The sequence below is a fragment of the Desmodus rotundus genome, chromosome 8 (genome assembly GCF_022682495.2).
Source record: "Desmodus rotundus isolate HL8 chromosome 8, HLdesRot8A.1, whole genome shotgun sequence".
Taxonomy (NCBI): Eukaryota; Metazoa; Chordata; class Mammalia; order Chiroptera; family Phyllostomidae; genus Desmodus; species Desmodus rotundus.
The window spans coordinates 26,825,583-26,968,434 of record NC_071394.1 but is presented as its reverse complement, the minus strand read 5'-3'; the positions used below and the strand labels follow the sequence as shown (position 1 = coordinate 26,968,434).

The 142,852-nt window shown below is 44.2% G+C and overlaps 3 protein-coding genes and 3 long non-coding RNA genes across 7 annotated transcripts in view; 5 read left to right on the top strand and 1 right to left on the bottom strand.

Moving 5' to 3' along the window:
* PABPC1 (poly(A) binding protein cytoplasmic 1) overlaps positions 1 to 11,507 on the top strand; it is a 17,659-nt gene extending 6,152 nt beyond the window's left edge. Inside the window, exons 4-15 of the mRNA XM_053929643.1 lie at positions 1,051 to 1,190; positions 2,961 to 3,055; positions 3,378 to 3,515; positions 3,711 to 3,806; positions 6,559 to 6,831; positions 7,007 to 7,097; positions 7,819 to 7,929; positions 8,031 to 8,185; positions 8,775 to 8,859; positions 9,334 to 9,464; positions 10,118 to 10,211; positions 11,065 to 11,507. Coding sequence (XP_053785618.1) covers positions 1,051 to 1,190; positions 2,961 to 3,055; positions 3,378 to 3,515; positions 3,711 to 3,806; positions 6,559 to 6,831; positions 7,007 to 7,097; positions 7,819 to 7,929; positions 8,031 to 8,185; positions 8,775 to 8,859; positions 9,334 to 9,464; positions 10,118 to 10,210 — 1,408 coding nt within the window. The 3' untranslated portion in view covers position 10,211; positions 11,065 to 11,507. The remainder of the gene's footprint in view (positions 1 to 1,050; positions 1,191 to 2,960; positions 3,056 to 3,377; positions 3,516 to 3,710; positions 3,807 to 6,558; positions 6,832 to 7,006; positions 7,098 to 7,818; positions 7,930 to 8,030; positions 8,186 to 8,774; positions 8,860 to 9,333; positions 9,465 to 10,117; positions 10,212 to 11,064) is intronic.
* Positions 11,508 to 15,827: 4,320 nt separating this feature from the next.
* On the top strand, positions 15,828 to 17,680 carry LOC139441117 (uncharacterized). The gene is made up of 2 exons (XR_011651529.1): positions 15,828 to 16,106; positions 16,757 to 17,680. It is a non-coding gene; the product is annotated as an uncharacterized lncRNA (long non-coding RNA).
* A 23,511-nt stretch (positions 17,681 to 41,191) lies between these two features.
* SNX31 (sorting nexin 31) lies at positions 41,192 to 89,254 on the top strand. The gene is made up of 14 exons (XM_053930453.1): positions 41,192 to 41,310; positions 41,434 to 41,508; positions 50,410 to 50,524; positions 52,234 to 52,298; positions 54,771 to 54,881; positions 59,268 to 59,358; positions 60,519 to 60,606; positions 63,619 to 63,688; positions 69,878 to 69,970; positions 71,730 to 71,933; positions 78,295 to 78,408; positions 80,375 to 80,452; positions 85,321 to 85,377; positions 88,249 to 89,254. The coding sequence occupies exons 1-14, from the start codon at positions 41,245 to 41,247 to the stop codon at positions 88,339 to 88,341; spliced, it is 1,320 nt and encodes a 439-aa protein (XP_053786428.1). The 5' UTR covers positions 41,192 to 41,244; the 3' UTR covers positions 88,342 to 89,254.
* Positions 89,255 to 95,939: 6,685 nt separating this feature from the next.
* Positions 95,940 to 123,466, top strand: ANKRD46 (ankyrin repeat domain 46). Its single transcript, XM_024572154.3, has 5 exons — positions 95,940 to 96,077; positions 112,454 to 112,553; positions 114,959 to 115,289; positions 116,441 to 116,599; positions 121,465 to 123,466. The coding sequence occupies exons 3-5, from the start codon at positions 114,979 to 114,981 to the stop codon at positions 121,679 to 121,681; spliced, it is 687 nt and encodes a 228-aa protein (XP_024427922.1). The 5' UTR covers positions 95,940 to 96,077; positions 112,454 to 112,553; positions 114,959 to 114,978; the 3' UTR covers positions 121,682 to 123,466.
* A 3,834-nt stretch (positions 123,467 to 127,300) lies between these two features.
* On the bottom strand, positions 127,301 to 130,795 carry LOC123477843 (uncharacterized). The gene is made up of 3 exons (XR_006652846.3): positions 130,491 to 130,795; positions 129,854 to 129,975; positions 127,301 to 128,316 (listed from the first exon to the last, which is right to left on the bottom strand). It is a non-coding gene; the product is annotated as an uncharacterized lncRNA (long non-coding RNA).
* Positions 130,796 to 139,352: 8,557 nt separating this feature from the next.
* LOC123480908 (uncharacterized) overlaps positions 139,353 to 142,852 on the top strand; it is a 5,768-nt gene continuing 2,268 nt past the window's right edge. Inside the window, exons 1-2 of one of the 2 annotated variants that reach the window (XR_008427576.1) lie at positions 139,353 to 139,585; positions 140,293 to 140,546. This is a non-coding gene — a long non-coding RNA (uncharacterized lncRNA). The remainder of the gene's footprint in view (positions 139,586 to 140,292; positions 140,547 to 142,852) is intronic. The other variant, XR_006657056.2, reaches the window with a different exon arrangement.

The following is a 142,852-nucleotide window of genomic DNA, read 5'->3' as shown; positions in this document are numbered from 1 at the left end:
TTGATTTATTGCTGTTTTAAATATAAAATGATACTACCATTTTGGAAAACAGTCTGGCTATAAATTTAAGATTATTTATACACCATTTGAACCACTGATTTCTGCAACTCTGTCCTAAGAACAAACAATAGTTTCATAAAGTTCCAGCATTATTTGCAAAGGCAGAAAGGTTTTGTAAATAATCATGGCCACAATAGAATAATAACATGCTCCCATTGAGAACATGGAGAAGAAGCACCGCCATATGGGTGGGTGGGGGGTGATACAAGGAAATAAAACATAGGTATCTCCTTTAATGTTCTTAAACACAGAAAACAAAGATATTAAAAATGAAGCATGATTTGAGTGGGAATATAGATTTTTTTTACTTTCATGTATAAATATTCTTCAGTGACACGTGTGTACTACATTTATATTGGGGGAACACTAAATTTTTAAGCATTTCTTGGTAATTTTGCAAAGAAAATCATGCCAGGTTATTGTGTGTTAAGAGTACAGAATTAAGTTAGATTTTAAGTTAGATTGCAAACCAAGTGCAAGAGCCACTTTGAAAAGCAGAGTGAAAGCTTTTATGTCTTTTCATCGGTGTCCCACTGATCTGTAGTAATAGGTATGATTTCTTTAACCCTGGCCTGGCTGGACAGAAGGGAGAGAACTGTGTATTAAGAAAAATGGGGTTTTGCCCTGGCTGTGTAGTTCAGTGGTTAGAGTGTTGTTGCCAAATACCAAGGTTATGGGTTCAATCCCCAGTCAGGGCACATGAAATAATCAACCAATGAATACATAAGTAAGTGGAATAACAAATCAGTGTTTCTCTCTTTCTCTCTCTCTCAAAAATCAAATAAAGAAAAATATTCTTTTGTGATTGTAGTTACGAAGTTTGTTTATATTTTATTTTCATTTCTTCACTTGAGGCTCTACTTCCATCTTATAGTGTGCTCTTTATTACAGATTCTGAGTTATCTGTGACATTTACAAATTCATCAGGCTTAACTAATCTGAACTTCATAAAATAAAACCTAATTTTATAGTCCTTACATATTTTATTAGATTTGTTGGACGATTTAAGTCTCGTAAAGAACGAGAAGCAGAACTTGGAGCTAGGGCAAAAGAGTTCACCAATGTTTACATCAAGAATTTTGGAGAAGACATGGATGATGAGCGCCTTAAGGATCTCTTTGGCAAGTTTGGTAATGTGTCTGAATTAAATTTTTACACTCAAAGTTCTGAGTAATTGCTCGATGTTAGTTTTGGCTACTTACACTAAAACTAAATGAAATGAGACTTGCATGGTACTTAAAATATTTGCAGTTATGTAGAATAAACTACTGATAGTCTATTACAGTACAAAGTGATATGTAAATAGAAATCTATCCCATTTAAAGATGAATAGCATTATATTAGCACAGTAAGGTGTTACTGTAATTGGACCAGATTTAAAAGGCTTAGCTCTCTTAAATTGTGGTGGACTTACGCACAGATCCTGTCTCGTCAGAGGTGTGCATGTGACACAGCCAGCTTAGGTTGGCTGCAGTCTTTAATTATGGTACAGGAGAGCTGGCAGGCTTCAGGCTCCTGTCCGTCTCATCAGAAGCATCGTGTCTGAGCAATGTAAACTGACTTTTAAAGACAAGGCCCAGATTTTCCAAGGATACCTCCCTGGGGTGGCCTTCTGAATCCATGATGTCTTAATGACTCTTCCCTTGCATTTCAAAATAACTTCATTAAACCTCAAATTAATGAAGTGTAACCAACCTTCCAAGGGTGTCCAGCGTGCGGGCCAGATGTGGCCCAGGATGGCTATGAGAGCAGCACAACACAGAATCATAAATTTACTTAAATCTTAGATCTTTTGTTGTTGTTGCTCGTTTTCGTTAGTGTTTGTATATTTAACATGTGGCCCAAGACACATTAAATATTCCAGTGTAGCCCAGAGACACCAAAAGGTTGGGTACCCCTGGAACTTAAAGTGTACTAAATGATTTGCTTGCTCTGTACCCTTTTTTCCCTTGTGTTGAACTTTGATGGCTTTTTTTTAAGCAGTTCAAATAGTAAAGAATTAGGAAATCTGATACTTTTTTATTGCCAAGCTAACATGCCACATTGAACCCCTCTACTCCTTTAAGCAAAAAAGTTGTTATTTTGCACAAAGATGAATTGTGTAAGATTAGGAAAATTGTGACATTGTGTCTTGCATCTTATTCAAGTTTTCTTTAGTGACTGGCTTTTGTATATACATTTCATCTGTCTTTTTAATTAGAAGCTATTTCTGGAGTTGGGTTGGGTATTGTTCACCGCTTAGTATCCCAGGTGAATAATGTTGTCAGTTGACTGCCGATAGGTAAATTTGTCGGTTACATTCTCTGTGGTTTTGCATAGCAGAGCCTTAGGACTGAGGCACATTGAAAGTAACAACCTACCTGTGCCAGTGTATCTTGTGCATTCTTTATCATCAAATGTGGGGTTTTTTGCCTTTTTGCCTCACCTACCTGAGATACACTACCCACCTCAGTTAGGTGTCTTTTTCACTGGAGGGGGTGGAGGGAGGCATGTGCAGAAACAGGCCACCTCCTCCAGGTGATTCTCTGTCTTTGCAAACGTCAGACCCTGCATTCCCTTCACTACCTATTGAAATTGAGTAGGGCAGGGCATGAGGAATTCTTGTTAATTCTGACATCAAAAAACCCAAATTGTTGGGTTAAAAAAAACCCCATCTGTTTTCTACTAATACTAAGAGTAAAACTTCATTTTTTTACCGTTGTTTAAAACATACCTCCATAAATGGAAGTAGGAATGCTTGAGGGAACGGAGTATTTACTTAGTTTCTAAGTAGAAATGAAGCATCTCTGAAGAGAATATTTAGTGCCCCTGCAGGGCTTTGTTTTTGAGTGTTGAAATTGGCGATGTATAAACTAAATGTTGTGTGACATATCTTTGAGTCATTAAATAAATTTTTTTAGGGCCTGCCTTGAGTGTGAAAGTAATGACCGACGAAAATGGAAAATCCAAAGGTTTTGGATTTGTAAGCTTCGAAAGGCACGAAGATGCACAGAAAGTAAGACTTAATATACTAATTAAAGGCACTGTGGGTTTTCTGAATTTTCTAGCAAAGGGGGAGTATAAAACTAGTTTGTTCTTATGTTGAAATTTGCATGCATACCAATGGCTATTTTAGATGTTTATCTTTACATGTATTGTGTATTTTACATATTTTGAGGGTATAAATTGGGAACTTCATTGTTCCAAAACTTCAAGTTTTAGTTTTTGTGATGGTTCTTATCTTTAGCTTTCATAACCTAACATATTTTCTTCATTGTTAAAGAAGTGAACTTCCATATTTTCAAGTTAGTGATTAAAATGTTTGTGGTTTCTGTAAGGCTGTGGATGAGATGAATGGAAAGGAGCTTAATGGAAAACAAATTTACGTTGGCCGAGCTCAGAAAAAAGTGGAACGGCAGACGGAACTTAAGCGCAAATTTGAACAGATGAAGCAAGATAGGATCACCAGATACCAGGTTCATTTTTAATTGAACACGCAAAATAAAGACAGGGATGAGGAAACCTATTTTACGTTCATTTCATTTACTTCCAGGTAACTGGGGGGCTGGAGGGGAAAGGAGAAGAACATGGGATGAAACGTAGGAAGTGTGCTGGAGTGCCGCCATGTTTCTCCTGTTTTGTACAGTGTTTTGTCGTTGTTGTGTTCTTAGGGTGTTAACCTTTACGTGAAAAATCTTGACGATGGCATTGATGACGAACGTCTCCGGAAAGAGTTTTCTCCGTTTGGTACAATCACTAGTGCAAAGGTAAGCATATGATGGTTGGTTGGTTGGTTGGTTTTAAGACTCTGGAAAAATCCATGGATACAGATATTTAAATTTCACATTAACAATAAGTTTTTTTCTTACTTTGTAAACAAATAGGCATATAGGGTTTTTTTCTCCCCCACCCCCCCAAAAAACCTTTTATTTTTCTGGAAATCAAATTTTTGCTTCATTACTTCAAAAACATTGAAATTTGAAGTGGATATGTAGCCCCATGGTTTATTTTCGCAGATGGAGAATTCTGAGCTCTTTCCTGAGGAAGGCTGCAGTAGATGACTGTAACTAATTTGATCCTTAGTGATGCGCACCACTGTACACTCTATTAAACCAGTGTTTTTACTGGTTAGAGTAGACAGTTTGTTAGTGAACTATACTCGTAAACTACCGGGCTAATCTATATTTACTTACTCATTCTGGGGAGTCAAGCTCAAGCCCTGTAGCAGCAAAGAGGGGTCATTTTTCTTTTTACTTGAAATCAGAAAGTGAGAAATACAGCAGTACGATTCTATTCTAATTTCTGGAATTTTGGTTGAAGTACCTCTTTCCTAGGTGGTTTTTATGGTGTTCAAGGTCCAAGAATCCCTCTGTATGTAGTTTTGTGTGCGTGTATTTGGGGTAGGGGGGTGAAGAGGGTGGGAGAAGTGTCCAAAACTTTAGTTGTATTCTCAAAAGAGTGTGGGAAGAATTGAAACTCGGTGCTCTGGAATGACCTGTGGCTCATCCTTATGCTCAGATTCTCCTGGCAACCACCTGGACCGAGGGGGCAAGTAATGTGTGTGTTTGCCTTGTGTTTCGGCCTGTGTTTTTTCTAAGAGCACCTGGAGTGTGATAGAATTTTTTTCTTGAGTGTCTTTATCCTCAGTGTATTCCCCGAAAGTCGTTTAAACTGAATATTGTGCATCAGTTTATTTTGAATGTATGATGATGCATACATGTTTCACAAAGGAGAGTCTGTATTGAACCCTTTTTAAAAGTCCTTTGTGGATTATAATACAAAGGAGGTGGAAAACTTGGCAAGAATATTTTAGAGGAGGAGGTCATTATGTTGATGATTTAATAATGCTTGTTAAGAAAACACATTTATCAAGGCAGAAGGGAAAAAGTGAAAGGGCGACCCCTGTGGTCCTCGTTTTCAGTCTCCAAAAGGGAGTTCGGGTGGCATTCCCAGATAATTTTTCATGCTTGTCCAAACAGTTCATGTGTTTTAGAAAACAGGATCGTACCATACGTATTCTGCAGTTATCTCTACACATGCCAGTATTTCTGAAGTTCTAGGGTTGAAATTGGTTTGTAGGTAAAGAGATTCCTATTGGTCTTACCAATTTAGTAGGAAATGCTGGCATGTTTCTCATGTGTTTATTACTATTTTGCATATGTCATGTCGCATTGGTCATCTTTAATTACGTTAGACACAGTTCTATGTCAGCTCATTAGGGTTGCATATATTTTCTTCCAGTCTTTCACTGAGGACTTTAGGATCTTGTGTCATCTTGGAGTTTTCCTATAGTTTTGCATTTTACATTCAGATTGAGAATCTGTCGGGCAACTTCATTTTGTACTGTGATGTGAATAAGAGATCTAACTTAACTCTTTCCAGTTGTCCCAATGTCCATGTACTAAATAGTTCAAAGTCCATCTTTCCCCCACTATTTTTAAAATGTTAATTTTAACTTTATAAATTTCCATAGTCGCATGGGTATGTTTCCAAACTCTTTAAAATTTAGATATAATTGAGCCCAGGCTGGTGTGGCTCAGTGGATTGAGTGCCAGCCTGTGAACCAAGAGGTCACTGGTTCGATTCCCAGTCAGGGTACATGCCTGGGTTGCAGGCCAGGTCCGCAGTTGGGGGTGTGTGACAGGTAACTGATCTGTGTATCTCTTGCACATAGATGTTTCTCTCCCTCTCTTTCTCCCTTCCTTTCTCTCTAAAATAAATGAAATCTTTTGTAAAAATGTAGGTGTAATTGACTTAGAAAACATTAGTTTCAGATTCACAACACAGTGACTCAGTATTTGTGTATATTGTGATCACCATAATTGTGTTGAAAAGACTTTTAAGATCTAGCAACCTTCACATATACATTATTGTTAACTATAGTCCCTGTGTTGTATGTTTCCATTGTTCATTTTGTAGCTAGGAATTTGTACCCTTAATCCCCTTATGCAATTTTCCCATCCCTCTGGCACCCACCATGTTTTCTGTATCCATGAACTTGGGGTTGGGGGGTGTTTGTTTTCTTTTGGTTTTTTTCTCACATATAAGTGAGATTATTGGTCTGTTTTATTGCTGTCTATGAGTTTTATAAGATTCAGTTGCTCTCCCTCCCCCGACCCCCTCCTCTCTAAAGAGTAGTGAAGCGTCTTGTTAACTTGAATTGCTAGAAGAGTCCAATTTTAATTGTGGATATTTCCAGTGGTGCTAAGGGTTAAATTTAGTAGGCCTTGAATGTGTTAGATATTTAGACCTTATTGAAAATCTTAATGATATCTAACTGAATATCTTAAAAAGTTGCTATTATACCTCTATGCCTTCACTTCCTCCTTTGGCTGGGATAATAGATGTGTAGTAGCTTGCCGTTAATAATTTGGATGTTAAGGGTAAATTGTGGAAAGGATGGTGAAAGTATTAACAGGTTTAGTTATTTGAGTCAGTGGCTATAGTTGTAATACTCTCTGTTTGTGCCTCTTTCTGCCATTGCATTAACCTTGTTTAATATTTTTTTCTTTTCAATAGGTTATGATGGAGGGTGGTCGCAGCAAAGGGTTTGGTTTTGTATGTTTCTCCTCCCCTGAAGAAGCCACTAAAGCAGTTACAGAAATGAATGGTAGAATTGTGGCTACCAAGCCATTGTATGTAGCTTTAGCTCAGCGCAAAGAAGAACGCCAGGCTCACCTCACTAACCAGTATATGCAGAGAATGGCGAGTGTGAGAGCTGTGCCGAACCCCGTAATCAACCCCTACCAGCCAGCACCTCCTTCAGGTTACTTCATGGCAGCTATCCCACAGGTAGATTTTTACATTTGGTCCTATTTTGCTTTGTGCCAAAAATGGTAATATATATGAATGATTGAAATTTTTTAAATTCTTAGAGTGTGAGAACCTGCTAAATGTTTTGAAAGTATATAGCTAGTTGCATCATTTGCTTTTCTCTCTCACTGATGTGTTTGCTTGCTCTCCGTAGACTCAGAACCGTGCTGCGTACTACCCTCCTAGCCAAATTGCTCAACTAAGACCAAGTCCTCGCTGGACTGCTCAGGGTGCCAGACCTCATCGTAAGCCTTTCTTTTTTTCTTAAGGGGATGGATTATTTGGAACAAAAATATACATGAGACCAATTAGCTGTTATAGTTCAATTGTATATTAACTTGTTTTTCATAATTTAAGGTTAGTAGTATTCATTTTCGGAATCCTAGCCTTAAAAAAAAAAAGATTTGAAAAATACTTCATATTCTTGTCTTTATTGAGACACTCATTTCCATGTTGGTTTGATTTTTCTTTGTAAGTTTAAGAATGGATTCAATTTTTATTATTTTTTTAATGTTATTTCTTTCTCGAGAAGAAAGAGGGGGGCAGGGTTTGGTCTGATTTTTCCTTTTTATTTTATTTTTGTTTGGATCCAGTTCTTATTTCATGTTTGGTTGGGCAGTAGTTGTAAAAGATACTGTCCTGTGTATGAAGCTCAGGGTCCTGGCAGTTGCGGCCAGGCCTGCGTGGAACAGCGCCGTGTTGCAGGAGCACTTAGGATGAGGTTCACATGTCATGTTCAGTTATTAGTAAGTACTTACACGAATGAACGTTTGTTTATTGCTGCTCTGATCTGGTAAGTCTGGAGAAGCTAACTGCAGATGTGAGACTTAAGCTTTTTGAAATCATCTTTTACCATGTTTATATTAGGTCACTTGTAGCCTTTTGAGCAAGCCTCAGCTCTAAAATAGCATGAACATTTCACTTGAGTTTTGCCAAGTTAATGTGAGTCTGTATTTTTAAATGCAGCATTCCAAAATATGCCCGGTGCTATCCGCCCAGCCGCTCCTAGACCACCATTTAGTACTATGAGACCAACTTCTTCACAGGTTCCACGAGTCATGTCCACACAGCGTGTTGGTGAGTCTTAGCCCTGCCTGTAAACATCGGTCTCCAATTTGAAGTTGCAGAGTAAATGTACAAAAATATGTGGGGCGTTTGTTTTTCTTGTGGTTTTTTAGCTAACACATCAACTCAGACAATGGGTCCACGTCCTGCAGCTGCTGCTGCTGCAGCCGCTCCTGCTGTCCGCACCGTCCCACAGTATAAATACGCTGCGGGGGTTCGCAATCCTCAACAGCATCTTAATGCACAGCCACAAGTCACCATGCAGCAGGTATGGACTGACCGGTTTCTTCATAAACGTGATAGAACCTTGGTCGTAATCACAGAATTGACAACCGTATGATGGAGGAGAGCTTAAGCTATCAAGAACATCTTGTTAATTGTCCCATTAATTGATAGCATGTAAAAATGTGATATAGCATGTAACAACATCTCATCTGCCTTATACTGTAGGAATTAGGCGAGCATTCAGCATTTCCTATTCTGAATTTACTTGTGTGGTTTGAGAGCTTTGCTTGGCATAGCTCTAAGGAGAAAGAATAAAATCAAGTTTGTGAGATGAGGCTTACCCTTTTTTTGACCCCCTGGGACCAAAACTGTCATTGATCATAACAGAAAACTGGTTCTAAAGAGTACTCCAGGTTTTGGGGGGTTTTTTCTTAAGGGACTTATCCTGTGTGGTTATTGAGTAAATAAGTGTTAATAGCTTTCTTAGGCTGTATTTCTGATTCACTGAGCTGCTCTTTGTTTAGACTGCAGTCTTTATCACTTCACTGATTTTGCAGTGATGACTGTCATTTGTACTTGCCATTACTTCTTTCTGTACTGTAAACTTAGGAATTTTCCTGTTTTATATCTAGCCTGCTGTTCATGTACAAGGTCAGGAGCCTTTGACTGCTTCCATGTTGGCATCTGCCCCTCCTCAAGAGCAAAAGCAAATGTTGGGTAGGTACCTTTGTCTCACTTTGTCAGTTTGAGACTAGAAAACAGAAAGATACATAGACCTCCTTTGCACCTAATAACGATGCTAGGGTGGCAAGATTGCTCTGGATTGGCACGCATGATTATGATGGCACAGGTTCTGCCTAACTAAAGGCCAGGTCGCTACGGATATGTTGTTTTTGATGGATAGGGTAATAGGGTGTTGCACCCTACTTGCTGTGCACTCCCACCACGTTTTTGGAAGGAGGAGTTTGAACAATTTAATATAAACTGATACTGCCAAGAATTAATTGTTTTGGGGTAGATCTTAGTTTGTTTAATTAACAGCATTTCCATAAAAGATATATTGATAGAGTCATTATGCGTTAGCATATATTTGCTATATATAAAAGGTCCTTAATTCCCAGTTTTAACATGGTAGGTGCCCTTCAGGGGTTTTTTTTTTATTGAAGGAGTTTTTAATGTTTTTGTCCTTAGGTGAACGGCTGTTTCCTCTCATTCAAGCCATGCACCCTACTCTTGCTGGTAAAATCACTGGCATGTTGTTGGAGATTGATAATTCAGAACTTCTTCATATGCTTGAGTCTCCAGAATCTCTCCGTTCTAAAGTAATCTAACTTTATCATTTATCTAACAGTCTCTTAACTATGTATTTCAGGGCTTTTGAAGTGTTATACACAGGGTGGGGCAAAAGTAGGTTTACAGTTGTGAGTACACAAAACAGTTTATTCTTGTATTATTATTTATTAATTGTATTATTTTCCAAATGAGCGACTGCAGACCTACTCTTGACCCACCCTATATAAGCCATGCACAGTTCTGAGAGCTTTAGAAGTACTAACTGTAAGTTCTAATAATAACCTATTATTCCTATTTTTTAAGTGGGGAAATAAAGCATAGAGGGGTTGAATAATTAGCCCAAGCTCACAAAGCTAGGAAGTGGCAGAATTTGGTTTCACATCCAGTTTAATTCTAGTATCCAGGCTCTCTTAACTGCTACTTCTTTATTGGGAAAAAAGATGGTGATATTTGCTAGTATTTCTCAACTCCGGAGAGTTTTGGGTGGGAGAGAATAAGAACTATAAGAGGGTTCATAATTTGTAGAACAGTGGCGGAATGGACCCCGACAGATAAGGGTACATACAGTTAGAATGGGTTTCGGATTAAGAATTCTTTCTACTTTCACCTTTGATGGACATTTGTGTATGGTCAAGTTGAGATTCCGGTTACTCATTTTCAGAGCCCTTTATTTTTTTTTTAGGTTGATGAAGCTGTAGCTGTACTACAAGCCCACCAAGCTAAGGAGGCTGCCCAGAAAGCAGTGAACAGTGCCACCGGTGTTCCAACTGTTTAAAGTGAGTTCGCCCTTGTGTTCATTGTTTTACATTTGTTTCCCTAATCTTTTATAAGAGTTTGAGCATATTTTGAAACATAGCAAAAATTTATTTTACTATTAAATTCAAATGTGTTGCTAATTTTTCAGGTAGAAATAGAAAAGAATTAAATTTTACCTGTTACCCTGGTATTACTTGAACTTTTTAAAATTAAAGCATGATAACATTTTGTATAGTAAGTTTTATTAAATGGCCTCCAACAGGAGTTGGCCCTTTGTGTACTTAACTCTCAGGGGGCTTTCCTGGCTTACAGCTTTTCTTAGGTGGCAGCAATAACAATTGATCTTGAACCTCTGCTATTATTGCCCTTCATGACTCCCGAGAAACAGGGTAATGTAGCTGTATAACCAGGACCAGAGATTGGCAAAGCATTTCTGTCAAGAACCAGATAGGAAGTATTTTGAGCTTTGTAGGCCTTTTGTTGGCAGTAACTCACTGGTAGAATGTGAAAACAGCTATAGACAATATGTAAGCAAGTGAGTGTGGTTTAGTTCTAGTAAAACTTCACAGAAATAGGCTGCAGGCTGAATTTGGCCCACTGCTTTAATTTGCGGCTGACAAGTACTAGTATTGGTCGTCTTATCTAACTTATTTTGTTGGCTTTGCTTTTATGGAAGTATGTAACAGGCAAATTTAAGCTGTACCATGTTAATTTTGATACATTTCTGTATTGTGTTATGATTGCCATTGTAGGAATTCTTAGCACCTCTATCACTTACATAAGATTCTCTCTTTTTTAGTGATTGGAATAATTAAGATCGGGTCTCGTTGCAAGCTTGATGATTGTAATCTTTTTTCCCCCCCACATTTACAGATTGATCAGGGACCATGAAAAGAAACTTGTGCTTCACCGAAGAAAAATATCTAAACATCGAAAAACTTAAATATTATGGAAAAAAACATTGCAAAATAGAAAATAAATAAAAAAAAGGAAAGGAAACTTTGGACCTTATATACCGAGCAAATGCCAGGTCTAGCAAACATGCTAGTCCTAGATTACTTAAACAACAACAAAAAACAAAAACAAAAAAAAATAGTAAAATATAAAAACAAATTAATGTTTTATATAGACCCTGGGAAAAGAATTTTCAACAAAGTACAAAAATTTAAAACATTCCTTTCTTTAATTTTGTAATTCTTTACTGTGGAATAGCTCAGAATGTCAGTTCTGTTTTAAATAACAGAATTGATAACTGAGCAAGAAATCGTAATTTGGATTATAAAATTCTTGCTTTAATAAAAACTCCTTAAACAGTGCACAGTGATGTTATGCTACTTTATTTCTCTTGGCTTGTGTAAATAGTCGATAAGGTGGAATTAGCATAAAAACCTCTTATGACAGAGGTACTAATAATTAAGTATCAAGAGTGTCTTGGTTTTATGGAAAAGATGAGGCATAAGACAGTCCCTTTAAAGTATTTTATGTATGTAGAGTTCCTTGTGAATCCCTAAAGAAGGTGTATCTGTATTTGGTAAACGATCTTAACATTTTTTTGAGATGATGCCAGTTTATGGCTACCTTCTTAAAGTTAGTCGGTTGGGAGATAGTTAGCTTCAGCCCTTGTTTATATGGTACAAGACAGTAACAGCAGTTACTCTGTACTGAAGAGGGTGTCTTTGGTGTGATTTTTATATTGATTCAATATCAAAAAGTTAGGATTCATATTAAGGGTTTTTTTTTAAATTACTCTCACCTGAGGACATTTTTTGTTGCTTTTAAGAGAGAGGAAGGGAGAAAGAGCAACATTGATTGGTTGCCTCCCGTACACAACCTGACCAATTGGGAATCACTCCCACAACCTTTGGGTATACTGGAGGATGCTCCAGCCAGCCGAGCCACAGCAGCCACAGCCCTGTTAAGCCTTGTGTTTGAAAGGTCTTAAAGTAGTTGATTATTATGACTCATCTCAGTATACCTTATCCAGGGTATTATACTTGTGAAAAATTTATTTATCTTCACCCGAGGATATGCTTCTTAATGAGAAGGAGAGAAAGAGAAACATGGACGTGAGAAACAATCGATTGGTTGCCTCTCGTTTGCACCCCAACTGGGGACCAAACCTGCAACATAGGCATCTGCCCTGGCTGGGAATTGAACCTGTGACCTTCAGTTTACTGGATGACACTCCAAGCAAGCCACACCAGCCAGGGCTATCCCTGGCAATTTAAATGCACTTTTGAAAATGGTCTGAACACCAACTCTGTCACCTTTGGGAGCAAGTAAATCCGAATAAAACAATTTCTCCCCTGGCTGGTGTGGCTCAGTGGATTGAGTGCCGGGCTGTGAACCAAAGGGTCGCTGGTTCCATTCCCAGTCAGGGCACGTGCCTGGGTTGCAGGCTGGGTCCACTGTGGGGTGTGCATGAGAGGCAACCGCACATTGATGTTTCCCTCTCCTCCCTGCCTTCCCCTCTGAAAATAAAATCTTTTAAAACAAAGAATAACCATTCCTGTGACATTGTCCGTCTGCATGATTAAGTCTCACAAGTTCTCTGTATCTGGAATGCTTTTCACTTCTGGCTTCCTGCTTTGGCACTCAAAACCCCCCACCCCTACCCCATGGTTTAAGTCTGTGTGCCCCATAGGCCTTTGAGTGGCTGTTTGGTGTTTCATCTGCTCATAGACTTACCCTCTAAGTGCCCTGACGGTTCATTAAGATGAAGATAGTTTCTCAGTCACCGGGAATGTTTTTCCTCAATGTTTTAGGAAGGTAGAGAAGTATATATCCTGTTTTTCAAAATTTGAGTATAAAATGGTTGAAGTTTTGAGGTTTTAAAGGAGTAAACTATAGTTGGAACTACCTTAGAGGTCGTATCTGTAATCCCATAGTTTATTCTAAATCTAGGGTGGCAGGTAAGAGTATATATAGAGAGAGAGAGACAGCAGTTTTCTTCATGGGATTTCATGTGACAGGGAGATAAATCGTCTCCATCTGTTCTGCAAATACCTTTATTTCCTTAGATGAAGCAAACTTCTGACTGTTGAGCCACAAAACCAAAGTTTGTGATCTGCTGACAGGTTTCCCTTTAGGAGAAAACATACACTCAGTCCTCACTGTTTGGTTCCGTATTTGTAAACTCAACTCACAAATTTATGCTGCTGTTACTGGAAGTTTTAATGGGTGACATTCTCTTGGTACCAAATGTGTATCAGCTAACTGAAACTGCTTTTTTAGCCTAGAACTTCCCTCCATTTCCGCATTTATACTGAGATTTGCATGGTTAATACCAGCTAAAGGAATGTATCTTGTTTATGTATGCTATGTTTGATTACGTAAGTCATGTGCCACTTAACCACGGGGATACATTCTGAGAGGAGCATTGTTAGGCAATTTCTTGCGTGAACACCAGAGCGCACCTAACGCAGACCTGATGGTGCTTTTTCAAGACCGGCAGCACAGTAGGTTCACACCAGCATCACAAACACGCGAGGAGTGTGTTGTGCTGTGGTGGCATGGCGGGGACGCCACTGGGCAGTAGGGATTTTTCAGCTCCGTCGTCGTTATGTGGCACCTCCATCATATATGCGGTCTGTTACTGACTGAAATGTCAGGCAGTGCGTGACTGTTTTCCCTGCCATCAGGCTCCAGTCCTGTGCACAGCTTAACAGTGGGGGTATGTGATGGGGACACGTACTAAGTGCATCATTAAGCAGTTTGTGGGGACATCATAGTGTGCACTTACACAAACCTAGATGGGATGACCACCTGTGCCCATGGGCTGTTTGGTATAGCTGTTGCTCCGGTGCTACAGCCTGTGCAGGGTTTTACTGTGCTGAACACTGTAGGCTATTGTGATACAGTATTTGTGTATCTAAACGGGAAAAGCACAGTGAAAACACGGCATAAAAGGTAGAGTGAACACGTGTGCCATAAACGGAGCTCGCAGGACTGGAGGTTGCTGTCACTGAGTGAGTCTCAGTGAGTGAGTGTTAGGACATTACTCTAGACTCATCACTGAGCTTACTTAGCTACACTAAACTTAGGAAGTAGATTTTCCTTCAGTAATGAATTAACCTTAGCTTACTGCAACTTTTTTGTCTTAATTTTTTTTCACTTTTTCAATCTTGCAGTAATACTATGCTTGAAACTAACGTACAGCTATACAAAAATATTTTCTTTATATCCTTATTCTGTATGCTTTTTTCCTATTGATTTAATTTTTTAAAAAATTAACGTTAAAAATTAAGACACAAACATACCATTAGCCCAGGCCTGTGAGGATCATCAGTATCACTGCCTTCGACCTCTGCATCCTGCCCCCCCCCCCCCCCCCCCCAGGGAGGCCTGTCTCCCTGGGAGGTCTTCAGGGGCAGTAACACAAGTTGGAGGCGGCATCTCCTGTGATTATTGCCTTCTGGAATACCTCCTGGAGGACCTGCCTTAAGGTTGTTCCTGAGGCTGTTACTCTTAAGAAATTTGCTCGTGGTGGTTTGCTTGGTGTGTTTCTTTTTCTATTGTAAGTGTTCTTGTAAGCAATAACGCATCAGGAACATTCCTCTTTATTAACGAAAACCTTTTAGGTGTTGGGGTCCATGTTCTCAAGCTTTTTAAGGACCTTGTTGAGATCTGCAAAAGCTGCTTAGCTACCCTCTTTACTGTGAATTTTCTGGGGGGTTCTTTTTCTGCAATTCCCTTTCTCTTCAGCTATGCATTCCTATTCCAGCCCCAACCACACATAAGTCCTCAGGAACCCCCTCAAGGAGCTCCTCAATGTCATCTTCATCCACACCCAGTTAGAGTTGTTTGCCATCTCAGCCACAGGCATGATTTTTGCAGCCTCATCCTTGGCAAATTCTTTGAAGTCATGGACCAACCTTTTAGGTGTCCACACTCCTTGGTGACATCACCCCAAGCCCAAGCAAAGTTCACTATGCCGTCAGAGATGTAATTTTTTCAGGATTGCATCAGTGTCTTCAGTTGCAGCAATAAGTCTTGGCAAAGCTGGTATAACTCCTGATCCATTGGTTGGGTCAAAGAGGTAGTATTTGGAGAGAGGAATAGAATATTAACAATGTGATCACGATCACCAACAAAACAGGAATGTCCAGGAGCAAAATCTTGAAAGATGTGTTATTCTCCAAACAGCACTTCATTTCACTAGCATGGCAATTCTGGACGGCATCGCGGAAGAGGAGCCGGGTCATCCATGACTTTTTACTGCTCCTGTAGGACACGCAGCGTGTGTTTACTGATATGCTTGAGGGCCTTGGGGTTTTCATTGGTAGCCAGTAACATTGTCCCCAAACAAGACTTCTCCTGTCCTTAACAGCCTTGAAATTAAGAGTGACTAGGAAGGTGGAAAATCAGTGATGGTTGTTATTCTCCTCCTTGTGGTTGAAAGTCCTTCCAGCCATCCATTTTCGGAATAGGGAATTTTCATCTATATTGAGTGTTTGCTCGGACAAGTAATTTTCCTCTACAGCTTATCTAGAGTGTCGAACATTTTTTTGCTGCCTTCATATCAGCACTGGCAGACTCACACTCACTTTTACGTTAATGAATAACAATTCTCAAATCGTTTAAATTACCTGGAACTAGCAGTAAATTCAACATCGTTGTCAGGTCTTGCCTTTTCTTGCAACATTGCAGCAAAAATTTTTCTTTTGGCCATGGTTGTCATAATGTTCGGGGATATTTTTCTGTGCCTTGTCTTCAGTCAGGTCTCTAGAAATTTCTCCATGTCTCAGGACCTTTACGAATTTTTTTGGTTTCATTGCCTTCAATGGAGCAAATCCTTTAACATTTTCCGTCGCTTTGTTCTTGTCCTTCAAGATCAAGCTTATAGGGGAACGGGACATGCCTGACAGGCGAGAGTGACCGTCACTGAATTTCCACCTGCCAACTCCACAATCACTGTGAGTTTTGTTCCCAGGATGTTTCACCACACGTGGCCTCTCTCTGACAACACTAATAGTGGATTTTGTACACTTCGGGGCCGTGATGAACAAATGTGAGACTGAGTCGTTCTGTGCATGACTTAACCAAGAGACAGTAAACCAGATGTATGAGGCTGCTGCTGACGTGACAGCATGCTGTTTTACAGGAGACGTTCTCAACAGACTGACGAGACCGTGGTAAATACAGAAACCAGCAGCGGGCGCTGGTCGTCTCTGCAAGTACGCCGTACTGTGTAATTGTGTGTGCTGTACTGCTGTGTGACTGGGGCACAGGCCTGTTGACACCAGCACCCCCACAAACACATCGGTAGTACACTCGCCTGTGATGTTTCAATGTCTGCGATATTACCCAGAACTTTTCAGCTTCGTTATTATCTCATGGGACCACTGTTGTAGATGAAGTCTGTCATTGACCAAAGTGTCGTTATGCAGCATGTGACAGTAAGGGATTACAGGTGACATTTTAGAGAGTGCTTTGAAAGACTTGTTTTCACGGAAAACGATGGGCCGAGGCTATGCAGTTGCAGTGAGTGAATGACTTTGAAGAGGACCTGGATACTTGTGTGTAATGAGTGTCCCCATACACGAGTCCCCTCTTATCTGCACAGGATGTATCATAAAAACCCCAGCAGATTCCTGGAGCCGTGGATAATGCCGAATCTGGTGGCAGGAATGGCTGTGAATGGCGAGCCGGAAGGTACAGAGCGTGAAGACGCTGGACAGAGGGATGATTCGTGTCCCGGGCAGCATGGCATGAGATCTCATCGCGGTACTCAGAAAAGCACATGATTTAAAAGTTACTAATTGATGCCCTCCCTGACCGGGTGGCTCTGTTAGTTGGAGCATTGTCCTGTACACCAAGAGGGTGCAGGTTTGTTTCCTGCTCAGGGCACATAGCAAAGGTGCGGGTTCGAACGCCGGTCAGATTGCATACGGGAAGCAATGAGTCAATGTTCCTTGCATTGATGTTTGTCTTTCTCTCCCTTTCTCTCTCTAAAATCAGTAAACATACTCTCCGGTGAGGACTTAGAAAACAGTAAAGGTTATGAATTGTTTCTTCCTCTGGAATTTTCTATTTAAGTTATATTTTCAGACTGGTTGACTGCAGGTAACTGGAACCATGGAAAGCGAAACTGCAGATAAGAGGGGACTACTCTAAAACCAGTTCTCGTGGAAACAGTAAAATCAGACGTTGGGGTCAAGCTGGAAGCAAAATGGGTGGAATTGGCAGATGCACTGGGGGATACTCACCGCTCCGCTCGGAAACCAAACCATCGTGAAGGCATCGTGCAGTCTCCCGGCGGGAGCAGGTACGTCTTCGGGCAAGGCCAAAGCTACGTTAGTGCATTTCTCTCTCCCTTGATCTGGACTTCATATTCACTCACCTTCTTCTGCAAACGAAGTTTGACAGTTTAGTTGGTTACATTTAAGGGTTCTTAGTTACAACTTGATACATCTCAGATCTTCTCAATCACCTAGTTTCAAGTGCTACATATATATATAAATGGTAGAAGTAAAGGGTAACTGAATTTCGAATTTTAAGTGTTGTCTTATTCAGCTTTTTACCTGTCCATCATAATCATGGCAATTTTTGAGGAGGCAGGGGGAGGGAGGAAAGATTGTCTTATCTACAAAGATAGAAAAATATGTAATTTACTGACTTTGTTACTAATCCCAGAAAATTTGAAACATGGGTTATTCATTAGCCTAACATTTTTTTTTTCCTGAAAGGACTCCTCACACTGAAGTAAAAAATATTTGCATTTTTAGAAAGATCCCATAAAATATATAACCATTGATAAGGTATATGTGAGCAGGTGGATTTATGGTTGGTGGTGCGGTTTTGTTTTTATTTATCAACACCCAGCCCCAGACATCCTAAAGTACTTTATCAGTCCCTAGATGTGTTTTTCCTTTTGATGGAATTTATTGGGGTGACTTGTTGACAAAAGTGCACGTGTTTCTGGTGCACAGTTCCACAACGCGTCATCTGTACACTGTACTGTGTGTCAGTGAAGTCTCCTTCCATCTCCAATTATCCGCCCTCCACCTCCCCCCACCCGCTCTCCTCCCGGCTCAGTTCCCAAGTGTTAATATTTCCTAAACTGTTGAAATCAATCTAAGACATTTTGACCATTTTCTAAAGTAACAACATAGAAAGTTACAATGTAAAATGAATCAGATGCTGAACTGTATGCTAAACCTATCTTTTCTACTTTTAATTGTTGAATAGATCTAATTTGTAAATAGCCACAAATGTCGGTGACTATTATTTACAATGCCAACTGTGATGCACTGGTAATTTGGTGGCACTGTAATTATGGTCAACAATGAAACTGTGAAACAAGCATCTGAGGAATGAAGCTCGTGGGCACCTGTATAAAGCAGTGATTCTTAAGGCGGGGGCACATGTTGTTTGAAAAGATCTAGAATCTTTTTTAACAGCAAAAGAAATGCCTGCTTTTGAATCAATAATTGTAAATGCAATAGGGACTATGTGCCACACGCACTTATCAAGTGAACTCTTTCCATGCACGATCTCATTGAACTCTGGTAACCGCCCTGTGAGATTGGGTCAGGAATATTCCCCTTTTATAGGTAAGCAAACTAAAGCTTCAGCAAGTGCAGTGACTTGCCCAAAGTCACATAGTAAGTGGTGGTGAAGCTGAGATTTGAAACCAGACGTACAAGCTCTACAATTTACACTCCTCAGGTCTATTTAATAAACTGCCTGTAAACTACAAAAAAAAAAAAAAGTGAAGTTCCATAAAATCTCAGGTACAAGGGCTACCTTCAACCTGGGGGGTGGGAGGTAGAACGACCCAGGTATGTATCAAAGCACACAATAGTAAGTAAAAACATCAAAATACTTTACTGTTATAATATCTTATGGCAGTCAAAAAACTAAGAAAAAGTCATTCTTTAGAAGAAAAAGGAGGTCTTTAACCAGGCTGAGCTTAACATTCTAAATCAGAATATTTTCCTTCCTTCTAAGCATCTTGGACTGCCTAGAAATATCAAATACTTCCTTTAGCAATGCTGCGATCATTTTTCTGAACTTTTTCATATTGCCATTCTAGGTTCTCCTGGGATTGTAAATGGATTTAACCAAAACCTTCTAATTATCAAAGAGGTTTTAATAAAACCTGTGGAATTAACCTTCTGAGCCTGTATTGCACTGGTGCCAGCTAGAAAGGTATCAGCATTTTCTCAACAGTTATTAATCAATATGTCAGGTAAAATGCCAACTGCTGTTGCTAAAAAAAGAAATTTCCAACAAATGAGATATGTTTTATTTAAATAACACACACAGCAAGTAAGTGGCAAATCCAAATCTAAACCTCCAGGCTCTCTGCCTCGTTGTCTGTGCCATTAACTTTTACTTCGCTTTGGTTTAGCTTGTATTTCTCTAGCTAATCCTTCACACTGAAAAAATTCAACAGATTGTAACTCTTTGTATTTTCTTTACCAATTTTATTACCGGGTAATAACTTGTAAAAGGCAGCTTTTTTAAAAATTTAAACTGAGTTTTCATCTGGTCTCGTTGAGAGGGGACTGCAGTGATGCCGGACGGATGGCAGCGGTAAGGCGCTCCTCATCTCTCTCCCCTTTCATACCCTCTCACTAGCCGTCCACAGCCAAACTAACACACCTCGGTACGTTGCACCAGGGAGCACGCTGGTCTACCAGTGCACCCGAAAATAAGCAAATAGGTCCTCAGTAAGGAGGGCGGATCCCCCAAACTTGCTGAACCTGTCCCACACTCACTGAGCTGGGGCAACAAGGAGCCTGGTCAGATACATACCTGGGCAGGTACCCACGAGCCAGAGAGGATTTATGGAAGTGTGGCCTGCCTGAGGAACGATCTCAGCAAGCCATCAGAGTGGGACAGAGACAAGTGAGGAGGCAGAGGAAAAGGAAGAACTCCCCAGGGTGACCCCTCTCCCCAGGGTGACACTGCACGGGGCAGGGCTTATGGCCCTGGCAGTGGCGACCTCCAGGGCAGAGGAGGTGGGAGACAGTGACCTCTCTCCTGTGAAGGAAGTGAGAAGCCAAAGGGCTGAGTGAATGAATGCCTGGCTACCGCAGTCCTGTGGATTTCACGACAAACTGTGTCTCTCTAGCAGCACCCAAATTCCCGAGGAGGCACCTCCATTCCTGGGAGGAGGAAGGAGAAGGAAAAGGAAGCAGGTAAGAACATCGGAGGGCATTCACTGGATACACATCCCGGTGTCTGCTTAGGACTTCAGCAACTCTGCTGCTGGGCATATACCCAAAGGAAATGGCAACAGGGTATGGAAAAGATGTATGTACTCCATGCTAATAGCCAGGATACAGAAAAAACCTAAGTGCCCACCAACAGGTGAATGAATAAAGAAAATGTGATTGTATACCACAGTGGAATACTATTTAGCCATGAGAAAGAAGGACATCCTGCCTTTTGAGGCAACATGGATGGACCTTGAGGTATGGTGCTAAGTGACATGAGTCAGAAAAAAAACAAACACTGTGACATCATTTGTATGTGTAACCTACAAGAGCCAAACTTGTGGGGCTCTGGTTTAAGATGATAATACTGGAAGATCTGAATCAACTCTTCCGGTGCACCCAGCTAGTCTCAAGCTACGTATTGAAGAATTTCCCCTGGAGGGAAAAACCACCCAAAACTAGCTGAGTGACTCCTACACATTGGGCAAATGGGGAAAAAAAACCCACATCAAAGCAAGTAGAAGAGGCAACTCCCCACCCCTGGTGCAGAAACCCTGAATCTGGAGGAAACTCAAAATTCAGAGCTGCTCCCTGAAGGGTAAAGTGTTGAAACCTCACACTGAGCATCTTAACTCTTAAGACCTGAGGGATGAGCCCCCAAAACATCTCGCTTTGAAAACCGGTGTGGCTTGCACCCATGATAACCATGAGGATATAGTGAACTGAAAAATGGCTCGTACAGGAGTCACGTGCTTGGACTCACCCAATCCAGGGACTAGCAAAGAGGCAGGTGACAGAAGGGCACCCAGACTTCCTGTGAAAAAGGCTTATTTGCTTATCTTAAATCATTAGCCCATGGGACGGGCATCTGATTAATAGATATCAAGGGACCGGCTAGGGTACTTCCCAGGGATGGAGGCTGGTGGCCACCACCCTGGCACTATCCCTCTGCCTCACTCCAGCTTGCCTGTATCTCTGGAAAAAGACCTTGCACCCTCCTCTAATACTTGTAAATTTTTGTGACTGACACCAGAGGACACCTCTAGATTGCCACCTCATTTTGGTGGCAAATAGGGCTTCTGCTCACAGCTCCCACAGGACTTAACCAGTGGAGAAAATGTTCTTAACCAGCTGCCATCCCCAGGGCACAGCAAGAGGCAAGACTAAGGCATCCAGCCTAACCCGGAAAGAGGCCTATTAACTTATCTTCACAGCTGCAGCCTGAGGGGCAGGCTCCTAATTAAACACATGTAAGCATCCACTATAATCCTTTCTGGAGACCCCAAAGGAAGGCCCCGTCTCTGCATTCTCCCCCTGCTGTGCTTAGAGTACCAGTATCTCCCAGATACTGCGTATGTGCCCAATGCCCTGGTTTTTATGGCTGCCACCCAGGGGACAGGGCTTGATCACCTAGCTCTGGTGGCCAGTGAGGCTTGTGTTCCTGGTCCCATGGGACTGGAACAAATAAAGAGACAGTTCTTACCAGCTACCACCCCCAGGGCACTGTGCAAACAGCAGAATGAAGCACACCCCAGACTTTCTGTGAAAAAGGTCTATTTGCTTATTCTGGAGCTGTGCCCTGTGGGGCAGGCTTCTGGCTTGGCTAGGAGGCTACTGAGGTGCTCTCTCTGCAGGGATGGAGACCCGTGATGCTGATCTTTCCACTTTCCCTCTACCTTGCTCCGAGTTGCTGGTATCTCCCAGAGAGGAGCTTGCACACTGATCCAACATCTGTTTTTGTGACTCATGCCCAGGGAACACCTCTAGATCACCTGACTCTGGTGGCCAGTGGGACATACACTTGCAGTCCCACAGAATTGTATATATTTGCATACTTTAAAGCCTGCCTGAGCATCTGGCTTCCAATCAGCCTGCATCCAGCTGGGGGCTGGGATCCTCCCCTTTGGAACACTAACAGGTCTTGGCACACCTTCAACTAGAGGGAGCCACTAAAAATAAAATAGGCTGCTTGGACAATTGCAGAGGTTTGACAGACAATCAAGAGCTACAGCAGGGTTGAGCAATAAGTTTCATCTTCTACACAAAGCCACTCAAGACAGGGAGAGCTAGCTTTTTATCTAATGTAACACAGAGATCAAAGAAAATGAACAAACAAAGAAATATGTTCCAACAGAAAGAACAAGATAAAACCTAAGAAAAAGCCCTTAATGAAATGAGAGTAAGTGATTTACCTAGTAAAGACTTCAAAATAATAGTCATAAAGATGCTCACCGAATTCCAAAGAAGCATGCATAAACACACTGGGAACGCTTAAGAAGTGCCAGATAGAAGCCACAGGGCTGAAAAATATAGTAACGATACTGGAAAACACATGAGGGGCTCAAGAACAGAAGAAAGGATCAGTGAACTCAAAGACAAGGCAGTGGAACTTCCACAATCAGAGAAAGGGAAAAAAGAATTTAAAAAGTTAGGATAGCTTAAGGGACTTATAGGATAACATCAAGCAAATAAACATTCACGCTCAGGGGGTATCAGAAGAAGAAAAAGAGAAATAGGCAGAAAACTTATTTAAAGAAATAATGGCTGAAAACTTCCCACACCCAGGGAAAGAAACAGACATCTACATCCGGCAAACCTAGAGAGTTACAAAATGTTGAACCCAAAGAGACGAACACCAAAGCACATTATAATTAAAGTGTCAAAATTAAAGACAAGGAGAGAACCTTAAAATCAGCAAGAGAAAGAACAATTGCTTACATACATGAGAAATCCCACAAAACCATCAGCAGATCTTTCAGCAAGAAGAGTGGCATAATGTATTATATTCAAGTGCTGGAAAAAGAAACCCTGCCGACCAAGAATACTCTACCTGGCAAAGTTGTTACTCAGAATTGAAGGAAAGAATTCTCCAGAAAAGTGGAAGCTAAAGGAGTCCATCCTTACTAGACAAGCTCGTAAGAAATATTAAAGAAACTTCTTTAAGATAAAATGAAAGGGCACCAATTAATACAGCAAAATATATAAAAGTATAAATCTCACTAGTAACTGTATAAATGTAGTAAAGTTCAGAATAACCTAATGTAAAGGTGGTAGTTTCATCACTTATAAAGCTACTACAAAGGCTGAGAGCTCTCCATTTACTGTAAGGATCTCTGTATGTTCCTGGCGTCACACTATTTTGACGGGATCTTTCTTAGACATGACTTGATCATGCCTAAGAATTAAAAATTTTTTTTTAATTTATTTATTTTAGCAAGAGGAGAAGTGTTGGAGTGAGGGAGGCAAACATCGACGTGAGAGAGAAACACTGAGAGGCCTTGTACGCACCCTGACCGGGGACTGAACCCACAACCCAGGCATGTGCCCTGACCAGGAATAGAACTCGCTACCTTTCACTTTGTGGGACGACGCCCATCCAACCGAGCCACACTGGTCAGGGCTCTCTATTGGTTCTTAATACCCTGTATAACTGAGGTTTTCCAGTAGGTGCCTTTGGGCACATTGTCTTTTTCGTCCAATTTCTTGAACATGATCCAAGATGAAGAGGGCAATGATAGGGAAGGGCCCGAAATGGGGGTGGGGTGGGGGTGGGAATTGAATTAGCAAGGGTCCAGCAGACCCACTTACACAAGGAAGGCCAGCATGACAGTCGGAACAGTTGTCATTCTTCTTAAATAGCTTTTAGAAGCCTAGATTTGGGTGTCGGTATACTCGTATTCATTAAGAGGGTTACTTCACCTAAACTCTCTCAGTGAAGAATGCTAAGGGATACACCCAAGAACTACTGAATCAGAGCTTGCATTTTTGACAAAATCCCCAGGTGATTCATATGTACATTCAAGCTTGAGAAGCATTCCATCTAAAGTAAATGGCTTTAGTGTCCAAGCCAGCTGCCGGAGCGCCAGCCATTACAGCTGCATCTCAGGCATTAGGAAGGAGGAAGGAGACCACAGGACTCGCCTCCCTGTTGAGTCAGCTTCCTCTAATCCCAGAAGACTCTAGCAACAATTCTGCAAAATCTCATTGCTTAGAACTTAGTCACATGGCCGAATGCAAGGGCGGCAGGGAAATCTAGTCTTTCGGTCGGGCCCATTGGCAGCTGGAATAAAATTTGCATTCTATTTCTAAGGACAAAAGGGTATGGTGGACGTTGGGTAACTCACATGAGTCTCTGCTCCTCTGGGCTTACTTGGTGATCCCCGTGTCCTCTCCGCGTGCTGGAAAGTTGTTGGCAACAGCTACCCATCACCCACATGTGGACAGCAGGGAGGTCACCAGGGTCAACCCAGAATTGGAGCACAAAGGTCAAATCTGCCTTTCTGTCAACTCTGTTACCATCATGCCCAGTCACCCTGCCTCCTGCCTGGCCCCAGACTGGAGCTAGGGCCAGAATTCAGGGAGCAACAGGTAGAATAGAAGCATATAAGGCGCAGTTTAGAACAATAGCTCAGGTGGCAGACTCCAGACGCAGACCTCCCAGGTTTCCATCCCAGCGCCGTCGCTTACTGGCTTCGGACTTTCAGTTGCTATGGCCACTTTACCTAACTTGCAGTTATGTTAGCCCACTGATGAAAGGCCTCGCGAGGCCTCTGTGTCTTCACTCTAAAGTGGAGATGAGTACAAGGCCGCCTCACAGGTTGTTGTGAAGATGTCATGGAAATAACACCTGAAAAGCTCATCCAGAGAGGGTGAACAGGAGTTCTCTCTGCTGAGCAGAAGTACCACGAGCAAAGACACGACCTCCCCGGAGATGGCTGCCAACCCGGACGGTGGACTTGAGCCCAGAGACCTGTTTCACAAGAAGGCCGGAAACCACCAACTTGGAAGTATCATCCATTTACTTCATACTTTCAGCCCAGTATTCCCACCGGTTTAGAGAAGATGGCCACAGCTCTGCGTACTGTTTGACAAGCACCCTTGTGACAAATACCCGGGATTAGTCTGTTTGTTGTTTTATGGCGCAGCATCTTTTCTTCCCTTGAGTTTGGTTTTCCTTCTTGACTACTTGAACTACTTCCAATACATTTTTAAAAACAATACTTAAAAAAAGAAAAACAAACCAAGAAAACCAACGTGCTAGATACAGAGTTGACTTTGCACACGTCCCTCTCCACGACAAAGTCTGTGGCCACCACTGTCCCTTTACAAGGACTTCGCAAACCCTGGCACGTCCACCGTCACTGGATACACAAAAAGCCACACTGTCATTTTCTTAGACAAACATCCTGGGCAATTTGGCTCCTCTTGCTGTGTCATTAATACAACCGGTTTTGCTGAGTACCTTAGGGGACCTCGAAAGACCAGTTCATGTTGTTTTAACCTCCTCACTGGCCTATCCTTTTGGTTTATAATTCTAACATATTTGCTAATGGCTTCCAGGTACCACCGAAAGAAACACCTAAGATATACAAAGGGCATTTTTTTTTAAGATCCATGTCTCCCCGGCAGGACAGGAAAGAAGTAAAGAACGCTGAGGAGCATGGGAGCGAGTGCATCCTTGTGCATGTTTCTGCAAAGCTAGGACTAAATGTTCCCGTGCAGTCACACTCCTTTAGCTTCTTCTGCCACTTCCCAGTTTGGCTGAAACCATTGGAACTAATCCCTCTGCCCTTTAAACTTCTGATTTAAGCTAAAGTGACACCCTGGTTGGCTACTTCAGGGACCAGGGAAGTGAGTGAGAAGAGTAATGGTGCCCCCTACAGGTCTGTGCCTATGACAGTGAACTTGACAATCTCGGGGGGCCTCCTGAGCAGCAGGATCGTGTCCTCTGGTATCTGGCCTGGTGGCATCTGGAAAGTGGTGATTAATGACCAGTGGTTTTCAGTATATTCATTTCCACAATGGTCACTAGGTGACCATCCCATGATTGATTTAGAACATTTTTCATCAGCCCCAAAAGAAAGCCTGTGCCCATTAACGGTCCATCTCTAATCCCTCCATCACCCCAGCCTTAGGCAACCACTAACCTACTTTCTGTCTCTATGGATTTACCTAGTCTGGACATCTTATATAAATGGAATCATTTAGTTTGTGGTCTTCTGTGATTGAATTGTTTTCCATAGTACAGTGTTTTCAGAGTTCATTATATGGATCAGTCTTCTATTCCTTTTTTTAGCGAAAGAATATTCCATTGTCTAGATAATACCACATTTTAGTTATCGATTCACCACCTGACGGCTGTTTGGGTTGTTTTCAGCGTTAGGCGATTATGAATCTGCCGCTATGAACATTCCTGTGCAAATGTTTGTGTGGACACGACCTGTATGTAAAGCCTTCGCTCAGGTCGGTGCTTCTCGAGCAGGGGTAATTTTGTCCCCTAGGGGACATTTGGCAGCAGAGGAAAACACAGTTGCTTGTCACACCTGCGAAAACGGTGCTCCTGGCATGGAGCAAGCAGAGGCTAAGAGGCTGCTAAACACCCTGTGATGCACAGGGCAGCCCACAGCAGAAAACACCCCCCACCCCCGAGGTGACTCAGGTGCCCAGTCAGGAGGTCTGGGACGCGCCAAGGATCCTCATTCTCCCTTCTTGCAAGTGAACCTCAGCTGGACAATTTCAAACCTGTAAAATCAGGACTTTTTTTTTTTTTTTTTCAAAAACCCCTTCAAAGAAAGAGGACCCACATTCCTTCAGAAAGGTCTGAGATTTAGCATTTAGTCCAGGGGTTCTTCACTCGGGATCCAGGTCTCCGGGGAACTTCAGAGCTGCCCGAAACTCTCTCTGAAAGTGCATGTGCAGGCTACATTTTCGGGGGAGAGGGTCTCGGTTCTAAGGGGGCCCACGAGCCAGAGCCTTCACGCCTCCCATTCACTTCTCTGTGGCACTCTTCCTAGGCAGAACACTCTGTGGCCTCGTGTCAGTTAGTGGAGAAGTAGACACAGGAGGGAGCCCCCTGCAGGCAAAGTGGAAGGAGAGTAGTTTGTTGGGGTCACTGTGTCAGTCAGTGGCAGAGACCAGCCTAGGCCTCTCCTCCGCACCTCACAGGGAAGGAGGCCTCGATGAAACATTCCAGCCAAGTTACTACGAGCACGGGCCTTGGAACCAGGTGGCCTGGCCTGGAATTCCTGCTCTGCCAACCTCTGGTTGTAGAATCTCAGGGAAGACACTTCACCTTTTTGTGCTTTAACTTCCTTACCTGAAAAATGGGGGCAGTTCACACGGGGAGGACTGAGTGGTTAGGAAGCTTAGAATGACGTATAGCAAGTGGTAAGCACTTCGTGTTTGTCATTTATACAGCACAGCTCTCTGCATTTTTTAAATCATAGGAATAATCAATGTTAAAAATGTAAAATAATCAGCACTGAACCCATTAAAATGTAATATAATCTCCCTTTGGCATGTCTGTGAGTTTTGCATCTGCTTATGAAGATACTTTTTGTGCCTAGAATTTTTTTAAAAACTCAATGTAATATTTGGTATATAACCTGTCCAGTGGTGGTCGGTGCCAGAGAAAAATGCGGCAGGGGAAGCGTGGAGGAGGGCGCTGAGGGCTTGCACAGGAAGACACGTCTGAGAGGGTGACATTCTAGCAGAAGAAAGCAAGGGGTGGGCCCTGTGACCATCTGGGAAAAGAGCACTTCCAGCAGGAGGAACAGCAAGTACGAAGGCCTGAGAACGGGGGAGGATATGCGGCTCAGCCACGAATCCAGACTGAGCAAGGGGGAGAGCAGTAAGGCAGGAGTCAGAAAAGTAGGGGCAGTGGGTGGGCTCAGGACCTGAGCCAGAAAGAAGCTGCTGGAAAGTTGGAACAGAAGTGATAGGACCTGGCTCATAGGAGAGGATGGGGTAGAAGCAGGGGGACCAGTTTGGAGGCTAGTTTTTAAATCCAAGGGGGAGACGATGGTGGTTAAACCAGGGTGGAAGTAGGAGAAGGTGAGAAAGGATAGGAGTCTGCATGCATCTTAATGGGAGAGCCACCGGGCTTTGCCCATGGTGAGAAATGGGGTGTGAAAGAGATGAGTCAAGGCTCTCTCTAAAGTAAACACCAGCCCCTTCTACAGCTGAGTTCAAGTCCCATAAACGTCTTCAGCTGTGTTTGCACATTTTATGTATTCAATTTTAAGCATCTCAAATGCTAGACTAATAAGCATAACCTTCCTGAATACTTAATCAACTATAGAAAATCTAATGAATTAAATGAGTAGTGGCAGTGATTTGCCAGTTATCTTCAACATTACAGTATTATTAATAAACTGGGATAAATTTTATTATAGTTTTCAATTTAAAAATCTGAAGTCCACAATTGATTGATTGCTCAACTACATATTTTACATTGAAATCACGAGGCTCGCAAGGTGGAAAGTTGGATATCTCACATGCCAGGTCCTCTGAAACATAACAAACATCGTAGGTACCAACTGGTAAGTATGACACAGGTCATTTCTGAATCTAACACAAAAATATTAATGCAACGCATTTAACTGTATCATCTATAAAATTAAGTCTTAAGACTTTCCAGAGGCACAGTCACACACCCAGTAAGGAAAAAGGTGTCAGTCAGCCCAGGTGAACTGAAGTTACCTTCTCATTGACGGGGCTGAGACTGCTGATCAATCAGGTAGAGTTGTCCAGGACCCCAGTTCTGAAAATGCAGAGATCCGGGGAGAGTTTTGTGTGTGCTGCTCTTTTTAAATGATAAGCAGGAGCAAGCTGAGCCCCCACGGAAGGAAGGTTGAAGTGGGGTGGAGTCTAATACTCCACATCCCCTACAGTTGGATTACTCATTGCCTAATTTTTCTGAAATTTCCTCCTGCTTTGTCCCCAGGTTTGATGAGACAATATTTTATAGCTCTGCACCGCTTGCTTCCCTGCTTGATCAGGTCAACTGTGGGTGTGGTTCTCGACCTCGGATGCACAGTGAAACCCACTGTGGAGCTTCACCAGGGCCAAGGCTGCAGCAGCCCAGTTGTATTGGTCTGGGTGAGGTCCAGGGCTGTTATTGTAGCTGCGGTGGTCAGGTCATCCAAGGAGGTGACGTTTATGCAGAGACCCCAAGGTACAGAGAGATGGATCTATCAAATATCTGGGGGGTGAGAGATCAGCAAAAAACAAGGTTCTGAAGCAAAGGGCGGCTTGGCCCAGGAGAAAGAGGGCTGGACTGAATGGAGTGGAGGGAGGGGGTGGGGGGCAGCAGCTGATTGTGCCGCTCAGCTCGTCTGTGTGCGGACTGTGACCTCCCACCAGACTATGAGGCTCAAGTCTTTGTATCACTAGATACTACGTCAGCCCATGGAATATGCTCAGAACTATTTATTAAATAAAGGAAAAGTCAACTATGTATAGCTCCTCCATCAGCAAATTAGGAGTATCAGTATGCTGGGCTTAATTTTTCACTCCCTAGCTCCCTGTGAAGCCCAGTGGGGAGCTGTGACATTTACAGAGCTCCCTGAAGGCTTTGTTTTATAAACACGTAGTCTGCAGCCCATGAGAAGGAACGTCGGGTGGGCCACCGATTAATAACAGTGCAAGTCTTTTTCTCGGTTCTTACCGGTGAGTGGACACGATTCCCTAGAGTGCCATTATTATGTACAACTGCTTACACGCAGTCAAGAGTTACCAAAATTGGTGCTTTGTGAGAGTTTCCTGGGGACTGATTTAACATTCCGCCCAGGAGCCAGGCTTGCAGGCCCGGCTGAGAGTGCTGCCATCTCCCGCTGTGCACGCACACAGCAGAGTCAGAGTCCCTGCCAATTTTAGGTGGAAGCTGTGCTATTATTGCGCCATCACTGTTCTGTAGAGTGGCTCGTGGCTTTCCTCTGCAGTTTTTCTTGCACTTTAATGATAGCTTTCTGTTTCTTTTTATCCTTAACAATCAGGTTTGTTGTGGGTTTGTTCTGTAAGCTCTGCAGGCTGTGTTAGGGAATGCTTCATAAATCTTTTTCCATTACTTAGGTTTGAAGTTGGTGTGTGTTGGTTTTAGTGGGTAATGGTCACATTAGCCTGCTAAGCTTCCCTTCTGTAGTTAGCGCATCCCACTTTTACTTTGGGACCCCCCCCATCTCCACGGGCCCTAGTGGGGCTGTGTAACTTTGAGTCTTGTCCCCCTGCCTCCCTCCCTCCTTTCCTTTGCCCCCAGTGCGCTTGGCTAACCAAGAAGAGCACTTCTTTTCCCCATCACAGTGAGCCCTGGGTTCAGGGACGGTCCGCACCCCTTCTCCAGCACCAGGGTCCTCGCCACGAGCGGGCAGGTCAAAGCTTGTTAGGAGGGAGCAGACTGCCTCGTTCCTCTACGACAGTGGTTCTGAAAACTAATATTTCCACTTCATAAACAATTATTTTGTTATTATCCCTTTAACACACCAGAAAGGAATGCAGAAATAATACACACGTCATTAAAAAATACACCTCCTGAACCCTAATACAAAAGAGAAATAAACATCACTTATAAAAATAACACAAACACGTTTATTACAAATTAATAATGCATCCGTATGCGAATGCACGGGCACCCTACACGCGAAGAGTGACGAGAACTGGCAGCTTGCTCCAGACATGGAGAGTCACCGTAAGCGTGCCAGTGACGGACCGAGCTGTGTGCAGGTGAGCCATGCGGTGCCTCCAATACCATTAGCGACATTGCCATTACCGACGTGACATCTGGAACAGTGACATAGTGAACCGCCCTTGGCAAAGTTTGAAGCAAAGAAAAGAACAATTTTCCCTCACTTTACACATGGTCGTATTCACGAACAATTCAGTGTGCATTAAAATTGAGCAGCATATCTACCAGCAGCATATCTGAGGGGCCCCTCTGGGGACAAAGGCAGTGGACACCATCTTTGCACTCTCCGCCTGCATTCCCCAGGTCTCTGGTTTCTCCCAGAAGGGAGCTTGTACACTTGCCTGGCCCCCCAATGTTTGTATCTGCCACCCAGAGGACACCTCTAGATGACCTGACTCCAGTGGCCAGTGGGGCTAATACTTGCATGTCCCACAGAGAAAGGGCTCTTCACCAGTGACCAGCCCAGCCAGAGCAGCAGAGAGGCAATGCACGGAGGAGCCCAAGCGCTCTGTGAAAGAGGCCTGGTAGCTTATCTTCGTGGCTGCAAGCCCATGGGAAGGCTACTGAAACACACATCGAAGGCCATCTGTAATCTTCTCCAGAGGCCTCAGATAGTGGGCGCGATCTTTGCATTTCCCCTCTGCCCATGCCCTCTGGTGTTGTGTCAGAGGCACCAGAGCGTCATTTACGGCCCTGCTGTCCCCACGGATCTCACGGGCAGAAGCTGGATCCAGGCACTCGAGCCACAAGCCAAGGCTGTCCCCGCGTACCTTGGGTTTTTCAAGAACCTGCGTCTTTAAGTTCTGCCTTTTGTTTATATCTCCCGTAGGCTTCTCCACTTGTCTCTAAAGAATTCTAAGCTAACACCTGATTCCGATAGGTAGTCTATGTTCTCTCCTCACATCCAATCAGGTCACCGGGAAGCCACACAACATGCTGAGGGTGAGGAGGTGGGTCATCCCCTGCAGAGCCCCCTGCAGGGGCTGGGGGCGGGGGTGGGGAGGTAACGTGTGTTGCAGTTGGTTTAATCAGAGGTCACACAAGAGAGGACGTGAAGACAGCAATGCATTCAGCACAGCGTCTGGGCCTACATCTGGGCTCAGTAAATGTTTCCCTTCCCTCTTTGCCACTTTGCTCTCACTGAGCTGTTAACCACTTCTGCCGTGCAAAAGTCCATAGATCTCTGGGACTGGAATTTTAATCAGAAATGCTGGCAAAGCATCAAACGATAGGGGGTCTTAGAGGTTATCTAGTCCATCTGTCCAGCCCCCTCATACATTTTATCTTTAATTTGTAAATATCAGTATTTTTTATCAAGGTTTGAGTGGCAGACAGTTAGTTAAAGAGTGAACTAATTAACTCTGCTAGGATCAGGAATACAAGCACTGGCTGAGAGGCGGTCTTTTTCTGTATCTGGCTGGTCACCTCCACGTCACCATATCCTTGCCTGTGAGGCCACCCCTTACTCTTCCGGGATTAGGCACTCTCTCCTGACCTCTCACTACAGAAAACGAGCATCTGCCCCGTGATTTTGCAGGTTGGGAAGCTAAAGCGAGTCAAGCTCAGTGATTTTTCCAAGCCTTGCCTGAGCCAAAACATCTGAAGATGAAGCCAGAGACCTTGCAATCTTTGAAACACCTTACATTTTTTTTCACACTAAACGCGAGTGTAGGAGGCAGTGCTCCGGCAGCTGCAGGGCTTTCGAGGCAGAAGCTCAGCATTTAAATCCTGGCCGCGATTTTTTGGCTCTGTCGCCTTGAGCACATCTTTTCTTGTGCCTCAGTTTCCTTAACTCTAAAATGGGTACATTTATTCCTATAGCGTGGGATGACTTGGTCAAGTGCTGTACAAAGATGACAATGATTGTGAGTCCCCGCTATAAAAGCTTGGGCCCAGTGGCTGACTTCTCGGGGCCTCATTTTCCTCATTAGCGAAAGGGGTCTCCCTGCTCCTGACTTGCTCACCCCCCCCCGTTCTCCACTCCAGTTTGATGGCCTTATTTCTGTTTTCCAAGAGAACTCGAGGCTTTTTCCTACTTGCTGTCTATCTGCCTTAAACACTCCTCTTTCTAACCCTCAACACAGGTGCTTGATCTGGCTAAGCCCTACTCACCCTTCAGGCCTCAGTTAAATGTCCCTGGTCCAGATAAGCCGTCCCTGTGCCCCTAACTCAGGGCAGCTCCCCTGACCCACACCCTGAACCCAGCACATGCTCTGCGCTCTGCACTCTATGCTTTTCCTCCATAGCATGGCTCACACTTGGAGTCTACTCCAGTTGTGTTCGTTCTTGCTGAAAGTCTGCCTTCCCCATGAGACCGTATGAGCATCGGAACATTTGGCACGTCCACCGCAGTACCCACAGCCCAGGTACAGGGCCAGAAACATGCGAGATATTCATACCCACTCTCTTGCCTCTAGGCTGAATACCAGTCCACCTTGCTTGACAAGCTCACTGCTGGACCCACCAGCTCACCCTTGTTCTTACAACTCCCTGACGAGAGATGCAGAAGAGCTGGTTGTCCTCAAGTTCATGTTGACTTACTAAAATCAAGGTCTGATAGCTGCACAGTAAGACAGGCTCAGCAGGTGGGACGAACCCAGGCATGTTATTATTTACAGTGAGTGCTGGCACGGCTAGTAATGCCCCTTCTCCCCAGCTGTGGAGCTGCGGCTCTTGTTTCTGTGAAAGAAGCAAAGTCTTTATACAAACCCTTCCACACCAGGGTTACAAGTGGCAGGAGAGCCCTGCTCCGCTCCAGAGCTGTGGGGCACAGCTGCCATTCACACAGTGTCCTCAGAACTGAGAAAGAAGAGGAGGAGTCAAAAAGAATCAAAATCAAACAAAATAACCTTTCTGAAAAGGCAGTCCTCAAAAGCCCTGTGCACTCAGAAAAGGGGTGGTTGAGTCATTTCCAGTTGTGCTGTTGAGAAAAGATGGATTTTCTCTTTCAAAACTCTCAAATACAAAGATACTACTCAATGACAATCATATGTTCCTAATTGACACTGATTTATTTTCGATAGTTGAGGCAGAAATTTCTAATGCTGAACAAATTCATACCTAGAAATGTTCTCTATCCTGTGAACAGCTGAAATGGATGTTATAAGGGGACTTAAACATGGGGTAGGACAGTTCAGAGGACAAACGGTGGCAGTTAGTAAGGGCTTGGGTACTGCAAACCCATGGCACAACTGCCATGTCCCCAGGCTCGCCCATGACAGGCATTGCTAAGTGATCACGGCAGTTTGGCAGGACAGTTGAGAATGTCGGCTCCAAAACTGCACTGTCTGGGTTTGAATCCTGGCTCTGCCGTTGAACAGCTGCACGGCCTTGGGCAGTTTACTGAGCCACGCTGCGCTTCAGTCAGCTCATCAATGAAGGGCAGAGGGGTGCCTCCCTCACGTCGTAACATTGAGGGTGACTGAGATTTTGTATATAAAAAGCACTTGGAAGCATGTTTGGCCCAAGTAAGTACTCAAGAAATAACACGCTCTCACCCTGACTGGTGTGGCTCAGTGGATTGAGCGCTGGCCTGCGAACCAAAGGGTCGGTGGTTTGATTCCCAGTCAGGGCACATGCCTGAGTTGCGGGCCGGGTCCCTGGTTCGGGGTGTGTGAGAGGCAACCAGTCAATGTGTCTCTCACACATCAAAGTTTCTCTCCCTCGCTTTCTTCCTCCCTTCCCATTTCTCTGGAAATGAATAAATAAAATCTTTATAAAAAAAAGAAGTAATAAGCTGTCAAGACAAAAACTAGACACCACCCAAATGCCCATCAATAAGAGAATTGGTAAACTGTGATGTATACATACAATGGGTACTACTCAGCAATGAAAAGGAAAAAGGCTACTAACATACACAACGACCTGGATGAATCTCAGAATAAAGTTGCTGAGTGAACAAAAGCTAGACCAAAAAAGTATATTTAGCACATGATTCCATTAACACAGAACTCTTGAAAGCTCAATCTGATCCATAGTGACAGAAGGCACATCGGTAGCTGCCTGTGAAGGGGAGGCAGGGAGAGACAGGAGGGGAGAGATTGCCAAGGGGCGCGAGGACACTTTTACAGGCTTTGGATATGTTTACTATCTCAATTGTGGTGATGGTTTCACGAGAATGCACGTATGTCAAACTTTATGCAGGCTTTAAATAGGGGTGAATATTGTATGTATGTCAATTATACCTCAATTAAACTGTTTAAGAAAAAAAAATATCAGCCATGAGTATTACCTCATCCTTGTTAACACTACTGAATTAGAGTCAACACTCAATTCTAGTCGTATGTGGTTTGCCCTGGTTAAGAAGAACCTTTTGATTCTCTCCCACTCACGAGAACTTACGATTCTATAACTGACTAGTCCTCTGAAACTCTCTGAGCCTCAGTGTGTTTCATCAGCAATATGGACATTGTAATAGCTGCCTGTCTTCCTAGACTGTCGTGAAGGTTGAAGGTGAGAGATCATCCAAGTGCTTCACACTGACGGTGAGGGGCGAGCAAGGGGGGTGGTGCCCGATGTATGAGTTCAAATACTCGTGTTTTCCAGCAGAACTTGGTACTAAGTGCCTCTTAAGGCAGCCCCTCTACAAAATTATTCAGATTCATGATTTGGGGGGGAATACCCTTGTTAGCTTATTTTTCTGGTTAACCATCCAGGTTTGTGGAGAGAAGGGATCGAGGGCACCAGAGTCTGAGGGACGCAGGCCAGGCCACTTGGAGAGACGGGCCAGCGTTAGCACGGAGCGCTGTTACACGGGAACTTCCCAGGCAGCAAGTCCGCCACCCATAGAAGCTTCTTCCTTCTGCCCAGAGGCCCTTGCCCTTCAGAGAGTCAAAGCCTGATGCTGCGTGGCTAGCTGGGCCTGGCTTAATCTTTTGGGTAAAAATGATACAGTATCATTCTAGAGAGCCTGCAAGGGTGGTCGCAGGAAAACAACATAAAAGACCTCATTTGGGGGGTTGGAGGAAATTTACAAACCCAGAGTAAAAAGGACTAGAAAGATACAAACTAAAATTGTACCAAATGTGAGCCAAGAGGTACAAACCAAATCACTATCCGTAGTTATTTTTAGACCTGGAGTTGGGACAGCTTTTCACTTTCTTCTCTTGGCTTATCTGTATTTTCTAAACTTTCTACATTGAGTGGCTATTGTTTTTGCAATAAGAAAACAAAAACAATACAAGAATGAAAACCCAAAACCGAAGTATTTCTGGTTTGGAATTGTTACCTTTGCTCAAAAAAGCAGGAAACATTCTCATTACTTCTGACCAATAAAGATAATCATCAGCTGCAAATAAAGAGAAAGATAAAATGCCTCCAGCCTGTGAATGATCTGCCAGCTCAGACATCTGTCTCTGAGAGCTGTGTCACGGGGTGGCCTCAGGAAGGTCCTGCTGTGCCCCGTGACATACTAACAGAAAGGACGGTGACGCCCCCAAGCCTCTTTATGTCCTTTATCGCTAGATCTTGCTCTGTAATCCATACATGAATATAAACTGTCAAACCAACATGTTTTCTGCCTGCCCACTCAGCTCGAACCCAGTTGTGCTCTACCCTGACCCCCCAGCCTATCAGCCAATGGGCCCAGAGCAGCCACACCAAGAGTGGCGAAACAGCTGTCACTGGTTCATGGCCCTCTCTGCTCAACTGACAGACCCGGATTCACTGCAAAGAACCTCTTAGCAGTGTGGCGATCCCCAGAAGCTTCTCCTGTGGGCTCACACGGAGCCCACTCCAGCTGTGCCCCACTATGCAGTCTCATGCCTTCTGCAGCGTCCACAGCAGAACCCAAGCAGTCGAATTTTGCATCCTGGCGGTGGGATTCACCGCCTATGTCACCGTGAGTGAGATACTGAACTCTGCATCTCACTTTCCTTATCGGTAAAATGGGCAAAATACTATCTATTTCATAGGGCTGTTGTGAGGATCGAGTGAATTAATATAGCATAGCGCCCTGAACACTGCCCGGCACACAGTGAGTGCTCCCTGCCCGTTATCTGTTGTCTTCGTTACTGGCCCATGCCTCTGCTCAGCTTTCGAGCAGCCACTTGCTGTCTGTCCGTAGGTTCCTAGCAGCACATGAAACAAATCTTCATTGTACATATGGATTAAAAAGACTGAATAAAATCCCAGGCGATGTTTCACAGACTTTAGTTTTATCCCAGCAAGCTGCTTGGGTGAAGTTCTTAATGCAGCTTCCCTGGGAGGCATTTTTCCAAGACTAGACCTCAACTCTTGTAGAGCCAGCTGGAGTCAAATCTCAGCCCTCAAAATTCCAGGAGCTGTGAGTGGCTCTTACCCTCCAGTAGCTTTCATACCCGGGAGTTTTAAAGCAAGATGCTCAGGCTCCACCCCAAACCAATTGAATGTGTTCCTTTTAAAGCTCCCAGGTGATTCCGGGGTGCAGCCGAGGCTGAGAAGCACCGCCTATACCTAAACCAAATGCCACAATCGTAATAGATCACAGGTGGTAGCTAGTATGTGGTCCTGTGTAAGGACATAAGCAGATGTTACTAAACTGGTAACACTGGGGACAAAAATGTCTCAGGAAAGGGAGCCTTAAAGATGTCAAAGCTCCATGGTATCCCTTCCCTTTTCGGAAAGACACTTGGTTTGGGGGATCCCCAGGTAGTACTGCTTGTGTTCTTGTAATTTACAGGTCCTTCCTGCTCGAAAAAATCCCGTCCTGCTCTCAGTGAGAACTCCACAGTGGGTCCATATGCAGAGACAGACAAAGGCACATCAGAGCCTCAGAGCTGTGGCCCCAGCCGGAGTCACTCAGTGTCTCACCGAGGAGAGGGAGCAGCCCGACCTCCAGCATGCACTGACGGTGAGGCGGGAAGCCTGCTGTGAAGCACAGCGCAGGAGACTATGGAGAATCTCTGAAGAGGAAGGGGCGCCCCCAGAAGAGGCCATTAGGGAGGAATGGAGGTGTGTGTCCTTTGGAAAGGTCCTTAACCCCACTGTGCTTCTGTTTCTTCAAATGTCCTTAATCTTCAGGGTCACTGTGAAGATTAAATGAATTAGTATAATACTTTAAAGTAGACAGTGGTTGGCATTGACAAAACCCTTACAGGGTGAGCTGTGCTTAGTATTATTGTCATCAGTATAATTATTAAGCAGGTTTCTGATCTATTAATAAAAATGTATTTTTTAAAAGGAAAAATATTGGTGTAGCTCAGTGAATTGAGCACGGGCCTGCGAACCAAAGAGTTGCTGGTTCGATTCCCATTCAGGGCACATGCCTGGGTTACAGGCTAGGTCCTCAGTAGGGGGCGTGTGAGAAACAACCACACACTGATGTTTCCTTCTCTTTCTCCTTCCCTTTCCCTCTCTCTAAAAATAAATAAACAAAATCATTTTTAAAAAGGAAAAATATTTAGTAGTTAAAAAATAGTAGAACAGGGTTACAAATACAGTTAACTCTTGAATAGCAAGTGTGGGGCTAGGGGTACCAACCCATCCCATCTCACTGTTGAAAATCCGGGTATAATCTAAGTCAGCCCTCTGAATACTGGGGTTCCCAACCTCACATCCAAAATACAGTTGACCCTTGAACAAGGGTCAGATCAGGATGCTCTGCTTTGTTGCCCTGAAGACTCAGATCCCAGAGCCTACCTGATTAGCTTCTGCTCCATGGGACACTCAGGGGTGCTCCGGGCCTTGGTACAGAGTGGCCCCCCCAGGTCAGGGATGGCCCACAGACAGGGGGAAAACCCTAAAGCCCATCGCCCCTGGACTGAAAATCCCTTTAAAGTGAGTATAGCTATTAACACAATTTCATAGAGGAAAAGAGGTCAGTTTAAGAGTCCACTAACTTGCTCGAGGCTTCTTAACTAGATGTCACTGAGCTGGGATACAAATTTCTGTTGCCATTTTCTTAGTCACTACATTATACCACCTTCCGAACTCAAGGCTCTAAGAATCAGTCCATTTTCTGTAAAACCAGACTGTCAATGGTTCCTCGCTCAGTTACAGGGGAAATTCAATGGCATAATGTACACCAGAGCCTGGCACACAGTGAGCTTGCAGGAAAGAATGGGTGTTCAGCAAGCGCTGGTTCTTCTACCCTACTCTCAGATTCCCATTTCAGGCATTCAGCTCTCACCCAGCGATGACTTGCATTTTAAAGGACTTTCGGTGATTCTGATTAGATCCACTCTCTGGTCCTGTTAGTCACTGTTGGATGTTGCTGTTTTTTTTTTTTTTAAATCCTCATCCAAGGACATGCTCATTGATTTTAGGGAGAGGGGAAAGGAGGGAGAGAAATATCGATGTGAAAGAAACATCAATCAGTTGCCTCTTGCACGCGATGCACCCAGACCAGGACAGAACCCACAACCTAGGCATGTGCCCTGACGGGGTGGTGACCTTTTGGTTTATAGGACAACCCTTCAACCAACTGAGTCACAGGGGCCAGGGTCGGATGTTGCTCTTAATGTTGACCTGGAAGAGTCATGGGAGGATGAGAGGACGGGAGGAAGCAGGGAGACAGCCCAGTGCCGGCCTTGTGTGGACACACGGTACTGCTGTTCCCCCCACCTCCACTCTGCCCCAGTGGCCATGGCAAGGTGAGGGCGATTTTGTCCTGATTTAACTAAAATAAGAGAATTAGTAGGATTACTTTCCACAGTGACCAAAAGTGAGAGACTGTTGAAAGAACTTGGGATGCTTAGTCCAGAGAACAAAGGGTTTATGTGAACCCAGGTAACTGGGTGCTGTCACCTATTTAAAACCACGGGTTCTTGGAGATCGAGAGAGGGAGGCCCAAGCCACTTCCATTGAACAAGATTTCTGGTGTATTAATGGAAAAAAATGTATTTTTTAAAAGGAAAAATATTTAATAGTTAAAAAATACTGCCATGGCTGGCATGACTCAGTAGATTGAGTGCCAGCCTGGGAATCAAAAAGTCGCTGGTTCAATTCCTGGTCAGGGCACATGTCTGGGTGCGGGCCAGGTCCCCAGTTGGGAGAGTGCAAGATGCAACCAATGGATGTTTCTTGGAGAAACATTGGTTTCTCCAACCAATGTTTCCTTCTCTGTCTTTCTCCCTCCTTCCTTCCCTTCTCTCTAAAAATAAATAAATAAATCTTTAAAAAATACCAGAGCAGGGTTATAAGTACAGTTGACTCTGGAACAGGAAGCGTGGGGTTAGGGGTGCCAACTCACCCCACCTCACAGTTGAAAATCCGGGTACACTTTAAGTCAGCCCTCTGAATAGTGGGGTTCCCAACCTCACATCCAAAATACAGTTGACCCTTGAACCAGGCAGGTTTGAACTGCATTGGTCCACTTACGGTGGGTTTTAAAAATCCTTAAGTGTTACATTTAACCAATGTTAACACAAAATACTGTGGTAATCATAGAATGCTCACTAGATATATGTATTTTTTTTTAAAAAAATCTTAATTCATATTGCACTGCAGGCAGTGTTGGCAGGTAATAGGAGACAAACTTTTTTCAACTTTGTCAAGGTAAAGACAACGCCAACAGTTGTCGTTTGAGGGTGGGTCTCCATGTGATCTCTGTCTCTGCCTTTGTGGGTAGAGCCATCCTAAGGGAGAGAGGACATTCTACAAGCCACAGAGGTCAGAACGGGGCCCCGGCGTGCATCCTTGCAGAAGGCCGGTTTCTCTTCAGCCGTGCACCTCGGACCGATACCCGCCTGCAAACAGTCCGACCCTGAATTTGGGGGCAGAACGGAAAGTAGTGAATTAGTACTCTTTTACATGTATTTAGGATATCTATGCAGCTGGAGCAATGATTTTTAACGCGTGTGGGTTCAAGGAACCCTCTGAAAATCAGATAAAAAAAACCCTGGACCTTCTTTCCAGAAGAATTCTGTCTCCTCACCCACTCACCCACAGTCACCGCCCCCCCCCCCCCCCCCCCCCCCCCGCAGTCGCCAGACTCCAGGGTTGAAACCTCTGGCTGGAGGAATTCTCTGGCACTCTCTAAGACGTCTCTGTACCCTGAATTCCGTCCCAGGCCCTGCCTGGCACGTGGGAGCCCTGCCCCGGGTGCAGGCTGCCCCCCGAGGTGGGGGATTGAGGGGTACGGTGCTCGGCTCTCGACCACAGACTTGCTCCACCCTCCACTGGTCCACGGACCTGAGAGGCACCGCCAGAGCGGGGCGGGTACCAGGAGGAGGCACTGCCCAGCCCCCCCTCTCCCCAACCCCCGGCCCCACCTGTGGACGCCTGGGGCTAGGGGTAAGCGGGAACCGAGCCCCGCCCAGGACGGCGTGGCCATCCTGGGTGTGTCCACCGCTCCGGGGCTCAGAGCCTAGGACGCGTCGCCGCAGGTCGGGCTCCTGGCTGTTGGCGGAGCCCAGACTCCGGGACCGTACCAGCACCGCAGGTCAGGCTTCTCCGCGCCAACCCCAACCGAGACTCGCGGACCGCGCCTCCGCCGCCACGCGAGCCATGAAAACGCACTTCTGTATCCCGGTGTCCCAGCAGCGGCCGGACGCGCTGGGGGGCCGCTACACGGTGCGCCGGGGCGGGGGCCGGGGGCCCGGGGCCGGGTTCCGCCGGGCAGGGAGGGGGCGTGCCTCGGCGGGGGCTCACCTGCTCGCTGGGCTAATCCGAGACTGGACCTCTCCGTGTTTGCAGCTCTACTCCGTGTACTTGGACGGGTTCCTCTTCTGCAGGGTGCGCTACAGCCAGCTGCATCGTTGGAACGAACAGGTGAGCGGGTCCGAGGCGGGTACGTCTCTTAAAAAGTCCATTTTTCAAGGTATGATTAAGTATCTTTAAATCAACAAAAACCAGCCATAACATTCATTTGCGGGGTCACCTTTGAATTATCGGCCCCTGGTATGCAGTCTGCCACCCGGTGGGTCCTCTGCAGTGATTGTCGGGTCCCTGGATGAGGAAGGGCATAGGGTTAGACTTCTGAAAGGTGGGAAGCTACTTGTGACTGAAACATGTTTGGAGGGTTGGGGAGACTGCAGACGGAGATCTCGAAGGAAAAGAAAGGATAGGTAGGTGTTTTAAGTGTTTGAAGGAGGAAGTTGAGGTATCATCTCCTGCCCACCCCCCTTGTCTGTCTTCCTGCAAGTGAGGTGGGACTGGGGAGGAAGCCCTTACAAGGTGGTAAGCAGGAGGCAGCAGGAAGGAGCAGGGAGATTGTGGAATTGAGTGACCACTTCCTGGCTCACCTCTTTTCTTACCTTCAGTTTTCTCATTAGAAATAATAAGTAGCCCTAGCCCGGTGGCTTCTTTGCTTGGAGTGTTGTCCCGTTCACCAAAAGGTTGTGAGTTCAATCCCTGGTCAGGTGCATATGGAAGGCAACCAATCAATTTCTCTCTCTCTCTCACTCCCCCCCTCTCTAAAATCAGTAAACATATCCTTGGATGAGGATTTTAATCCCGTGAGCTGGGATTACAGTTAGCCCCATTTACCAGATGAGAAAACTGAGACACAACTTGGCCAAAGTCATACTGCTGGTAAGTGTTAGAAGCAGGATTTGGTTTCTAGAACCTGCTCAGACCCATTCCAGTCTGTGTGGGTTTTTTTTTTTTTTTTAAACCAAAGTTAACAAAATAAATTGTATCAATAAAACAATTGAGTCAAATCCTCAAGCTCTACACTACCGTGCTTTTCTCTATTTTGGAATAACTTAACGACATTCCCCGATTTGGAATGTTCAGTGTGATGAATCTTGGTAAATATGTACAATTACCACCACCGTAATCAGGACAGAGAGCAGTTCCTATATTCTAAAAGTTCTTTTGTCTCCTTCACCCTTGATCCCCTCCCTCCACCTCTGGCCCCAGGCAACCAAGATCTGCTTTCTGTCATCAGAGTTCCAGGCACAGGATCTAATTCCAGCTCATTACTCCCATTTTTTAGATAGTCTGAGTACAGTCGGCAGATTTGGCAAATGAAAATACAGTATCCCCAGTGAATTTCAGATAAACGACATACACCTTTTTAGTATAAGTATGTCCCAAGCAATATTTGGGACATCATTGGACATTCGGTATTTTGCCTGGCAGCCCTAAGTCTGAGACCAAAAGTTTGAGTGACCTCTTCTAGCCGCTTCTCATCTAGATTTTATTTTTCCTATTCCACAGAAGACATGAACCAGCTCAGAATTTTTTTTCAAAGATTTTATTTACCTAATTTTTAGAGAGAGGAGAAGGGAGGGAGAGAAATATCAATGTGTGGTTGTCTCTGACATGGCCCCCATTAGGGACCTGGCCCTCAACACAGGCATGTGCCCTGACTGGGAATCCAGCCGGCAACCTTTTGGTCCGCAGCCCGCACTCAATCTACTGAGCTACACCAGCCAGAGCTGGCTCAGGATTCTTAATCTGCTTTAATACAAAGCACTATAAAGAGGGAAATAATATAAAGGCCCCATTTGTGTGTGTGCGTGTGTATGTGTGTATTTGCTGAGTGTAAGTGTATTTCCAGTTGGTTTCCTGGCAAGTTTTGCATGCCCTTAGAATAGAAACTTCATCTTACAGAATTAACTGACTTATTCATGTACTTAAGAAATATTTACTTACTTACTGTTAGATGCCATGCACCGTTGAATTAAGTGAAGACTCTTACTTGAGCACAGGAGATTTTTGACTGTAAGAACTGGGTTTCTATTTTGTAAGCTGGATAACTCTGAGACTGTGGGTAAGTACCTGGCTCAGGTGAGGTGGCCCCTGTGCCTCCCCAGCCAAGCCATGTAGAGGCTAATGCCATAGGATTGAAACTGCGGAGAGACGGTTGGGTTTCCTACAGGTCAGTTGTGACCTGTGCCCTTCTAAGACACCGCAGCCCTGTGCCCAAGTGCGGCTCCCTCAAGGTCTGGTAGTTTGCCTCTTTGCTGAGGAATGCTGCCCGTCTCTCTGCCCTGTGAACTGCCTGACCTGACCTCTTCTTCTGTGTCTTCAGATGAATAAAGCCAGTGTGACTTATACCCCTGCCCTTGCCTGCAGCACCCCCTGCAAATGAAATCAGTGAAGGGACTGGCTCATTTTGGCCAAGTGTGAGGCTGTCTGCGGAAGTGCTACTGAACTCTCTGGGAGGATGCTTGCCTCTGCAAACACTCTGGCATCAGACGTGGCAGTGGGGAGAAGCTATGGATGCTGGCAAAGAATCCTGAAGTGGGAGAGAAGGGCTGTGAGACCTCGTGCACTGGTTCACTCTTCCTCCCTGCCTGGTGCTGACCCAACCTGGCTCCTTCCCCTCTTTTACCCGATCTCCACTCTTCCCCACTCAAACCCTCTATTCACACCAGGTTGGCCCACTCGTTGTCTCTGCCCAGCTCACTTCCCCCTCCCGAGAAGACCCCTGCTTCTGGCCCACTGGCCAAGGACCAGCTCTTTCCCAAGGCCCACCTCAGGCCTCCCCTCCTCTGGGAAGTCGCCCTTGGTGGCATGATATGCCTTCCTCTGACTCCTGGGCCACTTCATGTTTAGACCTTATCATGTTCTTTTTTTTTAAATCCTCACCAGAGGACTTGCTTATTGATTTTAGAGAAAAGAGGAAGAGAGAGGGAGGGAAACATCGATTGGTTGCCTCTCGTACACACCCTGAGTGGGGACCAAACTCACAACCTAGGCATGTGCCCGACTGGGAATTGAACCCGATGCTTTTCGGTTGCCTGGACAATGCTCCAAATGACTGAGTCTCAGCTGCCAGGGCTCGTGTTCCTCTTTTTGTGTGTATATTTTGTCTCCCCTGATTATTTAGTTGCAAACCCCAAATATTTAGATAAAGCAACAAACGAAGGCTGCTGACATGTATACTCAGCACAGAATCCTGCTTTAGTAGGTTACTCGATAGAGACTCGGCAAAGCAGAAGGAAAATGAGGGGGAGGAGAGTGAAAAAGTGGTGAAAACACAGTGTCCAGGTTCTGCCACTCACTAGCTTGTAGAGCCTTGGTTTAAGTCCCTTCATCTCCCTGAGTTTAGGTTATCCCTCTTGTCGAGTAATCTCGTCAAGGTGGAGGGATGTTGCCCGGTACCCTGTCATGATGGAAGAAGGGCTATGTTAACGGTGACCATGGCCATCTGCCTCGCGGGGCAGTTCTGAAGAATAAATAAGATGATATGCACGCTTTGGGCTGGTGTTCTTTGGTATCAGATGCCACAGCCCAGCTTGCTTTTTGAGCTTTGGCTCTTCAGCGCGAGAATCTGGAATTCTGATTACAAGGGGCCTTGGAAAAGTGGGGTGAATGAGCTAACGTTAGACACAGAGACTGTAGAAAGGCCAGTGTTTGTGTCTGTAATTTCACTTGTCGCAGGTCACCGCCCTGGGACAGGTTTGGGGTCTGTGAGTGCATCGCGTGAGGAAGAAGGTGCTATTTCACAACTGGCCAGTTAAGTCTTCTTTCTGTTAAAAGGTGGAGCTGCACAATGGAGAAAGTGGTACAGGAGATTTTGCTGGGATTAAAATATATGTTTTATTATATATACATATATATATAAACATTGTCTTGTTTATGTACATTGTCTGAACCTTGTCTTTAAAAAAAAGGACCGAACTCAAAAACACTTCATGATAAAAGAACAGAAGAAATATGTTTTCCTTTTAATCTCTTGAAACAGTTTTTTGAAAGAGTGGGCTAAACTATAATACCAGGTAATTCTCAGTATGTTACTGGTTTTCATACCTGAACTATGCGCTGTCTGAGATCCATAGAAAAGGCTATATTTTGGAAGAGTTGAAGGACTTCTGTAGGTGATGAGTGACTTTTGGCGGACTTACCTGCGGCTCATTACATATTTATCTTATACCCCTTCCAGCAGTATTAGAAAGGGAGGGGAGATTCTTTGAGAAGTCAGCTCAGGTTGTAAAACCTGCTGGGAGAGTTTGGGCTCTGTGGTGGGTATTAGAACCTGAATTCTTGCTGACTTCCTCCCCAGATCTTGGCCTTAGGGTAGAGGCTTCTGCAAGATGCTCTCCTGCAGATGCTCAACCCAGGCACCGCCTCAATGCTGCTGTGATTTCAACCAACTTGGGAGCAGCTGCGACATTTATGAACACATGCCAAGGAAGACAATTGCCTTTTGAAGATCATTTAATCAGTTAATCAAAAAATAATTGCGTGCAAAGAAGACAGGATTCTGCTTCTATCTGAAGGAATTAGTAGAGATGGGGTGCATAAACCCCAGGGCGCCAGAGCTGCCTGCCGGGCACAGGTGCCTTGGACAATCTCTGGCGTGGCGGGAAGATTTCCTTGAATTTAAAAGAAGCAGAATTGTTGCTATAACATTTTATACTACTAGGTCTAGAAGAATGTTTGCAAACTTACATGGCTGCAGGAGTCAGGCAGGTGATTTAAGTGAGAGGCGTGGATCAGGCGAGAGGCCGTGGGGAGGGGTGGGAACTGCTTAGGTCTCTGAGCGGGGTGGTTGCCTGAGACAGTGGGAATCCAGTGACTCCAGACCTTCAGATTTTTCAAGAGAAGCCAGAACTCAGTTTTTAAAAAATAGACTTCAATTTCATAGACCGGTTTTTAGATTTACAGAAAAATTGCAAAGATAGTCCAGAGTTCCTATGCACCCTGCACCCAGTTGTCCCTATTGTATTCCATTAGTGGGGGTGCTTGTTTCAGTCGGGGAACCAGTGTACAATATTATTGACTCTAGTCCACCACTTATTCAGACTTCAGTGTTTACAAAATGTCCTGCTTCTATTCCAGGACCCCACCCAGGACACCACGTTACATGCAGTTGTGACGTCTCCTTAGGCTCCTCTGAACTGTGGCAGCTTCTCAGACTTTCATCGATTATAATGACTTGGACTGTTCTGAGGAGTTTTGTGGAAGGCCCCTCTACTGGAATCTGATGTTTCACGTGACTGCACTGGGTAGGGCGACCCCGGAGGTCAAGTGCCATTCTAATCACATCTTATCAAGGGTACTTACTCTCAGCACGACTTATCACTGTTGACGTTGACCTTGGTCACCTGGCTGAGGTAGTCATTGTCAGGTTTTGCCACTGTGAAGTTATTCTTTTGTCTCTTCCATAGTGTATTCTTTGGAAGTCACTGTGTGGAGCCCACGCTTACGGAGTTGGGAGTTATGCTCTGTCTCCGTGTGAATGCGTGTCTACGTCAGTTATTTGGGATTCTTCTGCACAGGAGATTTGTCTATTCGCCCCTGTATTTTATTTATTCAATAATTACTTATATTCATATGAACACCTGGATATCTACTTTATACTTTGGGTTATGCTTCAATATGACCTTATTTTGCTGCTCAAATTCTTCCAGCTTTGGCCTGTGGGAACTCTTTCAGTTTGCTCCTGGGTCTCTTCTATATACCCCACTGTGGATTTCTTTTTGAGCATTTTCTTATTTTCTGGTGCTACAAGATGCCTCAGACTCACCTTGCACATTTCCTACCTCAGCCGTTTCCCCATGGAGCCCGGGTAGCTTTTCCTGGAGAACAGGATTAGAAACGGGGATCTGGGCACGAGGGGCGTTCTTCGCTCTGGCAGTGTTGCTGTTTCTAGGCCCTCTCGGCTGACAAAGGACGGACTGTATGTGTGTATAGCATAGCTATACGCAGTGTAGTATTTCACTGTCTGGGTCTCTATGAAACTAAACGTGAGTCCACACACACTTCTCCAGCTGTAGTCCATTACCAGGTGGATCACTGGAGCCTACTCCCCTCACTTTTCTGAAAACTCCCACTCCAGCTGGAGAAGCCTGGTTCCCACCACCTGCCATCTTTTTACTTAGTTGCTCCATCCGGTCCACACACAGAGCAGGGTTAGACTTGCTAACCTGTGCCCCCAGGGGAGACAGCTTTGTCAACTGGCACCCAGTGCTTCTGGACAGTTTCCTTTGCCTTAGGTCGTGCAGACTCTGCTCACTTCCAAAGCAGCTCAGGTCGGTGCCTTTCCCCCTTCGCTGCAATGTTGCATACATTTGTAATATAGTTAAATTCTTTTGTCACACTCTGCATTCCGTCCTGGGCTTTTCCCCACCTCCTAAATTATTTTTCAGATATTCCTGCACATGAAGTTGTGTTGTGAAGTTTAATAGGTTTGACAGATGTGTAGTATCGTGTATGTGCGCACAATGACAGTGTTAGACGAAATAGTTTCACTGCCCTCAAAACTCCCACGGCTCCACCCATTCAGCACCCTCCTACCCCAAGCTCCTGGTGACCATGATTTTCTTTTTTATGGCGCTATAATTTTGCTCTTTTCAAAAATGTCATATACTTGAAATGAAACAGATGACAGCTTTTCCAGACTGTCTCCTTTCACTTATCAATCTTATTTTAAGTTTTCACCATGTCTTTTCAGGGCTTGGTAGCTCATTTCCTTTTATTGCTGGATGATACTCCATTGTGTGGATACCCCGCGGTTTGTTTATCCATTCACATATTGAAGGACGTCTAGATTGCTTCCTATTTTGGGTAGATGTGAATAAAGGAGCTATAAACATTCACGTGCAGGTTTTTGTGAACACAGTTTTCAGATCTGTTGGATATATACCTAGGACTGTGAGTACTGGATATTGCATAGTAAACGTTAGCTCGTAAGAAATTGCCAGCCTCTTCCAAAGTGGCCATACCATTCTGCATTTCCTCCAGGACATGAGTGATAAACATTTTAAATCACAAAATTAATATTGGAATCAAATTCAAATTCTTTAAAAATCAAACAAACCAAAATCTAGCAGCCCAAATAAAACACACCAGAAAACTGAAAACTTTGTAGATTTTAGACCAACACTGTCCAATAGAATTTTCTGTGCCGATGGAAATGATCTAGATCAGCTTTGTCCAGTTCAGTAAAAACTTGCCACATTTTGGGTGGTTATTGAGTATTTGAAATGTGGCTATTATGACTGAGAAACTGAATTTTAAATTTTATTTCATTTTAAGTTTAAATTTACGTAGTCATAGGTAGACATCATATTAGATAGCACAGTTCTAGGTCATTTTAAGGATTTTTTGCTTTCTCTTGGGTGAGGTGGGAGACTAGGAAGGGTGTCGAGCAAGGCAGTGCAGAGATCTGACTGACATTTTGGAATACCACCTTAGGTTCTGTGTTGGGAATAGACTGAGGGAGTTAATGGTGTAAACAGAGATCTCTTGGGAGGGTCCAGTAATCTGAAAAAAGATGGCAGGGGACGGACAGGGCAACAGCAGTGTGGGGGGTGGGGAGAAGCGGTCAGATTCTCCATGCATGTTTGAAGGCAAGGCCTATGAGAGGTAAATGCTGGCCAGATACACCCTGCATTTGTAACAAAAGCCATGGAATTGAAATCCTTACCTGGTTGCAGTCTCATTTCTCTTAGATCTGCTTTCATTTCTTTAAGCCACGGACTGTGTAGTCGTAGGAGTTGCAGCCCTCTGCTCTGGAGGTACCTTGATCAAACCTGACTGGGTCTCGGACCGGTTTCCTCCCTCCTGTTTTAAAGAGAGCGATGCCATGCCTTATCTGCAAGCTGCCACTCTACGTGTAGGGCTGGAATGAAGGCACACACCCTTTCAGTTATTTAAAGATGATTTTAATGCATCCACCATTTAGCTTGCATGAATATAATCGCCATTGTCTTCAGTCACATGTCGTGGGTGGGAGGGAGGGGCCTAACTAGATTTTTAGTGAGATCATATGTCAGTCTTCTAGGCATCTATAAACCAGCTCTTTCCAATGGAAATATACTGTGAGCCACCTAGGGAATTTAAAATTTTCTGGTAGCCTGATTAAAAATCATAGAAAGAAACAGGTGGAATTAATTTTAATAATATATTTTATTTAATCCAGTGTATTCAAAATAATATCATTTCAACATGTAATCAATATAAAAATTATTAGTGTGATATTTTACTCTTTTTTAATTTTTTTAAATCCTCACCAGAGGATATATTTATTGATTTAGAGAGAGGGAGAATCATCAATGTGAGAGAGAAACATTGATTGCCTCCTGTACCGGGGATCAAACCTGCAACCTAGGTGTGTGCCCTGACTGGGGATCCAATGTGCAACACCTGGTGCATGGAACGACGCTCCAACCAACCGAGCTACCTGGCCAGGGCTTACATTCCCCTTTCTAAGAGACTAAGTCTTCGCAGCCTAGGTTGTGTTTTTATACTTGCAGCGCATCTCAACAGGGACTTGCCGCATTTGCGGTGCTGGTTAGCCACAGGCGACTCGTGGCTACCAGCTACCATATTAGCACAGCTGTGAACATTTGCTGTTATGTTCAGATTTGGTGGCAGTGGAGGTAGAGGTGGGGTGGGGGAATGACATTCCTAACCATTGTCATTAATATCACAGATACTACTGGGGTATGAATTAAAGAAATATTGTATGATGTGAGGGGTAGGCAGTCTTGTAAAAACAAATGAAAAATTAAAATGTACCCCGAATCTACCAAACTCATCCTGGAGTTGTCATTTTGCGATGTGTGTAATGGTGTCTCTAGAGACCTAAACTGTAATAAATTCCTCCTTAAGCCAATCAACGTATCCCTCTTTCTTCCCTTTGGCCACCAGGAAGGGTTAATTTTAAATAAAGTGCCAGAGTGAGGTGTGCCCTAAGAGGAGTCGTTGGTGTCTCACCAACCTTGAATTGGAAGTTCTTTGCCTTCAACGTGTGTTTTCTGGATCTTTCAGCTGAGACGGGTCTTTGGAAATTGCCTGCCTCCCTTTCCACCAAAGTACTATCTCGCGATGACCACGTCTATGGCCAACGAGAGAAGGGACCAGCTGGAGCAGTATTTGCAAAATGGTAGGTATTTTTTAAAACAAATGTATTGAGATGTAGGTTGCACACTATAAAATCCACTTACCTAAAGTGTACAATTCAGTGACTGTTAGTCTGTTTACAGGATTGCACAACTAGCACCATGATCTACCTTGAGAGCATTTTCATCACTCCAAGAAGAAGCCTCACACCTGTCACAAGTCAGTCCCTAGTCCTCTCCGCTACAGCCCTGTCACCCACGCCACTAATTGCTGTCTTTCCAGCTCTGCTTGTTCTGGACATTTCAGATAAATGGAAGCATGCAATATGTGGCCTTTCTATTTGGTTTTTAAAATGCTTTCCTTTAGTTTACTTTATTGTAAGGATGCGGTGTATAATACATATAACATACAAAATGCATGTGAAATGACTATCTTATCAGGAAGGCTTCCGGTCAACGGGAGGCTATTAGTAGTTAAGTTCTGGGGGGTCAGAAGTCGTACTGTGGTATTTGACAGCATGGGGGTCAGCACGCCTAACCCCTGCATCGTTCAAGGGTCAGCCTTACACAATGAAAGGTACGTTCCCTTCCACCCCAGACCCCCAGGCTTCTAGAAGTGTACACTCTTGCAGGCAGGCGGCTTGTGAGTCCCTCCAAAACCATCTGTGCATCTACTGGCGTACATCCCTAATTATCCAACACTAACTGGAACTTCCTCTACACATTTTAAAACTGAGTTTTAAAAACTTTTTATTCTGAAATATTCTCTGACTTAAAAAAGGTTGCAAAAAGTAATGCAAAATTCTGTATACTCTTAACCCAGGCTTCCCAAATGTTAACCTTTTACATTCGCTTTATCATTCTCTCTCACTCTTCCGCGTGTGTGTGTACATGTACATATATATTACACACGATTTTTGAGATACATTATTTCACACACAAGGCACTTCACCCTTAAATACTTCTGTGCGTGTTTCCTAAGATCAAGGATATTTCCTTCTATAACCACAGTATAGTTATCAAAATCAGGCAATTCACAGAGATACAATAAAGGTTCCTAGAGACCTTATTCCAACTTCACCAACTATCCCACTGACATCCTTCAGAGCAAAAGAAAAAGAGATTTTTCTTCTTTATGCTGTTTTTTTCCTCTTAAAATATATATCTTACAGATCATCCTAGGTCAGCAGTTGCCGATTTACTTTGTTACTTCTCATAGCTGCACATTTTTCTTAAGCACAGTAAATGAAAATTCCAAAAGTCATCTCTTTCCCATTCACCTTTTATAATGGAGAATATACCTCTTTCAGACCTGTTCAATAGCCCTTTTAAGCTCAAAATGTAATGCTTTTTGAATTTTCATTCTCTCTTGATTTCTTTTCTCCCATCTTAGAGAAATACTCCTTTAACCACTGGCCTTTTCACAAATGATCACAGTGCTTGAGGCGTCAGCTTCCAGGCCTTTATCCATATCATCAGCGGGACTTGTGCGTCCTCTCTGGCAAGGTGGATATTGAGTGACTCAAGCATGCATGGGTAAAGCGAGACCTGGGGTTGGTGTGAGGGGTCCACGTTGTCATCCAGGCTGCCTGGACGAAGCGAGCTTTGCAGCATTTCGTGTGTTTGAGAGGCCACACGCTCCACTGCTTTCAAGGAGGCAGTAGGGCTTGGGGGCTCCCTGGAGGCTGGAGCAGTGTCACAGGGCAGCCAGCCCAGCTCCACGCTAACCTGGCCTGCTCTCCATGTTTTTCAGTAACCGTGGACCCAAACATGTTGAGAAGTGACATCTTCATTGACTTTTTAAAACTGGTACAGCTGGTAAGCTTGCTCTTCTTTACTAAGGTCATTATTTCGCGGCAGAATATGTCTCTTCCTTAACCACACGTGTGTTTCCGGCATCAGCCCAGCAGAGCCTGGACTCAGGTAAAACACGTTTATTTGGAGCCCATGGGAGGATGGGTCCTATTTCGTTCTTTTGGAGGTTTAGATTCTGGATGGAAAATTAAGTGCTTCACTTGACCTTTAGCTCATTTTAATAAAGTGGATAACTTTTTTTTTTTCTGTAGCCTAAGCACTGTACACTTCGGAACTGACCATACAGAAGAGAACCTTTTATCACTAAGGGCCCTGCGACAGTGCAGGGCTGCTGTTCCTGTAGCGGATATTCCCACCCGTGCCATGGGGAGGCCAGCAGGTGGCGCCAACAGTCGTGCCCCCATTGCCTGTAGATTCTCTGCGCCCTGCTGTACAGGGCGGGGCAAAAGTAGGTTTACAGTTGTTCCTGTGGAAAGTAATACAATAATTAATAAATAATAGTGCAAGAGTAAACTGTGTTTTGTGCATTCACAGCTGTAAACCTGCGTTTGCCAACCCTGTATTGTATGTAAGTGGGTCACAGAGAAAATCCAGTGGGAACACAGTGAAACACAGCCACTCACTCTTGTCCGTCGGAACACTTCCGCACCCACTTGTCCGCTAGGGGCTGGAACTTTGCCAAGTTTGTTTAGCTCGTCACTCCTTCTAGTTGTGTACATGGGAACATTTTCATGCCTGAAGGTATGTACTTGGCTGACTGGGAGAACTTCGAAAGGCCTCGTTGTACAATAATACGATATTATTGAACTGGTTCCCTAGGTTGGGGAAGAATAACAAGTTGATCAGATTTGTAAGAAGTGGAAGCAGATTTAATTTATTTAGTCATTCAACTGTGTTGCCAAACACACTGGTCCACTCAACCTGAGAAATGACCCTAGAGGCTTCTGTGGTGTAGTCATTTGTGTTTTCCCCTATATTTGATGGTTTACAAAGTACACGCGCGCGCGCGCACACACACACACACCCACACCTCCTTTCCTTTTCTTTGGAAAGTGTGTTGTGGTGGCGGCAACACTCAAACAGCTCACACGGGTCTATGGTAACAGGAACGCCATGGGCGTCAGGGACACTGCGGCTTACAGCTCAATGGGTGTTCTTCATGTTTCTGTACGTACACAAACATTCATGTGTGCGCACCCCGTTTCTGCTTTACAAATAGGCACATACTCCTACCCGCTGTCTGAATCTTGTGTTTTAAAGCTCACATCTTGCAAATCATTGCATGTCAGCGCAGAGGGGTGACTGGCCTGGGCTCTCTCACCTCTGTGTGTGCACATTGTGGGTTTGCTTTTGTGCTTTTTAAAAATCACTCATGGGTATCGATGACTTGGAGCTCTGTTTTGAGTGTCTTTTTTGCTGATAATTTAGTTCTCTTAGTATTTTGCCTTTATAACTTTATGCAAAAGCCTTGTGCTCCAGCTGCATTTGGCAGTGTCTCTTCTTGCTTCTTCTGATAAGATTTTCATGATGGTTTTATTTCTCCCTTTCATTTCTCAGTTCTCCCAAGGATGACCCATAATGAGTGCCATTCTAAATGCCTAGGGGAGAGTGAACTCACTACATCCAGTGGATATTAGGGCATTAGGGGTTAATCTTGTACAGAATGCAGGATGAGAAAGTCTGTGACCTGAATCACAGAGACAAGACAGCTCTGTGAACCAACAGGATCCCATTTGTGAGGTGCTGGAAAGGGCATGCCTCCCGATGCAGCACCCCCAGTGAGGCCCACCTGGGCAGGCACAGGCCATGCCTCCTCCTGGGGTCCCTCTCTCTATGGAAACTGAGCACCAGTCCATCTCAGCTTCCAACCTTCCTAAACTCTGATGGCCTTCCAGTGTCTCCAGTGTGCCCTTGACATTTTAGAGCATTCTGTCCAAGAACCTCACAGGTCCCGGGATCTGCGTGCGTCCCTAGCCTACTTGCATGCCCACTCGGATGCAGGGGCACAGCGGAGCTGCGCTGAGCTGGGGGTTGGGCCCTCGGCTGGGTGCCTGCACACAGGCAGCCACTTGCTTCCACATACGGGCCTCAGAGCTTGCACACTTCTGATTTTTGCTGTAGTAGAATCATTAATTAATGCATTTTATGGACATTTAGGGAAGCTTGGAAATATTAAAAATGAGAGTTAAAAATCTGAAACCACCAAGGGTCACATGGGTGATTTTTTTTCTTAAATGTTGTTTATTTGGCAATTATTCATGTCATTATATTGCCTTGGACCCTCTCCACACCCCTCCCAATCCCCATCCTGTCCCCCAAAAACTCCACCCCCCAAATCTCTACCCTAGGCTCTCGTGTGCTTCTCGGTACTGTAGACCTTCAGGGCCTGGGGAGAGGACACTGCTGACTGTTACCTCCATAAGGTACCCCACTGAGGTCTCTGGGGGGCTCACTGTGCTTTCCCTTTGCTCACAGGACACGTTTAGCGTCACTACCAAGAAAGCCTCTCTGGACATATTTCTGCCCGACGGAAGGGGCGTTCGAGTTGAAATCCTAACGTCGGACACTGCTGAAAGAGTCCTAGAGGTAAACGTCACCTAAACTCCAGCCCCAGAACTGAGTGCAGGAAGCAGTGTTTGAAGGCAGGGACTGGGACACAGTTGCCTTCTGGAAGCTTCGTGCCAACCATGTCACTATGGATGACTTATCTGTAGAGGTGCTGGGGTTTTCTGATAGACTGGCTGAGTCTCAGCCATGGCCAGTCCCCAAGGCCTTTTTAAAATTGTTTTTGGATTAATTGTTTAGAGAGAGAGAGGAAGGGACAGAGAGACAGAGAGAGAAAGAGAGAGAGAGAGAGATTTGTTGTTTCACTTATTTCTGCATTCATTGGTTGATTCTTGCATGTGCCCTGACCAGGGATTGAACCCACAACCTTGATATATTGGGACAACGTTCTAACCAACTGAGCTACCTGGCCAGGGCTCACCAGGCCTCTTTGGTTTCACTTCCCTGTGGGCATCAACTTTCTGGAGATCTCTAAGGACCTTCCTAAAGCTGCCTTCAGTTCCTTCAGACGCAGCCAGGGATGTGCTCTGGAAATAAGCAAGTGCTCTGTTACGGGATTATGGGATGCCCCCTGGTTGGGAGCAGGAAGCAGGCTGGTGCCCAGATGAGCCTGAAATGGGCCGCACCCAGGTGGGCTGGCAACAGGTTCTGGGAGAGAGTGATGCGGGTTCTTCAAAGGCTAAAAGAGTTGTCCCTCCTCCCTCACGGGGACAGCCCTGAAACCAACACCCCAGCAGGTCTAGTTCTGTGGCAGACCTGAGTTTTAGCTGGTTCTCTGAGGACTCCGAGAGCGAGACCCAGAGAGCATCCTCCCCTCCCTCAGATGTGGCTGTGGCCATGGCCAGCCCCGCCCCCGGCCCGTCCTCCCTCTGAGCTGTGGAGGTGACACCAGCTTCCCACTCCCACACTCTGTTCCCAGGCCCCTTTCCTTTGGAGGGTTTTAGTTCTAATCCTCCAGAGAAACACACAGGAGAATAAAAAGTTATAAACAGGAGGAAGTGGGAAAGTTTCTAGGACCTTGCCGAGGACAGATAGTTCTTGTGCTGGGGTCATGGTGTCTGCTGCCTTCTGAGCCTGAAATGAGCAGAAGTGCTCCCCGTGGGGCTCCAGCTCTCACTCAAGTCGAGTCGCCTTACCTGAGACCGTGTGTGTATGGGAGGGTTCTTCGCATGGTGACTCGTTCTGTTCTGGAGGTTTCAGCCCATTCGTATCCTTCTGGCCTCAGGAGAGCAGGTTGTGTTCCCACATAGGAAACACCCTTTTGCTAGCTGTAGGCTCTGCCTGTGCATGACTGTTTTGGACATTTCTTCCTGTTAAAGTCATTGCACACTCCCCACCCCCACCTCTTCATGGCCGCTGCATTGCAGCCCCTATGCATGACGTCAGCAGCTACCTAGTTGCTGAGTGCATCCATTGAGAAGTTACCCCAGACGCCTCCTCCTTCACCCCTGGCTCCCCTTGCCACTGCACCCCACGTCTCTCCCCTAGTCACCCCTGTTCTCCTGTCTTCTCCTCTCAACCTCCATGCCCCTAGTTTGAGCTCTCATCACTCTTAGCCAGATTTCTACAGCAGCCCAGAAAATAGTCTCCCTGCTTCCATCTTGCTAATCTTCTGCACAGATTTCCAGAATGATCTTTCTAAAAAACATCAAAGGCCTTTATGCTTGATGCTTGAGGGGATTTATACCAACTCCCTGTTTCCCCTCCCCCCCAAGACCCCCATAGTTCCTTCAGTTGCCCTGCTGGGACCTACAGAATGGGAGACAGGCACATAAATGAAGGAGGAGAAGGATGGTGGTAGGGTGGGGACCATACACTGGATGCCTCTGGGGCCAGCGGTTAACTCAGGTGCTGCAGGCAGATGTAAGATAATTTGGAAATGGTCAGGCCGTGGAGCCCTGGAGCACCTGCCCTGCCTGACGACATCGTTGTTGACATGTTTGCGCACCCTGGGCTTGCTGGCCAAGACACACCTGCAGCTGGCTGTGGTGGCAGGTTCGGGTCTCCTGTGTGCTGAGGGTAAGACAAATCCTGGGTTCAAATGACAGTGCTGTCATATCATAGCTGTGTGAGTTTGGGTAAGTTACTTAATGTTTCAAGGCGATGTCTAAGTAATTATGGAAACAGCTCATGTTCCATCAACAGTGGTGGTTCTGGGTATTTATTATCATTGGAATTATCACTATTAGAGGTAGTGCTGAGCAAGTATTGCATTGGGCAGTAAAGGTAGGGTCCACAGTGCCATCTGTTTTTGCCCAGTCCCCCTGTAACTGATAGCATACGTTTAATTAGATACATTTGTGATCTCGGAAAGATGCGCTTCCTCTCTTCCAATCACATTGCCTTGTGAGAGACTCACCCGCAACACTGACATCATTAGCATCAGGTAAGTGTAATGCCCCTAAAGCGGTGGAGTTTCCACAACAGGTATAGTGAGCCCTTGGCCGGGCAGACATGCGCATTTTCTTCCAGGGGCTGGAAATTCTCTCACCTGCACAGCAATGTAATCTAAACTTCGTAATTAAAAATCACAGCCTGCACTTCCTCACGCATACTAGCCGCCACTCTCTCTTCGCTGTTCCTCACCCCCTCACCCCCATCTTGCTGGGCTCTTCAAGGACCAGCAATAAGCTAAAATTTTTTTTGTCGTCACTGTTTATGCATTTGTGCTAATGTCGTTTTATCGCTGGTGTTTGTGTTCTGGAGTATCGTTAACATTTGCCGAGATGGAAATATTGCTGTCTCCTTTTGTAGATGCTCACTCCTCTCCGAAGAAGGTGCTCGTATATATGTCGTCACAGATGATGAAAGCTGCTCCATTCTGCTTTCTCACTCCTCTGCTTTCGCCTGTAAGCTTGCTGTTTTCACTGATGGAGTCAGAGAAGAGAAATCTAATTTGCATGGACATGGGCCATATTTCCTCTAGGACAAGATATAGTCTGTTACCTACCAGCACACGCTCACGCCCTCTCCGACGCCCCGCAGTGGGGCCCTGTGTTTGTTTTTGTTTGTTTGGTTTTGTTTGCGAGGGCCTGGGGAAGGAAATGAGGGAGAAGGGAGAATGGGGGTAAGGGTTGGGGAAAAGTTGTGAAAAGTTGCCAGGCTCTTTACTCACAAGGCTGCGCTGAGAACACCTGCTCATACCATCCACCTCATAAAACTGTACTTATGAGGAACTGTATTTTGCTGTGTATGATGCACACTTTTTTGACTAAATTTTTGAGGGAAAAATAAGGATACGCATTATACATGGGTAGTACTCATTCCTTATCTATATACATATTTTTAATTCTTTTATTTATGCTTATGCATTAGAAGTATAACTCTAGAAAGCAATAACGATATCCATATGCAAAATAATACCCTGGAATACAATAATCGGTTTTGTTTCTAAATATAAATAAAGAAATAATTGAATTAAAAAATTGAAACGAAAGATATCTTTCCTGAGAGTTTGGGCCAGTAACGCGGGTGGACACTGTACACAGGAGCACATTATACACAGAAAAATACAGTAGCTTTCAGATCTCCGACAAGGAAGGCTCCCTGGTGTTTGTACAAGTTCCACCACGAGAACTTGGAGCTGTGGTTAAAGTGTCGGCTCACACACAGTGCTGTGGGTGTACATCCTTGGGTGTTAAAGAGCATCTAGAGAATTCAGATGGGGCGTGCAAAGCAGTCAGTCAGGAGCCCAGATTTAAAGGGGCAGAGGTGGGGGTGGGTGAGTGGTGAGGGAAAGAGTCTGGAGTGGCGTGGAAGTTCCTGCTAAGGGAACATTTGAGGTTATAGCCTGTGACCCGTCGGTAATGCACCCATTGGTGTTGAAATGAAAGCCCTTTGATGGGAAGGTCAAAAAAGACTATGAAATGAGGGCAGTCGGTGCCTGGGACCTGAGGGCTTCACTGTGCCAGTGCCATGTAAATCAGACTTGAACATCACAGGCGACATCAGAGAGAAGCAGGCCTGGGTAGCTCACAGACTTTTACAGAGCGGCAGAGCAGTGGGGAATATCCCTTTCCCAGTATCTGGTAATTCCGCCCACTGGAAGGTAAATAGCTAGGACGGATGTTGGAGCCGAGAGGGTGCTGCCCTCCAGTGGACAAGTGAAGTCCAAACGACCTGGGAGACAGACGCGTCCTCATCCGAGACTGGACGACCAGCCTCAGCTGAGGCCAGTTAATGCCATTGTGATGGGACAGATTTTTTCCTTCACTCTATTTCTTATTAATTGAAACATTTTCTAAAACAAATAGGTACCATTTTAGACTCTGAAAACATTTCTTTTACTATCTGCTAGCCTATTAACGCACTTTTTATTGTGTTTACAGGCAGTTGCAAATTTGGCACACCTCAGCACCCACGGGGGACACTTCTAACCCCGCCCCCTTTTCTTGTCTTTGGTTCAAGGTGGTGTCGCACAAAATTGGACTGTGTCCGGAGCTCTTGGGCTACTTTGGCCTCTTTCTCATTCAGTTTCGCAAGGAGGGCAAGCTCTCCGGTAAGCAGGACAGAAGGAATGCCATGTGGGCAGGGGCTCCGCTGAGGAGCTAGCCACCCCCAGGGGAAGTCCCCAGTGTATGGTCCCTACTGCTCTTCCTCACTCCTAGATGAAAAGTTTGGGGGTGGGAGGTCGAGTCTGTGGGCCGGGAGAGCTGGGGACGAGTAGCTCCAGGGAAGGGGCATGGACGGGAGTGAGAAGTCGGGTCTTTCCAGGCCCTGCACTCCTCTTGTGCCTGCACTGGTCCCAATCCTGATGTCCATCCCACCTGGACCAGTGCCCCTGACTGCTGACCCCCAGCCACACCATAACGTCCCAGTGAACACAGTGCCAGACCCCAGGCATCAGGGCGTCTCATCACGCCATCCTTTCCCTTGTTAAGGAGTATTTGCTATAAAGTTCAGGTGATATAAGTAAGTTCCCAGATTCTTAAAGAAGATATATGAGCCCTGGCTGGGCGGCTCAATTGGTTGGAATGTTGTTCCATGCACCAAAATGTTGTGGGTTCAATTCCCCGCGAGAGCACATACCTAGGTTGCAGGTCTGATCCTTGGTTGGGGCACATATGGGAGGCAACCAGTCAATGTTTCTCTCACATCGATGTTTCTCTCTCCCTCTCCTCCCCTCCCTCTCTCCCTTCCTTTTTCTCTAAAGTCAATAAATATATTCTCGGGTAAGGATTAAAAAGAAAGATATGAGATGGTAAAAGGTGACAGTCCCATTCAAATAGCTCTTGCTTTTCTCTACGGAGCTTTTCTAGATAGTGCACGTTTTTAGTTGTGAAACGCCATCAGTGCTCTAGCGTAGTTTACGTGTGTCCTCACGAAGCTGTGGGGAGGCGGGCTGAAGTCGGAAGGTGGGGTTGGGGTGTTGGCTTGGCCGCTAGGGTCTGGGCTGTGCCGGCAAAGGCAGTGGGCCTCTCGGCCCTCGATTTCTTCATCTGTGTCACAGCGTAAAACAGTGCTCACTCAAGCTGCTGGTACTTTATGAAGATAAAATGGCATTTATTTTTTGAATAAACTTTAGAAAGCTAAAGAGAATATTATTACTGTGTTTTATGTTTTCCGATAGTAATGCTTTCTGTTCTCATTTTAAAGCCACGGAATGTAAACGGTGCTGTTTCAACCAGTGAGACTCCCTTTCCTTTCCCCTTTCTGTAGTCATGAAAAAACTGGCGGACTTTGAACTCCCTTACGTGAGTCTCCGAAGTTCTGAGGTGGAAGACTGCAAGGTCGGACTCCGGAAGTGGTGAGTAAGCAGGGGGAGAGCGGGCATTTGAGTGAATGACCATGACTGATCACAGTCTGTCATTGTCACCATGTCGCTCGTGGCCTGACAGCTAGTGAGAGACCAGGGAGCAGCTTGGGGAGTGCAAGGAGGAAAGCAGTAAAGAAGGCAGAGGGGACAAGGAAGACACTATTTGTCCTAAAGGCTAGGCTGTTGAGGGTGACTTTCACTGGTCTCAAGTATATGCTCAGAGACACTAGCGTGAGAGAGGCGGCCGTGAAGGTAAGACTTGAAAAACAAGGGCTCTTGGGGTTGGGGTTGAAACAGGTAATGGGGAGGAACTGCAGGCCGTGGGCTTGCTTTGGAATGGATTAGTGACTGTATTAATTGAAGGAATTTGTTATTACAAGCAGTTCTGATTCATCTGTTGAACTGTGTTGAACTATCCCCTGAAGGCAAAGGGTGGGCTCAGCCAACTTGAAGTGCATTGGGACTCTAAGTAGCCGGCTAATACTCCAAAAGCATTTCAACAACAAATGCATGTATGCCAGGACCAGCCCTATTCCTACAGTGATAGGGCATCTTGCAGAAAACACTACCATTTCCCCCAGAAACAGAGGGCCCCATGCAGAGCAAGCAAACAGAAAATAACTAGAAGCAGGACACTCCCCTAACCCACCCCCACACATAACCTATAGCCTGTAGTTCCGTGTTGATGGCCCTGGCTGGGTTGGGTTGCGTCTTTGGTTCACTCTCTCCCAGCTCAGTTATCTTGTAATCTGAGCACAGAGGATTAAAAGGAGGGCATTTTGAAATCTAGGAATAGTACTTATCTTGACCTCGCAATGCCCTGTGAGAGCTCTGGTCTGCGGTTTTGAATTCTGGAAGGATATTCCCAGCAAGGCTAGAAGTTCACTTACTGTTACTCAAAAATATTCTGAGAAACTGTCAAAGTCCATGGCATGGAACCCTGAGACAGGAAAAGGAAAAGCCCTTAGCAGCTCCATCTAAGGGCTTCTAGAGTAGTTGTGCTTATGGAAGCTGCTTAGCCCGGCAAGTGGCTGAGCATGGTTAGTTATTCCTGGGGTCAGAGTATGTGAATCTTAGTCCCAGCTCTCTCAGGATTTAGCTGAACAACCTTGGCCCAGTTATTCAAGCTCTCTAAGACTCAGTTTCTCTATTTGTAAAATGGGAATCATAAAAGAGTCATGAGCCTCAGGATTACTGTGAGGGTTGAGTAAAGTGATCCCATATGCTCAGAAAATTTTCGTCTTGTTTGTTCTTGTTATCTTGAGGATGGCAATGAGGATAATGCTGACAACAACAGAAATCACTGGGGCTTAGACTTGTTGCTCATGAGCTCTCTGGAGAGCGTGAGATCAGAGGAGAGATGAAGATTCTGCGCCTCACCTTGAAGCTTGAATTGGAAATTGGGCTTTCCCAATGTCTTATGTCTCCATTAACTAGGTGAATTCTAGATTGTAAGTGCAAGATAAAATGTCTACCTACATGGGAGGGTAAATAGTAATGGAAAGAAAGAATTAAAAAAATATCTACTTACAAGCCAGCATCTCAGATGCAGGCAGATTGCCTTTGATCCTGGGAACTGGAAAGAAAGGAGGTCTCACGTCAGTTGTTAGAGGTGAGGATCAGGTCACTGGAAAGGGGGAGCCTCCTGCGCAGGTGCCCGGCCCGCTTTCCAGGGTGAGGTGTTACAGGATGGGGGCAGGGAGGCTGTGGGATTCCCAGCAGGTGCAGCCTCACCCTGGGAATGGGTTAAACCATTAGAAAAAAAAATTTAATAGTTAATTCTACCTCCATACCTAGAAGAGGCAAATTCAGAGACAGAAAGTAGAACAGAGGTTACCAGGGGATAGGGAAGGAGAGGAGTTATGGTTTAACGGGTGTAGAACCTTTGCTAGGGAAAATGAAAATCTCAGGGATCTTCCTCTGCCCATGAATTTCCCGGTGCATCTCTCCGGTGATGATATGGTTCTTTCCAGACCAGAGGGCGCCCGCCCTGGCCTCTCAGAGCCCCAGTCTGGAATGGGTCTGGGGGCTGTCTGACTCCCTGACTCTCTGACTCTCTGTCAGTTCTCAGCACACTGCTGGGCTTCTACCGTTCGTCCTGGTGCTTCTGGATCCATTAGGCATGCATGGAACCCTGCTGTTTGCAAGCCACTTTGCCAAGGCCCCTGACTAGGAACCAGCCCCGGGGCTCAGGGGTCCTCTGATCAGCTTGATGAGAGCAGTGGTCAGGCTAAACTCAGGGGCCGAGAAAGCACAGAGGGCAGGGTCCCAACACAGTCTTGGGGAGCAGGCACCAGTGGAGGGGATGTGAGGATGTGTCTTGCCAGGAGAAGCAGATAGTTCAGGGACAGAGGTTGGTGAGGTGAGTGGTCTTCCAGGCACAGGGAGAGGAGAAAAAACATGCTTGGAAGGTAGAATGTTGGGGAGGAGAGGGGACTGGATGTGGAAGCGGGGTGTCCTCTGAAGAGCCCTGGACGGGATCAGGGTGCATGATCTCCTGTTGGGACAGTGGGGGCCTGAAAGGTTACTCAGGAAAAACCACCATGTCAGAATGTGGAGCGTGAGATAGAGGGAACCCGACGGAGGCAGGAAGCCCGGTGAGGAGGTTGCCAGAGCAGCTCAGGCAAGAGGTGAGGGTGGCCTGGGGACGGGGAGGCGATGCTGGTGTGGACCTGGGCAAGTGAGTGTGTGTGCCCAGTAGTGCGGGTAGGGAAGCTCATGCAGGACTTGGTGACTTAGAGTGAACAGGGCTGTGGACCATTCCCCTGAAGCTTTCTCTTTTTGCATCTTTGCTGTCCGTGCCCACCAGGCAAGAGCTTACAGTATGGGAAAATTAGGGAGCAGAAGAGGGAAGGGACAAATTGAAGGCTAGGCAGGTAGAGGGGCAGGGCTTTGTCAGAAAGGGGGCCTTGGTTCAAGGCATAGAGAGCCACCACTTCAGACATGTCATTGCGCCCGTGAGCCGTGTCGTGTGAACCGACTTAACAGTCCTGGGTCGTGCAGGTACATGGACCCAGCCCTCGACTGCATGCTGATGGACTGCAGAGCTGCTGTGAACCTGATCTACACGCAGGTGAGGGCAGCCTAGGGCCGTCAGCGCACCACGTACGGGGCCCGGCAGAAGTGAGGCCTGCTGGGCTGTGCTTGGGAGGGCAATAATACGGGTGTGATGATTTGTAGTTTTCACTTGAACATTTCACCTAAAATGTCATATGGTGTGCTTGAGTGTGATATTGTTATGTTAGAGAATTACATGCTTATGGTTTTGCGCTAAAAGATTTTGTAATAAAAAAGGGGCATTATTTCTGTCGGACCTTGTATTATGGGCCATTAGGGTTTAAACCATTAGAAAAAAAAATTGTAGTAGTGAATTCTACCTCCATCCCTAGAATAGGCAACTTCAGAGAGACAGAACGTAGAACAGAGGTTGCCAGGGGCCGGGGGAGGCGAGGTGTTATTGGTGAATGGGTACAGAACCTTTGCTAGGGATGATGAAAAAGTTTTCGGTGCAGAGAATGGTGATGGTGACAACATCGTGAATGTTTTAGTGCCACCAGAGTACACACTCACAAATCGTTAAAGTGAAAAGTGTTATGTGGATTTTACTACTGTAAAAAAAATCAAAATAAAAAAGAGGAATCTGCCTCCATTTGGACAATTGCCGTCTGAATTTACCACTGAGACACCCTCATCTAGACTGATTTACACGAGCCTAGAAAGAAGATCCCTGATGGTTCAGTCACGCAGGGATCCTAAATCTCACTTTAGCGTTAGCTCCCTTCTCCCTGGGCCGACAGGGAGCATTGCTGCCCCAGCACCAGCTCCAGGGGCACGTGGCCTGGGAAGCTGCCCAGGGCCATGTGCTCAGAAGGGGCTCGTGCTTGTTTAATGCTTTGGTGTCACATCTTGAAATTCTTAATTTTTGAACAAGGGACCCCGCATTTTCATTTTGCACTAGGCCCTGCAAATCATGAAGTTGGTCCTGCCTGTCCCTACTGCTCAGCTACCAGAAAAGTAAATTTGGAGCTTGACCTCTTTTGCTCTCCCCGGCTTGCGTGGCGAAGGTTCTGTCAATCAGTGGGATGGTTGGCAGGTGCTGCCTTCGTCCTACAGGTCCGTGTCCCCCAGCTCAGTTCTTCCTCCTGCTTCCCCGGCTCCCCCTACTGTTCGCTTCACCAAGTCAGCATCGTTGCAGGCCTGACCCTTTCCAAGGCTGTTCTTGACACTGCTGGGAGGCATGGAAGCTTCATTTACGGAGTTCCATGAGAGTATCCCACCATCTGCTCTCATACAGCAGGCAGAGTGGCCCGATTCTCGCCCTGTTCATACCCTCCAGGTCCTTCCATTTCACTCAGACCGAATCCCACGTCCTGCCATGCTTGCTTTATTTTCTTCTTAGCATTTCCACCCTCGCACACACACACACGTGTATGTGTATGTTTAGATATGTATTTTAGGTACTTATTTACTGTCTCTCTTCCTACTAGAATGATTTCTCCGTGAAATCAGGTATTTGTTGGGTCACTGCTGTGTCCTCAGACTGTAACTGTTCCTGGCGTGATGTCGGCATTAAGCCCCGTGGTGGGCCTGACCTTGCACTAATTGTTGTAAATGCTTTGTTTCATATGAGCTTCATAATAACTCTGATGGGCAGCTGGTGCCCTCCACATTTGTAAGAAGAAGAAACATAAAGTTTGCTGACAAAAGATTGAATAGGCTTGGATGTAGAAGATGTAGAAGGGGAATTTAACTATAATTACTGCAAGTGGCTCTTATGTTGTGTGATTCTAAGGTGTTAAACTTTGTAGCTTTTCATAAACTGAAATGAGAGAAAGGAGAAATATAGGATCAGTCATTACTTTTATCAAGTGTTTCAAAGGGACAAGGAAACATTGATAGAGCCTACTGTAGTACTTTGGGTACAGAAAAAAAGAGTAAAGGGTTGGCTTTTGATGTTTCGGCTTATTAAAGAACGTAGAAGGGGAAAAGAGCCTCAGCACATACTTCAAGGTGACTTTCGTTTTTTATTTTTGTTTGAAGCAATTACATTACTTTAATCGTATTGGTTTAAGCAATGCTTTATTTTTGGAGTGTTTTGTTATGTAGCAGTAGATAACTGATACAAAGCTGCTGTATTACTTTTCTCCTTAGTTGAATTATGTGTATTGCTGATATGTTACATGTCATTTAAATTGACTTCAAAAAGTTTACACTGATTCTGCATGGAATGAGCGTTATCATTTACACTGAAAGGCAAAGACAGAATGGCAGAGCTCCCTTTGATATTAGTAGAGCAAATGTTCATCTTTGAAGAAATGACCACCGTTCCATATTCTCTTGCAAAGCAACAACCAGGTGCTTCTTGTGCCCAGAGAGAGGAAGCTGCTCTGCTTTAAACTAAGAGATATGCAGGTGGACTGCCCAGCACAGGCCGAGCAGTGCAGCTGAAGGCAGGAGAAGTCACTGACTGCCTCAGAATAAAGGGAAGCAGTTACCAGCCAGAAAAGGCTGGCAGACAGGTTCATGGACCATACAGGGCTGTCACTAGGTGCTGTGTCATCATTTAATCGGCAGTGTTTTCTTAGTGTCACACAAAACCTCGGTATCTGAGAATCAATCTGACAAAACAGAACATCATTTATATTTACATCTCCCCCACTGGACCACCAGCCTGTGCAGGCGCTCGGCCGTTTTGGCACAGGGCCTAGGACGTGGGCACAAGACAGAGCAGACACAGCAGGCCCAGCGGCCAGAGCGCCGGAGGAGGAGGTACAGCCTCGATACCCATCCCTCCTTAGGGGACTTTTTAAGAGACTAAGATCCAACCTCTCCTACAAAGCTCTTCTAAATTCTAAGGAGACAAAGCAAAATATCAATAAATGCTTAATGCTCACTGTTGTATTTTTATGGCTGGAGTGTGGTTTGGAGTTCAGTTCATGTTACACTGTGATGCACGTGTAAGCGCGTTCAGTGCACTTACGCCTGTGTTATATGAGTGGGCCCGTAATTTACCAGTTTACGTGTTTACTGAGGCTCATCGCCACTTCATTCTTGCTCTTGTAATGCATCAGTGTTTGTGTCTGGTTTACTTGCTCTTCCATCCTTGGTTGGGAGTGCATCTGCTGTGTCTAATATCTCCGTGTCTTTGTGGCGTGGTTTCCAGGGATCCTCTGTGGTGAGAGGCGGACACTGCCAGCCAGCGTCGCAGTCTGAGTTCTGTCTGTCCTCATTAAGGAGTGGCAAACCAGGGAGCAATGGAGGGTGTGTCTTCTGCTTATAGCTGGGGAAAAAGATGGCTTTGTAGAAGGCACAGTGAACTGCAGCTTCAGAAACGCATTCTGTCGCTTGCTCTGCCACAGGCTTTCTCTCTGTGTGACCTTGGACCAGACACTCTGTCTTTCTGGAATGAAACTGCAGTGACCCCCTGTTAAGGGGTGAGGTTGAACTAACAGCCTCTAAGTTTCCCTCTAGGTTTAATAAACTGTTGTTTAAATTTTAGCTCTTTTCCTGGCAAAGTCTTCAAAAAATTGGAGTTGATGTCATACTAACCTGTGCCATTGTCATCGTCATCATTATTATGCCCCGACTCCAAGTAGAGGTTCTGAGAAATCGACAGCGGCCCATGGTCAGCGGGAGGCAGGGATCCACAATCACTGCCTTCTTTGGGAAGCCTTCCCAGGCTCCTCCCAGAAGGGAATGCCTCCCTCCTCTCTGCTCCCATGGTTTGTGTTCAAACCCTCTATTACGGCACTTCTCCCCCAACATTATAAATACTGGTTCACATAGGTATCTCCCTAACTAGCTCTGAATGGCGAAGGGTGGAGGCTGTGTCCTGGGTGCCTAGGATATGTGAATGGGTGAGGAGCAATCGTCCTTTGAAAAAGTTAATGAACTGGCCCGTGTGATAACTTTGTGCAAATTAGAAAAAGGTGCCGCTTCCTCCAGGCAGGGCCTGTGACTTGGTGAGGGGAGTGTGGCTTGACCACTAACCTCCCGATACCGCCACGGCCCAGTGCCCTGGCCCGGGGCCCAGGCTGCCCGCACATCCCTGGCCTTGCTCTGCTGTGCGTTCACCAGCCTGAGCCAAGCAGCTGACGCCTTGTCTGAGAAGGCACGTGCGCTCCACGACTCACTACTGCACCCTCTGCCGAGGGCACTAGAGTATGTGTGATGGGAGCTCATGAAAATCATGACGTGATTTCACGTGGTTTGAAAAATTAGGTTCTGCCTAAGTCTCCCTCGGCCCATCTTTGGGGGAGTCGTGTAACGGAGTCGAGACATTTGTCTAAGCTGCCTCTCTCCTCGTCGGGAGTGAGGCACTGTATATGATGTGTTTGAGTGATGACTCATATTCCGAGTCAAACCCTGACAACGGTAGTGAAACAAAAACCTATGTCACTGCTTTTGTAGGACATTTAAACCCCTGTCCCAAGTCCCCTAAAGATGACTGACGTGTCCTCGGTTAGTGCTTAGTGTCACAGTTGCTGTTTCACGTGATTCAGCCAGGTTTCCGCTTTGACGTCGGTGCCCCATGCAGACAGGGCTCTAACAGCGAGTAGAATCTGGGAAAGAAGATGTTTAGTTCTTCACACCATGCTGACTCCATGCTGGCACAGCATCAAGGTTCAGTGTTGGGAACAGTTGGCAACAAGGCGAAAGTTTCGGGGTGGACAGCTAGCTGCCTGCGTGGCCAGAATTCAGTGGCTCGGGCAAGGGTTGGAGGGCCACGTGAACCCTCGTGGTTTTCATGAGCTCCAGTCACGCACACCCTAAAGGCCCAGCAGAGGGTGCATCAGTGAGGCTCGGAGCACAGGTCCCTCCTCCAACAGAGTGTCGGCTCCTCGGCTCCAGCGGGTTAGCGCGTGGCGCAGTGGTCAGATCTGGGTTTTAATCCACCTCTGGCCACATATTTGCTGGATCATCTTGAAAGTCATAACTTCACTGCACCTCAGTTTACCCACCAATAAAATGGGAGTAATCTTCCTACCTCAGCAGAATGGTTTGGAAAAAGTAATCGAGAAAATTTTTCTAAAACAACATCTCAACAAATACTATTTTTCTTCTCTCTAAAGTCATCTCCTTTTCTCCCAACCTAAACAGCAATGTCAAAATTTTAGTGAGCTTTTCATTCTCCTCTTAGAGATAAGGCTCCCTGCCAATGTCACAGAGGGACTCGACACGTGGACTTGTATTCAGACCAAGGTGTAAGTAAGCACCCAATAATTGGCAAAGAATCATTGCGTGTTTGCTGTGTATAAGACATTGGACAAGTTACACTGAGGTGAAGGACCCAGGGTCTTCCCTTGAGGGGTTAACAGTCCAGCTAAGGACCAATGGAAGGCTCTTTAAAGCATGATACAGCAGTACAGGCTGGTTGTGTCCATTTAAATCCCATCGGTTCTACGTGAAACTTCCTATTTCCCCAAACCTTTGCCAACCCTGAATGTTACAAAGTTTTTAGTCTTTGCCAAGTTGAGAGGGAAGACATTCTTTGACTACTAGTGAGATTAAATATATATTTGTCATTGGAACTTCTTTTTGTCATTTGCTGATATATATCTGCCCACTTTCCAATGTTTACATCATTATTATTGCTTTATAGAAATAGTATTAATTCTTTGCCTCATATAATGTATTTATTTTTCCCTGGCTTGCCCTTTACTTGTTGGTTTTGTTCTTGGTGGTTTTTATATATAGAAGTTTTATGTTTTCATGTATTATATATTCCTTCATTATATTTTGTCTTTGTCTCTTTTTAAAAAATTTTTTTGTTATTCAATTATAGTTGCATGCCTTTTCTCCCCATCCCTCCACCCCATCCCAGCCAAACCCCCCTCCCTCTCCCACCTCCACCCTCCCCCTTGATTTTGTCCATGTGACCTTTACAGTAGTTCCTGTATTGTCTTTGTCTCTTAAAAAGTTATTCCCTACTTTAAAGATCAGATAAAAGTATTCACCTTTATTTTCTTCTGGTTCTTTTATGGTTTTTACACTTAGATCTTTAATGTATCTGGGTTTATTTGATTGAGCGGCATGGGGAAAGAGCTAACCTTATATTTATTTTCTCTTCCAAGTGCTGTCAATAGTCCCTAAACCATTGAACCACCTCTTTCGACACTCACCAATTGAAAAAGTGACCGTTATAAAATGCTGGGTTCTCACAAATGCCTGCTTGGGTCTGTTTTTCGTACTTGAGTATGTTTGTGTCAGATTAACTCATTTCTGGTAAGTGTGCTAATTTTACAACTTGTGTTGTTTTAAGGCAGTTCAGGACATTCAGAAAGAGTGGGCCAAACCCACACCGGCACAGAGGCAGACGTTAGAGGCTCTCCAGAAAGAAGACAACCAAACAAAGGTGAATCGAATATTGCACCAAAAGAAATTCCACCGGAAGGAAGTTAAAGAAACATATCAGAATTGGGCTGTTTCTATAATTTACAAACCCACCAAGCACTAAAAATGGGACTTTTAAAAAATGAGAATACTTTTCATTGATTTTTCTGACTATAACATTAATAAAGGCTTTTTGTTTAAAGATTCTTAAAAAAAAATGCAGACAATATATTGTGAGTCCTTTATTAAGTTAATTAGTATAAACCCTCAACATTTTTAATGGCCACAGAGTATTCCATTTAATGGTCATCATTTAGCAAACCAATTTCCTATTGCTGGAAGTCGGGTTGTTTCCAGCTCTTGCTGCTGTAAATCACTTTGGCCGCGAGCGCCGTGAGGCCCAGGACTCTGTCTGATTCATACCTGCCTTGTGCCCGGTTCCTGGCTGAAGGTCCCTGGGCATTGCAGCCGTATTTTCTGTCTCTGAGTTCATGTCCTGTTATCCTTTAGAATATATTGCTAAACGTCCATTTTTGAAGCCTCCATAAAGATGGTACCAACTCACACAGCCCTGCCCCCAAGCAGTATATATGAGTCTGACAAACAAGACATATTTCAACAGAAGAAGTGGCCTCTGCTTCATTGTGGTGTCTTCTTAAATCTTTATGCTTTGCCATTGTTCACGACTACAGCATTGATTCTGAACAAAACGCAAACAAAATTTAGAGGACTCATTTATGCTTAGGTTGAAGTAGAAACTAGTTCTCAAAATGGTAGTTTGAGAATGTTTTTGACGAGCTAGAAAGAAACAAAGGAAAAGGAAAAAGCACACACGGCATGAAAGGGAGTCGTAAGCTAGGTCGCTTCAGGAAAGGACCAGGAAAGAACCAGGTTGTCACTGGGGGTGGGAGGGGTGGGGGAAGGAATGTCCTTCTGATTTAACCCTGTGTTAAAGTGAGAAGTCCCTCTGTGCTCACACATCCCACAAACCGTCCGCCAGGCCTATGGCGGAAGCTGGAAGAGCAAGGTGGAGTCACTGAGCTGATACCAGCTTTTTTAAATATAATCATTAACGATCCCTGTGTTAAAAGAACAGAAGTCCTCAGCAGACGTTAACAGGACAGGAGGCCGAGACCACAGTGGTGAACTGTAACTGTCCCCTGTTCTTAAGTCGAGTCAGAAGCAGGGGGAAAGCGGAACCTGAAACATCACATCAGTATTCCCTTGGTAATTGGGGGCTGTCTGGAAACTCTACTTAAAAAGCAGACTCTTTTGCTCTCATTTCATGGCTATTTCCAAAATCTCTTTCTGTGACATTTATACCACCATTACAGAAAGCAGCCTGTACACATGAACTACTTTCCTCCTACATAGACCTCAGTTTAGTTTTTTAAAAGATGGCATTTTAAGTGTACAGTTTCTGCTTATTTTGCCTTTATAACTTCCTGCAATCAAATCATATCATCGTATTCGATTCACTCTTTTCTTCATCATTCATACACTGAATATTTTTATTCCCGCTATGGACTGAGCACAGTAACAGGAGCAGGGACACAATGGTGAATGAGGCAGGAGTGGTGTCTGCCCTGGGGACACACCATGAACTTCCCCAGGCCTTACTGTCACAGAGCAGGAAGGGCAGTGCCTTCCCTCTCATTGTCCAGAAGAAAAAAGCGTTCCCATATTCTTCTAGAATGGCAGTAGCCTCTTGCATGAGGTTTTCATCTGTTTCAAGGGGTCTCTTGCTTCCTCCTACCTCCCCCCACCTCCCTTTGGAGCAGTTTTTGGAGCTGTCCCGGGAGGTGCGGCACTACGGGTGCGTGCAGCTGGATCCCTGTGTCTGTGACTACCCGGAGCCGGGCTGTGCCGCGGTTCTTTCCGTCGGCAACCACGAGATCAGCTGCTGCATAACCCTGCCCGATGACCAGACCCAGAACATCGTCTTCCAGATGAGCAGAGTGAAGTGCTGGCAGGTCACTTTCCTCGTGAGTATCTCGGCACTGCCTTACCCATGATTGCAATTTCCACTCATGATTTAAAGTCCTGTTGTTTTGGGGTGACCGAGTTCATTTGGGAGACAGGTCTGCCTTTTGCGTCAGTACCTCAAGTGAACACGTGTCTAAGCCACAGTAAGCATCACCCAGTGGCAAAACGTACTTACTGTCTGGTACGAGCTCCCCACCCATAGCAGCAGAGATGCCCATCTTCCCACCTTCCAATAACAGGCTTCTGTGCTGCTTGAAGGGTGGCTACAGTAATCACAGCATGTGGAAATAACAGCTATCATATATAGAGCACTCATATGTACTTAGAACTGACAAGATCTCTCCCCTTGGAATCCAGATGCTGAGCAGTAAGCTATACTTAAGGGTCCCTTGGCATCATCCCTACATCGCGTCTCCTCCCAAGAGAAGCCCTACGGTCAGATTTGTTGAGTGCCTACATTGCACCAGGTGCTCTGCGGGGCACTGCCACATCTATTATTTAATTCTTATAATAACTTGGTGAATTAAGTGGGATTATCCCCTTTCCACAGGAAACCGAGGTTACCTGGCAGAGGACACCTTCTAGTAGAGCAAGCATGACACCCAGTTGTTAAGTTCGCGGAATCCGAGGGCATTTCTGAGCCGGCACAGTATTAGACCTCTCGCTCGCCCTCCTCCTCTGTTTCTGTGGGCCACCTCTCCCCTCCATCGCTTCGAAAATGCTGGTGTTTCTTGGGTTCTATTTCTAGCGTCTTTCCTGTACGTGTTCTTGGAAACCAGTCACCCAGGTCCCTCTCAGAAGGACCAGTGTTTCCTTCTGCCTTCTGGGCATCTTCACCGGGCGTGTCCTGAATGTGTCACACTCGGCCTTTCCTTCCCTCTTGTGCCCACCCTGGGGCTCTCCCTCCCGTGTCCCCCGTCTTGGTAAGTGGGACTTCCACCACCACCCCCTAATCACCAAACCAGAAATGTTGAAATTATCTCTGACTTCTCTCTCTCTCCCTTACCTTACGTGTCTAATTGCTGGTGGAGACCTACCCATTTTATGACCTTGCTATCCATCAAAACACTTCCTTCCTGTGCACCCTCACAGTTTGGTCTCAACCTCTCCTGCCCAGATGGTCCTAGCAGCCCCCTACACCCTCCTCCCTGCCCCACTGTTGCCCCCTTGGGGTCAGAGAGAATAATGTCATATGACTCCAGTCCTTTGAAACTAACGGGCACTTGTTTTGTGGCCCATAATTTGGTCTATTGTGGTAAATGTTTCCTGCGTACCTGAAAAGAATGTTTATTCTGCCCCTAGAGGGTGGAGCAGTCTACGAATGTCAATCACATCACGTGGCTGATAGTGTGGAAATCTCTGCAACCTTACACATGTTCTCTCTACTTCTTCCATCAGTTCTAGAGAGCAGTGTTGAGGTCTTCAAATATAATCGTGCATTTGTCTATTTCTTTTGAGTTTTATCAGTTTCTTCCTGCCTTATTTTATGATTCCGGTTATCTCACCATTGGTTTTTATGAGCTATATCTTTATTAAGAATGTATTTATGGTTACTTAAGAGTTTTTAATATACATCTTTATCTTATTACAGTCTACTTTCAATACACCACTTCACAAGAGGCATAAAAACACTTTTCTCCCCATCCCTCCACCCCACCCCAGCTGAACCCACCTCCCTCCCCCACCTCCACCCTCCCCCTTGATTTTGTCCATGTGCTAAAACAAATCACATTACTTTAAGACTTCTCAGAAACTTTAATAGGCTAATGCGCATCATTATTTCTCCAAATATACTTGGTTCCCCCCCAAGAAAACACAAAAAAACCACTTTTCGTCATTTGTGAAGCTCATGCTAGAGTATAATTACTTTTGCTTTAAACAATTATTTTTAGTTAAACTTTCAACTTTGATATGGTTACAGATTCATGTGCAGTTGTAAGAAGTAGTGCAGTGATCCTGTGTACTCTTTAACCACTCTTCTCAGTTATTTGATCTTGCAAAACTACGGTACAATATCGCCACCCAGGACATTGGGATTGATACATTTCCATCACAAGGATCCCGTGTGTTGGCCTCGTACAATTTCCCCCACTTTCTCCCGTCCCCACCCCTCTTTAACTCCTTGCAACCACTCACCTGTTTGCCATTTTCATGGTGTCATTTCAAGAACATTACATGAAATGTTTGGAGGTGATGGGCATATTTATCACCTTGGTTTGGGGGGTGTTTGCATGTGTCCAGACTCATCAAATTGTATGCATTAATTGTGCGCAGGTTTTGTTTTTGGTATATTATACGTCAATAAGACTGGTTTTAAAAAAGAAATACATGTAAAATGAGGTCACGTGTTGATCAGTTGATGAAAATGTGATCAGGGGCTCCTGGGAACCGAACCCTGTATTTCTTCTTGTACTGTGATTCAGTATTTGGTAACTCAGTGTCTATGGTGACTTTTATGGAGCATGACTGCTGTGAATAATAAGAATTCACTCTTCTTAGGGGGCAAAAATATAAACAAAAGCTAAGAATTGATCATCTTTTTTATAAAAAGAATGTTTCCTGGCCAGGCAGCTCAGTTGGTTAGACTTGTTCCAATAAACCACGGTTGCAGGTTCAATCCCCACTCAGGACACATACAAGAAGTAACCAATGAATGCATGAATAAGTGAAAAAACAAATGTTTCTTTCTTTCTCCTCCTCTCTCCATCCTGCTCTCTCTTTAAAATCAACAAATTTAAAAAAAATTAAGAAAAGAATGTTACATGAATGGAATCCTATAGTATGCAGCCTTTTGGGACTGACTTTTTTTTTTTTAATTCAGCATAATTCTTTGGAAATTCATCCAGGTTGTTGTGTGTATCAGTGGTTTGTTTCTTGTTATTGTTGAGTAGTGTTCCATGGTATGAAATGGTTACAGTTTGTTTAGCCACTTGCCCAGTGAAAGGTATTGTTTGTTTTCAGTTTTTAGTCATTCTGAGTAAAGCTCCTGTAAATACTCACGTACAGGCTTTCGTCTGGGCACCAGGCTTCATCTCTCTGGGATAAATGCCCAGGAGTGCAATTGCTGGGTCATGTGGGAGTTGAATGTTTAGTTTTTTTTAAGAAAGTACCAAATCGTTTTCCAGAGCGGCTGTACCACTTTACATTCCCACCAGCAACGCGCGAGTGATGTAGTTTCCCTGTGTCTTCATCAACGTTTGGCACGCTCGCTATTTTTTATTGTAGTCATTCTGATGAGCGTGTAATGGTTTTTCATCGTGGTTTTAATTTGCATTTCCCTTGAGGCTAACGATGTTGAACACCTCTTCAGGTGGTTATTTGCCAACTGCGTGTCATCTTTTCATATCTTTTGCCCATTTTCTAGCTGGATTGTTTGTTTCCTGTTGAGTTTTGAGAGTACTTAATACAGTACTTAATTCTGGATATTAGTCCTTTGTCAGGTGTGTGGTTTACAAATACTTTCTAGTTTTTTCTGTCCTCTTAACAGGTCTTTGAGGAGCAAAAGTTTTTAATTTTTATGAAGTATAATTCATCGGTTATTCCTTTTGTAGATTGTGTTTTCTGGTGTCAAGTCTAAGAACTCTTGGCCAAACTCTAGCCCCTGAAGTTTTTTTCCCCCCTAAGGTTTATTCCTCAAGGTTTTGTAGTTACAGGTTATTCATCTAAGTCTATGATCCGCTTTTAGTTAATCTCTGTATAGGGTGTGAAACTTAGAACAAGAACTTAGAAATTTAGAACTTCCTTTCTTGCCTATGGAGGTCCGATTGCTGCAGGCCCACTCACTGAGAAGGTTTTCTTTCCTCAGTGGAACTGCTTTTGTACGTGTACCAAACATAGTTGGGCATGTTCGTGTGGGTTTGTTTCTGCTTATTCTGTGCCATTGATCTATGTCTCTGTTTCTCCACCAGTACCACGCAATGATTCTCTTCCTTTGTAATAGTTTTATCGAGATATAATTCACATACCATACCGTTCACCCATATAAAGTGTACATTTTAATGGCATTTCTTACATTCACAGAGTTGTGCACCTATCCCCACAATCAATTTTAGAACATTTTTATCACCTCAGAAAGAAGCCCCACACCCTTTACCTCTTTCCTCCCTACCCCCCCCCACACCCCCTTCCCACCAGCCCTAAGAGATCAGTAATTTACTTTCTGTCTCTAGATTCGCCTATTCCGAACACTTCCTGTTAATGGCATCGTATTGGGTCTTTTGTAACTGGCTCCTTCCACTCACCGTTTCCAGGGTTCATCCTTGTTGCGGTGCATATCAGTGCTTTACTCCTTTTTGTGGTCAAATAGTGTTTCACTGTGTAAATATAGCACACCTGGTCTATCCATTGGTCTATTGATGGACATTTGGGTCGCTTCCTCCTTTCAGTGGTTATGAATCAGTGCCGTCAGCCCGTGTGTGCAAGTCTTGTGTGGACGTGTGTTCCCCCCCCTCGGACTTAAACCTAGGGGCAAGGTTGCTGGCACTCTGCCCTAGGGGTCCCGCTATGATTAGGTTTCGGGGAAATTTCAGGCTGTTACCCAGAGCGTCTGCTCCATCTTACGTTGCCAGCAGGAGGGTCTGATTTCTCCACATCCTTGACAGTACTTCTTATTATCTGGCTTTTAAAATCACAGCCACCCTAATGGATGCCAAGTGGGATCTCATTGTAGTTTTGGTTCCGTCTTTGTTCTATCTGTGCTTCAGTGTCAGCAGTTTCTCTTGCTCTGGCTTGAAGGTTATGGATCTTTTATTGTGTAGTGCTGCTTTCCCTGTCCAATGTATTTCTGTTTCTTGTATTGTCTTTTTAATCTCTGCAAATTCCATTTGGGTCATTTTCATATCTCCATTGTTCTCCTGATTATGATGTGTTTTTCTCTAAATTCTTGAGTGTGTGGAGTATATTCGAAGTAACTATTTTAGTATTCTTGTCTACTAATTCCATCATCTCTGTCATTCCTGAGTTTGTTTCTACTGATTGATTATTCTCCTGTTTGCACAGCACACTTCTCTCCTACTTTGCACACCAGGTCACTTTTTGTGGTGTGCCAAACACTGTGAATTTCGCATTGTTGAATGCTGGATTTTGTTGTATTCCTTTAAAGTGTATTAAACCTCGTTCTGGTATGCAATGAAATTTCTTGGGTTTTGTTTTATTTATTTATTTATCTATTTATTTATTTGTTGGCTTGCTTTTAAGCTTTCTGGAGATAAGTCAAGAGCAGTCTTCAGGGCTTATTTAGTCTTTTACTCATTAGCTCTCTCTCGACACTTTGTTTATTATGGTCTCTCTACTCTGGCTGATAGAAACGCAAACCATTTCCAACCGAATTTGTGAGTTCCTGGTATTGTTCAGCCTACTGCTTTTCAGTGGCTCTTTCTCCAGCCTCACATGCACAGGTTGTTATTAGAAAGGAGACCTCTGGAGCTCTTTCTCAGTCTAAAGCCCTTGTCTTTGACCTTCTGGCCCACTAATTCTAACCTCAACGTCTTCAAATGTTTAGCTCTTTCTTCTCAAGTTGGCATGACCCCTGGGCTATATGTGGGTTCCCCCTCCTTGTGCTGCATCCTGGAAACTCCTCCAGGCAGTAAGCTGGGGAATTGTAGGGCTCACCTCACTTGCTTTTTTTTTTCTCCCTGCGTTAACAGTTCCATATTACCTGTTGGTCAATGTCCGAAAACAACTGTTTTCCAGTTCAGTTTTTACATTGATGCTGTCAGACCAATATATCCAAAATATAAATCAAGTTGAATCATTGTATAGCTTTTGAATCTTTTAATAAATGCCTACTGCTCTTGAGATAAGGCCCAGACTCCTAACTTCACTTATAAAACCTGTGATAGTTAGGGTTCTTCGGTGGCAAGGAATAGAAACCAACATGGTGCTCCAGTGAAAAAGGATCGTATTGGAGGAAGACAGGGTAACCCACTGATTTAAAGGAAAGTTTGAAGCAGAGGCTTAGGAATGCCAGGAGCCAAAGGAGCTCAAGGTTCCTAGGAATCCTTTATCAGGACATCCTCCTTGGGTCTCTGTGCCGTGGGATCAAATGAGGGCACGGAGAGTATTTGTTCAGTGGATCTGAGTTTGCGTCAGGGGACACCCTTAAGGAAGGCAGCTTTCCTGACAGTTCTACCTACATAGCCGTAGTGGATGCGAGATGGCTTTCCCTAGGCATACGCGACTGCATTGCTAGGAGAAAGAGGAGAGATGCTGTATAGCAAAAACCACAGGTGCTTTCTACCAAGCTTTCAAAATGTGGCCCTAGCTTGCCTCTCTAAGCCTCTGCTCTCACCCCCCGCATGCCTGGCACCCTGTGCCACTTACATTGCTATTGAATATCAAATAATATCTTTTCCTCTGTAGGGGACTCTGCTGGATATGGATGGGCCCCAGCGAACGCTCAACCAGAACTTGGAGCTCAGGTTTCAGTACAGCGAGGGTAGTCGCTGGCAGTGGTTTGTCATTTACACCAAACAGGTGAGTTCTCAGGGAAGAGCATGAAAACCTGTGCTGGACGTTCTCTTGCTTGCTGGGGTGGACACAGCACATTACCTGAACTCTTTCTAGTTACTAGAGTATATGCTGTGCACCCTCTCGTTGGGCTGTGATACTCTTTTTTGTTTTGTTTTATTTTCCTAGTCACCACAGCCTTCATATCAATTAGAAATGAATTTAGTCACCAAAGAACAGAAGACCCACTGACAGTGGCTTAAACCAGGGGTCAGGAAGCTTCTCCTCAAAGGGCCAGATGGTAACTCTTCTAGGTTTTGCGGTCCATTTGGTCTCTGTTGAAACTACTCCATAATATGAAACATTCTTAGGAAAATGATAGGATGTTTGCTGAGGCAAGATTTGCAGTCCTTGGAGACGCATAGAGAGATGTTGGGAGTGAAACCGCCCTCCCTCCCCTAGAATGCTAAGTGCAATAGTTACATTTTATTATGGTCTTTTAATCTAGTCTGTAGCAAAGGAGTTTAAATCACTATACAGAGGAATAATAAATACACTCTTGTAAAGGATTCCTAGTAAGGTCTTATTTCCTTTGGAGTGTGGATTTATTGAAATGCACTCAGAAACTACTTTTGGAAAAAGGCAAAATGTGGCTCGTGTGCCTTGCAAACACATACAAATGAGGGCTTGGGCCCGGATCTTTTCTTTAAACAAAAGCTCAGTCCCTTTATGCTTAGTAAACCTTTCCTTGTTCATAGCAGAGTCCTGACCTCCACATCTACGTATGTACATTGTGTAGCGATATGAAATCAATCCGAGCCTCGTGGGACATCATTAAACAGCCTTCCTCGCTGCATCAGCTCAGGGCTGTTTTTGAACTATTTCGTAACCTGGTTTTGTGTAGGTCGCATTTCTGCCCGATGAGCAGGGTTAGTCCTCACCAGAACCAGGAGCTCTCTTCCTCGTGAGCGGCAGTGCTTTCTTCCCTCTTCCCACGTTTCTCTCTCCTTACAATTCAATGAATTCCCGTCATGTGCTACAGTCCCGCAAGACTTTGGGCTGTTCCCTCTAGGGAGCTCTCTCTCCCTCTAATTATTTCTACGAACTGTCCTCCAGTAGTTTTCCACATGGGCTACACCCCCAACCTGAGTTTTCTCTCTCTTTTCCCCCTTCACTCTCCCCACCCTCCCATAAAGTGACCATTCTTGCGCACAAGCCGAGACCTCAGGCGTTGGTAGGGCCCAGAGAGGAGCGAGCAAGCAGGAACTGAGAGCAGGACAAGAGAGGGAAAGGATTAGTAGGAAAGGAGCAACTGGGAAAATCACAGGGAACCTTACATTTGGCAAATAGGTGTGCAGATCTTGGAACAAGGAAGCCCTAGTTTTTTTTGTGTTGCACGACGTGTTACGTGTGTCTTGGACTAACCACCGTGAACCAACAGTAAAGCCACAGGCGTTACTGGGGACAACGGTCAGTTTTGAAAGTGAATGATGAAAGATACCAGAAAAATAAAAAAGTGAAGAAAAACAATGATTTTTTTTTTTTTTTAGTTTCAGTAAAAGCCATCAAGAGTTGTAGAAGCCATATTCTTTTAAACAGATAGGTGGCTATTTATGCCCAGGTCTCTTAGTTATTATGCATGCAGTTAATTACAAGATTGACCAGTATCAGCTCATGTGATTATAATAATAAGCAATTTTTATTATTTGTTGCTTGTAAAATATGAGATGCTTACAAAGTAATAGAAAAAAAATGAGATCCTGGCCATTTTCACCTGTCTTTTAAGAATTTACTGTAAATATATCCATATAATTGAGAAAACTTTTCATTACTTGTTAATTACATCTTATGCAAATTTATGGAAATTAAAAAGGAAATCTAAATTCATACTGTTGGAGGGCAGAGCTCACAATCTGCCCAGTGGTGTGGAGAGGGAAGGAGGAGAAAAAAGATCTCTTTAGCTGAGAGATTTCTTTATTTCTGTATTTCTTAGGCTTTTTTGCTGAGCAGCTGCTTGAAAAAAATGATCTCGGAAAAGATGGCAAAGCTAGCTGCAGAGAATCCAGAAATGGTGAGTGCTCTTATCTGCGTCTGGTTTTCACCTAAGTTCCCACCATCGGCATGCACTGAACGACCCTCATCTGCTCCCTGGACCTGGAGAGGGAGACCCAGCACGGAGCTTCTCTGCCCTCTGGGAGCTCCATCTTTAGAATTCAAGCTATTTTTCCGACAAGAATCACCCTTGGATTGCGGAGAATTCTCTAACCTCTACACTGTATCCTTGTCTTTTGCCTTCCCCCAAAGGGAAGAATCTGGATTTACCATAAAAGCTCTATTGTAAAGTCAGGGTCTTGAAAGGCCTTTAACAGCAGCAACGATCTTAAACAAGCTCTACAGTTTTGTCTCTAGGAAGAACCCTCAGCCTCCTGATGCTTCCACTGTGCCAAAATAAAGTGTCTTAAGCAGCCAGGAGAGGCCATCAAGTAAAATAAGATCTCAAGCCGGTAATTTTTGATCAATATAAAATTAAACTTTGTTTTTCTAGTCGACATCCCTTTAATAAAAGGCCTAGTAACTCACTGAAAAGGTTGGTGGCAGGCTGTAAAAAAAGTTACTGAGATAGAGTTATTTTTCCACTTGCTTTGTTACCACCACGATATAAGGATGTTCCTAATAACACAATATAGTTTAATTTTTTTATGATTACAAATAGTAATGCCTGACATTTATAAACATAATTCTTTTACAGAATATTACTGTTATCTTTAAAAGTACAACAGACAACATTTGGAAGTGTTCCCTAATGTTTTCATTTAAATTTAGTCCTTTATATGAGGATGGATGACATCTTAGTTTAACATTGTTCTCTCTTGACTTTGCAGCTTTTTTCTAAGAAAATAGTTTCATTTTACCCTTATTTCTCTTCCAGAACCGAAAATATTTTCCCAGGGAAAATAAAAATCCACTGCCTCTTGGTGTTGAAACAATTCAAAATGTGCTCCCGTAGCAAATCACAGCAATAAAAGAATCAAGGACGCTGTTTTAAAAACAGTAATGAAATCTAACCTCTTAGGCAGGATGTACCCCCTTAGGCTCCAATTATTATGGATGTAAAAAGAAGAAGAAGAAAGAGAAAAGTAATTAACTGAAGTAGGCCCATTTAAAAGGGAGAAGTGCCCTCAAATGTGGTTAAATAAGATGTGAGCTACTTGATGCAAGGAAATACTTGTACAACGAATAGCTAGAGTTGGCTCAATAGTAGCAGAGAGTATCTACTTAAAGTTTTCAAGAAAAGCGACCACGCGAACTACATTCCTTAGAGCTGCACAGAAACTGAAATCTATAGTTTATCCTCGTGGTTGATCACAAAATCAGCGTATTAGTCAGTGTTTATATTTCTTTATCCAAATACTCAACAAGTTTTATTTCCACAAAACATTTTTTTTAATTTCTTATTTTTCTTCTCAAAAGGACAAGTTAAGAGCCTTCCTCTTGAATATTAGGTTTTCAAGAGGATGTTGTAGGGATGGGTCCCCATTTCACTGTGGAATTTCATCTACAAACCCCTGGGTAGAATGGGACCCTGGCAGAGAAAAAACAGATCAGCTGTTTGAACTTCAACTGATCCTGGGCCTCCCTTCAAAGTACAGTTGATGAGAACAATTCATTCTGTGAAGCTTCATGGAGCCATACAAATGTACGGCAGTGGCATTTCCTCCCACATAAAGTTCGAACTGGTGCATGTCACATACAGAAGGCTCGTGTAGACTGGGGTACAGGGGGGTTTCTTCTGCAGGGCAGAGTAGATGCCAAGACTTTGATAATCGTGAAGAGCCTGGGGAGGAAGAGAGAAATTGAGGAAACCGTAACCAAATGAGCCCCATAAATAAAGCAAATTGTCCCTAAAAGCAGATTAAATAGCACTGTTTTATCCAAGTGAGAAGGAAGGAGTAAAAGAAGAAATTTAGTGCCAACTTAAAGTTAATTGGCTTAGTATGCTTTAGGCAATGCTTTCAAAGGTAGATTTGAAACGTTTATGACGAGATCATTAAAATGTGAAGTTAAATGCACTAAACAACCATGTAAGCAGTCAATAATAAAAAAGCCGCGTTAAATTCCTAAAGGCAGTATTAACTGCAAACCAGAAGGAATAAAAAAATGCTGCTGCGCTAATGCCTAAATGGGGTTTGTTAATATTTGCTATGTTTAGCTGGAAGAGAATTATAAGGATTATTTTATTTTCGAAGAAAGTATATTAGGAGTTGATTTGGCTACATATTACAAAACAAAACAGAAAACAAAATAAGTGCCATCGGCAAAAGAAAAGTTTGTTTCTCTCTCACCCAAAAGAAGCCCAGAGGCCGGCAGTCTCTGGACGCGGCAGCTCTCAGCCGCCACCGCAGACCTTTCTGCTGCCGTGGCAGTGGCTTTCGCCTCCTGCTCAAGCTCCAGTCACTGCATCCGCATTCCGGGCACCGAGCCTGAGGAAAGTATGAAGAAGGGCCCATCTCTTTTCTCTACGACATTGTCTGACAAGTCCCCCACAAAATTTCTGCTTATGGCTCATTCACCAAGAGTTGGTCACCCCACAGGCCCACCACGCCTTGCTGCGAGGGAGCTGGTTCATTTAATTTAGTCTTTTTACAGGCTATGTTGTTGTCTCTGCAAACGAATTCATGTGTTACCCTGTCAACAAGAGGTCGCTGCCATTGATCTAATGCCAATAGGAATTCCCAATCTGGGGTGCATGAACAGGAGAAACTTTATGCAGATGAACAGTCTGCAAACTAGGGAAATGCAGCCACCAAAACAAAGGGGAGAACCAGATGGCCTTCTGCTTCCTGCTGGCCTCCCCCTTCTTACCCACTTCCCAAACTACCGTCACCACATAGATTACTTTTCTCTCCATTTCTCTTTCATCCTGGGTAAGCTCAGACCATGTGGAAGGCCACGGTGTGTCCCTGTTTTGTGGTGACGAGGGGGCACACCAAGGACAGTGCTATCCGATTCCCAGCAGTCGTCAGCCTTTGAGTAGCTTGTCCAGTTCAGAAAAGAGAAGTACAGACATGTTACAGCCGTCACGAGGACGGCCTGAGCATGGCAGGAGGACAGGGGTTTAGAGCCTGGGGAAATGAAAGTGCCGGAGAGAGTGGTGAGCTTATTAACAGAAACTTCTGTGTTGATGAAGGAGAAAGTGCAGGCATACTGCGTTATGAAAAAGGATTAGCTTACCCCCCCAACTTCATTCCTTCTAGTACATAAAATATTTAAAGCCTTATCGAAATAAGTTAAGGACACAGATTATATCAGAAATCACTTACCATTTGTAGTGGGTTCTATTTTATCTTGATATGGGGGGAGAGGAATGAGACTAGGAGAGAGAAAAATTCTGTTTTTCCTCAACTCTGTATTTCATTGCACAAGACCTCCTACAAACTATAATGTAATAATGTAAAATAATAATAATAATAATAGTAAAGCACATAGAACATCAGAGCATTAATTTCTCATTGCCAAAACTTAATAACTGATTTTTTAAATTGCTGAGATTGGTCTCATATATATGAACTTTTTGATTAAGAATACTAACCTGAAAGAAGTCCTATGCATACTTCAAAACAACGTATTTTATAACAAAGGTAAGTTAACCCTAGTTACTCTTTTGCAGTGTCATGTTATCTACCCCACTTATTTGGAAATGTCCTGCTCCGTAGTCTCCTGAATAATAAGCACTACCCAACAACTTAATTAATTCGCCCCTGTCTATCATTTATGAATGCCTGCACTTGCCACGCAATGGCTAGAAATGAGGATCCAGCATCAAGGAGCTTATTGGTTGGAGGAGAAAGGCAATCAGTTAAACGACATTTACAGTTATAGAATGACAAGTGGAGACATGCACATAATTATTTAATAGTAGTTCTCTTTTCCTGTAAGTCTCTTTCCTCCAAACACTGCCTAGGTCAAGTTTACTGGCTGTGCCAGACACGCTCTTTGCCACTCTAGGTTCATTCTCCACTCGTCCATCCTCTCTGTGCCCTGGAGACTGACCTTTGTGCGCTGTGACCTTGCCCTCTGACCTTGGGCCATGCTCACCAAAGGGGAAACCCAATGAAGTGGCAGCATGGGAGAAAAGCGAGATGGGTTTTTTTGTTTTTCCCACTCTGCCCCTGCTGAGTTTCTGCAGGAGCCAGACTGTATCGAGGGTTCCGCTCCTGTGGGTGGCCTCTCCTTCCTGCAGCTGCAGCTACTCCCCTTCCAGTCCCAGCTGCTGCTCCCCTTCCCCTTCAGGCCCAGAGGTGGGAAGAATCACCCTCCCTCGCTGCCCCCTCCCCCAGGAGTACACACCCTAGTCCCTGGAGGCTCCAACAGCCCTTCATTGATTCACTTTAATCCTGCCCACCACACCTCCATGAAATTGTTCCTTTTAAAAACTCTCTTCAATCACCCCAAGAGGGCGCCATCTATTTCTTGCCGGAACGCTGAAGGTTAAGTTTACCTTATACTTGAGGTAGATGCAAGCGCCTTGCACTGCAGTGTGATTCTTCCCTTGATTAATGGTGTCTTTTGATTAATCAGAGCCCCATTTGGCTTTGATTTAGCATATGGATTGGAGTTCCGTGGATTATTTCAGGATTTAGAAGTTCATTTTATTTTGTGTGAAGTCCTTTTAGAATGTGTTAAATCACACTATCTGTAGGCAACCACCAAGATTAAATATGTAGCTTCACTTAACTTTTGGCAACTCAATTACTATACCATTTAGACACTTGCAAATGAAGGGGCAATATGCAGACGACAAGCGGGTAGGCCTGCTGACTGGCTGCCTTTGGGGCCACTGAGAGGATTATTGGGGAAGGCGTGTGTGCTGGTTAAAGGGGTTATTTGTGTGCTTCCTTCTCCAGGCTGTGCTGGCTGACATTTTACTAATCTCTTTAGCAGATTGAAGTTCCAGAACCAGGCAAAAGTAAGAAATACAACATTCAACGAAGCCAGGTCTGTGAATAAAATTTTGTAATTGATACACTATCATTTTGATAAATCTTCCCTTTTTCACCCTTTAAGGAACCAAAGTCATCCTTTTAATAATAAGCCAGAATTCTCCTTTTAAAGAGCTCTTCCATGTAGATTAGGCCAATCGGAGGGTGTCGGAGAAGTATGGTGTTATTTTTTTGTAGCAGCCAGTAGGACTAGGAGAAATGTTTTTCTGAGTTTTTACATAAAAAATGTTTAAGAACACAACATTCTTTAATGATTACCTTCTACACCCCGTGCATGTTTTGGATAATACTTTCTAGTTTGTATATTTTAATTTCATGGATTTTCCACAGTGTACTCTGTGTAAAACAATGTTTAAGTTTATAAAACACTTTTTGGAGCATGCAGGTCTGCTGTGCAGATAACGGTAACAGTAGAAATCATGACAGAAAGCGTCAGTAGGCTCTCATTGTTGTCAGGCACCGTTCTGAGCCCCTTTCTGTGGATGAATGCATGCATCCTCCCCACTACCCTGAAGTCCCCTGAGGGGCACAGAGGTGCTGCGACTTGCCCCAGGTTGCATGGTAGTCAGTGGTGGAGGGAGGTAGGCAATCTGACTCTAGAACTGTGCCCTTAACTCCCTTGGCTAACTCTTCCTTTCTAGGTTCAAATCCTAGAGAAGGTGAATGAAATCCAGTTCACCTCTTAGTAGCTTTTGAATGGAATTTGTTGTGGGTCCAACTCCTGTCACTGGATCTGCTGTGTATATAAAAATACTTAGTGTTTAGGGATAGTATTTATAAATATATACGTATATAGGGTCTTTTCTTAAGTTAATAAACTCAGAAAAAAAATTAAAACAGGCTAAATACAAAGCTTTCTCTCTTTTATAATAACATTTCTGGATGCAGAATCCAGAGACACAAGATGAGAACTCCATCACCTACTGGCTATGTGGCTTCAGGCAAAAAAAAATTAAGTGTGTATATGGGCTCCTGAGGTACTTATTACAGTGCAGACTCCTGGGCCTCGCTCCAGTGGATTTGATGCAGTAGGTCTGGGGTCGGGGCCCTGCATCAGAGTGTATAACAAGCTGCTCGATGGGAAACACTGCACCAAGCTTTAATTTCTTTAACTATAAAATGTACAGGGTAGTCCTGGCTGGTATGACTCAGTGGATTGAGCGCCCGCCTGTGAACCAAAGGGTTGCCGATTCGATTCCCATTCAGGGCACATGCCCAGGTTATGAGCCAGGTCCCCAGTAAGGGGTGCATGAGAAGCAACCACACCTTGACATTTATTTCCCTCTCTTTCTCCCTCCCTTCCCCTCTGTCTAAAAATAAATAAATAAAATCTTTAAAAAAACCATACAGGGTAGTTACTCCATCATGTAAATGCACCCATTTCAGCAGCATAGTCATGATGCAGAGGGGTAATTCTCAACCTCAGCTGCACATTGGAATCACCTGGGGATATCTAAAAACCAATGATGGCTGGCCGGGGCCTGGCAGCAGAATTGTTAAAAGCCCCCAGGTGGTTACTGTATGGCCAGGATTGCGACCATTGCTCTAGAACAGTGGTTCTGAAAGTGTGGTGGTCCCTAGACCAGCAGCATCGGCACCCCTTGGGAATGTGCTAGAAACTACAATTCTCGGGCCCCAGACCTGCCGGATCAGAAACTCTGGACCTGGGGACCAGCCATCTGTGTCCAGCAAACCCTTCCCTTCAGTCTGATGCACGTTCAGGTTTGTGGGCCGCTGTCCTAGGACAGCAGGCAACAGAACATGCAGCACAGCTGCCGTCAGCGTGAGGCTGATTCAGTTCTCCTCTCGGAGGAACAGCCAGGCCAAACAGGCAGGTTTTCAGACCACCTTCATGCCCAGGGCAGGGCCCGCAAGTCAGAAGGGGGCCTGGTGTCCCACCATACTGAATCCCAACTTACTTTAGCACATGTTTCTCTTTTTTCCCCTTCATTTTTATTATTTATTTATAATTTTTTATCAGAGTGCAGTTGGCATACAATAGAATATTAATTTCAGGCCTACAACATACTGATTAGACATTTCTATACCTTACTGCAAATCTTTCTATAGAGCTTATTCTGCACTAGGCACTGCCCGATTACTCTCCATGTGTGATCTCTTTAGTCCGCGTTACGACCCGGGTATGATTGTTAGCCTCGGTTTATAGCCAAGGGAGCTGAAAACACGCAGACAGTTCTCACGGCTAGTGAGTGGTGGAGCACGTATCCAAACCCAGCGAGTCTGTATTTGTTGTCTAGCAAATGAAGTTTGTTCCTTTAACTCTGTCATGGGGTCTCTCCATCAATACAAACCCCTCACAGAAAAACAAAATTTTAGCTGATCTGCCCATTGAGGTGCCCCACATGTATTTCACCAGGGCCAAAGCTTATTCTCCATGGCCTTTGTCTCTGAGATTTTATAAATACTGAAGATATTGAAGGCCGATTTCTCACTCATTGGAGGTTTGTAACAACCAGAAGCTCTTAAAATGTTTTGAAATAAATATATACTTTAAAAATTTTTGTATTTGTGTGGAATGTGCACTAAAGATTTGAGATAGAGTTAAAGATTATAAGTGTCATGGCTCTAAGATGGGGGAAAAAGATAAGAGGGGCAGATTCAAGTGTTTCCTAGAGACCTCCCAGCACCTAGAGGTGGTCTGAAAATGGCTACCTCGGCAGGCCAGCAGGGGGCACTGTCAGCCCTAAATGTAACTAAGGATAAAAATTAATAATCTTTGTTTAAACACATGTTACTTTATGTTGCCTTTTAAATATTAAAATCCTTGACGTTCTTATTGTTACTACTGTTATGGAAATTATGTCTCCCATATATGTTTCTAACGTCTCTGTTTACTTCACAACAGAAAGACTATTCTAGTTTTCTACCAAGAATAAGCAAGATTAAGATAGCTGAAGTTGACTGTGTTTTGGGAACCATAAAGGAAGAAGGCCTTTGAAGAGAGAGTCTCGCTTTTTAAAATTTCCTCTAAGGCTGGCCTGAAAGTGCTCACTGTTAAAAGTGAGCTTCCTACCATCAGCGAAAGAAATTTGACCCCTTCCTATTGTTGTGACATTAAGATGGACCCTATTCAACAAGACTACGTCAGAACTTTATTACACTGAAGATGAAAAAGAAACAGTAGCCAGAGTTATACAGTTTGGTTTTGCCTCATTAATGACCAGTGGCAAATCCAAATCAATTAGTATGAAGAAGCTTGTTCTCCAGCCACCCCCTCCCACCCGTGGATGTTTACCTGGTCCCGTGAAGCCTTTTATATGTTCTGAAGATATGACTCATCAGCTGAAGAGAATGTGCCTCTAAGAAATGGAATCATAGAAAACGAAATCCGTTTTTCTCTGATGTGTCCATAGCACCTGGGCAAGGAGCGGATGAAATTCTGATTTTTTCCTTATGTAGTTCTGAGCGTACCAATATGGATGTACTCAAAGTAATAGGCTTCCCAGTTCTCTGTTTCTCCACTCTTGTAATTGGATTACATCCTTAGAATACTAAATTCAGTTCAGTAGTCATTTTGCTATTATGAATATTTTTATTTTGGGAATCAATGGGTATCAATATCAGATGCCTTATAAGTCTCTCAGATTCAAAAATATGTATACTTTTTCACCAGATTTTTTCTTATCCAGTTTATCATAATAATTAATATAATCATATATAGAGTTAAGACTGCTGTAAGAGAGGACAGAAAAATCTATGTAATATAATTCGATGAAGTATAATATTGGGATGTTCTTTCCTAACTCAGTTGTATAACTAATCATGTCACAAATATGAAATACACTCCAGTGACTATAGAACTTACTAATGGAAATTCTGTGAATCATATTTTTGAAGTGTAGAATCTATTAAAGCCCTATACCGCACTTATGAAGCAATGCCTCTAGTCATAATTTCTAGTACCATAAAGTTTTAAAAGTAAACAGTAAATAAAAATGTTATATTTATATTTTAGGCTATAGAAATGTTGGCAGGGAGAATCATAAACATCCTATATCATCCGTCGTAAGTGTATTACTGGGTTAGGATGCATTTTTAGATGCAAATGGAAGTTTATCTGCTATTTGGCCCATTTAAGACTAGTTGAGGCCTGTTTCTTTTTAATGGCAAACACCTACTCTTGTCTAAGGGACTATTGTAGTTACTAGAAATGCAAAGAAATTTGTATTTGGGGTGAGAAGACACATATATTAGGTTGAACTGTATGCACTTGGTGTTATGTAGGTCATTGGTTGAACTTGATACATAGGAGCGAGTAATCACAGACAGCATGTAGCAGGTGTGTAGTGTGTAGTGTGGGCCTGTATGTGAGAGGAAGTTGTGGGGGAGGTGTGGTCAAGAAAGTCCAAGGAGATCAGGCACTCTGAAGAAAGAGTACGACCGAGTGGAGGCAAAATTGGGGGGCACGCACATAAAAGGCAAAGAGAGACCCCAGTGGGAGAATGAGTGAGTGTGTGGGGAATGGTCGGTGAGCCCTCTGCATGCTGGCAAAGTTAGTAGTTAGGAGATAATGCTAAGAGGATGAGAGATCCGTATGCACGCACGAAGGCAGCATCCGTGTAAGGTGAAGTCAGGCAGTTTATCCCTTATTTAAGGGTGGTGAAAACAGAAGTATTGTACTGTTAATTTTTTTAAGACATTGAGACCATCATCAATATATTTCAGAATATGAGAGAGAAAATACAGTATTGAAATGCATCCACAGTGTATTTCATGAAGAAAAAAGGAACCAGGTTAGTGCAAAACAAAATTCAAAACTTACTTTGTAAAATGACACATTCCTTAGCAGTTCTGTGAGAGGAGAGGGACTATTAGCCCCTTTGGGGGTTGCTGGGCCTGTCTTTATTTAGAAAGAGTTTAGGGGTTTGAATCACTTCTGGATCAAAACATTCATTTGGGGGCATAAAGTCTGAACTCCAGCTGCCAGAGTGGCCTCGCCCAATGCAAACCCTGGGAGAAGACCCCCTATCACTCCTGCCAGTGACGACTTCACTCTTCAGGTGGTGTTGCTGGGGCGTGACCTTCCCAACAGCACAGCCATCAAGAACAGAAGACATCAGCCAGCGCACGATGTTTATAAAGGTAGGCAACTCTTGAAATCCTTCAAGTGACCTCTAAGCGGTACGGCATGAATTAGTCTATAGATTCACTCCCCATACACCTGCAAATGGCCCCCAGCCAGCCAGCTTTTCTCCTGATACACTCACGTTCACCAGCATCACTTCTCTCACCTCTTCTAGACACGCACCTTTGTTTCTGCTGCTGTTCATACTCCTAAAAAAACTGGCATAAGCTCTCTGTCTACAGGCAAACATGCTCATATTTGAAAATTTCACAAAAGTTGTAATGAGAATAAAGGGCAGAGCTGATTAAATTGTGGTAAGGCCTGAGATTTTGAGCCTCTTTGGGTCCTAGGTAGGGAAAGCACATGCAGGCTTCGTTTGAAGCTCTGACATGCTCTCCAAAGCCAGGTCTTGGTCTAGGGTATGTGCTAAGATTACAGCTTGCACACACCCCCATGGACAATTGGGAAGCAAATTTTATGTTATATATCTAAGTGAGAAATCACCATGATTTCACCCTCAAAGAGAATTTGAAAAGAGCTAAGTGATCTTAATTTGCGAAAAAACAAAAAGGTTCCAAGCCTCAGTGGGAAAATTGTGGCCAAAGTGATCTTAAAATGCAAAACAAAAGAAAACTCAGCAAGGGAGATCGCTCTACTTTTCTGGATGCTTCCTGGTCATCCCTCCTCCTGCGGTGTGTGGTCAGCGTCCACCAGGCTGCTGAGGGCTCAGGATGGGGGGAGATGGAATGGAAAACACTTCTCTCCTTTATTACACTGGTCTCAATCCTATCATCAGTGATCCCCCCAAAATGTTAAGAAGTTAGGTGTATTGTGCTCATCACCCCATAATAAGATGTGCTCAATTAACAGAAGGTATGGCTAACCAATAATCCCTTATGAAATGGCTTTTAATCCTTATACTTGTGCTCCCCCCCCTTTATTGAGGTGTAATTGTATTTGGCATATAAGTTGCTTTATACTAGCTATTTGTTGTATTCTTCAGGAGTAAGTCATTTACATAATAATTTTCCAGACAAGAAAAATTGGAGCTTTAGAAAAAGTACATGGTGAACTTGGATCTTCATTCTAGTCCTGGCACATGTCCTTTTGTAGGGCAAAGCCTTTAGCTAACCACATGAGCTTTGCTTGTGCAATATCTGGGAAGAGGGATTATCTGGAATATCTAAATCAATTCCGTTGAATTAAAGGCACTGACCCTAGGACTTTTGCCCTGCTCTGAATGTGGTTCCTCTCCCGGAAATATGGGAACATGGAGTTGGCCGCGCTTCCTGATGGCTTTTCCATCTGTCCACGTGAGCACGTATGTGACAGGTTCTGCATGCAGCAGTTGTCGGGGGTGATGATGCTGAGAGCCGCAGGCTGAAAATGGCCCATGAGCTGGCTTTGCTGCGCACGTGGGTGCTCTGGTTCTCACCGGAAACTGGTCCCAGCGGAATTTCTGGGGAGCTCCAGTCCTTGTAATAGGGTCTAGTGTGCAGAGAAAGAGGTGATGTGAATCTACTGTTTTTGGGTCCCAGTCAAGGGAAGTTTAGAATCTGATTTTCAGCAGGACAAAAATGACTAATAAAACAAGTTAACTGGCAGTTACTAAACATACATATTGCAAATGGCAACCACTTGGAGAAAAGTTCTAATCGCAGCTCAACTACAGAGTTGATTCCCAGATTTGCTTCACAGTAGCTTGGGGAACATCAGGCTTTCCAGAGGTGTTACGTCAACAAGTCCACCTACCTACCCACGGAGGGAAAGTGGGTCCATGACCCCAGCACCTGTATAATAGCAGGTTAAGGGAGAAAATAGGAGAACTGTATATCATACTTTATTTCCATGTGTTAACTGAACATACATCATACTGGTTAAACCTAAGATTCTTACAGGTAGCTGGATTTATATCAATTATGTATACGTATACATATGTCTGTATAACAATACTTATACAAGGTCTATCTGGGAAAATTCCAGCCATTATTAATATAATGAGAATGGTTTATGCAACATTGATGTAACCTGGCAGCCAAGGAGGGTGGACTGGAGTGTGTGTAAGTGAACAATGATGACTTCACTCTACTAGTCAGTGGGGCCAGTTGTTGAGTGAGCATGTGTACTGTGTGGCCATCACATTCAAAATGACTGAGGCAGCAGAACAATGAATCATGTGTTATCGAATCTTGTGCATCGAATTTTGTGTTAAGCTTGAACATTCCTCTGTGGAAACTATTGGGATGATTCAGAAGGTCACAGCTATGGGCAACTGGTGATTGGCAGCTTCATCATGACAGCACACCTGCTCCCGCATCACGTCTCATGCAGTTTTTTTGTGAAACATCAAATCTCACAGGTGACTCAGCCCCCCTACAGCTCAGGTTTGGTGCCCTGAAACTTCTTGCTTTTCCCAAAACTAAAATCACCTTTGAAAGGGAAGAGACTTCAGATCATTGATGAGATTCAGGAAAATATGATGGGGCAGCTGATGGCAAATGGGAAAACTATGTGAGGTCCCAAGGTACCTACTTTGAAGGGGACTGGGTTGTCATTGTCCTGTGTACAATGTTTCTTGGATCTTGTAACTTCTTCAATAAATGTCTCTATTTTTCATAGTACATGGCTGGATACCTTCTGGACAGACCTCGTATGTATTAGTCTTTTGTGATTAACTATGGGTTGTTTACCCCTTTTTCTGACCTCATCCGCTGTTTTTCCTTTGTCAAAACTAAAACTGGTGACATGTAGTCTGAGGATCACAGCGAAGATAGGCTGAGGCCTTAGACAGGGAATTAATTGTAGAAAAGTCCTAGAGTCTTACAGCCCTATTGCAAGCTCCCTTAAATAGGACTTGAAAATAAATCCTGTTGGGTTATTTAGTTGTATCTGGAATTCCCTGAGAAACTTTGAAACATATGGACCCTGGACCGTACGGTGCTTTCAAACAATTTTGACTTGGTCTTGACTAGGGCCTGGGTGCTGGTATTTTTGAGCTCCTGCAGTGATTGCAATGTGCTGCCAGGGTTGAGAACTACTAACCGCCTCCTATGTGCCATCCATTGTGGTAAGTACCAAGGGTTTAATGTTAGGGCTACAGCTCAGCTGCTCTGGCCTTCTGACGTCACCATTCCCAAGGCACACACTCTGTCTCTGCCGTCTAGAACACTTCGCTTGTTCGTTGTGTAATGAACTCCTCATCCTCGATGTCTCAGATGTCTCCCTTATTCAAAGATATTGCTGGCCTTTTAAATTAGGTCCCGTATTTTGGGACATGGTTTACCTTTATAGCATCTCTGCTCTTTACCTTTGTAACACTTGTCCCCATTGTAGTCACAGGTATTCCTTCCCCTTGGAACTCTCACAATCAGAACTCAGGACCAAATAGATTTTGGCAATGATGAAGAAGAGGCAGATTACCTGAAGGGAATGAAGTTTAAGCTTCAGGAAACTTGAAGCGGCCTGAAGAACATTTCCTCAAAGATGTCCATGTCCTGACCCCCAGACCCAGTGACTGTCTTACCTTGCACGGTAAAAGGGACTTTGCAGATGTGATTAAGTTAAAGGCCTTGAGATGGAGAGAATATTCTGGATTATCCAGGTGTGATCCATGCAATTCAAGGGTCCTTACAGTTAGAGAAGATGCAAGGTCAGAAGCTGAGGTTGGAGAGAGCAAAAGATGCCACATTGCTGGTTTTGAACATAGAGGAAGGGGCCATGAGCCAAGGAAGGCAGGCAGCCACTGGAAGCTGGAGAAGGCAAGGAAACAGATTCTCCCCTAGATCTCTAGAAGGAACGCAACACTGCCAACACTTTGATTTTATCCCAGTGAAACTAATTTTGGACATCTGACCTCCTGAACTGTAAGAGAAGTAATTAGTGTGGTTTTAAGTCTTTAAGTTGGTGGTAACTTGTTATGGCAAAACTAAGGAACTAATGTAGCCTCCCCTTGTACAAGCCCCTTCCAAGAGCCTGGAAGGGACTCCAGAAGTTTGTTCCCATGGTCCAATGTTTCTCTAAAGCTTGCAAAATTAAAATATTTTCACTACAATTGATTAAGTCTGCTCACTCTGCACTCAGACTCCCCAAGGCCTTCTTCTCCTTTGGGTGAGTAGCATGGAGTGGTGAGAGACATTTCTGGACTCCAGCTAAGCATAAATGCAATTGGGGATACTTTGGTTTGCATTCAGTGGGATAAGTTTCTGTGGTTCATGGTTACTTCCATCCAGTGCTAAGTTGTTGTTGGAGTGTGGAAGTGGCTTCCATGAACACTCCTTATGCCCACTGTGCTAAGTCCCCAGGTGTGGTGACATGAAGGAGTCACAGAATATGTGTAGCATGCAATTCATTCCCCTAATCTCATCAGGGAAAAAAGCTGTTTACATAGTCCCTACATTTTTCTGATCAGACAAAAGCAGTAACTCATGAAGAAGGAGAGGAGAGATACATTTAAAAAGAAGTAATGCATAGGCTCTCAGATTGTTTGATAAACCAATTAGTGAAGAAGAGTGTGAATTGTTTGAACACTTTGGGAAAAGGTTGATATTCTTGGCTGATTTGACATAATTTATGGGCATCAATGAAAATATCATTAACACAGAACCACAAGAAGGACATCCATGATAAACCGGTCAATAAATGTCATCAGTTTGAAGAGTATTTAATATTCGTGATTAGTCACACTGCACAAGAACATGTGAAATGCCCTAAAAATCTTATAGTTCTTTTATGAAAGAAATTTGATAGCTGTTTTCTCAAAGTCGACAATAATCCTAAAGAGTTGCATGACATTTCCAAGAACAAACTGTTAGACTGAGAAAGAGCCCTTGGATGGGCAGGCATGGGACATCCTCAGGGTGGCTTGGTTGAGCGAGTGTGCCAGAATTCAGAGAAGGGACGATCACTGTGCAGAGGAAGTCTTCTTGGCGGTAGGACCAGAGCTGGTAAACTAAGAAAAACAGGTATTTTCAGTCAGTGAACTTCTCACCACCCCACCCCACGACTTTTAGTTTTGGCTGTACACATGTATGTTGTATTTAGTCTGGGAATCCTAAAAAGTGGGATGTAAATAATCAAACCGTTTTTATAAAAAAAATAAAGACTCAGGGTTATATGTTAGACTAAGAGCACTCTAGTTGCTATTACTAATATATTTCTTTGAGTTATAGAGAGGACTTACCTAGCAGCCAGCAACTATTAATTTATGCTTATTGTTCTTCATAAAACAGTCCTTGCCTTTGAACCTTCGTTTAGCTGAGGGATTGGATGTATATTTAGAAAAGGACATGAAACTTGCAGAATGCTCCCAGACTCAGATGGGAGAAAACACTTTTAGGTCGTCTTCCCCTTCTCCCGTGCCACAGTTTTGGTATTTGTCTAATTCAGAGAAGGCTGACTCAGGTTCCGATTCGGCTGAGAGCCGCCTGAGCCGCAGTGCGGGCTGCCCGCCTCCAGGGGGCGCGCCTGCCGCCGCAGCGTGAGGCCGCTCTGGCTCAGATGGAGGCTCCGCTCGCTCGTCTCTGTGATCCGCTTCTCACCCTGGCCTGCGGCCACCGCCTTCGCCGCCGGGAGGGTGCAGCAGCTGTCAGCTCTGCCAGGCCCAGTCGAAGGTACCTGGGAGGGGGCCTGTGGACCTCTCCAGGGCGGGAGTCCCCGATACCTCCCCCGCTGGCCCGGAAGCCCCGGAGGGACGGGGCCCGGGGCCAGGCCAGGGGCCGGAGGGGCGAGGGAGCCGGTCAGGTCCCCGTGGGCCCGGGGGTCTGTGCTGCTCGTGAGCGCAGGGAAAGGCCTGCGGGGCGTGGGGGGGGGGGTGCGTTTGCGGGAGAAGGCGGTGGATGTCCGCAGGAGGGTGCCAGCCCGGATTTGCCGGGCGCCGCGGGCCTGTGGTGGGGCGCGCTCGCGGGGATCCGGAAGGTCCCAGGTCCGAAGTCCGAGCCGAAGCTCCAGCCGCCTCTGGTCTTTAGGCCTGGGCGACACGTGTGCTTCTGCCGCATTAGCACAGGCTACAGTACGTACGTACGGGGTGGATTGTAGGGAGTTGGCGGTCTAGGGGTAAACAGAAGCCGTTGAAATGTCCAGAATGGCATCTGGCCCCGGCGTGCCCGTGTGCAAAAACAGCATTTGCCCCTTAATTAACATGCTGCGCCGAGAAGCAGGTTGTTTACTCACTAGATTTTCCAAGACAGCGCTCGGCTTCGAGAGAAAGATACGTTTATTCTGCAAAACGGTCCACAATATTCAGGATATGAACATACTGAGGTAAAAAATATACCATTGAATAGTAACACTTCTCATTCCTTAAAAAATAATGGTGGTACCAAGGAGCTCCTAGCTAAAGAGCTGTAATATCAGTGATGTAGGAGTTACAGTAATAGCTATTCTCAAGCACTTGCTCTATGTCAGACATTGTGCTGAGTGCTTTAAAATACCTGGTGACTTTAATCCTTGGAGCAATCCTCTGAAATAACATTTCCATTTTACAGATAAGGAAACTGAGGCATAGAGTCTAAATTAACTTGTTTAAGGTTAGACAGCTAGCAAAGACTGAACTGGGGTTTGAGCCTCTTCTCCTTTACTCCAGGGTCCTCTGCTTAAGATTTTGTTGCTGTTGTTTTCATATGCACACTGGGGATCGAACCCGTAACAGGGTTTGTGCCCTGACCGGGAATCCAACCCCTGACCCTTCCGTCTAGGGGACCATGCTCCAGGCAACTGAGCCATCGTGTCATCCTGTTGCTGTATTTGTAGCTTGAACTGATTTCCCTGTATTACTGCCTGGGTGTCCTGAGGATGTGGCAGCTGGCTTTCTTCAGTGTGAGCTATCCATGAGAGAACAAAGAGGAGGCTTCGATGTTTTTTATTGCCTGATCTTGGAAGCCACTTTAACCGTATTCTATTTGATAGAAGTGAATTAGTAAATCCATTGAAGGGGAGGAGATTTAAACTTCACCTCCTCAAGGGAGGTATATCAAAGAATGTGTGGGCATATTTTTAAACCGCCGCAACGTACTTATGTAAGTGATATGATTAATACACAAAAATGCAAAAGAATGCAAATATAAATGCAAAAATGCAAATACACCATAGGTGTATTACTACAATTGGAGTTCAGCAAGGTTGCTGATGTGAGTCAACACACGTGCATTAATTTCATTCCTAGTATTAGTATTAACTGAGTTAAAACTGCAATAAAAAAGACTCCAATCATAGCAGAAATAAAAGTGGAGTGTTATTTAAAAATAAAAGTTATAAAATATGCACAAGACCTTCATGGAAAAAAATTACACAAATTTATTAAAAGATAGCAAAGAATACTCAGATATACAATGTTCAAGGATGGAATAACTCAGTGTAGTAAACAAAAATTTCAGTAAGATTTCTGTGATGTATGACAAAGTAATCCTAACACTCAGATGGAATAGAAAATGGCAAATAATTGTTGCAGTGATTTTGAAGAATGAGACTGGGAGACTTGTTATACATGGTATCAAGGACTATTGTAAAGCCAGCATCATTAAGACAGTGTGGTGTTGGCACGTGCATATCCCATAGATTACCAGAACAGAAGGCCAGAAACAAACACACGTAAACAGATAATTGATATTTGTTAGAGCCCTATTGTCTGGTACAGTGGCTATGACCACATGCAGCTTTAAATTTTAAATGTAAGGTGCCTAGCGTTAATAACTGCACTATTGGTTTTCAGCATTCTGGTGTTCTAGTATTTGATGCTTGCTGTTTTAAAGTATTTTTTTATGATATGTCTTTGTGGAATTTTTGGCTATTTAAAAGAAAAAAACGTAAGTATTTATGTCTTGGGACATAGCAAGGGTATTATATGTTCTGTTACAAATTTCCAGCTGAATGAATGGTGCATCTGTTTTGAAAAAGAATTCTGTATTTCCATGACCTCAAAAGAAGGAGGAAAATTGTCAAAGCAAACTTTATATTACAAAAATAATTCTAACTAGTTTGGAGACTTTCCAAATAAGTAAAATAAGAAATTAACAGTGTTGAAATTGATTCAGATATCCTCGATGAAATTAAGAGATTAAGAAATTGGAAATGTTTTCTTTGACACAAACTAGCTTATTATCAATAAGGTTTCAGTTTCTGCAAAAATAAGAAATTAAAAGGACAGAGAGATCTCAAAGAAGAGATGAAGTGATTTGAAGATGGAGTTGGTAATTATATTACCATTATGTTGCCTCTAGTTAATATAGATTATTTAGCATCTGGAAAAATTTGCCAAAAACATGCTAACAACTCATTTGCAATGCTCTCTGAAAAAAAATCAAATTTATTTTTAATTTTTTGTGATTATTTTAATTTTCTTTACTTTTATACAATATTTTATTTTTCTGCCAGTTTATATCAGAATGGCAGTGTATACTTAACACATTTTTATAAGTTTATATTTTTATTTGATGCTCTGAAATGTTACTAATTTTTTAGTTATCATTGTTCATTTCATTTTACTTGTTAAAACATGAATTTTGAATTTCAAAAAAACCCAGTGTTAATGCTAATATTTCCATATTACATGACGTAACTATTGAAATACTCATGCTATCATTTTGCTTTAATGTTGTGTTTCTGTCTAGTATGTGTCTGCTGTGGAAGGAGTTGACAAATGTTGGTTTATTATTTCTAAATAATTTCTACTTCTCAGACCTTAAAAGACACTCAAGAAGTAGCCATATGATCATGATTTCTCTTTAAGTGTGACATCAGTTTTATTGGTGTCCCGTTTTAGACCATCTGTTTTTGTCTAGTTATATTCTTTGGCCAACTTCAACAAGTGCCTTCATGCCTATTGTTACCTTTTAGGCATTAAGGCCAATTTCCAGGCTCCATTGGAAGAGTTACTTGAATGCGTACTTTACATTTGGACTATGCATTCACTTAACTAAAAAAGTAAAAAGTGTAGATTGAGCACTTAGTATGCAATAGGCGCTACTAGACATGGTGGGTTTTGTTGAACAAGACAAACAAGCTCCTGTTCTCAAAGAGCTTACATTCAAACAGGGAGGGAGGTTTACAGTAAACAAGAAAATTCTAGATGGGATAAGTAACTTATGGGGATAAGTACATTTGAGCTGAGCCCTGAGTGCTGGGAATGAGCTGGCTGAATAAAGATCTAGCCAGGAAATCCATCACAGTGGAAGGAGGAGTAAGTGCAAAGACCCTGAGGCAGGGAAGAGCTCATGGGAACTTAAAGGAGGCACAGTGGGGCTAGAGTATAGAGAACAAGAAGTGCAGATGGTTAAAGGTGGAATTAGGTAGGCAGGAGCAAAATCATTTGGATTCTGTAGACCATGGCAAGGATTTTGAATGTTATTTTTAAATGCATTAGGTTGCATTTACTTATTTAAATCAAGGGAATGAAATGTGATTTATGTTTTTGAAAGATTTTATTTTCTGTGTGGAGAAATTAATTGTACAGGGGTAAAAGTGGAAATGAAGCCTGGTTAGGAGTTTATTATACTAGGTTCAGGAAGGAGTCATCCTTGGACCTTTGGAGCCACTAAAAAAGTTTTTTAGCTTGAACTTGATGTTCCACAAGCATGGAATGGAGGTAACTGGTGAGAATGAGACTGGGAGACCAATTAGAAAGGCAATGGAAAACTTCATGTATGTGGCTGTGTGTTAGAGCCAGAATTCAGAGTAGTGAGAATACAAAGCAAATAGAATTTGAGAGACAGTGAAGAATGAAGAGTTGACAGGACTTTGTGTCTGGGTCGGGGTCAGGAGGAAAAAAAGCATCAAGGATGATGACTAGAGGCCTGGGCTACTGGAGACGTGTTAGTACCGTTGTCAGAAACTGGGAGTACTGTCTTCGTTGTGATGTGTGTGGGGGGTGTTGGCTTTTAGACGTGATGTTGAGGTGAAGGCAAGACACACAGACGGGACTGTTTATAGAATTGCCCTGTGTACTCGTGTGCCAACGTATATAGTACTGTTACTACCTCTTTGAGTTCTCTGCTTGCTTGCCTTGCCCTTGCAGAGCACCAAACTCTCAAGAGTTCCTCTCATTATTGCCCCTGACCCCCTGAATGCCAAAATCATTTTGTTGGTGTTCAGTGATTTACCGTTATCATTGATGTGGAAATCCTTTACCCTTGATTCACGCCGAACTTTTTTAAGGGATATTTTTTACTCGGAAACTAAGCAAAAAAATCCAGCATCTTATATTTGTTTATTGCATTATCGTTTTCAAAGTTCTTCTGTATAAAAACGCGGTGAAGTAGATAGGGCAGATATTATTATCCCAGTTTTTCAAATGAGGAGACTGAGGCACCTAGAGATTGCCTTCTCAAGATTGTACCCTAAAAAAATGGCCGAGTCAGGAGCCAAGATACAGATCTTTGATTGGTATCTAGTCCTCAAAGAATAGTTCCTGATCAGCTCACAGAGCACAGATCTCTTGGTTCAAATCTTTAAGTCTGCCTTCCCTATTTATAGCTTATGGTCATCCAACTGGTTGTTCTTCCTAGATTTAACCTTGACTAGATTGGGGGGAAAGTGGTATCTTTGGGTTAGCAGAAGCCTGACACTGAGATTTGATCCAATTCTCATTTCCTTCTAGAAGTTTTTATTCTTTCCTCCAATTCTTAGTCCCCTCAGGCCTTCCTGTCTGATGGTGTATACCTACAGCTCATTGTCCTTGCTTCTGTACCTCCTGGTCCTCTGGGTGGGGAAGGCATTTTCTCCCTTGATGGATGTGGAACTGGGAGTGATCTGCCTTAAGAGCATTGGAAGGAACCAGAAGCTGGCTGGAGAAGTTAGGGAAAGTTGTGCGGACAGGTTTCTTTCTGCTTGATGTAGCCAAAAGGGGGCTCAAGGAGAGGTTGAGAGATGTAAACAGCAGACATTTCACAAGGCGTGAGGGAGTGGAATAGGTGAAGATCGAGAGGTTGCTGTCAGAACGGGGAGCTGTGGGTTAAGACTGGGCGGTGGAAACACGTCCCAGAGGACAAAACCCAAGTACGGTGACTGAAGTGAAGTGGAAATACAGGTGTTTGACGGGGAGAAGTTTGAGGAACTCTTGGGTTACTCTTTTTTTTTTAAGTGATAAGTTACATACATGAAACCATCCAATAATCTATAATGAAGAGCTGTAATTTGGGCCAGAGAAGACTAGAGGGAAGTGGTATGAAAAAGCAGTGTGTTTGGTAAAAGTATTTTAGATTTATTTGCATTAGTATCACTGGGGATGATGTGCTAAAATATCAATGGTCAATTTAATAGTTACTTTGCACTTAAAAGTGTGTCTTTAATTTGCTTTTGTCTCTGTTCCTATACTTTTTCTGCTGTTTAAGATGCTAAACATTTCATAATCCTAGATCATTTTCCCAAATCCAAAGCTTGTGAATTTTGATAATGTAATTTGTTTCATATATCCAAGTATAAGAAATTTATTCTCCCATCTATTGTTTGAAGACAGTGAAGTCATTATCTTTTGATAGTATTTTATTTTATTTTATTTTATTTATTAATTTTAGAGAGAGAGGAAGGAGGAGAGAGAGAAAGAACGCCGATTTGTTGTTCCACTTATTCATGCCCTCATTGGTTGCTTCTTGTACTTGCACGTGCCCTGACTGGAGATCAAACCCGCATCCTTGGCATATTGGGACGATGCTCCAACCAACTGAGCTAACAGGCCAGGGCTTGATAGCATTTTAAAGAACAGCTTTTCTGTCATAATTATTTTTGCCTGACAGTATGGTTTTCTTGAGTACAAGAACAAAAGTTCAGAGTCACAATTATTCAAACTTAAAAAAAAGAAACCCACTCTTTCTAACAGTTTTATAGTACATCATACCGCTGTTGACAGGTCATCTAGGAAAAAATGTTTTAGCTCTAGACATTGACCATGCTGTTCCAGATTTCCTTGGTATTTGTCATAGAACGAATGACAAAATACAGGCAGGCGCTGCAGAACAACATTTTGATTAATGACAGGCTGCATGTGTGACGGTGGTTACATAACATGGTCGAGCCGAAGCATTTCCGTTGCCTGGCGCTGTGGCAGCGAGGCATCATAACCTCGTAGCGCAGCGCACTATTCACGTGCGCGTGGTGATGCGGGTGTAGCCCTGCTGCACTGCCGGTCGGACTCAAGTGTGGCACCTGCAGTTGTGTGCGGTACATAATAGTGGATCATGAGGACTGTTACTGGCTTGTTCTTTACTGTACTTTTTATTGTCGTTTTACAGTATCACTGCTTATACAAATTTGCTTATACAAGATGTGTGGCCTCATACATCTGGTATTTGTCACGTTTCTTGCTTTCATTTTCTCTTGTTTTTGATTTAATCTCATGTTGTATGTGCCGTACAGGCCTGTAACCTAGGAACAATTGACTGTGCCACACAACCTAGGTGTGTCACGGGCTGTACCACCTAGGTTCTTGTAAGTGCGCTCTGTGATACCTGCAAAACGATGAAATCGCCTAGTGACGCGTTTCTCAGAACATAGTCCCATCGTAAGTGGTGTGTGGCTGCGTTAAATGGTTTTGAGAAATTAAAAATAAGGAGCAGAAAGAAAATGAGGTTTGTATATGCTAAAATTAGTAAGCAATTTTGACTATGTTAAGGAAAAAAAAACTGTTGAGAAGCTGTTTCCTGGAAAACAGCAAATCTGGGTGAGCCATGTGGCTATTAAAGCTTCAGATCCTTAGTCACTAACCACTCTTTTCTATGTTGGTCACAGTGACCTGGTAGGTCAGTAAAAATAGTTTCATTAGGAATTTGCCAGCCCCTGTTCCCGTGTCTGGAAGATCCCCTAAAACTCTGAGTACCTGGATATAATCCCAGCCAACTCACAGACCTGCCGTTTTAATAGGAGAGGCTGTGTGGGGCGGGGTCTCAGTCAGAAAGGGGGTTCTTGTAACTCGTTGCCCCTCCCATCAGAGTTAGCGTACTTAAGAAGCCATCAGGACTGCTGGCTCACCCCTGCTTTAGAATATTGGCATTTCCACCTCTTGTCCCACTTCTTAGGCTCCCGAGTGGCAGCATGAGGAAAGCTCCAGCCAAAAAATGCAACTTCTGCCTGAAGTCTTCTACTTATTTTTATCCTCCTAAGCTGGGCTAGAAAACCTGGGGGGAATCCCCATGTGTCTTTCTTGAACCTAGAGCCATTTCTAAGCATATAACGCCCCGCTTTGTTTTTCCTGGGTATCAAATTGCCTCCCCAGATAGGTTACCCCAGTCTAAAGGAGCGAGAGCAGGAAAAGGCCACAGGCCCTCCCTCTTTAAAGCCTCAGACACTCCTCGGCTCTCTTAAGAGTCTTTACTCACTTCCTACCAGAGGTCTCGTCCTTAAGTCTTATTTTCAGTGGGGGGAGAGAGGACATTTCCAACGCCCCATGTAGTGGTTCTTTTGTGACTGTATGTAAACGTGCTATTTTAAAAGGCTGTATATGCTAACACCCAGTCTAACACATAGTTTAGGGTGTGGAAGGTGATAAATTATAATAGAACTGTGAAAAATAAACTATTGCATTGGCGTGGTAACTTTTCCGACATGAATCAAGAATATGGCTACCACCTTGCGGGTGAGGGATAGTATGTGACGTAGTGTGTAAGTTACTGCCTCTCTGATTCGCAGTGTCCTTATCTGTACAGTAAGGGGATGGGCTGAGGTGATGGAGATGACCATTCCAGCTCTAAAGTTTCACAGAAATATTTAAGTTTCTCCTGAGCACAATCTTGTGCCTTCAAACCACTTCAGGTGAATCTGGTTAAAACTTTGTGGACTATTTAGAAAATAGTAACAATTTACAAAAGTTGTAGTTTCTATATTTTTAAGTAACACAGAATAAATGAATAAGCAAGAATGCCATTCTTGTAGCACTTTCATTCTGTGTAAATGAAATCTGCTAAGGGGGGTTCAGTCAGGTTTAGATTCTGGAATAGGCCTAGAATCATGTTTATGCTACTCATTTGCTTGGGAAACATTTTTTAAACGAAGGTTTAACTTCACCCAAATTCTGACTTTTCACAAATTCAGAATTAGTGAGAATTATTATAAGGAACTGAATTTGAAGAGAAACTTCAATGTTCATAGCAGCACAATTTACAATAGCCAAGTACTGGAAGCAACCTAAGTGCCCATCAGCAAATGAGTGGATCAAAAAATTATGGTACATTTACACAATGGAATTCTGTGCAGCAGAGAGAAAGAAGAAGCTCATACCCTTTGCAACGGCATGGATGGAACTGGAGAGCATTATGCTAAGTGAAATAAGCCAGACGGTGAGGGACAAATACCATATGATCTCACCTTTAACTGGAACATAATCAACAAAAGAAAAAAGCAAACAAAACATAACCAGAGACATTGAAATGAAGAACATTGTAACAATAGCCAGAGGGGAGTGGGGAGGGGATAGTGGGGAGAGGGGTCTATAGGAGCTACTGTACTATACAGGACACAAGGACAAAATCAAGGGGAAGGGTAGAGGTGGGGGAGGGAGGTGGGAATGGCTGGGGTGGGGTGGAGGGATGGGGAGAAAATGCAGACAATTGTAACTGAATAAAAATAAATAAATTAATTAAAAATAAATAAATAAGTAAAGAGAAACTTCAGTGGCGCTCCTTTTGCTCTATACCTGGCCTGTACTAGGTGCTTGAATTGCACTTGAAGCCCAGGTAGACCACAAGGTGGCACTATTAGGCCATACGAAGAAAGTGTTGCTGTAGCTAGAAAAATTTTTTAAAAATCGAGTAACTTTTTACAAGAGTAGTTACTATATGTTCATGGAAGACTTCAGCTTGACCTCTCAGTGCTTATGGAATGTCTTTTTATAGAATTACAAGTTACAGACTGGAGCCTTCCAGTGGGAGGAAGTCCCTCGCTAAGAATTTTAAACATGGTAAAATTATACAGTAAAGATTGTGGAAAACACTAAAAGGTATTAGAGTAACATAAAATGTCCAAGATTACCAACATTCCCTTTGTGGACAATTAATTTTGATTTATTTTAAGCTAATATGTTTCTAAAACTTGGATTATAAATAACTAAATTTTAATAACACAAATAATAAACTAATATAACTATTATAGGAAATACATATCAGAAATCCTTTTTTGGTGTTTTTTGATTTCCTGATGGAGACAGAAAATTTTAGGCAGGTGTTTTCTCACTACTACAATGAGTAAGAAATACTTGAGAAATACTTGAGAATATGTAGTCACTTCCTGTAATATAGAAAACATTTCTAAATATTTTCTTGTTGTTTTCTCACACTTTAAAAAGTTTACTTCATTTGAAATGACTGCGAAGAGCTAATTCAGAATATATGAGCTGAATGGTGTTTCCTGTAAAGTAAGAAGCACTCCCAGGTGTTTACTGGTTTTCCATGGTTTAAAACGAAGTTTACTTTTAATAAAATGATTGTAAAGAGTTAATTCAGAGTTTGTGGACTAGAACTAATGTTTCCCTTTATGTAATCTTTGATGGGAAGATTTGGTAAGCTGATTTATTATATTAAAAATCATATAAAAACAAACTTAGTGACTTTATTTTTTCACACATAAAATGAGGATAATGATATAGTACTTACCATACAGAGTTTTTCTGAGGATTAAACCAGTGATTACAGGGAAAAACATTTCAATAGTGCCTGGATAAGTTAATAATGACTTAATAAATGTTAAATATTATGTATCTCAGATGTTGCTAAGCAGTTGTTTGTATAGTAATAGCAAATATACAAACAAGGCTTTTTTTCTCTTTAAGTTTTGATTCCTAAGAACCTCTACTAAGTAATACGTGATTAACGTACTTTTAACTACTACATAAACTTAAGCATAATGAATGGGCCTCCCTTGAAGTAGCGCTCTGTAATTCGCACGTTCCACGTTAGGGTTACCTTTACCGTACTAATAAAGCTGGTGTTGAAGAAATCCCAAAGTGAAGAATTTTAGACCTAGTCAGATTAGACTGAACTGTTGGACATAAGACAAAATGTGATTCTCCACAAATTTAGAGATAAGGTAACAATGTATCTGCCAATGCTGGATCCGGATCTATCTAAAAATTACTCTTATTGAACATCTGGTAATTGTTTTTCAGTCTCGGAAGTAAAATTTGGAAGGTCTACCTGTAGACTTCCTTCTCCAAGTGTTCTTCATAATACTGGAGTATATTAAAAGGATACTATTCTCAATTCCTTTTAAAATTTATTTATGCTTTCAGAAAGAGGCCTACCTTTTTCCTACATTAAGACCTCAAATAATATTCACATATTTTGTCTTCATTTTGGGTAGGTAATTCCAAGGTTAAAAATTGGAATCCTAGCCAAATGGTCTATGAGAATTTATTTCCCAGGCCCTCCTAAGCCAACCTCCCAAAAGTAGATGAAGACCCGACATCCAGCTAGTTTAAGATGAACTGTAGTGTAGGGTGAACTGTGACCTAGAATCTTGGGAGTTCTGTAGTGAGCAAAGCAAGCACTGCGTGAAGGTTGCCGTCGCAGTGGAAGGGTTTGCCCGTGGAGAACTGAGGCTGCCTCCGCAGCCCTACGCTGGGCTCCGGCCAGCCGTGTCGTGTCTTCGCAGGGCACTGTCTGAGAGCCTGTCATGACACTCAAATTTTGACCAAAAGTATTATTTAAAAATTTGCTTAGACTATGTTTTGACTGTCTTAAAATGTCAATGAACCCAAAACTCTGTAACAGAAGAAATATAGGGTAAGTTTTGTTTTAATGTCCTAAGGAACTCGATAAGAAAGTTATGGCACATACTTACAATAGAATACAATGGTTACAAATTGTAATGGAAGACTGGTCACATTGAAGGCTGTTCACAACATAGTAAGTGAAAAAGGTTAACCTTAATATGCATTGGATGAGTTAAATATACGTACTCAGACAGAGAAAAAACGCTAGAGACTATAGTGTTAATAACAGTCATTTCAAATAGTCATTTCTAGTTGCCAAGGTTATAGGTCACTTTAATTTTCGTCTCTGTTCATATTTATTTTCTTAAATTTACAATGAACTGTAGAACTAGTCATAAGAAAGGATGTTACTTTAAAATCCGGTTACAGTGAACTTCATTGAGTGTACATTCAGCAAAGAATGATTGAGTTTTCCTATGTCTAGCTTTCAACAAACACTGCCCAGGCACTGTGTCCTCACGCTGGGCGCACACAGAGATCAGACCCACTTCCTGCCAGCTCGAGACATGGTCAAGCAGGGAGCTCTGCAAACAATTTTGAACAAGCAACAAAGCTTTGTATGAGCCATTTTCTCTTTAATTATCTTGATAACTGTATAGAGGCCGCGTGGCATATAGGAAATATTAGAGACTCAGTTCGAAGGGCACTCTGCCACTTTACACTGTGACCTTAGTGTCATTAACTTCTCTGAGCCTTGGAAATTAAGACCCCTCTTTTAGAGAAATATAGTTGCTGAAGATAAGAAGACTAAAGAAATGTATCATTAATGATTGGGGAAGAATTTAAATTGTTGAAATTCTTACTTGTTCACAGCTAGATTTCTTACAGATAGGGCTTTTTCCTTGCCTAATATCTGTGGATCTGCACAGTGCTTAGGTTTTAAGAACAGTAATTTTAAAGGTCCAGCAGTTAGGATTTAATGACTTTATGGAAGTTCTTGTTTTATGGTTCTTTGAAGTTATTTTACATATTAAAATAAGTGTATCCTTTTAAAAGGGTAAAAATTGACCAAGTGAGGTATAGAGAATCCTGATTTTGAGGTTTCACTTAGTGTATATCATTCTCAGTTTAGTACTTTTTCTTGTCATTAGAAAATGTAGGCAATAGATGTGATAATGTAACAGTTCAGATATGCCGTGTGTTCCTTGCATTTTGCTGAATTGTCTGGTGTTCTGACATCTGATTAAAGTTGCTATGTAGGCATAATGTAGTCAGTCCATTTGACCCAGGAATGTGCCTCTCCCAGTGACTTTTCAAAATGAAAAATAAATTGAGACATTATATATAATTGGTGATACTGGGTATAGAAGACCAATTGAAAGTTATAATATGCATATGTTAAAATAGAACATGTTTTTTCCATTAGTTCTTAACCATCAAGAATACAGTTATGCAGATTGACCTAAGATTAATATAAAAGAAAAATATAAAAGAAGAAGAATATTAACAAGAACTTTTCATCAAGTCAGTGACTCACAGGCTTACACCAAAATCTCCGTATTGTTTTGTTATTTGGATTGAGACATTTTAGTGTTGGACTGTTTAGCGTTAGGGTCTCTTGTAACTGAGTTTTGGGTGACTGCCTCGTCCGTCCTCTTGAAGCTTCTCAGGCAGTGCCACCCAGCACGGGGTCAGGAGTGTTAGACTCTGGGCTGCTCCAGCCTTCTAAGACCTGCCCACCAAAGCCCCACTTTGAACAGTCCCAGAGAGTCAGCCTTTGGAACAGTCAGTAGGCACTGTCCCTTAGGAACCAGGCCATAACGAACAAGCAGAGGGCTTTCGGGGGCTTGCTGATTCCTACTGGTGACTGTTTTGGTGGGTTTCCCTCTGCCTGGAACCAGTTCTCTTTTTCTTTCCCTGCGATCCTTACTCCCCACTAGAGGTCACTCACTGTTAGGAGCTGCTGAGTTATCAGCAATTGATGTTCCATGCCAGCCGTCTTCAGTACAGCAGAGGACTGGTCCCCTAGAGTAGCGTCCAGTCTTGGGAGGGCAGGAATTGTTATTTTGGGGTGCGTAGGTCATACAATTAGTAAGTAGCTGAAGTGGGTTTCAAGTGCAGGCTCTCCAGCTCCGGATACATTCTGGATGGAGTAGCCACACTTTTTTAACAGCCTCTGACCATAGAACAACTGCCTCTGTAGCGTACTGTGCACTCCTGAAAGTAGCCTTCTTGGGAGACTCAGACTGTATCACATCTTTTCCTCCCGCATTCCCCACCTCTGAAAGCAGCCTTCAGTCTCCGTGGTTTCGCTTCATTCACCGGGGAACAGGCCCCCCTCTGTGAATCTTGGAAGATACTAGTTCCCTGTTCACACTCACACATTAGTGCCTCTAACTCTCCCTGTGGAATAGTTCTGACTACTCACTCCCATGGTGAACACCAGGTCATCTACCTGAGCCCTCGTAAGTGCTTGGGCCTGTGAGCTTTTCCATAGCCTCTCATTCTCCTGGTTCCTTGAGGCATCCAGACAAATGACTCCAAAGAAGACCTTACATTTTTCTTTTTTGGGGGGATGGGGAGGGTGGGCACCTTCAGACTCAACAGTATTTTTGTCAAAATCTTTAGGCCACCGTACAACACAGCAGTTGCTCCTGGTTGTTTGTCCCAGAGAAACGAAGACTTACATTCACATACAAGTATGTACCTGAATGTTATGAAGCTTTATCATAGTAACGAAAACTGGAGACAGACAGATGTCCTTCAGTAGGTGAACAGTTACACAAACCGTGGTACCTTTTTATCATGAAATACTACTTAGCAATAAAAAAGAAACAAACTATTGATATAAACAACCTGGATGAATCTCAAGAGAATTACACTGAGTGGAAAAAATAAAAAGCAATCCCCAGAAGTTCCGTGCTGTGCGGTTCCATTTATGTATTTGAAATGACAGTGTTACAGAAATGGAAGACGGGGTAGTGGTTTCCAGGGGATAGAGAGAGGTGGGGCGGGAGGGAAGTGGGCGCGGCTGTAAAAGGGCAATATGAGCGATCTTCGTGGTGATAGAAGTGTTCCGTGCCTTGACTGTGTTAATGTCAGTATCTTGGTTGTGGTACTCTGCTGTAGTTTTGCAAGATGTTACTATCAGGGGAAACGAGGTAAAAGGTACACAGGGCCTCTGTGTTACAACTGCATGTGAATCTCTAATTATCTCAAAATAAAAAGCTTGATTTAAAAAATCTTTAGTCCTCTTGATCTCTTAGACAATAGTTAATATGTGTTCTGATTTCTATTCACTTCCATAACTTCTTGAGGAAGCTATGAATAGATTTCTAGTGATTAAGATCTAATTGGGGTCTTAGACATTTTCTTGGCAGGTTTCTAGGAATTAGATCTAATGCATTTGTATGATACTGTTTGAAATCACATAGATCTGTAATTTGATCAAGTTTATTTTCTTATGGGGCCTAGTCATATCAAAATATTACGGCAGAAGTAATGTCTTTCTGTGGACTTAAGGGAAATTAAGATTACTTGGGGGGGGAGTGTAGCTATGCGATCAAGCAAAACTTGTCCCTTTCGTAATGTGAACCCTACTGTCTTCAGAGCAACCCCCTCCACTATTTTAACATTGAAAATTAAATCCAGAGAATACATTAGAGGCTTTAGTCATGGACACTTAGCCGCAGAACTCGGGAAAAGAAAGGAAAATACCAGGCTTTAGGTGAATCAGAATACTTGTTCAAAGAAATCGATTAAGGGGCTCTGTGATTCGAAGTTTGGCTAAACTGGCATTGCAGAATTGCAGGGAACTGGGAAACAGTTGAGCAGGGCCGGTGTTGCGTGTGTTACCAGCCATCGTGGCGCTCGTCGACACGCTTGTGGGACTGGTCCTTGCATATAGTTTGCCAGGCCTGGTCTTCACTTCCAACTCGGCACTGACAGCCCTTATGAAACAACCTGACTTACGTCATAAGTGGAGCTTCATAAAGTACCATTAATTATTTCTCTGGATAAGCTTATTTAAAGGGATAACAGTGAACATGAATGACCAGTGAAAGATTAACCTGAATTTCAGCGAGAGCTGTAAATTTGGGATTTAAACTTCACGAGGGGGGACCCAAAAAAACCCCAGAATTATCTTCTGGAGGGTGGGTCCCTTGTATTACAAGCTCCCCCCACTAGGGGGAGTGATCTAGGAACCCAGCTGTATCAGTGTACCAACTGGCATTGTTGTGAGAGGGTGCATTCAGCTTCAGTTAATTTTTTTTTGAAGATTCAAGGCATTTGCCCATTTCGTGGTGGGTGATTTATGAGCACCCTGCCCACCCTGCGCTGAGTGTTCAGCAGTTTTTGACCCCAAACAGCATGACCCCTGTGCCCACCCTCCCTATTCACCGGATCTTACCCAAGCGACTTTTTTTTTGTTTCCCTGATGAAAAAAGTCCTCAAAGGGAAATGTTTTGCCCATCCAGAAGAGGTGAAACAAAATATGGCAGAAGCACTGAAAAGAATCAAAATGGAGGACTTCAAAAACTGTTCTGAGCAGTGGAAAAAATGTCTCGATAAGTGTATTGCATCAAATGCAGAGTACTTTGAAGGTGACTCAACTTTAAACATGTAAGAATAAACACACGTTTTTTTATTTAAAAAAATCCTTTTCCGGGGGTTCCCCCCTCATATACCCTACCACTTAGCGTGGTACTAGCACATTTTAGACACGCAGTGAATGTTGGTTAAACAAATTAATACTGATTTTTTATGGGCCATACTGCCAGTCCATGACCCCTCTGACACGGTCCCTCAGGAGAACAGTGCAGTGGGGCAGATGGTGTCTCGAAACCCCTCAGTGTGCGGAGGGGACACCTGACTGGGCTCCAGCCAAAGCGTGAAGGAGGAGCCGCAGCCCCGCGTGGGGTTCTGGAGGGAGGGGCCCGCCATGTGGAAGAGAGTGCAGATAGATACGAACCCGCTTTTCTTTCACACTGAGAGGAAGAGAGGGGGACAACCTTAAGGGGAGGCCTAGCCACCATTTACGTGAAAAGTAGGCACTCTGAATTCCCGGGACTTCGAGTGAATTTTCGGAGCTCAGTTTCGTCTCTACTGATGAACCGCAATTCGATTCTTTTTCTTTTGTCTTTCTGACCATTCTTTCTTGTTTGTGGGCAACAGAGCTACTCTTTAAGCCCCTTTTCCCTTCTTCTCACTTTGATTACGTGTCAGTTACCAGCCTCACAAATTGAGATCTTCCTGGAGAGTGTCTGCAGGCCCCAGCAGCCTGTCTGTGTTTACTGGAACAGCACGTCCTTTTTCACACCACACCTTTGTTATAACCGAATTTTCTATTTACTCTAGATCCTTGCCCTTACATTTCTGGATATCCTGTTGATCCTTCTTAAGAATTCGGAGAAACTGCCAGGTGACCACTGAAAAAAGATCTAATCTTAAGGCTTACGTGAGTATTTTCTGCTGTGGCCTTGCTTCAAGACAGATTCAGTTCTGTGATTGAAATGAAAAACGTTATCATCGAAGTTATTAAATTTGGGGGTGAGGTTAGCAGTTTCTCAAGAGCACAAAGAAACTCACAAAGTACAGTACACTTATTCTTTCTTAAAAAATAGACCAAAAAAAGGCATTTTCCCCCCCAGTAAGCCAACATTCAAAAGAATCCCAGTCTGCAAACCACAAGAATTCTTACTGTGTTTTAACCAAAAAATACCAAGTAAATTGTTTCTCAGAATCTATTCATACACAATTTAACCAAAACACATTACTTCTTGAAAAGCACATATGTCATTTATTTTTTAAAAAAGTTTGTGATCGCTTTGTCTTTTTTAGTGATCCAATCCAGTGAACGCTATAGAGGAAAATAGGGAGATTACCCTCAAAAGAAAGTGCTTGACAATTATATTGAGTAATTTCTTCTCATTGGGTTAATTTCTTTAAAAAGCATTATATAATGCCATAATCTGAAGTTTATTTTACCTTGACCTCTGTAATTCTTAATCATAGGCAGATTTGTCCCTTATTTAGACTTACCCTTAACAGCTCCTTCTCACTCTTTATATCCGACGGGTCATTAAGTTGCGCTAATTTTACCTTCCACGTCCTAGAGCAGTATGTTCCCTTCTCTCCGCCATTGTCTGAGGTCAGGCTCTCCGCATTTCTTGCCTGGGTTTCTACAGTGACATACTGATTGATCTACTTGCCTCCAATCTTGACCCCCTCCAGCCTAACTTCTCCATATTGCCAACAAAGCAGTCTTTCTCAAAGAATGATAAAATGAGACCGTGGCATTTTCTTGGCTTACCATCCTCCAGTGACTCATTACTAGAATTCAGGTACAATAAATCTTAGCATAGAGTTGTTAGAAAGGTTAAATAAAACTCAGCAAGAAGCCCTGGTGCCATGCCTGGCTCAGCACAGGCCTCCGGTACCTGTCAATGTTTCCCTTTGCACCGGGAGCCCCTGGCAGAGCTCTAGTGTAGGGATGCCCAGGACTGGAGGGACCGCTGCGGCTCTGCTGGGAAGCCAGGCTAAGAAGAGGAGGGGCTGGGAATCTCATCAAACTCCACATCTCTGCTTCCCGGACACCCTGAGGTCAGGCGCAAGGGGAGATTGGTCTTGCGTCCAATTCCATTAGTGTCCCAAAAAGGAAGATTTAGGATGATAAATTATAAACCACGCTCATCTCTGACTAACCTTTAAGTAACCTGAGAGTGGGAGTCATCGCTGTAATAAACACATCAGTCTCTGCCTTTGTGTTTTCTTGTTTTGGTTTGTTTTCTCTTGAGTTTCTTAGTAAAGGTTTGTTAGGTTTTAACTTATTCTTACATGAACCAAGGGGTGGGGAAAGAGAGAGACAGAGAGAGAGAGAGAGAGAGAGAGAGAGAGAGGAAGACGCACAGAGAGATGTGAGAGAGGCACACAGAACAAGACACTCAGAGAGAGAGCGAATGAGACTCGGAGAGACTGGAGAGACCACTGGGGTGGGAAGGTGTCGATGAGGGAGGTGTGCACACCCTGACTGGTGAAGTTGCGGTACTCAGCTGGGTGAAGTGTCAGCGTGGACACAGTTGGGATTGCTGCCTTTGCCCTGCCTCCCTGCTCCCAGACAGACCTGGTTTTCCTCATCTCAATCTTCAGACAGTGGGAGTTCGGTGAAGTCAGGTATTTAGGTAATTGTAGAACAGAGCAGAAAAGGATCAACCCTGGAAAAAAGATGGGCAGTCTGAATTGATTTTGTGACATTGTAATTTTTAAAGTAAGTTCGTTGCTTTCCTTAGCTGCTTCTGTTAAAATTAGAAATGTGTGCTATAAACACAGCATTTAGTGGGGCTTTATTGAGTGTTGTCTGGCTGTGTTTTAGGCTAATTTAGTTAACTTTCGAGCGGATAGCTCTGTTTACCGTGCAGAATATATCAAATGCAATAAGAAGCAAATATACGAAGGGATCTCTCTGTTGTAAATGGGAGTGTCGGCAGCAGCACGTGCATGTAGGTAGTTCTTCGAAGTCTAAGGGTCACGTGTTTATGTTGTCTGACAATGAATAAACTTAAATCTAAGCAGTTACAGCTTGCTTAACTCTAAAAATATCTCGGTATTTTTATATGATGAAAAGCAAAATAAAGCTTTATAGCAATTTAACTGCAATTTTGACCCAGAACATATGAGGGAGCTAAGACGATATAATGGCAAATAAAATGTAATTGATAACTTGGTTGGTGTTTCTGTTCGGTGAGGTACTTTATTAGAGGCCGGCGGCCAGGGAGGATAACGAGAGGTGCTTTTCTAGGTGACTTTATTGTCTTGGTTTAGTGTGCCTTCACCAAGCCTCACTCACCTCACGTTTCATTGCAGGCGTCCACCCCATCAGAGCAATGTCTTACGTCTTTGTAAACGATTCTTCCCAGACTAATGTGCCCTTGCTACAAGCCTGTATTGATGGAGACTTTAACTATTCCAAGAGGCTTTTGGAAAGTGGCTTTGACCCAAATATTCGTGACAGCAGGGGCCGAACAGGCCTTCACCTTGCAGCAGCCCGCGGGAACGTAGACATCTGCCAGTTGTTGCATAAATTCGGAGCTGACCTTCTGGCCACAGATTATCAAGGGAACACAGCTCTTCATCTCTGCGGTCATGTGGATACTATTCAGTTCCTAGTTTCCAATGGACTCAAAATTGATATTTGGTAAGTTCTCTGTGGTTTTTGAAGTCTAGTTATTTCTTCCCATTAGTTTCTCAACCAGCGGGCTAATCTTGGAGTCTACTGATTTTGTTTCCCCATTGATCCATTGTAGTGTCGTGGTTAGCCAGGCATTGAGAACAATGGAATCTTGTGGGGGAGCAGGGGAACAAGGGGCTGACTTCTGGATTCTCGCTGAAGCAGTGTCACTTCTTCTGTGAAAACAGTGAAGAAGATTAAAATTTGTTGAACATCTATTATAGGTTGGGCACTATGTTTACTTATGTTAGCTCCTTTAGTCCTCACCATGAATAGTTCTTGCAGTAGCTGTTATCTTCATTCTACAGATGAAATAGTTGAGACAAAAAGGGTTAAATGACTTAACAAAGGTCACATCACTAGAATTTGAACCTAGTTCCACCAGATTCCACAGCTTCTTTGCCTTCTGTCATATGATATTCCATGCTAGCTTCATACTCTCCGTGGGGCTCGGACTCCTTTTTATACTGAACAGTTTCAAGAAGTGGTTCTCTTTGTTTATTTTAGAGGTACTTTTTGTCTTGGGTGGGAAAGATGTTAGGCCCCTGTTAATGCTGAGCTTGACCTTTAAACTGCAGTTACATGTTGCCCTAATTTATTGGTCCTATACTGTCCCCAACTCTGAATAAGACCGTAAATGCTCCTGTTCCCATCAAGACAGTGCATGGTGGGGACTGACTGCAGGGTTCAGTGTCAGCCTGGCTCTGTCCCGTTGTTAGTGTTAGGTAGCTAGGTGAGTCAAAGCTTGTTTGGTTGCATTTGAGATTTAAAAAAAATTCTTAGACTTTTAAAAAATATATAAATATTCTTTCCACAAAATGTAAATGTCAAAAATGAATCTAGAATTAGACTTTCCAATTAATTTCTGGAAAGATGCCCTCTTTTTCTTTTATTTATTCTAATTTATTCACTCTTTTGCCTATATATTCCTTTTCCTTTTTCCCTAGAAGGAAAAAAAATATAGGTTAATTCAAAATTCAGGTTTCAGCTTGACTATTGGTTCTGCTCTGGATTTTAATTTTAACTTAATTGGGCTTATACCTTCTTCACTGTATTAGGTACTAACAATGTGATACAATTACTGTAATGACCTCTTTATTGTGACAACCTTTTTAAAGCAATCATCAAGGCGCTACACCCTTAGTTCTGGCAAAGCGCAGGGGCGTGAATAAAGATGTCATCCGACTGCTGGAATCTTTGGAAGAACAAGAAGTAAAAGGATTTAACAGAGGAACCCACTCAAAACTGGAGACCATGCAGACAGCTGAGAGTGAAAGGTACTTAAGATACAATTTTTTAATGGGCAAGTCACTTTAAGACCCTGGATCTTTTATGACAACTTCATGAGCTTTATATTTATTTGCTTTCAAGTACAAAGCTTTGGTACTTTCTTTGAACTTCACACAGTCCCTATGGCTCCGGATTACAATTGAGAGGCTATTAACAGAAAGCACTACGTGCCCGCATGCACATGATCTGTGCAGGGAGACTCACTGCGTCGCCAGTGCGAGGGAGAGGAGGTGGTTAAGAGCTGAATGTGGGGGAAGGAAACCGGAGTTCGAGGATTTTAGTACAGGTCACAAAAGGAATGGGATTTCAAGAAGGGAGAGATAAGTAAGGCTGAGTGAGAACTTGGACATTATTAGAAAAGACCAAAAAGGTAGTTTCGAGGGTAGGGAAGTGGACTGCTGAGGAAAAGTAAAAGAGGAGGAGAGAGAGTAAGACAAGATTTAACACATACTCAATTCAGTAATGTGAAAGTGAAAGTGACTTTTACATGAGTTGGAACGAATAAAATTTGGGCTCCCGTAAGTGACTGAGGCTAAGATGCAGTGATTGCTCGAGTGAGTCTCAAATCTCCCATTGTTTCTCCTCTAAAAGCAGTTCCGGACACAGTTCAGGGAGCTCTGAAAAGGTGACAAAGCATTTTTCCTCCTGGCCTCTGGCTCAGCAGATGAAGTCAGCAGGCCGGACTTTGCTGTACGAGTGTGGAGTTTCATGACTGCCACGGCGTTCCAGCCGTCCAGATTACCCCGGGCAAGGACCATCAGCTTCTGATAGTCTCACCCCACAGTGTTCAGTGGAATATATTTCAGGTCCTCATCAGCTGTTGACCCAGTGGCTGATTGGTCAGATTTGGATTTAGGATCCTGTGGACCATCTATACCATCAGGGTCACTGCTTCTTTGAATTCTAAATGAAACCCTCTCTATTTTTCATCGTTCACACTTCAGTTCCTTTGTACCCATGATTGCTTTCCTTCCTCTTCATGTACTGCCTGGGATATTCCTTGGGGACAAGTAACTCCACTCTCAAGCTGAGGACTGTTTTGTTTAGACACTTTCAAATATTTATTACTGTCCAAAAATATTAAAGAGTTTTACTCCTAGAACAGTGCATGCTTCTCATGATTGTCACTGAAAGCTGATAAGTAGATGGAATAAGCAGGAAGTCAAAGATGCATTTGCAAGCCCTGTTTCTCTCACCTGTGTACTTTGGATCAACTGTCAGAATGCCAGAAGCAGTTTAATAACATTGTTACCTGTTATTTGTCACAGGTTATGTTCTTCCAAAATAACTTGAAATTTATTTTCATCTTCCTAAATGATAGTAGTAAATTACTTTACGCTTTTTTTTTTTTTACCATGAGAAATATCCAAGAATGTACTTTTGTTTATTAGTTATTTTCGAGACATTGCTTGGTATATTTTTTTAGGTTAGTATATTTTTTTAAATTATATTTTATTGATTATGCTGTTACAGTTGTCCCAATTTTTTCCCCTTTAACCCCCTCTACTCCCTCAGGCAGTCCCCACATCATTGTTCATGTCCATGGTCATGTGTGTAAGTTCTTTGGCTACTCCATTGCCTGTACTGTAGTTTACATCCCCATGGCTATTCTGTAACTATCAATTTGTACTTCTTCATCCCCTCACGTATACACCCATTCTCCCAAACCCACCTCCCATCTGGCAACCATCTAAATGTTCTGTGTTTCCACAATTCTGTCTCTATTCTTCTTGTTTGCTTTTTAGATTCAATTGTTGATAGATTTGTATTTTTTGCCATTTTATTGTTCATAGTTTTGATCTTCTTTTTCTTAAAAAAGTCCCTTTAACGTTTCATATAATAATGGTTTGGTGATAATGAACTCCTTCAGTTTTTTTCTTGTCTGGAAGCTCTTTATCGGTCCTTCGATTCTGAATGATAGCTTTGCTGGGTAGAGCAATCTTGGCTGTAGGTCCCTGCTTTTCATGACTTGGAATATTTCTTGCCAATCTCTTCTACCCTGCAAAGTTTCTTTAGAGAAATCAGCTGACAGTCTTATGGGTACTCCCCTGTAGGTAACTAACTGCTTTTCTCTTGCTGTTTTTAAGATTCTTTCTTTGTATTTAAGCTTTGGCATTTTAATTATGATGTCTCTTGGAGTGGGCCTCTTTGCATCTATCTTGTTTGGGAGTCTCTGTGCTTTCTGTATTTGTATGTCTGTTACTTTCACCAAGTTAGGGGTGTTTTCTTTCCTTATTTTTTCAAATAGAATTTCAATTTCTTGTGCTCTCTCCTTTCAGCTCCCCTATGATGTGAATGTTGGAATGCTTGAAGTTGTCTCAGAGGCTGCTTCCACTATCCTCATTTCTTTTTGGATTCTTTTTTCTTCTTGCTGTTCTGATTGGTTGTTTTTTGCTTCCTTCTGTTCCAAATCATTTTCTCAGCTTCACCCACTCTACTGTGGATTCCCTGAAAATTCTTTATTTCAATTAGTGTATCCTTTGTTTCTGACTGGATCTTTTTTATGCTGTTGAGGTCCTCACTAAGTTTCCTGAGCATCCTTATAACCAGTGTTTTGAACCGTGCATCTGATATATTGCTTATCTCCATTTTGTTGAGCTTATTTTCTGGAGTTTTGTTCTGTTCTTTCATTTGGGCCATTTTTCTTTGTTTCCTCATTTTGGCAGTCTCCCAGGCTTGATAGAATGGCTTAATGTAGTCGGTGTCCTGTAGGGTCCAGGGCATGGCCTCCCTTATTACCCAAGCTGGGTACTCAAGGTGTGCCCACTGTGTGGGCTGTGTATACCCTCCTCTCATAATTGAGCCTTGATGCCCAACACAGATAGCAGCCATCTGCAGATGGCTTTGTAGATAATGACGTCTGTCCGGGGTTACACGTCATAATCTACAAAGCGATCTGCAGATGGCTGCTATTTGTGCTGGGCGTGGAGGTGTCCAGGAGAGGCCAAGCTGTGAATCAAGGCCAGCTGCTGCTAGTGCTGGGCCTGGGGCCACTTAGCTCGAGGTATGGGGCTTGCTGAAGCCAGATGCTACTTGTTTGAGAGAATTTAGGAAGATCTGAAGCATGAGCCAAGACAAGCCATTCATATGGAAAATCGCTGGAAACAGCTTGGGTGAGCCTGGAAGTTGGGTGGGTATCAAATTAGTGAAAAATACTTTCCCGGTTCCCCATAATCCTAAATTTAATTTCATTCCTTTTTACTTTGTAGATACAAAGTAACTAAGACAGTGTAGATGACAAACGTGCAAAAAAACTACACATGCACACTCACACTGCCACACCATTAGAATTGGGCGCTCTGTGGTAACAGCAAACGTTTCACTGAGCAGAGCCACCGTAGAAAATTCTGAAATGCAGAGTGTCACGAGCTCCTGGAGAGCTCAAGTGACTCCTCATGTTACATGTAACGCCTGTGAGCATGAAAGCGTGTTAGCTCAGGTATAGGCGAATTTTACGTCAGAATTAACCTTGACCTTCTGTATATATTTATGGTTTGATGTGTTGAAACCTTCTCAATGTTCTAATCTTATTTTTGAACGTGCTTCAGTTTTCCTAAATTTTTGTAATGTAGAATCCCACTGAAAATGTCTTCTTGTGTTCAGAAAATAAGTATCTTTTAATTAATATGAAAAGAAAAATTTGAATTGAAGCAAACAGGCCCATTTGGAAGTCAGCTTTTCACGATAAGAGAAGACCTCTAATATTAGTACAGGCTGATTAGTAAAGGACCGCTGGGTAACCGTGTCAGGAAGTAAACTAAAGCTGTAGGTTTTAGAAAACTGCTGATTTTACGTAGTGCACCAGAGTCCAAGACATTGTTTTACGCTGTTTGCTTTGTTCTGTAGCCAGATGGCTGGGAGAATGTGAAGAGCCAGTGTTGAGGAAGGGTAGAGGGACTTTTTCTAAGCAATAGATGGTTGATACATGCGATCATGGTCATGAGGGCTTTAATCTAAATGGTAGCCTGCTACCGGGCCTGGTGTTGTGACACTCTAGTGGGTGTTGATCCCTCTGAGCTTTGAATTCATCGCCACGCAGGCCTTCCGGCACCAAATCAGATATACCGTTTTCTGCTGATAGCAGTCAGAGTTCTCCCTGACAGAGTTCTGAAAACCAGAATCAGTGGTTTTATGGTGTTTGTGTTACCTTATTTCAACTAGGCTCAGCCCTGATGCAGAAGAGAAGTAAACTTATTCTGTACTATTGTACAAGATAGAACTGAAGCCATTGGGAAGACACTATGGAAAAGAATTCCTACTGAGCAGACTTGTTCAAGTGTGCAGCAGACTGCGAGTTAGCTTCCGTTATTAAAGAATTCCAGTTAAAGGGAGGAATTCTTTCACTGATCATATTGTTAAGCTAAAAATAACCCCCTTTTAACTTTAAGGTTCACATACTGTATTAAATGAATTTTTAGATTTGCCCCTCTTATTTTTTTTAACAAGAACTCTCAAATTAGGAGTCTTTGTTTTGAATTCTTCTAAATGTAAAATAACCAAATGTGTTTTGGTTTAGTATCTGATGGAAACAACTCATTTGACCAATTTCAAGATTCCTGCTTGGGAGTCTTTTACTAGAAAAGGACTTTCAACTTTGACTCTTCTAGATACCAAACCAAGAAGCACAATTATTATGGTTTAGCAATTACAGTTGGAGGCAGATTGTCCAGATACACAAATCATACAGAGTGTGTGAGAATGTAAATGCATACGTATGTCAGTTTTCTTCTTGTGAGGATTGTGTTGTGACGTTGCTCTTTTCTAAATAACATAGTTCCTGTTGTTTTACGTTTTTAAAATGGGCGAAGTGTGCTGTTTCACGCCCACTTACTTCCCTGTGCTTCTTTCACAGCGCTATGGAGAGCCATTCTCTCCTCAACCCCAACCTGCAGCAAGGCGAAGGGGTCCTGTCCAGCTTCCGAACCACGTGGCAGGAGTTCGTAGAGGACCTGGGCTTCTGGAGGGTTTTGCTCTTGATCTTCGTCATTGCTCTGCTGTCTCTTGGCATTGCCTACTATGTGAGTGGGGTGCTGCCTTTCGTGGAAAACCAGCCTGAACTGGTGCATTAAAGGAGCTCTTGGAAGATGAGGCGCATGCCAGTTTTCTGGCTTCCAGTGCTTCTCAGTTTCTCAAACTTGTTCTCTTAGTGCAAGGCAGTGAGGGCTGTACATGTTTTTCTTTTTGCATTTTTACATATTGTAATCCTGTTAGAATGATGTGTTCATCTGGACTAACTACTTAGTGTAGTCAAGTATACTGCATCCCAAAGCTACCTCTAACTCAGCGTGACTTCTTAGCAACACACAGCCTTGTTTGATGAAAACATGGAAATGACGAAAGAAAGAAAGATAGAGGAAGTCCTTGCTATAGAAACCTTACCCTTATATAGGCCCAACTAAAGTGAAGTGTTCAAAAAGAAAATTTTAGGTTTTCTTTTATGATTGGTTTTGGTTGGTGATTTTGTTTTGTTCTGTTTGTTTATTTTTGCAAGAGCCTCTTTTCTCTTTTTATTTACAGTCTCTGAGAGTAGACAAGAGAATGAAAGATTCAGCTTAAAACTTGAGTGCTTTTATCATATCCTGCAGAGTAAATCATATCATTGGAATCTCTTTGGTTTATTTTAACACTTCCAAGTCTAGTCGCAAACCAACTAGAACTTTTGAAAGTGAGCTATATTTTATTCAGAAATGATTGGTTTGATCTTGTATTTATTTGTTTTAGAGTAATTTTTTGTAAACTGCTTTACTTGTTAATATCTATAAAAAGTGAAGAGTTCATTTTGTTCACTTTTCCACTGCCCTTAGTGTTCATTTCAAAGATGGTCTGTTTGTCAAAAATACAGTCAGAAAGCTTTTCCTATTCGGTAGTTGGCCGGAAAAGTACTTTGCTACGTAACTGTCTCTGTAGTTTTGCAACGCTGTTACCACAGCGCCGGATTCAGTTTTATACGCTGGCCGTGTCGTCGCAATTGTATCACAGTTCACAGCTCCTTCATTTTATGTGCAATCCTGTTAGAGTCCCTGTAGGATCGTCATAATTTCAGCCGTGTCAGTTACGGTCTGCCAGCAAGACGGATGGAGTGTTTCTGAGTTAATAGTGCTGGACATAATTGTGCTGGGTGTCATAAATGGTTTATGAGTGGTTATATTATTTAAATCGAAATCTGGCCGCCAAACTATATTACAGCATTCAGCAATATGTTTGGAGGCCTCTTTTGTTGATGATTCTGTTATGTATAAATCATATTCTTAGGTTATTAAAAAGGAATAGTAAGACTTGATCATTATTCGTTGGGTATAGTCAGAAAACTGTAATGAAAGAATAGTAATACCTTTTAGAACAAAGACATCTAAGCTACTGCTAATTGAATTGTTGCTAGAATTAGAACTTGAAGTTTAGGATAGAATTGGTATTTCTGTGACTCCTGTTGCTTCTTGTAATTCTCTCCTTTGTATTCCTACATCTGGGATTGAGGCGGCTTTAGCCTCTCTTAAACAGCTGTTTTAAATTCCTGGTTTACCTGGCTGCTTTGATATCAGCTCACAGAGTCTCGCTTTTAGGTTAGACATAAACAAAATAAATCTTGCTTGGTGTAAATACAGAAAAAGCAGTGGATTTTAGAATGGAGAACACTACAATACTAGAAATCAAAGTATATTCAGAATGAAAGCTGTAGAACTAGCTTTACGTTTGGTTGTAAATCTAAACAGATAAGTAAAATTGATTAAACGTATGTACATATTTTGCATTTTTTAAGATGTTTCCTTTTAAGTTCTGATTTCTTTGTATCTGTTCTCTGCGTTCAGAATTCAGAAAGAGTACCAATAAATGTATTTCTAATCTCTTAATCACAATCCATTTTAGTGTATTATTGTTTTTCTTTCCATTTGAGGTTTTTTTAAAAAACATGTTGCAGTTGGCTGTGTAAAAAATAAAGATTTTTTTTTTCAAATCTGGTTTAAGAGGTATATCAAGTTTATATGTTTTCCTTATAATTGCTCTGAAACTAATTTGGGTGATTTGCGTAGGGATTCGAAAGTGATAATAACTACAGTGATTAACCACCTCTCTACTATACAAGTCGTTGTGTCTGCCACATTTCATTCATTCTTGTGCGCCCTCCCCCACCTGCACCCCCTTTTTATAAGATGAGGGAGGTGACACAGGGAGGGAGGGGTAAGTGGCTTGTCCAGGGCCAAACAGCTAGGACGTAGTGGAGCAGGTCTTCCAGGCTGAGGCTCTGTCCCCAACTATAGGTTTGCTCTTTCTTATCCCCTCACTGTCTGTCATGAATCTGGCAGTGGAACCATCTAGAACCTCCCCTGCTGCCATCTCAGCGGCATGTTACCAAAATGTCCCCTCCTGTTCCCAAATACTTATCTTTTCCTCTTCCTGTAATGTGCCATTTCCCCACGTCCTCCCAGTATTACTAACCTTTAAAAGTCAAGCTCAGCCCCCTGGCATGAGGAGAAAAGCTTCCATGTTAACCACAGCTAACTGCCCCCTCCTGTCCCCACCATCACCTCGTCGTTTGCTGTATGTACTCAGCACCAGCACGTATTTCGGTTTTCACTTCTCTCTTTAATTGTAAGTCCGTGAGAGCAGGAACTTAGTCCAGTGTTCCTACCCTGTCTGTCGCCAGCGCCTCCTGTAGAACTCTTCGTGCGCGAGTACTGATGGCACTGCTTTGTTACCCGTGGCTCCGTTTTTTGTCTTCCGATGAAATGGCTTTTACCGTTCACATGTCTCCTTCAACATGCTGCATGTGTGAGCTGTGCTGGTCATTCTCCCACCACACTTCTGCCACTTGATTGAAGGACCGTGTAGTCTTGTACTACTGTGTGGCTCCTTTACGTGACAGCATGAGGCTTCCGACCGGCACACCGCTTGTTTTACCACTCAGCGTAGAAGTCCAGGAACAGTCGTCACCTGCTGCTGCTGTTTCAACCAGGCCTCAGTCTCTGACTTGTGAAATTATGTACGTGTCAAAGTGCTTCCAGCTGCAAGGAACCCAGATCCAAATTCAAAGCAGCTTAAACCATAGGAAGTTTATTGATTTAAGTAACTGGAAGTCCAGAGGTAGGGTAGACCCCAAAGCTGACATAAGGCAAATTTAGCGGAGCTTCCCTGTGCTTTTGGCTCTGCCTTCCTCTCCTGTTTATGGGCTTCCTCCTTCAGCTAGGTTTGAAATGAGTCCAGGATTTTCAGGCCTCACTTCCATTTGTAACTATAGGGAGGAGAAGAAAGAGACCATCTTTCCTGTTGTTCTCTTCTAGGGAACTTTCCTTCGAAGCCTCCAGCAAACTTAACTTTCCTTGGCCGACATTACATCGTATTTCCTATTCTCAACCCAACCAATGTCAGGTGCTGGTTGATTAGGCCTGGATTGATCAGCCAGTCATTGTCAGGCCTGCGGGTGACGGGTTTAATCCGATTGGCTTGGACCCAGGGTTTCAGACGTGATCAGAGGCACTGCCACGGTTAGTGGGCAGGAGCCACAGATGGTTTATGTTCCGCAGCATGTGGGACAGGCGAGCACAACAGAGAATTGCTGCGCATTCTGCAGAATTCTTGAGTGCTCCGCTAAACATTCATATGGGGTAAAAAAAAACCCTTTTCATTATCTCAGCCTAAAATCCAACTTCATTTTACATTTTAAAACAAAGCATTTTTATACAGTTGTCATATACATTAAATTTTCCGACAATACAATCATGAGATAACCGAGGGAAGATTCCACTTTATTTTGTTCGAAACTTGACTAGAAATTGTACCTGTTTCAGAAAATCTTAATGGCAGCACACTCCCGACGACCACTGAGTGTGACTGACAGCAGACACAACATCACTCTGCGGACAGGTGCCAGGGACTTCATTGTCCCTCTTGTGGGGCTGGCTAAGCATCGCAGACTGCGACACGCGCTTCATTGTCGGTTGCTTTCCCTTTGTTTGGCCTTTATATTGCATGATTCGTATGGAATTACTTCATTGATTTCAGCAATTGTTACTCACTTTTATCTGGGACTCACGTTTAGTCATCTTGGGGTACCTTTTCCAAACAGTTTATCTTGGAGGGTATACAAGGAAGTAGCACTCCTCCAGGTGAACTGGGGAGAGAAGAGGCCGGCATCTGGTTGAACCACTCTTTAAAATCGTTCAGGCTGAAACAATGGCAGCTGTGTTAGATGAAGTTGAACTTTGGGATCAAGTTCATTCCTTTGTGCTCTGAAGTAGATTCAAAAGAACTTTCTAGGGAGGACCTTGGCCCTCCCATGGACACACCATTGGCGTCCCTCAGAACAGGTGAGACTGGCCTTCTGTTCAGTCATGCATCCTTGGACCTCGCACATCATAGACGGGCAGCTTCGCAGCCCCGGGCATGCGGTCTGCCTTCACCCAGCCACAGAGGCTTGCCCACACTCGCCACTCAAGGGGAACAGCCTGGAGCTCCTTGTCTAATACTCAGCAGAAGTTCAGCTGATAACAATATTTACAGAGTGTTACTTGGAAAAAGTTTTAGATCAGCACCATCTAATCGAGCTTTCTACAATGATGGAAAATTCCTACATTTGGGCTGCCCAGTGTGGTGGCCACTGGTCACTTGTGGCTATTTAAATGGATTAAATTAGAAATTCAATTCATTAGCACAGCTATCTGAGCCTAAACCCTAACTCCAATTTACATTCTAAAACAAAACTAGCCGCATTTCTAGTATTCAGTGGCTGCAGGAGGCTGTTGTTTGGGACAGCACAGGTATGCAACCTTCATTTCCACAGGAAGCTCTTTTGGACAGTGGTGTTCGAAAGTCTACCTTGGGCTCTGGTCTCTACTACCGTCAGGTCAGTAGAGAGCTACGTAATGAACTGCAGCATAGCAATGCCCACCCCAATGCTTTTACCGATCTCTTTTATTAATAAAGTGGTAACACTGCACAGTGCTTATTAGCTCACTTAATCTTTGCAAATTGCTACTGTTATCCACACCTCACCATGAGGGAAACTGAGGCACCTGAGGTGGTTGGAGTAACATGCCCAAGGTCACATAGCTAGTTGATGGCAGAGCTGGGACTTAAACTAAGGGCAGCATGGAATGAAGTCTTTTTCTCTACCCATCATGCTATGCTACATCTCAGCTGTGACGCAGGCGTCTCAAAGTGAGGACTAGCACTGCCTGCCCAACCACCGTGTCTGTTCTAAGGAAAGTTACTGGGCCTGCTGTTGGCACAATTATTCCTGATGAAGAGTCCCTGAGGAGGAACCTTAAGCTTCTTACAACCACACGCAACTGCATCTCTGCTGAGCTTTACTTTCATCTTACGTCTCTCTGAATTATGTAATTGATCGAGTAGAATTCCTTTCACGTTGGATGCTGAAAAGCCTAAAGCCAAATCGGGGTTTTACCAGAAGCAGTTGCAATATAGGTCATTATGGTGATTTATTAGAACCTCACTCCTGGTTTATTTTATATCCTCATCTTTAAGTTTTATTTTCTTTTTCTAAATGGTCACTTTTATGATGCTATTCTGTATTCCTCAAGCTCCCTGAAATTATGTTTGCATTGTGATGGGGGGTGGATCTTTAGGCAGTCATTAGCATGGATTGCTAGGACTACCACAAAGACACCTCTCCAATCCTGGACGCTAACAGCAGAAAATGCATTGACCTTTTGCAGTTAGAAACAATGCCTTGCTGCCTCCTGTTCAAAATGCAATTATGGTTTCTGGCATACCTGCAATTGTCAGTTTATCTTATTTATGTCTCTGTTTGTTCCAAATAGGATTCAGTTCAGCTGAATAAGCAGGTATTATTCTAAACTCTGGAAATCAAATGTCGTAGGTTTTTCCAGCACTCTGATGAATCATTTGAGTGAAGCCTGATAAATGAACATTAACAAGTTATTACAAAAACAGAATTACAGAGATGGAGGGACATTAGAAGTCACCCAGGGAGGGGGGAAAGGGCGGTCTCACAAGTAAGGAAGGGGCAGAACGGCTGTGGGAACCCTGACATGGTCTACTGCTCTCACCTCTGCTGCCCTGCCTGTCTCTCCGAGGTCTCCCCCCACCCACCCACAGGCTATTCTAAATGGTATTTCAGACACACGTAGCTTGTGTTTGATACATAGACACAAACTTTCTTGCCATTGTGTTCTGTGTACTTTAACAGGGAACCCAAACACTGCCTGTTCACTGAGCTGATGCTTTCGTAAACTGCAGATGTTATTTTTCTGTGACCCTGACCTCCGTTTGTTTATGAACAGGAGGATCACTACAAACCTATCATCTTCAACGCACATTGTTAGTGAGAAATCTTTTCAATTCTCGGAAACAGTTTGCATCAAACGCACATTCCCTGTCAATCCCTGTACACCGGGACACTGCGAGGAAGCTAAGCAGAAGGTCCCCTGGTCTCCATAGCAGCAGGAACGATGTTGCATTTTCACCGGTCCGTCACACTGCTTTTTCTTGTTAGCACAGCTATTTCTTCAATCCCACTGTCTGCTGCATACTTGTAACTTAAGTTGGGAGATTAATGGTTACAGGACCCTTGGTAACCCTAAGCCCTGGAGTTATAAAATGCCCAGCCGGACGGTGTTTGACAAGGCCATTTGCTGCCTGGCCCTCTGGTGTCAGGGATGTATGACGGTGTTAACCGAGCTCTTCGATATGTTTCCTGTGTGTCCTTCTCACGTTTTTGGAAGCATTTCTAAAAAGGAAATGAAAAATGTGTAAAGAAGAATAACCCCACACCCAGGGTAAAACTGTCATTGTGTCTGCTTAGGAATCACTCATTTAGGAGCATTCAATAAATTCCTCTCCCTCTTTTTTTCCTAAAGTTTTGTTTATTATTTCTTTGTGCCCAAATTAAGGATCAATTTGATAATTAACTCTGACCTAAGTAAGATAATTCCAACTAGAAATATGCAATCGGAAATACACTCTTGAGATTTAAAAAAATGGATAAAGTTTTTATTTGCTGGAATCATTACAAATATGTGCATGCCCATATTATTTTATGAATAAATGTATTTCAGCAAATTTAAATTGTTTTATCGTTTTTACATTTATGGGCTTTTAAAATTGTATGGTATGCAATAGTAGCTCTACAGACTGTTTATGTGTTTTTGCATGTGTCCATAAACCAAATTCCTTTTGGAGGTTCGAGATAGTTGCTAACCTAATTCTCTTGCATCTTCTTGCTATAATTGCAAGTACTTAGAAGGGTGGCATTGCAGTTAGTTATTTCTTCCTATAATTGGGCTATGAGAAGGTTATTCTCTGTCACAATAAAGATTAATATTCCCTTTCTTTGGGGATTAATGTCTAAATTTGAAGACTCTGGGTCAGAGTTGGCTGGACTGTTTCACTGAAATTTCAGCCCCTAAGAAACAAAAATAGGTTTTGAAATAGTTTCTAGGTCACTGGCACAGAAAGCTGGCAAAAAGCTATAACTGACTTTGGATAGTCCTAGTTAGTACACTTCCATCAGCACAGGCTGTTCTTTTGGACTGTGATTCAGTTTAGGAGAAAAAAATACACCAAATTAATGTGTAGTTTTGAGGGATCCCCAAATTTACTCTGTAGTTTTAGGTTTGGGTGATTGTCCCTTATTTTAGTAGATTCCCTGACTTGAGAGAGGGAAGACATTTAATCAGATATAAGTCCCATATCACTTCACTGAGCTGTCCACATTTGTTTGTTATTTTTGTTTAAATTCCTTTTCTTTTAGGTCAGACAGTGTAGGCTGTGGTTATACTGAAAAACACGTAGACTTGGAGTTAATAGATTCATGCTCTACTTAATAAGGACTGACCTTGGTAAAATAATTTAAACTTTCTGAACCTCTGTCTTCATCTATAAAACAGAAATAATACCCACCTCATTGACTTAATAAGGAATAAAAGCAACTTATCTGAGTGCCGTGTGTGTATGTGTGCCTGGCCCTATAAGGGCTGATACTGTTGTTATCCGCATAATGAAAACAAGGCTTGAAAAGTGAAATCTGTTTCCTGAAGTCAGGGAGCAGACCCAGCAGAGTCTGTCTGATTCTGGGGATTCTGTGGGTAGCCATGAGCACACTGCTTCTCCCACTGAGTCACCGCATCCGAAAGTACCTGGCCCTGTAAAGGGACTCAGTATAAATGCTCCCCTTTTTCTTCAGTGATGGAGGCAAGGTAAAAGTACTCAGTCTCATAACTGCTGACCTGTCCAGTCTCAGGTTTACATTGAGAAGGGAAGTGTACCTCTTTTAGCCCACTGTGAAGTTTTCAAATGCCAAGGGCACACCCCTTTGAGACGCAAGAGGATGATTTCCATTTAGATCCATGAGAAAAGCTCCAGGTATTGGGCCCCTCGGGTTCACGATCTGTTGAATGAGAGCAGGAACACTATCGAGAGGCCCAAATGAAATGTTGTATGTAAAATACCCAATGCAGGGCCTGGTGACTCTCAATTATTAGTATAATTATACGATTCCTTCCCTGTTAGGGCAACCACTATCTCGAACTGGGACTGCCCCCCAAAGACAGGACCGCTTGGGTTCTCTTGCAGATAACTGTGCTGGCTTCAGGCACCAGCTGATTGGGTTCCCGCACGACTGGAGGACTTCCGCTCTGCTTTGAGCTTTCATTAAATAACACCTTAATTATTAGCTTAAGAGGGGTTGACCACAGCCCCTGCCAATCTGCCAGAACCCGCCCCTAGGCAAACCGAGAACACCGGAGGAGCTACGGACCCTCCCTGGAGCGTTAGGAGAGAGCTGCGGGCGAGGACAGGAGAGCAGGCCGCCGCTTCCCATCTGCTCTCTCATTTGGTTCCGGTGCATCTCTGCCAGTAACAGAACTGAGGTTTATTTATTATTATTTTTTTTAACTTCCTCACCTTAACCGAGGAGGAAGCAGGATTGGAAGCCCCATGACAGACAGAAGCTGAATCAGGGCCATCTACCCTCCAGGTCAGCGCCCTCCGCACCTGGCCGCCTTGCGTCACCTGAGCATCAGAGGCCAAGGGAGGATGGACACAGACACCAGGTCCCTGACACGTGGGGCTGCCCGGGCACGATTTGGGTCCAAAAGCTGCACTTCCGAAGCTCCGCAGCCGCACAGGAAGCACCGAGACGGCTCTGCCAGGCCCCTCCGGGCAGCCCCGCCCGGCAGGCCTCCCATCGTCGCCAGCGCCCTTGCGCCCCTGCGCCCCTGCGGGGCAGGCTGGCCTCCGCCCGGCACCGTCCACGTGCTCTTGAACAAAAGGCCGCGAAGGTGTCTGAAATGGCAGCTCCCTGGCGGGTGATGTCATGCTGTTTTGTTTGTCTCTACGGACCGTGGGGATCCAATTTCAGCTGCGAAGAAAATGGTCTGGGGAAAAAAGTTACTTCATTCGGAAAATTCCGAGAAGCCATAAATACCGTGTGCAGCTGATGAAAGCACATTCGCAGGCTGACAATGGCTTTGCGCTGGAAGAAGCGCCCTCCCGAGAGAGGAGAGGGGCCGGCGCTGCCCCGCCCCAGCCCTCCCCGTGGCCCTCCCTGCGGCCCCACCCCTCCCGGCAGACGTGGGCGCTGCCCCCCGCGGGGTCCGCGGGGCCCCATCGCCCGCCGCGGGCCTTCCGGGGCGCGTTTTCCCCGGAGCTCATTCTCAACTGCCCCCTGCACAGCCCGCCCCTGGCGCCGCCCGCGCAACTGCGCCCACCTCCCTCTCGTGGGTGGTTGACCTGTGTTTCTGAGTTGCTGGTAGAGAAAACTACAAATAACACTGTGTTTTGTTTTCATATCTTACTCACTTTCTAGCCTTGCGACCTCTGGGGCCTCCTTTTTGCTTTGTGCGCTTTTCTTTTTTCCCTACAGTCGGCACAGTGAGAAAGAGGGAGCAAACAGGGTGAACTTCTATTCACTTTTCCCGAGAAACTTGAGTGTGATTCCCAGCCCAGATCTTCAAGGGCGTCAGAAGGAGTAAAACTGAGCAGCCAGGAAAGGCCAGGGCAGAGCTGAGATCCAGGGGCTCATTTCCCAGAGATGTTGTCTGTCTGCCTGCCTCTCTCTCTCAGTAGGAAAACAACAGGGCAAGATCACACACTTCTGGAAGACAGGAGAAAGTCTCCCTAACCCAGCCTCTCCTTCCATCCTTGTGCCTTCCCAGCACCAGGTCCCCCCCCCACCCCACAGCGAGCCCCTCATTCTGTCTTCCCTGTCACCCCTGACCTCTAGCTTTTTATTTTGGAATAGCTTTAGATTCTTAGAAAAGTTGAAAAGACAGTACAGAGAGCTCTGGTATACCCTTCACCCAGCATTCTCTAGAATGTTCCCTTTTTACGAAGTCATGGTAATAGTTGTCAAGACTAGGAAATTAACCTTGGTGCAATACCAACAGCCACCTCCCACCTCTAGTCAGATCTCACCAATTTTCTCACTAATCTGTTCCACGGTCCCACACTGCGTTTAGTCGTTATTTCTCAATCTTCTTTCATAGGTGACTGTTTCCCTGTCTTTCCTTGATTTTCACGAACTTACAGTTTTTAAGAGTATTGGTCAAGTATTTTGTAGAATGTCAACTTGAGTTTACCAATTTTCTTATTATTCAACTGGGCTTACGGGTTTGGGGGAGAAGAGCCCAGGGGTGAAGTGCCCTTCTCATTAGATCTCATGGAGGGTGTGTGGCCGCACGGTGGCGCATCGCTGGAGACGTCGCCTTCAGCCCTTGGTAAAGATGGTGTTCACCAGGTTTCCTCCCTGGAAAGTGGCTGTTTTTCCCTTTCCATACTCCACTTTTGGGGATCCGGTCCAGCCTGCCCTCCAGGGTGGGGGATTGAAGCTTCACCTCCTGGAGGGGGGAGTATCTACACGTATTATTAAAATTCTTCTGCGGGGAGATTTTCCCTTCTCCTTTATTTCTTCATTTGTTGAATCATTTAGTATAGAGAAAATTTCCCCTTTAAAAGATGGGAGAATAATAGCATATTTGTGTGTTTGTGGACATGATCCAACAGAGAGCAAAATATTGTGAGAGTTTCTTTAGTTCTTTTAATAAGTGTTGAATATTTTTTTCTCTGTTTGAATTTCTACTAGGCCTTTGCCCATATCATTTTAAACTTCACTTTTACCCAGAAGTCAGTTTCCTTAGGCCTGTTGGAGGTCAGAGGACCAGCTGACATCGGGGCACAGTTTCGTAGGTGGCTGCACCCTGGCTAAGAACTCTTCAGAACCAGACGTGAGGGCTGGTCACCCAGCAGCACCTCTGGGTGCTTGTAGGAGGGGTCTCCTCTCCCCAGCCCTCACCCTTCCCTCCTCCTCAGCTCCGCAGCCCACAGGAGCCCAGTGCAGGACAAGGAATTCCAGTGCTGGGGAAGAGCCCATGTTTTCCTTGGGTTAGGAAAGAGTGGACATCTGTCATGGGGAGCCATGGCAGCTCGAGCCCCTCAGAGGGGACTGTGGGGGCTGATGATGACCGTGGGGGAGAATTCTGGGGAAGGAAGCAGCAGGGGGAGCTCCTTGGCGCCAACTCATAATTCGGAACAGTGGGCTCTGTGTTTCTTCTGTCCCCCCTTTGGGAGGATGGAACTCCGAGGATACTGGCAGGGGCTCTGAGCCCTGGCTGGGGGCTCAGGAAAGAGGCAAGTCTGAGCACCCTCAGGCAGGGAAATGAGACATGAGAGACCTCAGAGGTCCCATTTAGAAACTCAGTGGTGGAACGGACAGCTCAGGAGAGACGGCCAGGACAGGCTCTTGACCACTGCCGGCCAGCTTACCACCCCCACTCCCACCCCCATCTGCACCCCGCAATCCCTACACACGGAAACCTCTCGTCTGGCCTCCAGCTGGGGAACTCCAGGCTCATACTCCTGGTCCCGCAGAGTGTGGGGTGGTGGAGAGAGTGGTTGTGACAAAGGTGACATATCCTGGGCGGCAGAAACGATCTCCAGGCATGCATTTTGCAGAGGCTAGCAGTATGGTGTCTACATAGTTGCACGTATCTGTAGATGAATCAGTCCACACCCTGCCGTGCCACCTAGAAGAACTGTTACCAATGAAAGGAAGGTGGTAAATTCCCTCTCATTCAGAGAACACCTCTCTCTTCTCAACAAGCTGCCCACAGGTTTCTCATCAAGATAGCAATTCATTGCATAGGGAAGGGAACTTACCATGCGGAAATTCCCACTTCCTCCCGAGAACAGTGCGCACAGCGAGTGTTAACCTTGGTGAGTAAGAATCCCCCTGTCCTCCCCACCTCTGATGGCAGCTTTTCTCTTTGGAAGACTACTTAAGTCTTATCCCAACTCTCCGTGCAAGTCTAAAAAATGCCCGGAGGTAGATGTAGAGTGAGAGTCGCCAGCATGAGTGACCTCATCGATCAGAGCAGATATCACAGCAGCATTTTTTCCAGCCCTGCATCTTCTGATGACAGCCTTTTGGTTTCCCTTTAGGGCAGCAGCTCTTCTCCCCGCTCTGTTCCTGTGTTTCCATAGGGGCGAGGGCACGTGGCCCAGTCCTGGCCCAGCATGGGACACCTCTCTAGCCACAGAGATGGACGCGTAACCCAAGCTGGGCTAGTCAGAGGCAGCTTTGGCGGGCGGCACCGCTAGACTGGAGTCTGGGGCACAGCTTTCTGAGAACGAGGCGGATGCTGAGAAAAGGAAAGCTAAGAGATGGACAGTGCTGAAAGCATCCTTGCTGCTCTCCAGCTGGTCCTTTCAGTTACAGAACCAAGCAAATTCCCTTCCTTCCTTCCTTCCTCCCCTCTAGGTGACTTATTTTGCTCTCTCTCTTGGATTATCCATCAATATGCAAATATGCTATTATTTTCCCATATTTCAGAAAGAAAGTTTTCTCTATACTAAATAATTCTCTTTTCTCCCTTCCTCCCTCCTTTTGTCCCTCTCTGCCTCCTCCTCCTTCCTTCTCTCTCTCTTTCTTTTCTACTCACTTTGGCTCAGTCCAGTTTGAGTTTGGTTTTTGTCTCTTGCACTGAAATTGTCCCAACAAATACCCCTGACGTGCCTGCCCACCCCCCACCCTTAACACTGTTTGAAAAAGGCTTAAGCTCTGTATTTTTTTCAGGTGTTGTGAGGCGACTGAACCATCACAACCCACACCCCTTCTGTTCCCTACAGCGTAAACTAAGAACATATTTTTAAAACTGAATGGATGTATCTTTCTATTATATAATTAATACAAAATTTATTTTTTTAATTAGAGAAGAGATGGAAAAGTACTCCCAATCCAGCTCCTATGAGCGTTGTAGCTATTTCCTCACCAATGCTTCCCCGGGCACGTTCAGAGGGTGATAGTCCTAGTGCGCATGACACGTGTGCTCTCCTCATCACCAACACAACACAGCCGCTGCTGTTAGCGTTCCTCCCCTCCCGCGGTTGTCGCAGCCTCCATTTTCAATGGCTCCCCTTTTGTGGAGGTAGAGTTATTGTGAGATTGGAAAGTGAATCACCTATAACCATATAAACCCACTTGTTTAGGTGGGAGCTGTTACTGTAACGAACCATTCTTTTACTGTTTCCAGGGACCTAGCTCTCATCACCTGGAGTTTGATTCTGAGTCCCTCCCCTAGAGATTCTGATTTGATAGACCTGGGGTGGGTTCCAGGAATGTGTGTTTCTAAGCAGTGGCCAGGTGGTGCCAATGCTGTGGGTCTCGCCGTGCAGAGCTCACCTAGGGGCCAAACTGTGTTTGCTCTTCATATTCAAGCCCGAGAGGCCCAGAGGTAGTTGAGTCCTACCTGTGGGTTTTCAAAAGCCTGTATTTTTCGTGGGAGCCAAGTTTCCAATGGGGGTATGACCTCCAGCTTCAGGCCTAAAGCCCCTGCCAACCCCAGTTTCCCACAACCTAAGAAGGGAGAATATTACCGGCAGGTTTCTTTCACTCTTCTCTTATAACTTCACTCATTTGGGTAGAGGCGAAGGGACAGGTTTCAGGGGCATCGGGGCCTCCAGCTCCATTTATTCTTCCTTGAGGGTCGGAGCCTATGTCAGGGGAGACGCTATGCTGAGGAATACCTGGTTTCTGTCCTCTAGAATTGACAGCCAATAGAACAACAAGCGCGAAACAAATAAATGCCACACAACCTGGGAAAGAGTGAGGGTGGAGGAAGCCCACAGAAGGGGCACCTGGACCCCAGAGAAGGGACGCTTGACTGGCCTTAAAGTTCGGGGACACTGAGCTGAGTAAGTGTCGGCAGTTAGCCGGGCGGAGGAAGGTGGGAATGGTATCTGTGGCCAAAGGAAATACAAAGGCAGGGGCAAGGAGCTGGGGACTGTCCTGGGGCTGTTCCAGGTGGGATGAAGAAACGGAGCTGGAGGGTGGGTGGGGCAGGTGCAGGGACGGCCCGGAAACTCTCTGGTCCTCGAGCCCAGTGTGGAGACAGTGTAGGACCATTTGGGGATTTTCAAGAGGTCTGTTGAGTGAAACGACGTGCTTTCTACAACTGATCACAAGTTCACCTCAAAGGCAACGCGTGTGGTCAATAGCTCCCCAAGCCCAGCTAGGCCTGCGCATACCTGGCCACCACACGACCCCATCGATAGCCCCTGCAGCTGGAACCACACAGCTGTCTTCAGGACGACGCACTGTTGCTGTGCTAGTGCTAGAGAGCCCGAAGAGCAGCGGATGAAATAAAATACATGCATATTTTCTCTGGAAAGCAGGCAGGGTTCCTATGGGAGCCCAGGGGTCAAACTCAGCTCCTCTGGCATTTGAATCCACCATCCTTGGCTGCGGAGCCCGATGCCCAGCAGCGTCAGTGTTTCTGGAAACTTGTTAGAAACACAGAATGGGGCCTGCTCCAGATGTACTACACCCCAGTTCACATCATAACAAATCCTCAAGTGATTGATTTGAATACCTGTAGTTGAACAAGTTGCCTTATTATTCATTGTATGAAAGGCGACTGAACACCTTGCGGAACTGTGGGCCATCGCAGTAGAAAGGTGTTTGAAAGGACTTGTGGGACCTGGGCTTCGGTTAGGTGAATTTGGGAAGAGCCCAAAAAAGGGGTTTGCTCTGCACTGGGTTCTGTCAGGAAGCGGGACAATTCCACGACTAGATATCTTAGTAAATGGCATCTATAAAGGAGGGCAGACCAGGTGGAGGCTAACGCTGCGATTGGTGAAGAAGCAGCTGCCACTCATATCAGCCAGGAGAGGGAGATGTTTAGTATTTTGGTTGTTTTCGTCTTTGCTTTGACAAAGTTGTGAAGTGGCTGTTCTGTCTGACTTCACTGCAGTTGCAGAGTGGCCTTGTCTGATGTTAGTGTTCTTCGAGACTGTTCATGTCCAACAAGGGGACATCAAGGCCGGCTAGCTTCTAGCAAGACTGAGACCTTATTGAAAGTGTCGGGCCAGGTGACAGATGTCAGGGGCTACGTTTGCTCTTCTCAACATTAAAGATTTAGAGTCAATGTTTTCATTTATGGATTCATATTTTTAAGGTTGCCTCGTGGTCCAGTATGTGTCCAGGGGCAGAACAGGAGAAAGCAGAGTGGGGAGTGCCTCTCCCAGCTCCCTTAAGATTTTAGGAACCCCAATCCTTGCTTTTACACCTCACTGGCTGTCCCTAGTTCCAAGACAGCTGGGGGATCCAGTCTTTTATGGGCACATCACCGCCCTTCCCAAACTCAGGTGCCTCAGCGAAGCAGAAGGAGAAACTGGGTACGGAATAGGCTACTGCAGTCTCTCTCAGAGGGACAAGCCTGGGCTCAGGAATGGGGAAATTCCAGGCTTTGAAGTGTGTCCAGATGTTATCTTCTCCTCCTTATCAATATTTAACATTCCCAACATTCCCACAACCAGACTTGGCCAGAACCTTTAGAGTAAGAAAGAATGAGCCTGTCTCCAAGGTTATTCTTGTAAGGTAGAATTTGCCTCTTCATGTTTTCCAAACCACTGGCTCGGAATGGTCTAAATACACAAGTCCGAACTGCCCATGGCCACGGGTGGGGGAGGTGCCGGAACAACAGGGATGTCTGTTAGAGGGTCGATCCCCTCATTAGGGAGGATAAACAGCGGGAAGAAACTGCCTAAAACAAGGTATTAGAGCTAAAAGAAGGGAGCATGACTCCCCTTTTACTCCGTACGCCAGCACAAGAGCCGGGCACCCCAAAGGCCACCAGCCTGTGTGTGCAGTGCGGTTACACTGGTGCCCCATTCACAGGGCCCCACCCCACTCCCGCCACACAGGAAACCACCATCTCAGGTAGGACTTCGCTCCCTCCATGAGTGTCGCCCACTCATTTTCCAGAAGTCCTCAAAGGGACCCCCCACGTGAACTCCACTTATAGCCTGCCAGTCGCCAGGGCCATTGCCTCATTTCACAAGACACCAGGCCTTGCGCTAGACAAATGATTCCGGTGTCAATGAGAGGGCCACGCCACTGAATATATGGAGCAGAGAGCTTATGGGGGAAAGACACGCAGTTATCTAATAAATATATCATTATAATCGTGGAAATGCTATGATTAAACAAAAATCTGATAGTGACCAGCAGGAGTTGGGGTGTTTCTCAAAAATGCCCTGAGCGTCAGATGTGTTTGCGTTTCAGGCACAAACAGTGTGCATTCTGCAGGAACAAGTTTGCCCCTTTGCATCCCCATGACTCACTCCTCACTGGCTTCAGACTTTGTTCCAACGTCACCTTCTCAGTGACGCCTTCCCTGACACCCGCCCCCACCCCACTCCCTAGTTCCTGTCCTTGCTCTATTTTCTCCACAGTTTTGCCACCTAACATCTCATGTATTGGCTTATTGACTGTCTTTCCTCCCCTCCACTAACACTCTGTTCCACGAGATCAGGGGGTTTTGTCTGGTTCGTCACTGCTGTGTCTCCAGTGCCTGAAAACGCTACGTGATGGGGCTTCAGTGAGCGTGCTGAATGAGTGCATGAGCGAGTGAGAGAAATGAGCAAGCGCAGGCAGTCAGGGCGGCTCCTGGAGCCTCGACGAGGAGCTCGTCTGTTTGCTTTGGGAAGCTGATGACGCCAGTGCGAAGGTGATTTGATTTGTTTTTTTATCACTGCTCCTCTGGCTGCTATTTTGGGCAGAGTGGCTTGGAAAAAGTCAAGTGTTGAGGTAGGGGAGGGGAACAAAGTGGAAGGCTGTGGTAGTCGCTGAGACAGAGAAAACAGTGCGTGGATAGGACAGCTGGACGTGGCGCTGGAGGAAAGTGGGCAGCTCCAGCGACATTTGGGAAGTGGACTTGACAAGACTTTCACTTGTGCCGAGTGGGATGGCTGTGGGAAGGAGTGGAACCTGACCCCCGGAATTCAGTAGCTTATGGTCAGGCAGATGGAGGGAAGAACAGGAATGGGGAGAGTCAAGGGTTCCCCTTGGGATGGGTTTTCCTCTCCTGCTCTGCCCCCACTGTTGACATTCATAGCCCTCAAGCCCTCAAGCTTGGGCCTCAGTCCCAGTGCTGCCATCAGGACAACACCCAAGCAGGGAGGACCGGTGGCCCTGTGGCACAGGGCCCTGAGACCTGAGAGGCAGCCAGTCCTTGTGGAGGCAGGCGATGCTGGATCCCATTCAGAGGAGGGGGATGTGCCCACCCCATCTTTGGGCCACACTTTGCCTGAGCCTGTCTGACTCTCACCCTTCTGAGGTCCAGAGCCTCAACCTAGTCTTTGGGGACAGAAGGGGAGCAGAAGCGGCAGACTGCACTGTGCCTTCCTCTCTCTGTAGCATCTCCTGCTCCACCCAACCTGTTTGGCTCCACTGACCACAAAGACTGTTGTGAATGTCCCCAGGGGCGAGGTGCAAACATTTAATTAATGAGCACAACAAACACACTGCCAGCTTAGCCCATCAGCCTCCTTCCACCAACCAGCTGGAAGGAGCAGGGAGAACTGGCCGAGTGTCAAAGCCTCCCACAGCCTTGACCCTGGCACGTGAGAGACACTCCAAAGGTTCTGCCCCAGAAGCAGGGAGACCAAGAGAGGCCTCTGTGGGCCCCACGTGCTGCACAGCGGAGTCCAGTCCTCCCAAGGTTTGCATGTTCTTGCTTCCCCTACGTTCTTTTCTGCCCCTGCTGTCTGTTCCCTAGATAAGCTCCGATCCCAACCCTACTTGTCCTGCCCACGCCAGCTCCTCCAGGAAGGCACCCCGGGCTCCCTTTCCTTCTTTGTCTGTGATTCTCCTCTGCACTCTTTGGCATCCAGATCTTTATTTCAGCATTGGGGTGGTGGGCAAGCAGACTTTGGAGCAGACAAAATGTACACTGCAGTCCCACCTGCCACTGTGTGACCTTGGACAAGGAACTTAACTTCCCCGGGCCCCATTCATAAATGGGAATACTCATGTCTATGGGAGAGGCTCCTGGGCGGATTAACTGGAACCCTGTTTGCAAATCAGCTCGGTTTTGGGTGTGGCAGAGGTCAGTGGTGACAAGTCTCGGAAATACTTGACCTCACACCAGGCACTCAGTAGGTGCACAGTAAGTGGATTAACTGGGCTGAACCTCCGTCTTGAGTTGCCTCCAGTGGGTTATGCATTAGGGTCCTTGTTCCCATTATTATATGGACTTGTCTCATATCTGTAGGACTGGAGAAGCACAAAGCTCATCTCTCATTTCCTCAGCAAAGATACAGTGGGTCAAGTTCACAGATTAGTGTAGCGGCTGGGTCCCCCTCAAATGGTAGAGAGAACATTTCTCACAAAAAATTTTCACTGTTCATCCAACCCTTTTCGTCACAGGCATCCCTGCAGCAAGAGCAATCTTTGAGGCAACCCTCTGCCTTGAAGACAGGTTCTAGAAACATTGTTTGAAGATATCTGAGGCGGCATGTGACCTGTTGCAGTGCCCAAGGCTCTGTCAAAGAGTGGTGAGGCCCCTATGGCACGCGGTAGTCAAGCACTCCCCTGTGCTTCCCGTCCTGAGCTCCGGGGCCAAGCCACCTGTTTTCTATGCACGTGTCTTCTGTCATCCCCATGACCGCCCCATTCCACAGGTGAGGAAACTGGGGCTTGGCAAGGTTAAGTCCCTTGTTCAAGGTCACACAGCTGGTAAGTAGCAGACCCATGGTGTCCACATTGTTTGTCCCATCCCAGCCCACAGTCCTGCCACTGGGCCACCCCCTTTTGTAATGGGGCAAGCGCTGACCTAACATTGGAGAATCCAGCTCAGAGTCAGGTGATGGGGTCTCCCACTGGAACCTCCACTTTCTAAATGTGGTGAAGGCTGGGGGAGTCGGGGACAAAAGGCCACCCTCCCACTGCCTGGACAAGGGGTTTTGGGTGGGGACTGAAATACACCACAGAATGAAAAAAAAATTTTTTTTTTAATTTATAGTTAACCAGAATCCTTCTTGCAGCAATTTATATGTCCATTTCCCCTAATTCAGGCGACTCTGAGCATGAGAAATATATTTAGCCATTTGAAGAGTGCTATTTAACCTATTACAGAGAACAAGTCTTTTGAATATGAGAATTTTCTGGAAGTCACATGTCATTTTCACTTTCACCTATTAAAATCGAAGCTGATATTGAGCAGTTAGAAAGCTTCACTGCGTGGGGGCAGCCAGCTGCTGGACCAGAGGTCATTGCTCTCTGGCAGTGGAGAGCAGCTCAGCAAGCTGCAGTCCTCGGCGCAAACCTGAGCTTATTTTGAAAGAAAGAAAGAAAGACTTGTGAAAAGGTCACAATGAGCCAACAGTAAAAGCTCAATGTCTGTCATGATCTCGACTGGCCGTGGGCTTGGGAGTGGGAGGCAGCACGTTCTGCAAGGCAGTGAGGGGAAACGGGGACGGAGGAAATAGAGTCCCCAGGCTGGGTGGAGCCTGAGGCTGGGAGGAGACCCCTTCACACATCTGCTTCCCTCATAAGGGATCCCTCACTCCCAGCTCTGCCAAGTGGAAACCAAAGCAGCCCTGGCCAGGAGCCAGAGCGAGGACTTACCTGGGAAGGACATCTGCTAAGCTCTTCGAACCAAATGCAAGAGCTGCTATTTTAATGATCATAAATTCTTACAGCAGGTCCCCCCAGGACCCTGGCTACCATGTCAGTGGAATCACTTTTCAGTTTACTGCATACAGAGGAGACCCAGTGCCCAGGGCCAAGCAGAGGGTCTGTATGTGTGTGAACACGTGTGTGGATGCACGCCTACGGTTTTCAGGATATTTGCATAACACATATCTTTTTGCAGATACCAGACAAACAGGAAGTTTCAGAACCTAAGCCATTTCCTTTTGCTATGAATCAGCAGCATCTTTTTCTCAGATAGAAGTGATGAAAATCACAGGGTACAACGCTGGCAGGTGAAGTATAGGAGAGGAGCACAAAGGTCTCCGAAGTCACTTTCTTTGTGGGGGGAGAGACGGCTTCCCTGGACACCTGCCCCTGCCTGCACTCCTCAGGTCATGGGTCACCACACACCTGGCTTCCTAGATTGCTTCGAGAGATGTTTGGATGCCAACCCTAAACACATTTAAAAACCAGTCTCCAGCCATACAACATAGGCTACACCAGTGCTGAGAACCAGACCCAGCCAGCAGGCCAGGGGAACCCCCGCCTCCTGGTTAGCCCAGGGTTGTGTCGCCAACAGGCACTTGGGAGTCACAAGCGCCCCTGGACTGGGGACCAGAATACCTTGGATCAGACTCCCCACTGTGCCAGAGAGGCCAGGAGCAAGCTGCTTTCCCTTCTGAGCCTCAGTTTCCCCATCAGTTAATTGGGGCTGATAGTGGCTCCCTGCTGGTTTGGGGATAGAAGCACAGGGAAAAGGCAGGGCATTAAGGCAGCAAAGAAAAGCACAGGCTTTGGAGTCAGACATCTGAGTTCAAAACCCAGCTCCTCAGTATCCTGCCTATGAGACTTGGGGCAAATTACCTAACTTTCCTGAGACTTAATTTGTAAAATGGAGATAAGAATATCTATCTATCTAGAGGGTTAAATGAGGTCATCACTTAGCACCAAGCACAGTGTGCGGCTCACAGTAAATTCTCAACAAACTGTAGCAGTTTTTTCACTGCCTCCTCCCCCTCCTCTTTTCTCCTGCCCACCCAATACCGCAAGACCTGTGGTCTTCACTGGTGAGGGCCCAGCACCTGGCTTGGCCTGTAATAAGACAATAAATCTGTTGAATGTTCCTATTTCATAGCAGGTGCTGAGGAAATATACCCATATAAAGTAAATTTACATGAAAGACACAGACCAAAGCATGCCTTTTTTGTTTCTGAAATTCCTAAAAGAGGAGCAGTTTAGAATTACAATCACATGCATCATGGACTTGGACAGCGGTCAGATCCAGGGTGTCCTT

Excerpts from the sequence above, each read along its gene's own strand:
- ANKRD46 (XM_024572154.3), top strand. The coding sequence starts at position 114,979 with ATGTCTTACGTCTTTGTAAACGATTCTTCCCAGACTAATGTGCCCTTG. Across the intron at positions 115,290-116,440 it reads GGACTCAAAATTGATATTTG|CAATCATCAAGGCGCTACAC; the intron begins GTAAGTTCTCTG and ends ACCTTTTTAAAG. Across the intron at positions 116,600-121,464 it reads CAGACAGCTGAGAGTGAAAG|CGCTATGGAGAGCCATTCTC; the intron begins GTACTTAAGATA and ends CTTCTTTCACAG.
- SNX31 (XM_053930453.1), top strand. The coding sequence starts at position 41,245 with ATGAAAACGCACTTCTGTATCCCGGTGTCCCAGCAGCGGCCGGACGCG. Across the intron at positions 50,525-52,233 it reads GGAGCAGTATTTGCAAAATG|TAACCGTGGACCCAAACATG; the intron begins GTAGGTATTTTT and ends CATGTTTTTCAG. Across the intron at positions 52,299-54,770 it reads TTTTAAAACTGGTACAGCTG|GACACGTTTAGCGTCACTAC; the intron begins GTAAGCTTGCTC and ends CTTTGCTCACAG.